This window comes from Callithrix jacchus, chromosome 2 (genome assembly GCF_049354715.1).
Source record: "Callithrix jacchus isolate 240 chromosome 2, calJac240_pri, whole genome shotgun sequence".
Lineage (NCBI taxonomy): Eukaryota > Metazoa > Chordata > Mammalia > Primates > Cebidae > Callithrix > Callithrix jacchus.
The window spans coordinates 155,313,174-155,457,352 of NC_133503.1; the positions used below are offsets into that span (position 1 = coordinate 155,313,174).

Genomic DNA, 144,179 nt, shown 5'->3' on the forward strand with positions numbered 1-144,179 from the left:
GTAAAAGAACTTAAAGCAGAGCTACCATTTAACCTAGCAATCCCATTACTGGCCACATACCCAAAAGAAAACAAATTGTTTAAAAAAGACACATATACTTGTATGTTCATTGTAGCACTATTCACAATAGCAAAGACATGGAATCAACCTAGGTACCCATCAATAGTGGATTAAATTTAAAAAATGTGGTACATATACACCACAGAATACTGCACAAACATAATAAATGAAGTAATATCCTTTGCAGTAACGTGGATGCATCTGGAGGTCATTATCCTAAGTGAATTAATGCAGGAATAGAAAACCAAATACTGTATGTGGTCATTTATAAGAGGGAGATAAACATTGGGTATTCATGGACATAAAGATGGCAACAATAGACATTGGGGATTACTGGAAGGGGAGGGAGGGAGAAAGGTAAGAGTTAAAAACTATTGAGTATTATCTCACTACCTGGGTGATAGGATCAATTGTACCCCAAAACTCAGCATTACATAATAACCCTGAATCTAAAATAAAAGTTGAAATCATATTTTAAAAATATGATTTGTGTGAATTTTCCGCCCAGTGAGCCCATTCAAGACTCAGTCCTCAAGATTTTAAATGGGGACTAGTCACATAGGCACCTTTGCCTAACATGTACCAAACTTCCAGAACTTCCAGAAAGAAAGCGGATGTTTAGCATAAAGCACATTATTTGCATAAACAGTCTAGATACAGCAAACCACCCTCATAAATTAGGGAATAGTGAGAAGACTCCAAAACTCGAAGTTCCCAGATACCAGCCAAGAGCCCAGCTCGCAAGCAGGCCTTTCTAAGAATAGCAGCCTCAGATTGGGTGTGCTCTTTCTGCACATAAGGGTACAGTCCCATGAGTTTTGACAAATGCATATTATCACGCAATCACCACCACAATCAAGGCATATTTTCCAAAGTTTTCTTATGTCCCTTTGCAGTTAGGCCCTTGCCCTGGTTCCATGCAAAGATTGATCTGCTTTCTAACATTAAGGTTTTGCTTTTTCTAAGCTTTCATGTAAATGAAATAATATAGCATGCAATCTTTTGCATTTGCCATCTTTCACTTAGTATTGTGCTTTTGAGATTACCATATTGTTGCATGTATCTGCAGTTTATTCCTTGGTAATGCTGAGTAGTGTCTCTTTGTATGAACATGAAACAATTTTCTTATCATTTTATGGCTCTTTTATGGCAATGTATCTGTTTTATGTCTCATGCTTCTGTTGCTTATCTAGGAAATCTTTGCCTAATTAAAGATCACAAGGATTTCTTATCTTTTCTTTAAATTTTATAGTTTTAACTCTTATGATTAGGTCTGTGATCCACTTCAAGTTGAGTTTTGTTTAATAGGTGAGGACTGAAATTCATTTCTTTCCCATGTAGATATCCAATTGTTTCTATACTATTTTTTGAGAAATATATATAGAAATATTTCATAAGGAAATATACCTTCCCTATGAAATTATCTTAGCCCTTTGCCAAAATCAATTAACAATATATGAATGGGCCTAGGTTAAGAATAGAGTCTTTTCAATGGTCTATCTGTCTATCCTTTTACCAACACCACTCTCTCTGGATTACTATAGTTTTGTTTTAAGTCTTGAAATCAGGTCATATAAGTGTTCCATGTTCACTCATCTTTCTCAAATTTGTTTTGGCTCTTCTGGGTTCTTTGCATTTTCATATACATTTTAGAACATGATCATCAATTTCTACAAAAAATACTGCTGAGATTTTGATTGGTAATGAGTTGAATCTATCGATAATTTTGTGGAGAATTATTATCTTAACAATATTCAATCTTCAATCTTCCAATCTATGAACATGGTATATCTGGTATATCATGGTATATCAATTTATTAAGGCCCAGACTCTATTCTTAACTTGTTGTAGTTTCTCCCGAATCCAATCTCTAGGATCAGTCAAGAAATACTTATTTTTATTTTTACTTTGGAGTCCCATTAGGTTCTGAAGAAAAGATTTCTTATACAGTGAATTACAGAAAAACATATTAATGATTTAATGTAAATTAAAATTTCTGTGATTAAAATTCCTTCCAGAGCAAATTGCAACTTTCACCTACTACCTGTATTCCTGAGGTAGATCACTTAGAATTTCTTTCATAGAGCAGCTGAGTATAAAGAATATATTTGTGGGGCCAGGCACAGTGACTCACACCTGTAATCCCAGTAGTTTGGGAGGCTGAGACAGAGGCAGGTGAATCACTTGAGGTCAGGGATTTGAGACCAGCCTGGCCAACACAACAAAATCCTGTCTCTACTAAAAATACAAAAATTAGCCAGGCATGGTAGCACATACCTATAATCCTAGCTACTTGGGAGGCTGAGGCATGAAAATCGCTTGAACCTGGGAGGTGGAGGTTGCAGTGAGTTGAGATTACACCACTTCACTCAAGCCTGGATAACAGAGTGAAACTCCATCTGAAAAACAAAAAAAGAACTGTGATTTTCTAGAGTAAGGACTCAGCATGAGGCAGAAATGAGAATAAACCCATGTCATTATCATGTTACATTGAAAATTCACTGTTCTCCTATGTTGGCAACCGTAGAGCATTCATCCAAAGGCAGTGCTCAGTCTCACTTGTTATTCATGCATTTCCCTGTTGGAGTCAAGCCAACTGTGGGAGACAGTGTCAGTATCCTTGGATTGAATTGTTGACTGACCACAAGTTAACTTAGTCATGTTTTGTTCAGTAAGCTTCATGATTATCATCTCAGTAATTTTACCAGTGAAAGTGCCTATAAGTTCAGAACTAACCAATGCCAGGCAGCCATTGAGAATTAGATCTCTCTTGCACATTCAGAGAAACGTGTCCATGAATGGAGAGCAGTTTGTTGTCTGTGGGCTTTGACTTCACAAGGGCTAGGAATTAGTCATTTCCTGGCACCTCTGTAACACCCAGCTGAAAAGAGTGTGGTGAGGTGGAGGCAGCCCACATGAGATGTGGAGAAGCAGAGAAGGTTGATTCTGGAGTTGTGGAGGCCAAAATCAATAGATCCCACATGAGGTGTCCCAGGCCACCATGTGTGGGAAGACCCAGATATCTGAGGAAAAAAAGTGGGAGGAGAGGGTATAATAAAGGGGGATGAAGGAAAGCAATAGCTCCCCTCTGGCACATTTCCTAAGTGAAGTCTTTGAACCATTTTGAAAGTAATATGTTGCCATCACATTTGTTAAAGACCATAAGAACCACTAGCCTGACTTGCTTTCACAGGGCAACCTGTGATTAATAAACAATTTAAATATGGACAGACTAAGCAAAGTATAGAAGGTAGTAATCAGTCAGGATAGGCCAAGAGATTTGTTAGCAATAAACAATATCCAAAACTCACAGTGGCTTAAAACAACAAATATTTATGTCTTGCACATGCAAAGCTCATTGGGGATCTGGGTGACTCTCCTCAGGTGACAGCTCAGTGATTCAGGAATCTTTACTTTTGTGGCACCTCTGTCTAAAAAAGTGCATACCTATATGCACTGCTCCGACAACCATGACTAGGGGAAAGTGTGGAAAATCGCATACTAGCTTTTAATTCTTGTGTCAATGCAAGTTACACAGTTACATGTAACTTCAAAAGGGCAGAAAAGATATTTCTCTGTGTACTAGGAGGTAAAGGAGAATATTACCGACATCTACCACAGTAGTCAAAGGGAGACACCATTTTGAGTCCTCGCAGTGCCACCAACAAATGGTGCAAGGTTTCCTGCCCACCGTCCCTTGAATGGCTCTGTGCTCACACTTGATAGCCAAAGGTCCAGATCAGGCCAGGCACGGTGGCTCACACCTGTAATAACAGCACTTTGGGAGGCCGAGGCAGGAGGATTGTTTGAACCAAGGAGTTCAAGACCAGTGTGGGCAATACAGCAAGACCCCATTGCTACAAAAAATAATAATACATTTGAAAATTCCCCAGGAGAGGTAAAGTAGGCCTGTAGTCCCAGTTACACTGGGGGCTGAGGTGGGATGATTGCTTAAACCCAGGAGATTGAGGCTATAATGAGCTATGAGCACACCACTGCACTCTAGCCTGGCTGACAGAGCAAAATCCTGATCACACACACACACACACACACACACACCCCCCAGAAATCAACAAAACAAAAAAACAAAGGTCCAGGTGAAATCTCAGAATGTGGTCAAGAGTGGCACCTTTAGTTATTTATTCCCCTAATTTATGGAAGCTGATGGTGCTTCTGAGGACATCAGGGGAAGGAATAAAAAAGGAGAAGTGAGGCGGGGGTGGGGAGGCTGAGCTGAGCATCACTTACATTGCTCTGTTTCTTTAGCTTTCATTAAGCCATGCCAGTGAGCAGAAAACTCATGTCAAACGAGCATTTACTGATCATGCACCAAGAGGTGAGCATCAGGCGGGCACTAGCCAAGCCATGCTTCCTGCTCTCATAGAGCTCAGGCTCCGGGGAGGAAGGGAGACCAGTAAGCAAGCCATGGATTGCACACTAGCCATGTGGACAGGATGCCGAAGAAAAAAGGGCTTGAGTTTGAAACATGTCATCATACCTTTTTTTCAAAAGTGTACTTTCTTTCCCCTTTGATATCTGCTTAGTTGGATATTTAAATAGGTTTCCATTCTTGGAATAAACACCAAAAATTGGGGTTGGGGTTGGGGAGAGCTAGTCAGGTATAAGCAGGGGATCACTGAGCAGGGGAAAACCACATCACCAGCACTATCTACACTCCTGCTGGTAGCTGTCAGATCAAAGGCAATGATCACATGGATCTGGCTTAGGGAGACAGGCCTGATCTGTTGCAGTCTCTGCTCAAAAGAAGCCAGTAATCTGACTTATGCTTTAACAAAGAATGGCACTAAAACAAAAGGGGCTTAGGGAAGTGATTCAGAGTAGGATTTTCAACTATTTCAGTTACTAAAAATGCCCTCCCTCTAGAACCACATAAATAAAACACCCTCTGCTAGACTCAACTCCGCACAGAAGCTGACACATCTGAGAGCATTTGAAATACCCCTTTTGGCCTTAATAGCCAGCATCAGAGGGAATGGATTGCTATCGCACTTGAATTTCTAACTACTCAATAATGTTGGAAGAATTCAACTGGAAAAGACCAGGTCTGCTTTACCTCAAGAGGAAAGTGGCTACAGTTTACCTTAAGACTTGGAGGGGGCTGGGTGCAGTGGCTCCCATCTATAATACCAGCACTGTGGGAGGTCCAGGCAAGAGGATGGTTAGGAGTTTAAGATCAGTCTAAGCAACATGGTAAAAACCCATCACTACGAAGAATTTTAAAAATTATCTGGGCATGGTGATGTATGCCTGTAGTCCCAGCTACTCTAGTGGCTGAGGTGGGAGAACTGCTTGAGCCCACGAAGTCAAGGCTGCAGTGAGCCATGATCTCACCACTGCATTCCAGCTTAGGTGACAGAGTGAGTCTGTTTCAAACAAAGACATGGAGAGAAAACTTCTCTGTAGGAGTTAGAAGGGAATCAACATCTCAGGGCTCTGGTTTCCCCTAGTTTTGTAGACTCCATAGACTCCTCTCTGGCCAGTAGAAGTAATATTAGAGCAGCATCTTCACTTTCAAAGGTGAGCTTTGGGAAGGAAACAACTTCTCTTCCAAGCTCACGGGCTGTTGGGCACCCCAGAGAGTTTGGCTTTAGGTGCTTGTCGAAGGATAAATGATTTTCATACCTGACTAGTTCTTTATAATTAAAATTCTTTCTTTCTTCATTTTAAAATGTACCTCTTAAGTAGTTTAGAGGACTCAACCTATCATGGAACCAAAAGCTTTGCTTCATAGCTCACATCTTGAATTGCTCCCTGAAGGTGAATGGAATTTTTTTCCTTAAGTTAGAAAGGCATATGGGTGGTGAGGGGAGAAAAGCTGGTCCTAGTGCCTCAGGGTTTGCCACACAGCAACTACAGTCCCTTTAGCAAGGCACAGCTTGGCCAGAGACACAGGGGTCTCTGGAAGAGAAAGTCCATGGGATCATGGAGAGCAGCTGCCCTGCGAGCCAGCAGCTAGTGAAATGGAACAAATTATGAGGCAGAAGGAAGGAAATGAGAGGAAAAGATACACAACTTGAGGACCAGCCTGGGGGAACAGAAGGTGATTGCAGGGCAGGGGTGGGGGTGTCTGTGTATATGTACAACTTTCAAGTTAAACTGCCTAGTCACCTTTTCACTTTTGTCTTAATAGTTTAAACCTTTTATTAGATAAGATGGGTGTGGTATCTAACTGCTCTTTTTTTTTTTTTTTTTTTTTTTTGAGACGGAGTTTCGCTCCTTACCCAGGCTGGAGCGCAATGGTGCGATCTCGGCTCACCGCAACCTCCGCCTCCTGGGTTCAGGCAATTCTCCTGCCTCAGCCCCCTGAGTAGCTGGGATTACAGGCACGCACCACCATGCCCAGCTAATTTTTTGTATTTTTAGTAGAGACGGGGTTTCACCATGTTGACCAGGATGGTCTTGATCTCTTGACCTCGTGAGTCACCCGCCTCGGCCTCCCAAAGTGCTGGGACTAACTGCTCTTAAAGCTCTGAAATCACAGAGGTTTAAAGACAACAGAAGTTTATTTTTCTCTTATATAAGCAGTCCAGAGCTAGTATAGTTGCCCTACAGATGTGGTTCCCAAACTATGCACCCAGGCACCACAGGATACCCCAATAAATTTTACTTATTCAAAGAAAATTCAGTGATACTTTGACAGTTGTCAGACTACTAGCTTGAGGTAGTTTGGAGTTCAAACTTTAGAACTTGTTACAATCTCTTCAATGATTTCACAACTTTGCAAAGCTGGGTTTTCAATGATTGCTCTGATAAAATGCAAGTAAATGACAGTACTATTGCTCAGTGTGCTCCCAAGCTTTGAGAAGCTGTGCAGTGCACACATCTTACTAGTAAGTGACTGTGGTTACCCAAGAATAGAAATAAGAGGTCAGGCACAGTGGCTCACGCCTGTAATCCCAGCACTTTTGGAGGCCAGGGCAAGCCGATCACCAGGTCAGGGGTTTGAGACCATCTTAGCCAACATCGTGAAACCCTGTCTCTATTAAAAATACCAAAATTAGCCAGGTATGGTGGCAGGTGCCTATAGTACCAGCTACTCAGGAGGCTGAGTCAGGAGAATCACTTGAAGCTGGGAGGTGGAGGTTGCAGTGAACCTAGACTGTGCCATTGCACTCCAGCCTGGGAGATAAGAGCAAGACTCTGTCTCAAAAAAAAAAAAAAGAGTATTTTTTCTTTCAGTGTATTTGAATTAGTTTTTTTCAAATGGCTTCTAAGTTGTTAGGACATAGTAAATTGCTTGGATACAACTGCTTAAAAAATAGAATTTTTAGGCATTCTTTTGGCCTACAGTCAATGTGAAAAAGTTATGGCGACACTATGCTATGAAACAAGAATGTCTGGGAACTTCTCCCACTGGGTACTGGTGTCAGAAACCCAGGTTTCCTTGATTTGGCTGCTTGGCTTCCCTAGAAGATTGGCTTCTTCTACAACGTGTCCGCCTTCTTTGAAAGGAGAAAGGGCAAAGGGGGTGTACACCTTCCTCTCATGGACACAACCTGGCAGATGGCCTCATCACATCCATTCACAATCCATTGGCTAGGATGTTGTCTTGTGCCCACATCTAACTGCACAGGAAGCACAGACAGTAACACTGTACCCTAGATGGCCATGTGCTCTGAAAAATCTTGGCAACTTTATTATGGAAATAGGTGACCACTTGTAGTCTCTACCACAGACCATCTGAATTAAAAGCAACGGTGCTGTACCCCTCCACTCTCAATGAATGGTGGTGTTTTCAACATCATAATATTAATTGCCAGGTGAACTAACAAAGAGCAGCAGGCTCTGAGGGCATTGCAGGGTTCAGTAGAAGGGGCTGAAACCCTGGCAACACCAAGGAGTGCGTGCTGTGTGCAGGCGCAAGTAATTGGGCAGCACAGAGAGAAAGGACATTAAGGGGTGCTTTGCTTTTGTTTTTTGCTTTTGGAAGTTATTGACAGTTTTTAGTCTATAGAAGTGAAAACAACTCACTTTTGGAGCACAGTCCTTTATTCTGGTAAGAGCTATTCTCTTTTCCAGCAGAAGACAGCAATAGATTATGTCTTTGGCTTGACCAGGGACTATTATATACTGTTGATGTGTATAGTACATTAATAGTATATAAATTACCACTTGTTCACCCACCAACCTGTTTACAACCAGTTGTTTACATACCAACTTTTATATAAGGACAATTCCTTTCTTTTTTGAGATTCAAAATTATTAAAAGATATTAGATGGATGAGGGTACTCAAAATAAGACTTAGGATTCCCAGATTTAAATAATTCACCATGAGATTAGAGGCTCACTGGATCAGTGGGTTAGCTGTTCCACCAAAAGTTGAGTATACAAGGGGAATATCTATTCAGACCTGTGAGGCTTTAACTCTGCCATCAGGACTTGGGAATATAGACTTCCTCCCTAGAAGAGGGGCTGCCCAAAAGAAAATGGAAATAGATTCCCATTAACCTTACAGAGTGCTCGCCTCTTTCCCCAGCAAGGGCTCCTTCCTCTGCTGTATTTGTCAGATATATCTGTATTTATATACATATGCCTGTTCATAGTCAGGTCATGCTCCTCTATATCATGGATTCCTTCCATCCTTGGCTTGCCCTGACCTGCTGCTGGCTTCATAGCAGGGTGACATGGAGCAAGCTATGATCCTACTATGGTGTGAATGTCTCCTCTGAAACTCATGTTGAAATTCAATTGCTATTGTGATAGTATTAAGAGGTGGAAACTTTAAGTAGCGATTAGGCCATAAGGGCTCTGTGCTTATGAATGGATTAAAGCTGTTATTAATGGGTTAGTTATCACATAAGGGCTCTGTGCTTATGAATGGATTAAAGCTGTTATTAATGGATTAGTTATCACATAAGGGCTCTGTGCTTATGAATGGATTAAAGCTGTTATTAATGGGTTAGTTATCACAGAAGTCGGGTTTTGATAAAAGGATGAGTTCAGCTTGATTTACTCTGTATCTCACACACTCATGCCTTCCGCCCCGCTGCATGGGGTGACCCTTGCCAGATGCCAGTGCCATGTTCTTAGACTTTCCAGCCTCTAGAACCATGAGCCAAATCAACATTTTTCTCTTTGTAAATTACCTGCACTGTGGTTTCTGGTATAGCAGCAGAAAATGGACTAACACAGCTCCCATGGCCAGCTCTGCTCTGTCCCTCATTTCCCCATAACATCATCATCACACCAGGCTGCAGATGTCAATAGTTGCTAGTGAAGGACTTGGGGTGGCTAGAGGATGTAACACACAGGAGAAAAGCTTAAAACTTGGCACTAAATTTGGCCATTTCCAGAGTCCAAGGAAAAGGAAAACGAAATTTACATAATTCACACCCCAATTCGTAATTCGGCTTCCTGTCTTGAGGGCCATTCTTCTCCATTCTTCTCTTAGGGAGGAACCCTTAGGAAGGTTTATGTCTAGGACAACCTGTCTTCTATTCATAGGGGTTAGCCTTCCCTTGGTCTGTGGAAACATACGGCTGTGTGTTACTCCATCCTGTAGATGGTGTTGCTGGGGAAGGGGAATTTAAGCCACCTCTGTCGGAAGGCACTTCATCAGCTAGGGCTTTTTGTTTATGCTCCTGCTACAGTCCACCTTACTGCACAATTTGTTCTCATTCTCACTCTGTCCTAGCAATCCACACAAGCTGGGCCCAGAAAATCAGTCACACTGGTCATCCAACTCAGGAGAAGTCCCATGTCCCTTCATTCAAGATCACAGAAACCAGTGTGACAGAAGACCAGCGGGGTAGAACCAGGTCTCTGAGACTCTCAACCCACTCCACCCACCCAATTAAAAAGGCTGCTTTATAGGTACAACCATGGATTCTTCCTGCTGCATGATTCTCTGTTGCCAATTCCTCCTCAGTCCTCCGAAGCAGAAAGCAGGAAGTTTATCAGGACATGTACACGGTGATATTACTCTGGGTTTTTTTTTCTTTTTGAGACAGAATCTCCCTCCATCACCCAGACTGGAGTGCAGGGGTATGGTAGCAACTCACTGCAGCCTCGACCTCTGAGCTCAAGTGATCTGCCCACCTTAGCCTCCTGAGCAGTGGGAACTATAGGTGCGTGCCACAAGGCCTGGCTAACTTTTTAAACTTTACAGTAGAGATGAGGTCTCACCATGTTGTCCAGGCTGGTCTCAAACTCCTGGACTCAAATGATCCTCCTGCCTCAGCCTCCCAAAGTTCTGGGATTACAGGTGTGAGCCACCATGCCTGGCCTGTGATACTACCTTTTGACCTTCTTTTCACATTTTAACCACAGAGTAAGTGGCAAAGGCTTTGGTCATGTGTGTCGGCCAACCAACATGGCCCGTCTGTCCAGGAGACTCAGTCTAGAATAACACTGAGGCATTTCCACAAGACAGCCCAGAATAGGTCTGGGTACTCCAGGTTTGGTCTTCCAAGGCCAGCCATCTGTGCGAGGCAAAGCTATGCCTCCTCAGTCTTCTGGTGGTCAACTATTGCAACACACACACAAACTTCCCAATTTTAAGGGAAACAAACATTGTGCCTGAATGCCATGTGGTCTATAATGATTCCCCTACCTGCATTTAAGCAACATAGAAACAAACTGTTGTTGTTCATTTTTTGTGTGTGTGTTCAAAACCATCCCCCATAGGCCTTCAGTGCATAGAAAGCTGGCCTATCCTTATTAATCTTTTCAAACAAGGCCACACTCCACCTACACAAAGACCCAGTTGAAACGTTTTTACCTTAGGCCAGATCACACTTTTAGCTGAAGTGTCTTCCCTGTTAGTCTCCATAAACACATTAGGGGATAATATATGAATTTATTATTGCTCTTGACTCAAAGTAAACCCAAGCAGCCATGGGAAGTTCTATTAAAAAGCTACACACCAGTGCCTGGGTGTGGTGGCTTACACCTGAACCCTAGCAGTTTGGGAGGCTGAGACGGTCGGATTGCCTGAGCTCAGGAGTTTGAGACCAGCCTACAACATGGGGAAACCCTGTCTCTACTAAAATACAAAAAAGTAACCAGGTGTGGTGGTGCACACCTGTAGTTCCAGCTACTTGGGAGGCTGAGGCAGAAGAATTCCTTAAACCCAAGAAGTGGAGGTTAGAGTGAGCTGAGATTGTGCCACTAGACTCCAGCCTGGGTAACAGAGCAAGACTGTGTCTCAAAAAATAATTTTAAAAAAAAGCTACACACTGGCAACCCAGAAATAGCCTCCCTCCTGGCCTGAGGAGCCACACCTGGGCAAACAGTGGCAGGGGCTCTGCTATGGCTCGCCAAGCTGCAGCGGATTTAGCAGCACCATCGGGCTCTGGCAGCAACATGATTACAGCAGAAGGCATCTGGGGAGGCTGGAATGCCCAGCAGGGTGTCAACATCCAAAACTGACTCTTGAGACCTCTGGGTATCCAGGTGGGACCTTGGAAGGGGGTCCACAAGGAAGGAAAGGATTCTGAACGTTCCTGATCTGGGAATGTAGGCGCTGAACTGACAGTGTAGCCAGTGGAATTACATTACTTACATACCCAGCTGGGGAAGTGGGGCATATGGTTCTATGTAACTTATTTTCTAAAAAAAAAAATGCTAAGTGGTAGGTACTATTTTGATCTCCATTTTATACATGAGGAAGCTAAGAATGGGTAAAATAACTTGTCCAATGCCACACAACTAGTAAGTGGGAAAAGTAAGATCTGGGCCCAGGTTTGCTGACCCCAAGAAAGGCCTTTGTTCTTAACCAGATATCCACTGCCACCCATGGCTGTCAATAACAAGTGATTGACTTTATCATGACACAGCTTCTCCTCATAGCAAGGCCTGGGTCACACTAAGCCTGAGCTCTTCCTGTAGTGAAGACCCAGAGCCAGATCTGAAATGAGCCCAACTTCCATGCTCAGTGTTTTCATCCAGTGTATTTCAGATACTATGTTCTCAGAAGGAAGCTCGATTTTAGGAAATAAGAAGTCTACCAAGGCCAGGCACAGTGGCTCACACCTGTAATCCCAGCACTTTAGGAGGCTGAGGTGTGAGGATCGCTTGATCCAAGGAGTTCAAGACCAGCCTGGGAAACATTGTAACACCCAATCTTAAACAAACAAACATATAAAGTCTAGTGGGAGCCATGCTTTCTAAGATAGCTTACCATCTGGTTAGGGAAACGGGAACAGCACATACAGTGGTGAATAATGCAAGGCCATTTACAATGAAGGACTAAATTGTATAGAACTATCACTTCTACAGTAGCCCAGAGAAGAGGTGACTGTGGGCCATCCTATTCAGGGAAGGTTTTATAAAGAAGAAGCAACCTAAACCAAACCTGCACCAATGAGTGGCATTTGATTTAACACACTTACTAACCCTCTCCCCAAAGCCAGTGATCATGGTTGGTTTTTTTTAAAGCCAATGATGCTAACTTATGTATTTCACTTTTTTTTTTTTTCATTTCCAAACAGATTCTAGTTTTTTTTTCTTTTTGATACCGGGTCTCACTCTGTTGCCCAGGCTGGAGTACAGTGGCTTGATCACAGCTCACTGCAGCCCTGAACTCTTGAGCTCAAGTGATCCCTCAATCTCAGCCTCCCGAGTAGCTGAGATTACAAGTGCACAACACTATGCCTGGCTAATATTTTCTTTTCTTTTCTTTTTTTAGAACAGAGGTCTCTGTGCCCAGGCTGGTCTTGAACTCCTAGGCTCAAGCAATCCTCACAACTCAGCCTCCCAAAGTGCTGGGGTTACAGGCACACATCACCACACCCAGCCCAAGCAGATTGTACATTTAGGAAAGAAAATTACATAAACACAACATTAAAAAACATGTTACAACTGAAAGTATCTAACACTGCATCATGAGCTTTTCTAGTCAATGCTCATGGGATGTCTTAGGATTTCCTAAGAGTATTCTGGCCCAGAGAAAAATAATTTCAGTTTAGGACACAGGCATCTGCTACCATCTGAGAGATTTCAAGAAATCTAACAGAGGAAAAAGGATCAAGATGCCTGGGGCCTATATTAGCAACCATAATCTATTTTTCTCTCGCTTAATTTCTAACAGAATGACCAGAATCCTTTAAAGGAAAACAGAGTTTTACCCATGAAGTTAGTTTTTCTCCAAAGATCTCCACTTCTCGTTTCTAGGGAGGCTCTGTTCCCAGGCCTTGCCGGAGTATAGAAGCAAATTCTCAAGGACAACCTGAACACAGTGGCTTTCTTGACACTCACATCCCAGATGAAGCTCTGCAAAAGGCTCAAGCTCAGTCTGGTGAGAAAAATCCCAGCTGGGGAGGAGCGCAGGTGTCTCTGGGTTTGTCCCCTAACACAGAGGGCTTAGCGTCTTAACTGGCATTGACAATCAGATGTGTTACTTGCTACATAGCAACAATTTGCTGAACAGAGATGGTTCATTAAAACCAGCACCACCCACGTGGAGGGCTTTGATAAAGAGGATGATTTGAGGGAGGCTCCTTCTGGACAAGAAATCCCAGAACTAGTCAGCTGCAAGCCAGTCTTGTTAGTCTTTGCTACATTGTTAAAGGGAAGCATTTCTTTGTTGATTGTTGATTGACGGTAAACACGAAGCTCCAATACCCAAACAAGGGCAGGGAGGGGAAATGTGGGACCAGGCAGGGGTGGACTAACCAAGGAAGAAGTCTGATGGGAACGCCAGATGTCCATCTTCAGTCACTCCCAAGTGAAACCTTGACGTGGTCATTTTCCTTTTTGCCGGGGGAGTCATATTTTAAAATCCATCCTTTCTGTTTGTGTAGTTCTGGAATCTAAAACCACAGGGCAATAGCAATCCCATCTAAATTCCTGAAATTCTCATTGTTTTCCTAGATAACTGCTTCCTAACTTGTCGCCTCTAGTTTCTTGCAGTCTCTCATCTTTTCCACCCAGTGGGACCACGGTAACCTTCCCAAATACAACTTGGCATGCAACTATACTTATTCAGGATCTGTTCGTGTTACCCTTTACACAGCGAGGACATGGAAGAGGATCAAGGTAGACTGCAGTCACAGAATGCAAAGGTGCAGCACAGCCTGGCCAAGCAGACCTCTCCAGTCTCGTCGCCTACCAGGAGGGCTTTTTAACTGGCCCTCCACTTCCTTGGGGCCAGGGGTCAGCCTTTGCCCCTTCTCTCTGCTCTTCTAATGCCAATGCTTCCTCAGCATCCTTTTCGAGTCCTACCTCCTCCATGAGGCCCACCCGTATTGCCCTTCTCCAGGGAACCCCTGACTCCAGCTTCACACTACTTCCAATAGTCAGTACTCACTAATGAGCAAAGTTTCCCTGAAGCCAAGATCAAAATTTCTAAGCTGTCTCCTACTATGACATGCAACATTAATTTTTGAATTTTCCCAAGAAACATACTGTTTTCATCCTGGCAGGAATGCCTCTGCTCATGAGTTTCTTGCCCTCAGAGATCGTGCTTTATTCTTCTCAGACATTGTCTTGGACAGATGGGTACTTAATATATAGGCTTGATTAATATTTTCAGGAGAAAATGAACAAGAGGATCCATTTTTCTCTTTCTGCACTAGTCATTTGCAGACAAATCTAGTTTTACGCACTTACAAGGAGTCCTGGAGATTATACAAAAATTGGCTTGAAATCTTAGCACATTCCAAAAAAAAAAAAATATTCCCAGTCTTTAGCTAAATAGAAGATATGTGTCTCGCCTAGTTATTGAATGAATAAAGTAATTTAGAGTTAGAACTTCTTGGCTGTTACGAACCTTAAAATAATAAAAATGAACCATAACAGTTTAAAAGAAACACAAAAAATGAGGGAGAAAGAGAGAAAAGCTCATTCTTAGTTAATAAATTTCATACTTTTTAAAAAGTAGCTTGAGAATATACCTTTCAAGACATTCTGCTAAATGTGGCAGTCCTACAAAAGCATAAATAAAACACCATTGTAAACCTAGACTTAGAGAAAGTGACAGGGACTGGTATTTGTTAAGGCTGGCAGTAGTAAATGCTTTTTATTTTATTGACCAGTTTGAAAGTCCCTATCAGGCAAGTGCCTCTCTCTCTCTCTCTCTCTCTCTCTCTCTCTCTCTCTCTCTCTCTCATACACACACACACACACACAAACACACACACAAACAGTAATGCACTTCAGCCAGTGTAACCTAAGCCAGACTGTATGGACATATTAAATGTGTCAGTACTTAAAAAGAATTACAGACAGGAAACTATTGGATACTACGGGCAGATGCAAAAACATCTATTGCATATATTGTATCCAAGAAAAATATGTATTTAGAAACTATTGTTTGTTTTTCAAGAGAAAAATTTCTTGAGAAGGAGGAAAATGCACTTTGCAATATTCCTAAGGCCAGCCCCACCCTCCTGGTGACCTCGCCATGCCCATCCTCTTGGGAATCTACTAAAATTTGTTCCGATCCTTAATGAGCTTCTCTTTCCAGTCTATGATAATTCTAGTCGCTCAATGCTGTTGACTTTACTCCTAGAAGCCTCACATGTGTACTTTTCTCTGTGTTCCTATTTCCTAGACTCTGACATCCACTTACATTTGGGTGAGCACAGAAAGCTCGAACAATTCTAGCTTCTCTCCAACTCCAAGTGAGCCAGGGACTCGATAAATAGATGGATGAAGGAGGGAATAAATGAAATTTGCATTTATTAAATAAACGTGTTGATTCAATGAGCCTATATTTACATCCTTTGGTAATATGATTATTTGTTAAATTATATCTGGCACTGTTAGGGGTTGCAGAAAATATATATGATGTGGTTCTCATTATTACTTTTTTTTTTTGACAGTCTGTCTCGCTGTCTCACCCAGGCTAGAGTGCAGTGGTACAATCTTGGCTCACTGCAGCCTTGACCTCCCAGCCTCAAGCAATCCTCCCACCTCAGCCTCCTTAGGAGCTAGAACTATAGGTGCGTGTCGTCATGTCCAGCTAACTCTTTGTGTTTTTTGTAGAGACAGGGTTTCACCATGTTGCCCAGGCTGGTCTAGAAACTCCTGGGCTCAAGCAATCCTGCCACCTTGGCCTCCCGAAGTGTTGGGATTACAGGCATAGTGCTGCAACACCCAGCCTATGAGGGGGTGCTTGACATCAGGTTGTTTTCAGCCTAGTTAGGAAAGATTAACAAACTCTGAATAATTAGCTAACAGTTAATGGCTTAAACTATCCAACAAGTAAAACACACATCGGATAAGTGTAGATGTGAGTACAAGGGAACAAAATACATGGGAGGCTATTTCAAAAGGATAAAGTGACCCCTTGTCGTTCATCATTCTTGCCTCTCCCCACCACCTAAAATTGAGCCCAGTGTGTATCATAATCAAGAAAAGTGGTTGCAAGAGATAGAAATCCCTCAAGCTCACAGAAGTGAAGAGGATTTATTCTAAGGCTCCGGGGACATCTCACAAGACCAGAGCAGAAAGTACAGCTGGCCTCAAGCAGACAACAGGAAAGTATGTGAAACCAGCTCACTTATTGTCTCTCTGTCACCATCTCTCCCTGAGGCAGTGGGACCTCTTGCTGCTGCCGTACAGCTAATTGATTCTGGGCTGTCAGGAGAGCAGGTCAAAAATGGCTCCCTACAAAGTCAGCTTCCATTCCTCTGTCTTCCACCTTTAATTAACTGATGGTGGCTGCCTCTTCCCAAGTATGCAGCTGTATGCTTCATGGGTTGACCCCAGGTTTTCCTTGGGCAGGGCCACTAGAACCATGGGACCTCTGCTGCAGGGCTGTGAGGGGCAGGTGTGGTGGTGACAGGGAGAAAATGATTGGCATCTCCAGCACAGAAGATGGTAAAAGCACACTCAGGTTCTATCTCCTGTGTCTGGTTACACAAAGGGAGAATGCCTTTGTTTAGCAAAAGGCTTAAAATTCTTCTCTGTTCTCCAGAGGTAACTCCCCTGGCATTTGGGAAGTAGGAATGTTTGTGATGGATCACATTGTAAGTGACATGTTTATTTCCAAAGTAAATTAAGACATCAGACCTGATTAATGGGCCAAGGCTGAAGAGTTATGTTTGTGGAGCTCACCTGACATCCAGAGACAGTGCATTGATTTGCCTGGAATCTTCCACAGCTGTAGGACGAGTCCCTCACCTTGAAGAGCTATAATTGCAGATGAGAAGGAGGTGGGGCCTGCCCAGTCTCGGAGCAAACTGGGCATTTTTGTGTAATCATGAGCAACCTAACTTGCAGTTCTGCAGAATTCTTCTTGCTTTGAGTCAGGCTTGGATCTGACTTAGTTTACTTCTTCACACTCTGGACCCTCCCGACTCCTGGGCGTTCCCACAACCACCATGTGTAGCCACTTCCTCTGTTTCTGCACACACAACCCAGTACTGGGTGGAAGGAAACGACTGTGTGGAACTCTGGCGGTTTTCCTGGTGGCCTTTCCAGAGCTTCAGCCACTCTCTGGACATGTCTTGGGAAGGCCAAGCCCCATCGTGTGCTGGATCCCGCCCCGTCCCCACATCTGCTTTAGCCTCTTGAGTCTCGCTTCCTGAGTTACGTTGTTCATCTTGATGTGGCTGAAAGAGCACAGAGACTGACAAACTAATCCTAGCTCTGCCATGAACTAGCTCTGTGATTGCGGGCAAGCTGCTTAAACACTCTCTCGGTTTCAATTTGCTCCTCAATTAAAGTAAGCCCTTACCGAAGGCAAAAGCCCTAGACCTAGCATTCTGCTCAGTCTCCCCTGAGCTGGCTTTAATTTATACTTTCCAGAATTCATCCCTTCTGATATTTTCTCCTAACAGCTTTGGGAGCAGTTGAGGTGGGAGGAATGGCGGGGGTGGAGGGGGAGTGGGGGAGGTGGGGCGGAGGTGATATTTTGATATGTATTCATGAAACATCTATGTTCCTCATCCTCGTACTCCTATGACATGTTTCTGTGACATGGGTTTTCTCATCTCCCATTTCACTGATAGGAAATGCTTTGGGAGAGGATAAATGACTTGCCAAAGTGTCATGGCTACAAACTGATGGAATTCGAGGTTTGAAAGTTTGAACTTCAGCTCAAAATCCAGTCCTCATTTGTATGACACAGCTACTTATGGCTGTGCACAGCAGGTCATACCTGTAATCCAGCTCTTTGGGAGGCTGTAGTGGGTGGATTACCTGAGGTCAGGAGTTTGAGACCAGCCTGGCCAACATGGTGAAACCCTGTCTCTACTAAAAATACAAAAATTAACCAGGCGTGGTGGTGGGTGCCTGTAATTCGAGCTACTTCAGGGGGCTGAGGCAGGAAAATGACTTGAACCCAGGAGGCAGAGGCTGCAGTAAGCCGAGAGCACACCACTGCACTCCAGCCTGGGCAACAAAGTGAGACTGTTTCAAAAAGAAAAAAAAAAAGAACATCACAGCTACTTGCTCTATGCCACATTAACCCAGGCCTTCGAGGTTTCTGTGGCCTCTTTAGGAGACCAGGGAATAATCCTTGTAACATTCAGCCATGACTGGAAGTTCACACTGCTACTGTGATAAAGTGGACGAGGAGACAGGAGGATCAGGAAGGGAGGAGTGCACATGAGGAACCTGACGTCGACACCATGGAGACGATTCGGAGCAGGACATTCTGTCCTTAGTCCCCACCAGTGCCATCAGTGCAAAGGCTGTGGGTCGCAGTGGGTGGAGGCGCCCTGTGATCAACCCAACTATGTACTTCAGGTTGGGATTAAGATGCATAAAACGCCCCAGGTGCTTCATTCCCATTGGCTGCTCTGCTGTAAAGGATCTGCAGGACTCCAAGCCTTGGGGAGACCTGCTGTCCACCATAGCCTTGGGTTCCCTGCTACTGCAGTTACTGTGGTTGTATAACGTATCACCCAAAACTCAGTGGCATAAAACAGCCATTTATTATGCTCATGGATTCCGTAGGTCAGGAGTTATACACGGGGCTCAAGGGATGGCTTGTCTGGGGTCTCAGCTGGAAGACACAAAGCCTGGTGGCTGGAATCACATGAGAATTCTCACTCAGATGTCTGGCACCGTGGCTAGTGTTGGAGAGAGAATAAGCTCTTCTCTTCTGCTGTGGGATCTTCAGCTGGATCTAATAATTAAACTGACATGAGACAGACCAATAGGAGCAAAGCATATATGTTTTGTTAATTTTTGCATGTACATACTTACTCTCTTCACAAGAGGGTAGAGACCCAGATAAATGGCCAAAGTAGAAAACTTGTCTGCCTTTTAGACAAAGAAACGAAGAGTCTATGAAGAAATAAGACAAAGGGGTCTGGGCTAGTGGCAGAAAACTGCGGGAAAGCCACTAGGAGTTACATGGTGGTAAAGGGTATAAAACTAATGGCAGGCAAGGGTTTCTTTGGTAAACTTTCTTGTACAAATTTATTGATTCTCGGTCTCTGGTGAGAAGGGTGTTCTTCTCTCCTGGTATGGTGGGGCAGGGATAGTATCTTTCTCATGGAAATTTACATGTTCTGCTTCGGGTTTAAAAGCAGGGGATGGGATGGAGCCCATCTGTTGTTTCTCAAGTGCCTTCAGCTCAAAATAACTATTATGCCAAACTGGCATATTTCAGAGCGGCATGGCCTTAGCTCCTTCTCTAGGAACTAGGGGTTCTTTGGGCATCTCTTTCTCTCCAGCCTGGTGGCTTTGGAGTAGCTGGACTCCTCCCAGGATATATCAGACTCCCAACGCACATGTCCCTGTTCAGCCAGAGCCAGGTGGAAGGCAGAACACCTTTCTCACCCAGTCTCAGAAGTCATGTTGCATCTCTTCCTCCACATTCTATTATTTACACAGTCACAAGGATGACGGGATAGTGGCAAGGTGCAACGAGAGCAGATCAGACCAAAAACACTGCTGTGGCAGATTTTGAAAACTATGATGTGATCTGTTCTACGTAAGATCAAGATGCTTCAGAGTCTGGCCCCAAGCTCTGGAAGAATAATTCTTGGTCATCTTGGTCTTGATGAATGGCTAAGAAATTCATCTGGTACCAGACTGACCTTAGAAATGCTAGTTTTTGACTCTGCCTCTGGCTGGCGGTCTCTAGACAGCTCCGGTGGTTCCAGCCCTCCATACATGTACACCCTTACCCACCCCTACACACACCCCCAAACATGGCAGCCCAAGTCATCTCCAAGCCTGCTGGTCCTCATTCCTTAGCATCTCTCACACCCCCTTCCTTTCCATTACCACATCTGCCCCCTGAGCTCCTGTCTTCAAGTCATTTGCAGTTTGCTGTCAGCAGCAAAGACTGCTAACTGTCCCTAATATCCATTTTCTCCCTTTTCCATAGTAATAAATGTCTCATTTTTAACTGGACATAAAATTCCCCTCAAGAATAAAGGTTAAATTTTCCAGCCTCCCCTGCCAATAATAGTGATTCTGACACTGGGATCTGACTAATGACATGCATGTTCTGTGGTTCTGCCATTTGGGAGCTGGGGTCTTTGCCAACCCCTGAATACAGGCTCTGTGATTACTTGGCCAAATGTGATGCTGTGCTCATTTCTGGATCTAAGTGTTAAGAATGGGCAGCCTCAACCAGGTGTGGTAGCTCACACCTATAATCCCAGCACTTTGGGAGGCCTAGGCAGGTGGATCACCTGAGGTCAGGAGTTTGAGACTGGCCTGACCAACATGGAGAAACCCTGTCTCTACTAAAAATACAAAAATTAGCCGGGCGTGGTGGTGCATGCCTGTAATCCCAGCTACTTGGGAGGCTGAGGCAGGAGAATCTCTTGAACCGGGGAGGCAGACGTTGTGTGAGCTGAGATCACATCATTGCTCTCCAGCCTAAGCAATAAGAGCAAAACTCCATCTCAAAAAAAAAGAGGGGAGCATCTTCTGCTTCCCACTTCTTGAGATTCTCCTCTTTGCACCCAGCCACTATGCTGTGAGGAAGCCAGGCAGCCTCATGGAGCAGCTGCCCAGATGTATTTCCAACCACAGCCTTGTGAGGTCCCAGTGACAGCCAGCATTCTCCATCAGGTGTATGAGTAGTCCAGCCTGTAGTGATTCTAGACACCGGCTGTCGAGTCCCCAGCGGCCTTTGGGCCACTTAAGCTGATGCCATAGGGAGCAGAGATCAGTTGCTCCCACTGTGCCATGCCTACATTGTATATTCATGAGGAAAATGAATGATTGCTATTGCTTTCAGCTTCTGAATTTGGGTGGTCTGCTGTGTAGCCACTGGTAATGACATAATGCTGAGTGGATGTGGACCACCTTTCCTGCACTGGACTGCTGACTTCCGAGCTACTCCCTATCTCTTAAGTAAAGAATAAAAATCTGTTTTAAGCTGCTATTTTGTCGCTTACAGAGGAACTGAGTCTACCAGATGCACAACAACGATCTCTTACCTGATTTTCTTGTGTCTAGTCTTGCTCAGTCCCAAGCCTACCGCCGCACTACTCTTCTTGAAATGTGGCTTTTCAGAATCTCCCTGATGTGTCTTCTGTTGGGTGTCACATTTCTAAAGAAATTTAGTCCAAATTCCTTAGCCTGACACCCCACAGACCTCGTGATCTCAGCTCTGCCTACTTCTTTTATCTTCATCTCTGCTACTTATTTTATTCTGATTTCTCAAATCATGATATTTGTACCCCTGAGAGTATAGGCGGTATGTCAGTGGATACTCAAAGCTCTAGGAAGAAGCAAACTGCCTCTTCCCAGAGTATATAATTTGAGGCCGGGCGCAGTGGCTCATGACTGTAGTATCAGCACTTTGGGAGGCCGAGGCTGGTGAATCACATGAGGTCAGGAGTTTGAGACCAGCCTGGCCAACATGGTGAAACTCTCATTTCTAAAAACTCCCACTACTAAAAATACAAAAGTTAGCTGGGTGTGGTGGTGGGCATTGTAATCCCAGCTACTCAGGAGGCTTGTTACAGGAAAGGGGTCCCGATCAAATCCCAAGGGAGGGTTCTTGGGTCTTGTGCAAGAAAGAATTTAGGGCGAGTCTGAAGCGCAAAGTAAAAGCAAGTTTATTAAGAGAGTCAAGTACTGAAAGAACAGCTACTCCATAGACAGAGTAGGACGTTCCCAAAAGTAAGAGGAGGAATGCATCCATCCTAGGTACCATGCTTGTATGTATGGGGAGATGTGCTTTGCTCAGGGTTTGTGATAAAGAATTAATTTTCTTAATTACCATATTTTGCAAGAATCGATATTATTATCACTAAAGCAAAATCAGAAATGCTTTTGTTCCCAAGATGTTGGGATATTAGGACACTCCCAAGTCCAGGTGTGTTTAGTAAACATTAGTAAGCTGTTCCCTTAATAAACAACTGAAGGCTAGGAACACCTTTATTTCTGGGAATTCAGCCCAGCAAGTCCAAGCCTCATTTTCCTAGCCCTTACTCAAAATAGTCTCTCTGGTTCAAACACCTCTGATAGGCTGAGGCAGAAGAATTGCTTGAACCCAGGAGGTACAGGTGGCAGTGAGCCGAGATCGCGCCACTGCACTCTGGGTGACAAAGGGATACTCCATCTCAAAAAACAAATATGTATATATATACATACACACAACACACACACATATAAAATATGGAGGAAAAAGTGTTTAAAATATTTTTATGGTAATTTAAATATTTTGATAAATTAACATAAGCATTGATATATTATGAAATAGAATGCAACGTTTATTTGTGTCTCAGATAAAATATGAGGCCATTTCTTGCTATACCCGAGGCTACAGGTCACTACACCTTTAGTAGCTGGCATGCCTTGGTAAAAAGATTTGAGAAGCATGCATTTATTGCTTAGAATGCCTTTGATTGTGTGGCGATTATGAGTCGGGAGTAACTTAAACAGCAGGAAGGAGTTAGGCAGTTAATTGCCATTGATTCGGGTGTCCCGTGACATCAGAGCTGGTGATGGTGAGACTCTCTCAGCACTTTATTCGTGCTTGTTTACAGATTATTTCCTTGGCCATGTTTTTCCTGCCATCACAAAATGGCTGCTTATAGCTCCAGACATCAAGTCTGTGTTGAAAGCAGTTAAAAGACAGAAAAGGATAGAGCTTTGCTAGCCCCATATTCCATTTATATTAGACAAAGTACAAGCCTTCTCTGAGACCCCAGGAAAACTCCACCTAGTTCTCAATGGCCAAAACAGTCATGTGGTCACCTCTAGGTGAAAAGGAGGCTGGTACCATGAGTAAATCAATCATGTAAGGCTGAGCAGGTGGCACCACTGATTTAAAAAAATCAGAGTTCTGTTAACAAGAGGAAGGGCACTAGATCTTAGGGAAGATCCAACAGTGATTGCAAGAGTATCCTTTCCCTTAAGTCGGGTTTGTCTTCTGGTTGATTGTAGAAGAGATACATTTGGGCCAGGCACGGTGGCTCACACCTGTAATCCCAGCACTTTGGGAGGCTGAGGAGGGTGGATCACCTGAGGTCAGGAGTTGGAGACCAGCCTGACCAACATAGAGAAATCCTGTCTCTACTAAAAATACAAAATTAGCCTGGCATGGTGGCTCACGCCTATAATCCCAGCTATTTGGGAGGCTGAGGCAGGAGAATCACTTGAACCTGGGAGGCGGAGATTGCAGTGAGCTGAGATAGCACCATTGCACTCCAGCCTGGGCAAGAAGAGTGAAATTCTGTCAGAAAAAAAAAAAAAAGAACTCATATATAGTAGGGGGTGCCACAAACAATTCACTATCATTTGTAGAGGAGTGGAAATGGCCATTGTGCAGCATACACAATCTCCCCCACAACACCTGCACCCTCAGTCACCCAAACACACACGCAGTCTTCATGGAGTACCTCCAGCTGGCTGAGACTGTGCATGATTATGAGCCCAGGGAAAAGCCCTCCCTATCCAGGCACAGAATCCAGCTCAGGGAGTGGCAGAAAGAATTCTCCATCCAGGTGGGAAATACCTTTCCATTCACCCAAAGAGAAAAGGGGAAGTTCTTGCAAGAGTGTTGCCCGAGGACACTACCTCCCAAGTATTCATAAAATGTGAAGATCTCCACTCAATCCAATCTATTGGCCCTCAGTGAGCCCCTATTCGTGGAGAATGATTTTTTTTTTAATTTTTTTGGGGGGATCTCTGTATTGAAATGGGAACGAAGACTTCAGAGAGCAATTCTTACCACACTCCAGACAGTCTCTAGACAGTTGTGTCCAGAGCAGGTAAAAATCCCTTGAAAATGGCAAAAGCACTGCCAAGCGTCTTAAATTAGAGCAGGGTTTATTCTTCCTCTAAGCACTTTTTTAGAAGACTCATGGACTATAGAAGAAAAAAGAACGACAAGCCTGGAAGGCTTGCAACCTCATAACTTCCAGAACAGACAGCCTCGTCTGCTGTTCCAACTTTCTCCCACCGAGAGACTGGGAGGGGCACTCTGGCTCCTTTCCCGGTGTGCCCATGTCTGCCCTTCTGCGTAGAGGAAGTCACAAATGGGGCCAAGGAAAGAAAAGAGAGAACTGAACTTGAGAAAGAAAACACAGGAGGCCTCCTCCAACCCAGAAATCATAAAGGGACAGAAAGGGACCGAGGGGTGCAAAGCCTACTAGGCGAAGGGTATGTTTCCAGCATTACATACAGTGGTCGTCGGCCAGCATTACATTTCTGACTCATTTCTTAACACTTGGCAAGAGGCTTGAGAGTTTAATACTTTTTATGTGGCTGGAGAACTGGAAGCACTACACCTGTAAGGCACAATGGATTTTAACCTTTTTGTGCTATAATCACTTTCACTTAAAAATACTTAAAGGCTTACTGAATCGCTCTTTTAGACCAAAGTATTTAACTGTTCTTTGTCACCTAACCAAGCAGGTTTCCAGAAGAGCCAAGAATTTCTTTAAATCCTTAATATCCTTAATATTGGGAATCCTTTAAATTTAATGCTCGTAAGAGCTGTGGGGGATCAGTTTTTGTACGATACTCTTTTGTTAGTGGTGACGAGTTACTTATCTTTGCTGAAGCTAACTCCATAACTGTGCTAGGCTCTGCAGAGGAAATGAAGAGAGATTATGAGCCATGTACTTAATTGCATAGAATATAAGCTCATGCATATTATTGGGTTGCATGTCTTAGGCCTATTTAAGATTGACTGAATACGTGATGTTAAGCATTCAATGTATACTGTGCACCTATGAAATGATGGCGTAGATCTAGGCATATATGGAAAACTGTGTTTTCCTCCTAGGGCTGCCTTAACAAAGTACTTGCCACAAACTCATGGCAGCTAAAACAACAGATATGCATACTCTTATAGTTTTGGAGCCTAAACGTCTAAAATTAAGTCCTTAGCAGGGCCATACTTCCTCTGAAGCCTCTAGGGAAGGGTCCTCCTTGGCTCTGCCTATCTTCTGGTGTTGCCTTATAGATGTGTGATTCTAATGTTCACCTGCATCATCACTTGACACTCTCCCAGTGTGTCTGTGTCCAAATTTCCCTCTTCTTATAAGGACACCAGTCATTAGATTAGGGCCCACCCTATTCCATATGACCTCATCTTAACTTGCTCACATCTGCAAAGGCCCTGTCTCTAAGTAAAGTCATGTTCATGGGTAACAAGGGTTAGGACTTGGACATATTTCTGGGGGTGGGGGGAACAGGACTCAACCCAGTACACTGTCCATGTTATATAAAAAAATAATAAGAGGTTGTCAGAGTTTTAAAACACCGCTGATAGTCCTTTGGCACTCCTCCCTTAGACAGTGGGGTCTTGCCCCTTCCCCATGAAACTGGGTGGGCTTGCTCCTGCTTTGACCAATGTAGTATGACAGAAGTGGCACTGTATATCTTGCAAGCCTAGGGCTACTCAACTGCTACCTTACTGACTAGGCAGAACACTCACTCTTAGAGCCTTGAGCCACCGTATAAGAAATCCAACTGTCCTGAGACCATTATGTTATTATCCCAAGCCACATGGAGATATTGCATGCAGGCACTCCAGTCAACAACCCCAGTGAGCTCAGAATTCCAATTTCCTCAACTCAGGTGCCAGCCATGAAAGTGAAGAAATAAGTCTTCAGAAGTTGCCAGATCCTAGATGCTCTAGTCACCGTGGCCATTTGAGTGTTCCTAGATGAGACAAAGGAAAGCCGCTGTGCCCTGTTGAACTTCTCAACCATGGAATTCGTGTGATATAGTAAAACGGTTGCTATTTTATAGCTCTACATTTTAGGTTGGTTTTGTGTGACCATAGATGATGGATCAAAAGTTTACAAAACATCATGAATAGCGCAGTCAAATTTTCTCAAAAAATATGAATATATTTGCATGCACAGGAAAGCATAGACGGTTTGATCTGAAACTGTGAATGCTCATTAACCCTCTTCTTTAGACCTTCCCGTAGTTTCTGAATTCTTTACAATAAGCTCGTATTGCTTAAATAATCAGAAGAAAAGTAAAGCAACTTTTATTTGGAGAAAACTGTGTCACTGAAATACAGTGGTTGTGCTTCCAGTTGCAAGAACTAAAGCACTCCGAAAAGTAGTTGAGGCCTCTCTGTCCTGCAAACATAATCAACGCCCAGATGATTCTGCGACTAAAGCTCATTTAGCTAAATAAGTCATTAGGGTTCAGAGGGCTGAGCCCCGTCTCTTTAGAGCTGGGTCACATGGAAGAAGAGGTTCAGGCACTTTCGCTGGCACTGTCTTTGGGTGGCCAGGCCCTGAATTTGGACAACCACTCCTTCCTTTGGAAATGGTTGTGCAGAAGTCTGGGGAGGGGAGACAGTGGAAAGAGCAATGACAGAAGGAGAGGTGACCATAGAGGGCCTGGAATGTGGGGACCAGGGTGCTGTTGCCTTCTTGCTTGCCAGGGAGAGGAACATCTATGCGTCCCTACAACTCGGCAAAGGAGTGCACGCCCCAAACACAGATTTGGGACCGTGCGCTGCCGACGTTTCTACCACTGCTAGTGAAGTTCCTACCATAGAGTGCGTCACTAGAGCACATGCTTTTCCTTCAGAGACATGGTGTGCAAAGGGTAATGGCACATGCTGCCAAGAGCACAAACACAAATCTTGGCGTGACAAATGAGGTCTTTGCCCTCTTGAATGGTCACACTTTAGAAACCAAGGGAAAGCAGGAAAAGCAGGAGGCCGCAACTGAAAAGAACAGGCCTTGTGACTGGCACTCACACACAAAAAGTGTTTGAATGGAGCCAAGGGTGAGTTAAGCATGATATTCATGGTTTCTAAGGAAACTTTAAAAGGAAATAGTGTATCCGTGAGGAAGACACTCATTACATTGAATAGAAGTTCCCAAACTCAGAAACCAATTCTTTCGCTTCCAGCAGCAACTTTTCACTCCTTCAGAACATTCCAAACCAGTGGCCCCAGGCCCGATCAGCACCAGTGGGCTCCTGAGGTGGAGGGAGTCCCCAGAGACCAGGCAAGCAGCAAGTGCCAGGGCACTCGGGGCAACGCTGGGCCAAGGTGAGGTGCCATCAATGTACTTAGATCCTCCAGGGCACCATCAAGGTACTTACATCCCACGGCCACTTCTGCTAAACCTGTCATTTTGTCTTGTACCAACTTGGCCATCAGCAGACACTCAGGTGCTTCAAGTTAATGACTTATGTGGTTCTGGATTGTATAAGGGGAGTAAGGTGTGCCGTCGAAATCATGCATTTCCTTCCAGTTTCCTCCTCTTGTTCTCCCTGCCACGTCACCTTGATGTTTTTGCAAGGACAAAATGAAACATCTTCGGTTCCCAGGCCCCAAACATTCCAACTTTAGAATTCCTACAATGCCCAAAGCCTGTTCCAGATCTCCTTCTTCCTTTTGTTTTCCCACAATCCCAATCTTGGGTGTAGCAGGTCCTCTTCTGATTGACCTTCCCTGTGGATACAGCTTGTTTAGGATCCTTCACACTCCACCCCTCACCAAGCTTTTCTGGCCAGAAAAATGTCACTGCTGGCTGGGTGCGATGTCTCATGCCTATAATTCCAGCACTTTGGGAGGCTGAGGTGGGTGGATCACGAGGTCAGGAGTTCAAAAACAGCCAGGCCAACATGGTAAACCCCCATCCCTACTAAATATATAAAAATATATAAAAATTAGCTGGGCCTGGTGGCGCATGCCTGTAATCCCAGCTACTCCGGAGGCTGAGGCAGGAGAATTGCTTAAACCTGGGAGGCAGAGGTTGCAGTGACTGGAGATCCCACCTCTGCACTCCAGCCTGGGCAACAGAGCAAGACTCTGTCTCATGAGGGGCGGGGAAACTCACTGCTACTCATTTGCCTTTGTCCTCACACACAATTCCTGAGGACCATGACATACTGGGGACATCATCCTCCCATCTACACCAACACACACACACACACACACACACACACACACCCATGCCTCTGGTCCAAATGGCTATATTGAACCTTAATGACAAAATCACCTTTGCCTCCAAGCTAGCAAAATTTAATTGTAATAACACAAATTTTACTAACCCAAGGAGAGTGGGGGTGGAGAAGACTACATTCTCAAATCTAGAAAAGAAGAAAGAGTACTAGAGAAGCAAAACTTGGCCAAATCCACTTAAGTGCTAACAGGGAAGGTGAGGCCCAGCCAATGAACTTCAATGATTTCTAGCCATAAGCCCCAATGGCGAGAACTTCTCTGAAGCTGGGATGAGGCATCGTAACAAACTTAGACTATTTCCAGTCCTGTTGGCAAGAGCAATTGTGCTGGAGAAGGATAGCTGTCCAGCCAACGCCAGTTCTTTCCCTCCTCCACAGTAATGAGTCCCCAGCTGGGGAAGGTGAGAGGTGATTTCCCACTGCTGGCCTAACCCTTAAAACAATGCACATAGACATGAATCTGGGACAGGTGAAAGAAACCGGTGATTCCTAAGTGACTGTGTGGAACAGAGGAGCCCCCAAAGCTATGTGAAGAAGAAATAAACTTCCATAAGTCACTCTATCATGAGGTCTCTGTTAGGCGAAAACTCTAAGCTTCTCTGACCAGGACCCCAATGTCTGTTGCATCCAGCCAGCTGCATATACTTTGTCCACATCAGCTGAAGCAGAAGCAGTGGCAAGATGCTCTGTAACCAGCTGGCATTTCATCATTAAATGCTTTAACTTCATCATCTCACTTACCCCACACAACATCTTAGGAGATAATTTTAATATCCTACCTTCCTTGTTGAGAAAACTGAGATTCAGAGAGGTTCAACAGCTTGTCCATTCTCATAGTAACTGACAGTCGGGATTTGAACTCAGGCTGCTCATATTGGGTACCAAAGTCTGCGCTCTTAACCTTGTCTTTCTGAAGATTAGCCTGGTGAAAGAGAATTTAAGGGCAGAGCAAACCATTTCAGTCCATGTGGCTTTTATTTGTTCTGATTGTAGCCACTGGACCATCTGAGTTTGGCTAATAAGACCACATCCAGGTTTCTGACTCACAAGGCTGAAGGTCAGGACATGGACACAGTTGATTGACCCGGGTGGGGAAGGCCTGTGGTGAGCACCCTCAAAAGACAGTCTGCCAGGCTGTTGTTAGGCAATGGGTACTCTTCTGCATCTCCTGGTATGGCCCAGAGAAAGTCAGTGCGTTCTCTTCTCTAAATGAGAACATGTTCATTGGTTAATTTTAATAATAAAAGTCCAGCTCATTTGATGAGCAAAATCTCCGACTTGAATTATATAAAATTGAAAGTACAAATTTACCCCTCTACCTATCCATCCCCAACTCTCCAACCGTCTCCTTCCACTGCTGACAAATTCAAGTCCCTACTGATAACAGTTTGAAATATGAACCTTTTAGGCCTCTTTTAAACAGATAAAGTTTCATTTACACAAAATGATATACTTTTTAAAAAGTAGGTTGCAGAACAATATCAAGAATATATATATATACCTATGAACATGAAAGTGTTTACTGTGCTTTTTTTGAGACAAGGTCTCACTCTGTCACCCGGGCTGGAGTGCGGTGATAAAATCACGGCTCATGGCAGCCTCAGTGACCAGGGCTTCAGTGGTCTTCCCACCTCAACCTCCTCAGTAACTGGGACTATAGGTGCATGCCACTGCACCCAGTATTTTTTTTTTCTTTTGTAAAGATGGGGTCTCACTATGTTGACCAGGCTGGTCTCAAACTCCTTGAGCAGTTCTCCTGTCTTGGCCTCCCAAAGTGCTGGGATTACAGGTGTGATTATTTCTATAGGATGGACTCCTAGAAGCAGAATTGCTATGAGTGGGAGGAAGAATAATGGTCTCCCAAATGGGCTCCCACGTCCTAATCCCAGGAACCCATGAACATTTTATGTGATATCACAAGGGGAAATTAGGTTGCATGAAATGGAAGTGGCTGATCTGGTGCCTATGACAAAGGTTATCCTGTATTATCTAGGTAGACCCAAATTGGGTCCTTACAGGTGAAAAAGGACACAGGAATCAGTGTCAGAGTAATGCCGTGTGAGGACTCAGTTAGCCATAGCAAGCTGTGAAGATGGAAGACAGCCATGAGCCAAGGGACATGGCAGCCTCAAGAAGATGGAAAAAGGAAGAAAATAAATGTTACCCTAGACCTGCCAGCATGAATTTGGACTGACAACATTTTTTTTTTTTTTTTGAGACAGAGTCTCTCTGTTGCCTAGGCTGGAGTGCAGTGGTGCAATCTCAGCTCATTGCAACCTCTGCCTCCCAGATTCAAGCAACTCTCCTGCCTCAGCCTCCCAAGTAGCTGGGAATACAGGTGCACACCACCATGCCCTGCTAAATTTTGTATTTTTAGTAGAGACATGGGGTTTCACCATGTTGGCCAGTGTGATCTTGAACCTATTCCAAAGTGCTGGGATTATAGGCATGATCCACTGTGCCTAGCCTGACAACATCTTTATTTTAGCCCAGTGAGACCTATTTTGGACTTCTGAACTCCAAAACTACAAAATACTGCATTTATGTTGTTTTAATCCCCCAAGCCTGTACTAATCTGTTATAGCAGTAATTGAAAACTGATAAACTTATTCAAAGAAATACTCATTTATGCAAGTAAAAATATGGAAAGAATCTAAGTGTTCAATTATAAGGAAATAGAAAATAAATGAGTCTGTGTTTATTTGGAGAAATATTATGGAATCAGTAAACACTTTTATTTTTTAATTTTTTTTTGAGATGGAGTTTCATTCTTTTTGCCCAGGCTAAGTGCAATAGTGCAGTCTCAGCTTACTGGGCAACTCCTCTTCCTGGGCTCAAGCAATTCTCCTGCCTCAGCCTCTCAAGTAGCTGGGATTACAGGCAGCTGCCACCACGCCTGGCTAATTATTTTGTGTTTTTAGTACAGATGGAGTTTCACCATATTGGCCAGGCTGGTCTCGAACTCCTGACTGCAGGTGATCAGCCTGCCTCAGCCTCCCAAAGTGCTAGGATTACAGGCAGGAGCCGCCATGCTCAGTCTTAATTTTAAAATTTGCAAAGTGTTTACAAGGAAATGTTAACTTGGAAAAGAAATGTATAAACCCTTTATCTGACTCCAATTATAAAAACTACATACATATATTATATCATTATATACAACATATTTAGATAGATAGATAGATAGATAGAATACATATGTTATATCAGGGTTCAGCTGCAGAAAAGAGCTTCAGTCAAGCTATTTCAAATAGAAGGAGAAATGTAAAGAATCAGATCCATACAAAATCATGGAGAAAACTGTAGGAGTGGTTTCTCAAGGGGCCTCTTTAGAGATCAGATCAGGCTGCCAGGGTCACAGCTACCTGTATCTGGATCAGAAAGGTGGGGCATCTGCTGGGGCCACTAGACTGAAAACAGAGAGTCATGTGTCATTTCACAACAGGAACACATTCTGAGAAATACACCATTAGGCGATTTCATTATAGTGTGACCATCACAGCGTGCACTTACACAAACCATGACAGTCTAGTTTACTGCACACCTAGGCTATATGGAGCACCATATTGTTCCTAGGGTACAAACTTGTGCAGGATATTACTGGACTGAATACTGTAGGCAACTGTAACACAATGGCATTTCTATATCTAAATATCGCAAAGGTACAGTACAAAGACAGTATAAAAGATAAAAATGGTACGCTTATATAGGGCGCTTACCATGAACAGAGCTTGCAGGACTGTAAGTTGGTCTGGGGGAGTCAATGAGTGAACAGTGAGTGAATGTAAGGACTACGTCATTATTATACTCTCTGGTAGACTTTATAAACACTGTACACTTAGGCTATGCTAAACTTATTTACATTTTTTTCTTCCCTCAATAATAAACTAACCTTAGCTTACTGTAACTTTTTTACTTTACAAATTTGTTTTAACTTTTTAACTTTATGAATCTTGTAATAACATTAAGCTTAAAACATAAGCACACTGTATAATTGTCCACAAATATTTTCCTTTTAAATATTCTTATTTTATATGCTTTTTTTCTATGTTAAAAATTTTTATTTATTTACTTTTTCAACTGTTTTGTTAAAAACTAAGACACAAACACATATTTGTGCCAAGGCCTGCCCAGGTTCAGGATCATCCACACCCCTGTCTTCCACTCCACATCCTGCCCCACAGGAAGTCCTCAGGGGCAGTGACAGCATGGAGGGGGCTGTCCTCTCCTTTGATAACAACGCCTTCTTCTGATACCTCCTGGAGGAACTGCCTGAGGCTGCTTTACAGTTAACTTTTCTTTTAGTAAGTAGAAGGAGTACACTGTAAAAGAACCATAAAAATTATAGTACAGTAAATACACCAGTAAACGTAGTCATTTATTAAGATTGTCAAGTACTAAGTACTGTACGTGTTATCCTTTCACCGTGTTGATGGTGACAGGCAGTGCGGCATCACCATCAACACGGGAGTAATGCATTGTACTACATTACCATGGCTGTGATGTCACTAAGCTACAGGAATCTGGGGGCTCCATTACAGTCCTACGGACCACCAACCTACATGCGGTCTGTTGTTGGCCAGAACATTGTTATTTGGTGCTTAACTGTGCATTAAAAAGGTGATGGAGATGAGACGGTCCCTTTTCTCACCACTCCCTTCTCATAACCACTATACTTACATGGTATAAGAATATTTAAACCTAACCACCACATTTTTCTGCCTTCATAGTTTTAATATTTTTAGAAGAAACCCAGAATCCATCATCATTAAGAAAAGGTGCTGAAAATGTAAATCCAGCGCAACCTCCCCCTACCATGGCCTTCTGGCGAGTCACCTCCCTCTTGGCATCTGAACACCTGCATCAGTAACAGGGAGTGATTTTGTGCCCTCCCGCGAAGAGCTGTCTGAGCACCAAAAGAGCTAACAGAGGGCACACACTTAGCAGGGAATCCAGTAAAATGATTCAATAATTGGTAGCGAGTGTTCTTAGAATACTGCACTATACATAGCAAGTGTTCCTTATCATATATTAATTTAATTATCAGAAAAAAACCTCATTATAGAAAAATCCAAGCTGAATGTTAATCTTCCTCAAAAGGTAAAATAACCATAGACTGATGAAAAAATATTAAACGTTAATACTTGTTGCCTTGCGTCAGGTTCTGCCCATTGTATATCTGCTTCCTGTTGATAAGAGAAATAATAAAGACATACAAGTTCTATTTAAACGTCAAGAGTCAAAAGGCCCTGGGTATGTTCACTCTCAAGGCCATTATTTCTACGCAACAGGCATCACCCTTGATCTGTTGCACACGTAATGCATATTTCAGCAGCTAGCAATGAACGGATACAATGGCACCCCAAATGTTTTGGGAGACAAAGAGGACCATTGGTGATAATAAAAGGGGGCAATCCAGGAGTGGTGGTTCATACCTGTAATCCCAGCACTTTGGGCCAAGGAGAGAGGATCACTTGAGATCAGGAGTTTGAGACCAGCCTGGCCAACACGGAGAAACCCTGTCTCTACAAAAAAATATGAAAAAATTAGCTGGGCATGCCAGTGTGAACCTGTAATCCCAGCTACTCAGGAAGCTGAGGTGAAAGGACCACTTGAGCTTGGGAGGTTGTGAGGCTGCGGTAAGCCATGACTGCACCACTGTACCCCAGACTAGGTGACAGAGTGAGACCTTGTCAAAATAAAAATTTAAAAAAATAAAAGGAGACAAAAGAGACATTTGACTATTGATTTGACCATAGAGCTATGTAAATATAGACTATGTAAATTTATAACTGATCAAATGTAACATCTTAGAGGTCACCCCTTTGGTGGTGGCTACTCAATTTCCAGCCTGGTTCCCTTAAGAGGAACATGGATTTGGGTGCCACTCTCTCTTCCTTGTAGGGCTGGAAGCCTGAAGGATCTGCTTGATGGTGCCGAGCACTCACAGACATGACTGTCACTTGATGCCATGGCCCCCCCTTTGATACAGTGCTGGATTCTGTTGCCAAAATGGGAATATAAGTCCAGTGCTCTTTTCAGGGTCCCACATTGCATGTGACATCTTTCAAAGTGTCACACAAAGTGATTTAGTTTATAATGATAGCCATTCTTTTACTTATTTTTATCTTTAATTTAGCTTTCATTTTAAGTTCGGGGTATATGTGCAGATTTGTTAGACAGGTAAAGTCATATCATGGGGGACTGTACAGACTATATCATCATTCAGGTATTATGCCGAATATCCATTATTTTTCCTGATCCTCTCCCTCCTCCCACCCTCCACCCTTCAATAGGCCCCGGTGTGTGTTGTTTCCGTCTATGTGCCTGTATGTTCTCACCGTTTAGTTCCCACTTATAAGTGAGAACATGTGGTCTTTGATTTTCTGCTCCTACATTACTTTGCTAAAGATAATGGCCTCCAGCACCATCCATGTTCCTGAAAAGGACATGATCTCATTTTTTTATGGCTGCATAGTTTTCCGTGGTGTATATGTACCACATTTTCTTTATCCAGTCTACCACTGATGGGCATTGAAGTTGATTCCATGTCTTTGCTATTGTGAAAAGTGCTGCAGTGAACATACATGGGCATGTGTCTTTATGATAGAATGATTTTATATTCCTTTGGGTGTGTACCTCATAATGGAATTGCTGGGTCAAATGGTATTTCTGTTTTTAGGTCTTTGAGGAATTGCCACACTGTCTCCCACAATGGCTGAACTAATTTACATTCCCACTAACGGTGTAAATTAGTTCTCATTGTGGTTTTGATTTGATTTCTCTAGTGATCAGTGATGCTGAGCTGTTTTTCATATGCTTGTTGGCTGCAGGTATGTCTTCTTTTGAAAACTGTCTTTTTGTGTCCTTTGCCCACTTTTTAATGGGGTTGTTTTTTTCTTGTAAATTTGTTTAAGTTCCTTATAGATGGTGGATATTAGACCTTTGTCAGATGTGTAGTTTGCAAACATTTTCTCCCTTTCTGTAGGCTGTCTGTTCACTCTGTTGATAGTTTCTTTTGCTGTGCAGAGCTCTTTAGTTTAATTAGATCCCATTTGTTAATTTTTGCTTTTCCTGCAATTGCTTTTGGTGTCTTTGTCATGAAATCTTTCCTCATTCCTATGCCCAGAATGATATTGCCTAGGTTGTCTTCCAGGGTTTTTTTAGCTTTGGGTTTTACATTTAAGTCTTTAATCTATCTCGAGTTGATTTTTGTATATTATATAAGGAAGGAGTCCAGTTTCAATATTCTGCATATGGCTAGCCAGCTATCCCAGTGCCATTTATCGAATAGGAAGTCCTTTCCCCATTGCTTTTGTCAGCTTTGCTGATAATCAGATGATTGTAGGTGTACAACCTTATTTCTGGGTTCTCTATTCTATTCCATTGGTCTATATAACTGTTTTTGTAGCAGTACCACACTGTTTTACTTACTGTAGCCCTATAGTGTAATTTGAAGCTGGGTACCTCCAGCTTTGTTCTTTTTGCTTAGAATTGCCTTGCCTCTTTGGGCTTGCTTTTGGTTCCATATGAATTTTAAAATAGTTTTATCTAGTTCTGTGAAGAATGTCAGCCGTAGTTTAATAGGAATAGCATTGAATCTATAAATTGCTTTGGGCAATATGGCCATTTTAATGCTGTTGATTCTTCCTGTCCATGAGCATGGACTGTCTTTCCATTTGTTTGTGTCATCTCTGATTTACTTGAGCAGTGTTTTACAGTTCTCCTTGCAGAGATCTTTCACTTCCCTGGTTAGCTGTATTCCTAGGTATTTCTTTGTTTTTTTTTTTTGGTACCAATTGTGAATGTACATTAACCCTTTTAAGTTAGTTTTTAAACCTCCCTATTAGTATGATTTCGGTTTTACTTATTCCAAATCTGCAGTAAGTTTATGGGTTGGAAAGACATTCACTAGAACATGAGTACCAGGTAAACCATGACTATCACTACATTTCAGCATGGCATATATTATAATTTGGTCTTTTTCTACATCAAAGAACCTATAGTCCCCAAAGAAGAAAATATCACCCAAGTACATGAACTTTTAAGGAACCAAGTATAAAACTCAATAGGAAGTGATTTTACTTTTATTCCCAAATTCCATACACACAAGTAAAGGAAGTAAGACTCTTAATTTAGTCAGCATTAGAGATAAGGACCAAGCAGGAAATGACTTTTTACATGATATCATCAAGGGCCCATGTCAGAGGAGGAACAGGTGGAGCATTTCCTCTGTCCGATCCCTTACAGATCTTTCCCAGTCCTCTGAATAGTAATGTATGGTCAGGGGCTGATTTAATTATAACTTACCTCAACATGGGTTGTACTGCTCTGCATGACTGTGATTTAGATATTACTCTAATCTTGGAAGAAAGAATGAGAAAACAATGAAGGAATGGAGAGAGGGAGGGAAGGAGGAAAAAATGAAAGTCCTAAGTATTTAGTAAGATAAACTGTATCTGGAGAAGCCAGAAAGTGTTTCCAGAAACTTTATATTCTAGTTAAGTAATTGTGTGCCCTGGTGCCATTTTTAATATGGGTATTTCTACTTTAGAAAATATTTAGGGTGATGTTTACAATAAAAATCCCGTGGATCTTACTTACACACAAGGACACAGGAGAACGATAAACTGGGCTCAAATCCCAGTTTATGTGACTCTGGGCAAGTTACAGAGTCTATTTTACCTGCAAAATAGGTCAATTATACCTACCTCAGACAGTTGTTGAGAGGATTAACAATACCTGGGGCTCAGCACCGTGGCTCACACCTGTAATCCCAGCACTTTGGGAGGTTGAGACAGTAGGATTGCCTGAGCCCAGGGAGTTCAAGACCAGCCCAGGGAACATGGTGAGTTTCTGTCTCTATTTTAAGAAACAAACAAAAATTTAAGAAGAGACAACACATGGAGTGTCCAACCCAGTTGGCACTCAATGAATGCTGGAGTAACTCTCTCCCATGGCTGCTTAAATGATAACCATTTTTTTCAAATTTTTTAGAAATTATGATAAACTATACACAACATAAAATTTACCATCTCAACCATGTTGAGTGTACAAGTCAGTATATTAAGTACACTCATGTTGTTGTACACTTGAATTCTCATCATCTTGCAAAACTGAAACTCTGAATCTGTACCATTTTAACAACTCCCATTCTCCCTTCCCTCCAGCCTGGGCAACCGCCATTATATTTTCTGTCTCTATGAACTTGACTACTCGAGGCACATCATATAAGTGGAATCAAACATTTGTCTTTTCTTGGTTGGCTTATTTCAGATCATCGCTTTTTGTAAATTCCTCTTTCAGGCTTGACAAATTGTTGCATTCAAACAAAAGTTTTGGCAGGTGCATGCTGTGTTACCATATTGCGTGATTATCCAACTATTTAGCTAAAGACATGACGTTTTCCAAAACAAAGGTGATTCGCTGTAACAAGTTAGAACACGTAAGTTGCAATGAATGCATTTTACACAAGTACAGTCCATTCTCAAATCCCCTGCCATGCATCCTGCACTGTGTCTTATCCCTTTTACTGCCTTGTAAATTCCTGGAGGTCAGGAGATGCCTGATACACATTGGGTATATGATAAATACTAATAAACTAATTATCAAATTAATAAATGTATTAGGATAGTATTTTATGAATTGCTACCAAGAAAATGTTCATCATAAGGCATTTCCCTTGCCACTGATTCTGTGCTATATCTTTGCTGATCAACTGAGGGTCCTCAAAAAAAATGCCAACTTATTTAAACATTAACCTAAGAAAAACACAGTTCAAAAAATAAAGCAGGTGAAAAATGTGACTCTCGTCCTTTGAAAGGCAAACGCAGTTGGCTTTTGGCTCATAGACACTTCGGTGTCCTATCAGCTTCTTAATGTAAATGGACATGCCAGATTTGGTTAGTTTCAAATTCTGAAGTATTAATTTAATTCTAAAAATAGAATTGGCAAGAATTAAAACATTAAAATATTCAAGACAGGTCATAGTGACGAAAATAAGGTCTGAAACACTGTGCTGGTGGAAATCTACACAGTTTACGGGGGCAGTTGAAGTTTTTTGTGCATACCCCCAATCCTGCCTGTTCATTTCTAGTTATCCTACAAAGATAATCATGCAGGTGTTCAAAGATAGGACTGCAGAAGCTGTGTAATGGCCCTCCTCCAAAGATGTCCACATTCATTTAATGCCCAGAAACTGAGAATCTGTGAATATGCTATGCTCATGGCAGGAGAAAATTAAGGTTGCAACTTGGAATTGAGGTTGCTAATCAGCTGACCTTAATAGAAGAGTCTCCTAGATTATACCAGGTGGAGCCAATGTAATCCCAAGAGTGCTTTAAGTGTGGACAAGAATATTTTTGTGTCAAAGTGATTCAGTGTGGGAAAGATTCCATGAGCCTTTGCTGGCCTTAAAGATGGAGGGTAACCGTGAGCAAAGGAATGAAGGAGGCTCGGAAAGGCAGGGAAATAGATTCTCCCCTAGAGTCTCCAGAGAGGAATGCAGCCCGGCTGATGCCTTGATTTTCAACTTAATTTTCAATTAAGTCTCTTTTGGATTTCTGACCTCCAGAACTGTAAGGTAGTAAATCTGTTATTTTAAGCCACTGAGTTTGTGGTGATTCGTTACAAAAACAACCGGGAACTAACATAATGACTAAGGATGTTCATTGCAGCACCATTTGTAATAAAAAATTAGAAGCAACCTGAACGCCCACTGCTAAGGAGCTGATAAAATACTGTGTTAGTACTATGGATGTTGAAGATTTTAGGCTTTCACCAAAGAATGAGCTGCTGGTGTGAGCCTCTCTTTCTGCTTTTGGTGAGGGCTGACCAAGCAGTTTAGAATAAAAATGAGGGAAACGATAGCAAAGAAATTCCAGTTAATAAATCGTCCTGCTTGTAAATGTATAGCAAATGTAACACAACACTGAAGCTTTAACACTTTGGAGTCTCCAATCTTAATTTCATTCCTTTTTTCTTCTTTCTTTTCTTAGACAGGGTCTTCACTCTGTTGCCCAGGTTGGAGTGCAGTGGTGCAATCTCGGCTCACTGAAACCGCTGCCTTCTGGGTTCAAGTGATTCTCCTGCCTCATCCTCCTGAGTAGCTGGGACTATAGGTATGTGCCACCACACCCAGCTAATTTTTGTATTTTTTTTGTAGAAATGGAGTTTCACTGTGTTGAATAGGCTGGTCTCGACCTCCTGGCCTCAAGTGACCTGCCCACCTTGGCCTCTTAAAGTGCTGAGATTACAGGCATGAGCCACCACACCTGGCCTTAATTTCATTCTTACAGTAAATCTACAGATATGCCAGGCATTAGCCAGCTGCCATGATGTGCATCTATAATCCCAGCGATTTGGGAGGCTGAGGCTCGAGGATCACATGAGGCCAGGAGTTTGAGGCCAACCTGGGCAATATAATGAGATTCCCTTCTCAAAAAAAAAAAAAAAGATATGCCAGGTACTGTGCTGAACACTGGAAAATGGAGAGAAAAGAAGCCAATTGACTAGAGAAAGACGAGGAAGGAAGGCGAGAGAATTATACCAACCATGACAAATGTCAAAGTAGCGGAAAGCATCGGGTACCCCGGGTACAACAGAGGATACCCAACCAAGACAGGGTGGGAAGATGGGACAGGGGCAGCTGCCATAGCAGGTCGTGCCTAACCCCGTCCCAAAGGAGGAGTAGGATTCAGCCAGACAAAGAAGACTTGGAAGGCTGAACCAGTGGAGGAAATAGCTTACGAAGGGCTGGCTGGCATGACAGCCAGTGTGGGTGTGTGGCTGCACGGGAGGGGTGGCATGTGAGAAAGCCAGCAAACTGTGCACAAAGGACTTCTACACAATTATCTTTCTGACGTTCTCTGAACCTCAGTTTTCCCACCTTGGCAATAAATGAATTATAAAATCTTCCTTAAGGAATCTGCCCAGAGTCTCAGGACCCTGATATAATCTGGAAATTCCTGCTCTACGTTCTTTCCCCCAGGCCATGGCTGCTCCTCAGAAAGTCCCCTTGCCCTTCCCACGCAGACTGGGGCAACTTCTGGTTTATTAAAGCCATGATGCATTAAACAATGGAAAACATATTTTTGTGTTATATTTTAATCACTTATAGTTAGCACATCATTGCTTTTGTACATACACACAAAATACAATGAAATATTGTGCTATTCAGAATAGATTATGGACTACAATTGTATTAATTCATAGTTCATTACGGGCCATGTGTTCTGGTAATGGAACAGAGAATTTAATTCACATAATGAACGTTTTCATGTGTTTCAACCCCTTCCCTGACTCTGTGACTCTCTAAGACTCATTTAGAGATGAACCTTTGAGTGCCTTGGTGAATGAAAAGCCTGAACAGCCTGCGGAGCTAGGCCCTGTTTATGTCTACTTGCAGCAAGAAAGTGAAATTGTACATCAGAATCATGTGGGGAGCTTTTAAAACGTACTGAAGCCCAAGCCCCATTTACATTCTGATTCAATGGGTCTAAAGTGAGGTCCAGGCATCATAATATTTTTTAAAGTTCTTCAGGTGATGCTAAAGTAAAGCCAGGGTCCAAAAATACCATTACCAAAAGTAGGAGACATGGAGGAGAGAATCCTTTAAAGTTTTATCAGCTCACTTGCAGATATTTTTTAGAAGACAAACAATGGGAACAGTAGATGAACAAATGGAAGCAGAAGAAAGTTTCAGTACACGCCTCGCCAAGGGCATTCTGGTGGTAAAAGAGCAGCAGAGCCCTGGCCAGCAGGCAGAGCACGGGAGCTCCACGGAGGCCCAGCCATGCGGAGCAGCGAATCCAGTGTTGGCACATTAGGGCATGGGAAGGAATCCAAAAGAATTGTGAACAGTGTGCTAAAGTTTGCTGATTCAGTTTGCAAATGTCATGCGGCAGCACCCTGACTGGGCAGTTATGAGGTCCCCAGAGTGCATGGAGAGGCAATCACTGGGCCTCAACCCCCATGTTGGAGATGCTAGAGCTGATCAGAGACAACCCCTATGGGAACTGGGCAGATGTAATTGCACCGAGGGAGACAAGGTTCTCAGGACATAACCAGGATGGCTGATAATCTACTGCTGAAATACAGATGTGTGCACCCAGAAACTTAGAAGGCAGTTTTCTGTGTCTGACCTCAGTCAGTCTATTATACCTGGGGACAGTAGTGAAGTGGCCCCAAGAACCTATAAACAAAATTATTCTCTGAGAGCCAACTCATAAAATAGTATTTAATAGATTATAAGAGTCACCCTAAGGAGAATGTCCCTTGCATCACACCAAGATGATTGTTAATGAAACTACAAGTTATTGATCAAAAGCAGGTGGCTGTCTGCTGTGGAAGAACAGAATACAGAGGACAGACCCGTTGCTGTGCTTGCCAAGCCTGGGGACAGGACATGGTGGCCAGCAGCTCCATCTTTAAAGACTTGTTGCTCTGCTGGCCAAGCTCTATACTGGGGACATGGTGACCACCGAGTCCTCAGCCTCCACTGCCACCGGCTTGGTGTGGGTCACCATGTCTGGTTTATCACAGAGCCTCTGATCTGGCCTCTCTGCTTCTGCCTTTGCCCAAAGTGCCCTTGTCACATGAGGCAGATCATATTTTTTTCCTGCTCAAGCCCCCAGGAACTCCACATCTCACACAGAGGAAAAAGCCCAAGTCCTCAGAGCAGCCTGTAGGACCCTCTACAATCTGGACCCTCCCCCACTCACCTCTGGGTGCATCTCCTCCTCCCCAGCCCACACCCCCCATCCCCTTCCACTGCAGCCACACTGCCTCCTGCTGTGTTCCTGCCTCGGGGGCCCTTGCACCCACTGTGGAAGCTCCAGAATGTTCCTCCTCTGGTCTTCCCCATGCCTCACTCTCAGTCCTTTAGGTCTTCAGGTTTGGAGGTCTCTCCTGACCACCTCACTTAAAATAAAAAATTCCCCTCACTAGTCATACTCCTTCCCCCGCCCCCGCTGAATTTTTTCCCACAGCACTTACCACCTTCTACATATCATCTAGCTCACTAATCTATTTCATTGTTATGCCTCGCCCACCATTGAGAATGTAAATTCTTGTTGGCTTTGTTCACAGCTAGATTCCCAGTGCCTAGAACAGTGCCTGAAGCATAATAAGCATTTAGTAACTGTGGAATGAAGGAATCTATCAGTCTCAGCCTCTGGGATGTCTCCACTGTGCTGATGGCTTTGTCAAGCTTTTGAAGCAAAATGACTCAAATGTGTGCTGGCACTGGGGTGACTACCTTTCTCACAGCAACCTTCAGATGATGATGATTTGGTTTTCCACAGGGTCTGTCCACAGGACACAATATGCTGGTCTGAAGTCTGGTCTCATTGAAAGTTTTTGTATTGAAATAATAAAAGAGCCAACATGGTGATTTATTACTTTTTCATCTAATTAAGGGCTTCAGAATCCAAAAGCTTTGATGGTGGCGAATTCCTTGGTTTTAGCCTCTTTAGACCCCTTGGGCCACCCCCTTGGAGGCCAGCCTTCCTCATGATTCCTGCGGCTCAGCCTGTGCCTTTTAAACTCTGCTAGATGTGTTTAGGGAGAAACAGCAGCAACTTGGCATACGCAGATTTGACAGTGAAAATGCCAGGCTCATGCATGTCTCAGAAGAGTGTGATGTGTGGTAATGGGTCACGTCTCCGAGGCACAGATTTGAATTCCGCAGGCTGGTGGACAGACGCAACACCCACAGTGGAACAAAGCCGGCACTGTGGCTGCGCTCTCCTTCCGGAGCCGACTCCTCCATTCTCCTGGAACTAGCTCAGAGGTCTTTGTGAAAAGCTGCCCTCCTAAGAAGGCTGACTGCTGGTGCTGGTGATGCCAACACTGAGGGCTACCATATCACTATTTTCTTTTTCATAAAGGGAAATTTAGAATTGTGTACACACAGAGGATCACAAATGTGTCTGCTCCTAAAACCACAGTTCTGCTGTATTTACTGCTCTGTGCCCAGCGTGCTGCAGGGACCCCAGAGTAAGTGTAAAATGAGATTGGCCTTGTCCTCCAGGAGACCGCCACATCACCGCCTAATCGGGGTGGTATGTTTGCCTGGTAGTTTCAAGTAAATTGGAAAAGAAGTAAGATCGCAAGCTGTGGTCAGGTGACTGCATTCAAATCCCAGCTCTGCCCCTTTCTGGCTATGTGACCATTATGGAATATCTATAAGCCTGTTTCCTTCTTTGCAAAACGGTTCTGTAGGAGGGTGCTGTAGATGAAAGAATGAATGTTTAATGTGGCAAGAAAAAGAAACTGTTACTAGCCCAGGAGCTATATGTAAATCGTTGTGAAATGCCATCACAAAGGTGAATTAAATACACTTAATTATTGTATGAATGTATTGATTATGAACTATGAATTAATATAATTATAGTCTATAATCTATTTTGAATAGCACATGTGCAGAGAAGGGACGAGACACTGAGATTAGAGTATCATGGAAGGCTTCACAGGGAAGGGAGGAGGAGGAAGGGCTTTTCGTTCAGAAGACAAAATAACCTGTACCATATAAAATAGACTGTGGTCCAGTGACATCACACATTCTCTTAACAGCCCACTTTCTAATGCTATGGAATTTTCGCAAAGTAACACAATGAAGATTGACTTGATCATTATTTTGAGTCCATTGTCCAAACAGGATAGTTCTTCCTGTGCCTTGTACAATTCACTTCCAGGTCTCGAGGGGGTTGGCACAGAGCGTTTTGACTTTTTTTTTTTTTTTGGTCCTCTTGTCAAATTTAACATTTATGTCATTATTTTTTATACAGGAAATACATTTGATCATTCAAATTCAAAAGAGGTAACATAGAATACAGTAAGTCTTCCTCCTGACCCCCATTCCCATTCTCGAAAGCAATCTTGCCTTGCTACCAATTTTCTGCATTTACTTTCACAAATAAACTACACATAGGCTGGGTGCAGTGGCTCACACCTGTAATCCCAGCACTTTGGGAGACCGAAGCAGGTGGATCACCTGAGGTCAGGAGTTCGAGACCAGCCTAGCAAATGGCGAAACCATCTACTAAAAATACAAAAATTAGCCGGGCATGGTGGCCAGCACCTGTCATGAGGCTGAGGCATGAAAATCACTTGAACCTGGGAGGCAGAAATTGCACTGAGCTGATATCATGCCATTGCACTCTCGCCTGTGTGACAGAGCAAGACTCTGTCTCAAAATAGTGATAATCATCATCATCTACACATATATAAGCAAACACATTTACTTTGTTTCGATTAAAGGGTAGCATATAAATATTCTCTACCTTTTTTTCATTTAATTTTTCTTAGGAAAATTCTATATTGGTATATAAAGAACTTTCTCATCTTTTTTTTTTTTAAGATAGATACCTACAGTTTTCAATTGTTCAGATAGCTGAGAAATTTGTTGAGACCGCCTAGCAGCATGAGTACCTAAGAAGTCACATTTTCTTTCCACTGATTGTGGGATCGGAGCCATTAAAAAGCAACATTTGTGAAGAAAGCTCCTTTTCTCCGGAATTACAGGTTTCACTTTTCCCGTAGGTACTTTATTTCATACAAAGAACACAAACTTACGGGCTTGACGCTCTCAGGAGGTAAAAGGCACATGTCAATATGTAGTTAGCATCCAGGTAACTCAGTTGGCTTACAAGAGTTCACAAATGGGAGCCCAATGATTTTTTAAAAAGTGACTAAAAATACAGATTCTGATCAAACACCAACCACCAGCTTTAAGCTGAACCTAAACTGGGTAAATCCTAAACTACACTCCAATTTTTTTAAAGATTTTTCATCCAAAGAGAACTATTTTGAACTAAAACTCTGCATTCTTTTAAAACTGCCGGGTTGCACAAAAGTGGAACAAACAAGTTGCCTAATCAAATTGGGTCTACACTAATATTTTCATTCAAGGCATGGCAGCCCCAAAAGCCGTGGTAGGCACTAAATTCAACTTCCAGAGTGACGCATTGGCTATCATCTTACAATGTCTGCATGTAACATGAGGCCAGGGCTCAGATGGTGAACACAGAGCAGCCTGCCTCTCTCTGTCCTGGGTCTCAAGTACATACCTTTAAGATGTTTAAAGAATTCACTAAAATCACTATTAATTTGGTGAATAAAGACAAATTCTAAGCTGTCTTTTTCAGTATTTGTAGTTAGAGCTACAGGACAAATTCTTAAACATATCAGTACTTAGCTCTTGGAGACCAAGGGGAGCCTTGCTGCAAAGGGGCTATCTCTGGAGAGCTGGGCCCCTCACCACCCTAACAGGAGGTGGTGGTGGGTCTGAGAAGCAGTGGAGAGGTAGGTTTCCAGGCCGACTAAGAAGTATGCTGTGCCAGGCCTCTGCAAGACAGGAAGCTGGAATAGGGTTTGGTCCTGTGACCTAGATGGGCAAAGTGGGCAGAAGGTGAAGTTACCAGGGCTGCAGCAGGAACCTCTGCCTGCCTGGGACCCAAGGGTGAACTCCTTAACTTTCCATAGCACGGGTAACACAATGTTCCCATTATTTAAATCCTGCAACTCTTCCTTTCTCACATAACCAGAGAGGGTTTTTGCTCTATCCCCACTGTCATGCCTTGGGCTCAGGGCTTTCCACCTGACATTCAATTCTCACAATATGTCCACAGAGGGGATTCTATAGTTGGTCCTCAGTAACTGTGGGTTCCACATCTGTGGATTCAACCAACGGACGATTGAAAATATTCCAAAAAAACCCCAACCAATAACAATAGAAAAATCCACATAAAAATACAATACAGTGTAACAACAATTTACATAGCCTTGACATTGCGTTAGGTATGACAAGGAATAAAGAAATGATTTAAAGTATAGAGGAGGATGTGCATAGGTTATATGCCAGTATTACGCCATTTTATGACTTGAGCATCCACAGATTTCAGTATCTGCAGGGAGTAGGGTGGGGTTGGAGGTATCCTGGAACCCATGTCCTGCAGATACTGAGGGGTGACTGTATACCCCATTATAGATAAGAAAACTGACTCAGAGAGCTTACGTGACTAGCACATGGTCACACGCTGCTCAGTAATATAGCTTTTATTAAGTACCTACTTCTAGAATTGTTATTATCTCCCATGTTTGTCAGAGATGGAGGATTGTAAAATGGTTAAGGCTTCACATGGTGGTTAATCTAATACCCTCAATAATTCAATAAAATCTCAGTCAGTCAATCATACAGTTGAGGAAACTGAGGCCTGAGGTCACAGAGAGTGGAGCAACTAGGATCTGACCCAGGTCTCTGGCTCCAAAGTGCTGCCTTTCTCACTGATATGCTGGGTCAGCTTGCAAAGCAGCTCAACAACTCAGCAGTTCCATCCTGAGAGCCACTTCCTGGAGTGACAGAAAATTTAAACCACTGCAAAAATAAGGTCTGATGCATCTGGCCACTTCCAACTTAGACATCGGTTCCAGGTAGGCTGATGGGACACATGGCAACATAATACCACACAGCTGGTTTTTAAGCCCCCTGGAAGGTGGCTTCGCATGAACAACTGGTCTTGCTTTTGACGGGCTTCTGGTAGAAGTCACCCAATGAAGCTGAAATGGCCTTTAAGACAGGAAGGCAGTTTGAGAAACTCTGACACAGGGATGATAGGATTGAGACATCCTGGGATTAGGACCCAGTGGGAAGGACTTCTGATTTCCTGGAAAAGCTACAGCCACGACCCAATCCCAGATTAACTAGCCCCACCTCAGAGGCCTGGCTATCACTGCTGGATTTTTCTGGTTTCCTGCCCATGGAGCCCTAGCATAGCAGCATCCTCCTATACTCTGCCTAGAAGTCTACCCCGCCACTCTTCAGACTCTCTAGAACTTACTGCTCAATGAATTCTCTGTTCTCTCACCTGGGTCCCACCTGCGACCAAGTGGTACTCATGAGTAACCCTGACTCTAACTGGAGTTAAACTTTTTTTGACCTGTGGCTCTGCCAAGTTCATTCTTAGGGCAACTGGAATGTGCTTCTGTTGGCATTGCATGGAGGTGAAAGTTAGAGAGAAGGGGAAACAGTCAGTTTTGGACCTTTTCCCTCACTCTTCATAACAATACTGGAAGGTAACATCTGGCACTCTTCCCAGTCTATGTAAGGCTGCAGTCAGCCCTTCTGTTGAGACCAAGCAGAGCAGCACAGATTCTCATCTTTCACAGCAGAAATGGGTGCAAAGAGCAGATTCTGAGAAGTTCCCTTTGTACTTTTGTGCCCAGTGCCCAAAGAATGATGGAATTCCTATCAATCCAGCAGTGGAGACCTGGAAAGATGTTAGAGATTTCTGAAAAGCAGATAAATCACATTCAGTGTAATCTAGTTTAAAAATAGGCTTGAGCCAGATCCTAATTTGAATCTCAGCTCCATCATTTAGTTTGTGTGATCTTGGACAAAAGGAAACATCACTGATCTCTTTAACTCATCTATAAACTAGAGATATTATCTTCCTCATAGGTTCATTGTGAGGATGATCAGATAAAGGTCATCTTAAGAGGTACCAGCCATGTCCTTTCTTCTCTTGCAAATTTTTAAGTGTACCGCTCCTTCTCACAGCCTCCCCAAACCATAGGTGATTTGTCCAGATGTCCATCACTGGTCCAAGCATATCTGTGAACTAAAAGATGGCTAGGCCATTTTAGACATCGGAAGATGCTAAGAAAGGCAAGCCAGGAGAAAAATATCTATGTAAAACGAATCTGTAAAAATAAGCAGATAGGAGACGACAAAGCCCCCATAAAGAGGGCAAGCTTTGCCAGGTGGGACTTTGCTCCCTTGCAAGATTCACCAGGTCATTATATTTTGGCTTATACTTGTTGGAGTTAGCCTGTTTATGGCAACCAACAGACAGTATGTGAAGTACTTTGCTTAAGCATCTGCTTCTGTCTCAGGTGTTGGACTCACAGGAGCTATTATTTCAAAACCTCTCACTCACAACTTACTGCTATATGTTTAATTCCTGATGTCACTAATGTAAGCAGATACTCCATGGGACTACCTGAAAGACTACAATCTTAAATTAATCTAATTAGCTACAGTGTTTGATGAACAATTTATATAGTAACTACAGATGAAGCTCAAGACAAAGAACATGCTCTTCTATTTTTCTGTGTAATTCTTCACATTAAATAAATGCCTCCTTGACGAGTGAAGAAAAAATGATTATAATATTCCATTGAAGCTGAGAAATAAAGCAACCTGTTTATTTTTAAAGATAAACATGGCTGATCTGCACTAATCATAACATTTTGAAGGAAATAAAACAATAGTCAACATTTCTAGACTACAAATAAATACCCTGTTTTATTCTGTTAACCAAAGATGAAGTTGGAAATGAGAAAACTGAATGCTTATGGATTTAAAGGTATCAGAAATGGCATCTGATTTTTAGAAAATAAATATTAATGGAAAACGGCTATGGCAATGAACCTAAGAATGATATTTAAAAGTTTATACACAAACTTTACATACTTGACGTGACAAACTAAAACATTTTTCAAGTCCTTAATTATGAGAACAGCAGCAAATTTTAAGACAATTAAAAATCAGCATTTAAGAATCTGCTGTACTGTTTTGAATAAATGCAAAACAACTGTATCAGTGAAGCCTGGGAAAATTTCAATTACTATACTATTCATGCACTGGCTTTACATTTCACTTTCAAATGCGTTCCCTCATGCTGGATGCAAACTGGGTACCTTCAGATACAACAGCCTGGATGGGGAACAGGGTTACCACATATGGCTGTAGGACCAGTCTCGCTGCATTACAGTTACAGCACATAAACAACTCTGCCTAACTAAAACAGTAAAACCAGACTCAAATGCACACCCTTATGTTACAAACACATCACATATCAGGATTACAAATCATAGAAATAAAGACAAATAATGGCATGAAGGGCATGATAGTTTATTTTAAAAAATTGTACCACACTGATCATGATGACCAGCATACACATGATAATGGCTTTTCTCTTGGGTTTAACATTGCAGTATTTTTGCATACTGCAATGTTTCAATAGGACCAAGAACGTTAGAGAATAAAGATCTTAGATGAAAATGAACACTAGTAATTCTAGTGTCCTCCCCCACAGAATTAATTTAAATCCCTTATGAATCAGTGGCATTATAATGTTATGTGGTTATGAAGAATGAAAGTTCTCTTAGAAGTAGGCAGCATCAATTTATACTTATACTTCCTTGTACTTTCATCTTTAGTTTTTATAATTTAAGCTATGTCCACCCTGGCTAAAGTACAATCATACAATATACCTCAGATAATTTCCATCCTACCATTGCACAAGTTTAGTAATTTTACTATTAAAAAAAAAATCAAACCACCATCAAAATAAAGAGGCAAATAAAAGTAATTTTTAAATCATTTGAAAAGCATGGTGCTTATTTGTCCAATACAGACTCAAACTTAAATGCTACAGTTATAATTTCCAAACTTCTGCAAAATTAGCATTTATATATACATATGGGTTTTGTTTATAGAACTGTATTTTGCAACCAACAGGTTTTAGAAAACAATATATTTGGTTACAGTTCCACATATCTGTAGTAAAGACAAAGCCACATAATGTTCATGATGTTAAATCTGGCTCTAAGTAATAAAAGGTACAAAATTTTGACCAAATACCAAAATTATGATAATCTGATCTTAAGAATTCAACCCATATGAAACTACTTTTTAGAGAATAAATGTGCTGTTGAGTATTATTTCAGTAACCCTTTTTTATGAGTTCTGCAAACTGATCCTTCTCTTTAATCTTTGTGACTCACCAATATTTCAAAGTGGCCTCTTCATTTCCATGTTACTGTTGTCTCAGTACCCAGGGACTTCTGAGGCAGCATAAGTTTGACTTCATAAAAACAGTAGATACTTTAACAGTGACAGTTTTAAATCTGTATACACTCAATAATCACATTAGTTAACTCAGCAACTATAAAAACATTGAGATTGTGGCACCGCAAGCCAGAATCTCTTTGTGCTTTTTACATTAAGCTGCTTTTCAATTTTTTTTGGTATTTATCAGCCATCTGTATTTCCCTTATAATAATAAAAGAATATATTTAAAATAAATTTTAAGGTTAAATGTCCTGGGGGCTTATGAATACTTTAAAAAAAAAAAAACACAGTATAAATCAATTATCTTTTTTCCTTCAGTATTTGGAATAGCAAAAATTATTTCTGGTCCCTCCTTAAATCAATCAACATCATTTTTCATGACATATAACACTGAAATTTACAGACATCCCTGAAAAGTTTTAAGTAAACGAGTGAATCACAGTGGAGTCTCAATCAGTTAACAGTGTAGATCCATTTTTTTTTTAAAAAACTGAATATTAAAAGAAAATCTTCAAGGGAAAAACAAAAACAAAGCCCTCCTAAGAACTAAAGCCAAGTGTGTGTTGTCAATGATGCGATACTTTTATCCCCTGACTGATTTAGACTCCTCCTTCTCATGTTGTAAGACATGTTTGCTGAAATCTTCATGCCAAGCTTTTGGGACGCCTGGGTGAAGAGGCTATGCTACTGTTGCATCTAAGGGAATAGTGGCACCATTTCTTCCCTAATAGATTTCATATCCAAATATGAGCAATGAGTCTCACTCCCCTGCATTCACGAGCATCTTATCAGGAGATAATACTTGCTGTGCAAATTGATGACAGCTGATCCTCCCACCCCCATCCCCTACTGCCAATATGAGGTTATCATCAGTTTATCATTATATGCACTGGCCTTTCACTCTTTCAATCAGAAAAGCTGTGACTTACTTTAAAAAGATGAGGGAGGGACTGGGAGAAATGAAAAACCAAGAGTCTAAAGGCACAAAGTCGCATAGCTGCTCTAGTTGGAGTTTGTAAACAGAGAATAGGTCGAATTTAGGTAATCCCAATCTATGAGAGTAAAAAGGCATCCACAGCAGGCCTTTATCCAGCCAGCTTCTTTGAGACCCTTCATGGGTTTTGAGGTCTACAAAGTATGCACTAAAATACCCATACTTCAAAAAGCAATAAGGCAAATAGTATAATCATTATTCCAAAAGTTACAATGGTAGTGTAGGCATACATAGTATAATTTAGTTACAATGTGGTACTGTTTCTATTATATAACCATATTAACTGTTTATTTCCTACATAATTATAAATTCAGCTGGGTTTCAGTTGAACACAAAACCGTCCTTGTACCACCACTGATAGCTGGCAATAGCTCTTTGATACCAGTTTTAATTCTGCTGTAGAAATTATCCTTGAACTGAAAAATGTCCACAATCCAATGTCCAGTCATTAAACACTATCATATTTGTGAAGAGCTTCTTCCAACTTCTGGGTCACTTTTTGGAAAAATATTATTTGTTGTTGTAAGAAATGCTGCATCTGTGATTTAAAGTCTCTTACTCGTATTTGATGGAAGTGATGAATTTCAGCCAAAGTGGCAAAAGAAATAGTGTTACAGCGATCCTGAATGCCGTCAGCCTTCTGCACCTCCATCTTCCCTTCCTCCACGTGTCGCCTACTCTCCTTGACTTTGGTAAGAGCTCCTATAATTAAAGATAACAATTAATTAACAACCTATATCCACATATCCCAATGACATAACTACATATTAAACAGAACCTTGGGCATTATAAATAATTGCTCAAACCACTTTAAATACCTTTGAAATTTAAAGTGAGGACCATAATTACTCATTTAAAAAAAAAAGAAGGAATCTGGTAAACTTTCTGAAAACATTCTTTGTTAAAATAACTCTTCAAAAACGAGTGTTTGACATACTGATCAAGTATCTGTAGTATCTCATCTCTTCCAAGTATAGATGCTATACATAAATGATAATAAACTGCAAGGAAATGTCCTTAAGGAGACAAGAAACTGTAGTTTTCACAGGCTTAACAGGTGTGACATCATTATTTCCACATACATTAAGAGAATTATACTGTTTATAAAAACATCCCATAAAGGAATCAAACCCACTTCCTCAGAACGTCTCACTAAATAATTAAGACTCTTGAACCAGTCTCTGAAACAAGTTAGTACCAACACAGGTTGTGTTTTGGAAGGTGCTTGGCAATGTTGCCGGTCTACAATTGGAGGCCACCCATCAGGGTTGGCCAAGCTCATATCTTGTCATCCAGAGTAAACACCCAGCTGAAAAGTGCCTGGTGAATGGGTGAATTGTGAACACGTCTGATTCTGACTTCATGTTGCATCAGGAGACCCACACCTGGAGTACAAGGGCCTTAATAAGATTTGCCCCTTTTTTGGAACTATAAGGATCGGTGAGTGTTAACTCTGCCCTAATGATGTCTTAGGAATGGTGCCAGTGATTCCATAATCTCTCGCCAAGAAGTATCAACAGAGGGCATTCCAGGGGAGAAGTGGAGGATTAACCAATCTGGCAGGTGCCATATGAAGGTAGGCCCTCCCCTGGAAGCAGAGTCATACAAAGACACAAAAGATTGAGGATGTTTAGGGCTATTCCTGGGTTCTTGAGAATGAGTAATGGTAAAGCTCAAATAACTCAAACAAAGCCAGCTTAAGAATTTCTCAACTTTGCCTAGCACTGATTCCACCAAACCATGCTGAAAGACAAGACAGAATACAGAGAAACGGCTAGCGTGCCTGGCTTGGCAGTCTGAGAACACAGTAGTACTGAGGAGAGAACCAGGAACACTGAGCAGGAGGAGGTACAGAAACTGAGAGACTTTGTTTCGGAAATGGTGTTTTACCCAATGGTGAAATATACAAGGGAAGATGCCTTATTTCTACATTTCCTTAAATCTCCTACAGAATAATATAATATAAATCTAGTATTAAACAAAACCCTTAAAGGTAAAGCAGCATGCTTTTTTGGCATAGTTCAAAGACCTGAGAAAGGAAAAACCACCAACAGGAAATTTCATCCATATATATGTATGTATGTGCAGGTGTGCACATAAGTACACATTTATTTTCATTGATTTATTCTAAATGAGATCTTTAAGTGAAAAGCGGCAGAGTTTTGAAACAAGAACACATGGGTACTGTAGCTGCACGGAGTACACAAGCCACACACCACTTCCACCTAACCCATGGCAGGGAAGTGTGCTCTGCTAGAAAGACCCCTGCCCCAGTTCTACTAAGAAGCCCTCACTCTGCAAGTGCAGCCCTTTAAACAGTTCTACTATGGCTGACAGCATCAGCAAAGCACTAAAATTTGACTGCTTGAAGAGAAAGACATCTCCCCAACATAAAAAATCAATAATTTCTCGTAGAACATTTATCTTTGTTATATTTGTACAGGTTTCACATCTCATTTACAGAAATTGAAGTTGAAAAGACCAGGAAAATATAACATGCAAAAAATAGAGGAAAAAAAAATTCAAAAAGACCGAGAATGTACAGTGATAAAATACATGTTTTATAATGATAAGGAAGAGAATAGGAAATTAAAAGAGAAAAATCTCAAGTGATTTGACTATATTTTCATCTGATTTCAATCCAAGGTACCTGAGGAAGCCATAATCCAATGTTCAAATGCTAAGGACCAGTACAGAGGATCCCACATATCCTGATCTGTGTAATGGTTGTTACCTGTATTGGTAATATTATGCAAGTATTACCCGCTGTAATTACTAGAGCCTGGCTTTTCACCATAGTGAATAGAGTCCAGTATAGAGAAGTTCTGAAACCTGGCCTTGAATTGTATGAATGTCAACTAAGTTCCAGCTTGACAAACTCCAAATGAGTTCACCATATTTTGTATTATATAGAAATACAGATGTGCATCCATAACAACCAATTTAAAAACCAACAAGTCCATGGCTTGCCATGGTGGCTCATGCCTAAAATCCTGCCAATTTGAGAGGCTGAGGCAGGTGGATGGCTTGAGGTCAGGAGTTTGAGAACAGCCTGGCAAAACCCCATCCCTATGAAAAATACAAAAAATTAGCCAGACATGGCAGTGCACGTCTATACTCCCAGCTACTCAGCAGGCTGGGGCAGGAGAATCACTTGAACCAGGGAATTGGAGGTTGCAGTGAGCTGAGATCACGTCACTGCACTCCAGCCTGGCAACAAGAGTGAGACTCTGTCTCAAAGAAAAAAAAAAAAAAAAAAAGGAACAAGTCTAAAGTTTTTACAGCTTACCATATCAGCATACATTTTCAAAACTCTTGGATACAGCAATAAGTATTAACATCTATTAGGCCCCAGGATCTGCCAGTATGTAATACCTTCAAGCTTGCTAAGCATACAGAGTAGAGGAGCCAAGAAGAATTTAGGAGTCATTTTTAGCCACAGGCGCCTGTAATCCCAGCTGCTCGGGAGGCTGAGGCAGGGGAATCACTTGAACCTGGGAGGTGGAGGTTGCAGTGAGCCGAGATCGTGCTATTGCACTCCAGCCTGGGCGACAGAGAAAGACTCCATCTCAAAAAACACACACACACACAAAAACCCAAGACTCATTATTTTCTCAAGTGTGAATTTATTAAGTAAATGACACAAAATGTTGCTGTTTTTAAACTCCCCAAAAGGTTAGGCTCTGGGGCAAGAATTTTAATGTGAACATTTATGGAAAACCTGGCATGTATAGAGCACACTGACATAACAGCGAGATTCAAACAGGAGCCACACCGCAAAGCACCGTCAGGGCAGGCACTCTACCCTGACACAAAGTGAAACAGGTCCACAAAGCACACAATTCCGCATGGGAGTTGAACGTGGCTTCCTCCAAGACACGTGACCAATGTTACAATGGAAAATGCTCAGAGGGCACCCAGCACTGCGCTATGGATGGTGGCGGGGTGGAGGGCAGGAATAGAATATCTGAACAGTAAATGGCAGCTGCTGGAAATAGTAATAACATATGCTAGGCACTTTCCATCTACCGTTTCTAACCTTCAATACAACTTTACAAGAGACATTACTCCTAGTTTTACTACAAGGACATTGAGGAAGTTACTCAACATCTTTGAGCCTAACAGTCATCCAGTTAACCCAGTAGGAGGCTGAGATGGGATCTGAATGCATAACTGACTTCAAAGCAAACACTACTATATAGACGAGAACTTCTTAGTCTATTTAGAAGAGAAACTGTTAGCCGGGTGCGGTGACACATGCCTGTACTCCCAGCTACTCAGGAGGTTGAGGCGGCAGAGTCAAAGGTCTGAGGCTGCAGTGAGCTGTTATCAAGCCACTGCACTCCAACCTGTGCAATAAAGCGAGACCCTGTCTAAAAAGTTTTAAAAATAAAAACTATATAAAATTGCAAATGAAGATATTAAATAGCATACTATAAATGTGCAAACTTGTGGAATAAGGAGAGCTATGTGTAGTCAAGAAAGATTATACATCCATAGAATTGCACCCACAAATGTAGAGCAAGTTTTTAAAAACAAAAATAACTTCCTTTAACTGAAATGTAACTCAATGGATTTTCTCTCATACTCACCTTAAAAAGAAAGATAAAAGATGATTAGCAATAAAACAAGTTGATAGTAATATACTTAAGACAAATTAAAAATTGAGAGTTCCTGAATATATCCTGAATTGAAGAGAATGGCCGTTAATGTTCAGGATGACAATGCCAAGGGCCTTCCAACATCTGAAGCCAAATAAAAAAGTGAACTCATAAAATATTTTGCAAAGTTTTAAAATATATACATCTTTTCCCAGGAAAATCATTTGTTTTCAAAAAAATTCATCTCACAACTTTCTAATTAACTTTTTCTATACACCTTTTAACAAACAGTAAAGGTATCGGTGCTTTCCTCCCTATGAAAAAGATAAGCCAATTATGGAAGTCAATTTACTAGTTTACTGACTGACTAGAAGTAAGTAGAAAAAAAAATGACATCTTTTAAACAGCTCAAGTGATCCATAAACAGAGAGCAAGAGTGCTTAACACTTGGGAACTAACATACAGAACCACTATCTGGGGTTCCCAGGAAGCTTCCCTCTGCCCACCTCTGCCCATTGAGTTCCTAAGCTCGGAGTTTCTCAAAAAGGAAGTGGAAACACATTTTTCCAATAGAAACAATATTACAAGCATTGGATAGATGTGAGTGAAATGGTATTATGATCAGAAGTAGAATTTGGGTTTTGTTACAAACGGCTGGGTTCTCAGTTGATCTGACAATGCTCAAACTGGGTATTATGTGTACATATTTTTAGGCTTCATAATTATATTCATATTCAAAATTTTACACATCACAAGAAAAGCAGAGAGCACAATTTTCAGCTCCAGCATGTTGGAGGTGGAAACTATTGGAGCAGTTAGATCATTAGAGACTTGCTACTTCTAGGATAGCTTTAGAAATTAAGTAATTTGTAGCTGCATAAGAAACAATGGCAGAGGTACAATGCAACCAGCTGCAGAGCTGGAACAAAGTATGATAGCATTTTTTAAGCATTCGGCCTGTAGTGCCTTGTTTTTTAACCAAAGGCGAGGAGCATAAATGAAAACTAAAAATGTTGCCCAGAATCTGAGTAACACAAGGACTACACATTTTTATCATGCAACCAATATGAAAACAGGCAATTACATCAGTGGCTAATTTAGGAGGAATGTGCCCCCTGCCAGCCCCCTCCCCTCATAAACATCATATTGCCACCACACTGCTTTCAAAACAGAAGAGGGAAACAAAAGAATGGGAAAGCAATTATACAAGGAAGTCTAAGGTCAAAAGCACCACTGTTAGAAGAAACAAAAGATCCCACAGTACTCATAGTTAGGGGAACAGCTTTAAGATGAAAGAAAACCATAAACAGGTGTAATCAGAAGAAAAACATTTTCCAATGACAATGTCACTCTAAACTGAAATTGCTTCTTGGACTAACAGATATTAGGTATCAGTTATCAGTTAGGTGCAACTGGAATAGTATGAGCATATTATGATTTTATTATGAAAAGAAAATGCAGGTTGCACATTAAATTCTGAGATTAAATAAGAGGCTGACAATACAGAGCAGTGTGAGTATAATCTTTAAAAACACCAACAATGAAGTAGTAACAATTCCAATTCAGAAGAAAACACTACGAGAAGGTAACACATGTAGTACAGCCTCCCCAAGTTACATGACCAAAAAGAAATTCTTTCTTCTTTCTCTCTATTTAATTTGAATTGTAGAGACAAGTTTTTGCCAAGTTACTCAGGCCAGTCTCCAACTCCTGAGCTCAAGCAATCTGCCCGCCTCAGCCTCCCAAACTGCTGGAATCGTACGTGTAAGCTGCTGTGCCCAATCTGAAAATGTATCTTAAAAGGAATTTGAAGAACAGGAAAAATAATGATTGAAAGTGAAGCAACAGACTTCAACCTCCCATGACAGTGATCCCAAAGAGGCAAAAGAAGCCCAGAGTGCTCTCTAGGCTGAGCCTTCGACACACTGCAGTTGTTCCTTCCTCAGAGGATCTTCTGTGAAGGAGGCAGAAGGATCCTAGAGTAAGCTCCTCCTAAAAATCGTGAAGTTTTGGTTGAGAGTTCAACTTAATTACTGAATTAGCTGGGTGAATTATTCGAATTTTTCCACAGGACAGAAAGTGCACTCAGGAACTTTATAACCCTGAGGGCTAATTCCTAAAGGAGAAGCGGGAGCCCCAGGACACCTTCCCATCACTCCAGTCCCGGAGACGCCCTCTGGGGAAGGCGAGGCAGAGCTGCTTCCCAAGTTAGAAGGGCAGAGCTGGCTTTCAGATTTTTAAAAAGGTCTTAGAAGAGTTTTTGGTACAATTATCTCAATTCTACAAGCAAGAGGCTAAGCCACTTGTTCAAAGTCCCACAGCTAATTCATGGCAAAGATGCCACCTCCACCTGCCTGCCAGCCCCAGCATGTCCCATTCTCCCTTCCAAGCAGGGCATCCTCATTCAGGAGACCTGTTACCCTCTCTGTGGGCACAGACTGAGTGTGTTAGGCCTGAGATGGAGCCTTAACCCTGCTACATTGTTGAAAAGGGTCCTTGCCTTTCTACGTTTTGAGAGTTAAAAGGAAATTTAAACCAATATTTTTACTTTGCTTTAGGGTTTGTTATTAACAAAACCTCCTAGATTCCCATGCCGATTCTGTACCTGGAAATTTCCCAACAGGGCTCATTTTTCATATTAGTGCAATTGCCCAATCTCAGAGAAAGGTACTCTGCCCCACTTTTCTATTACTAGTCCCAGCTCCAGAGAAATCCAATGTCCTAAATTCACTTCCATCCCTAACTTCCTTTATTCTTTGTATCTAACCAGTGTAAGCCATCACACAGTTTTCAAGGATGCTCAGGCTGAAAAGAGCAAAGCAAGGAATAACTTTGTCCTTGTTTATAATATACATGTTCTCAATTTTAGAGGGATTATATTACTCATGGCTTGCAATGAATATAAAACAATGAAAACAAAAGAATTTAATCATGTGACAAGCTATATTACCTTAAAAGGCTCAAATTTTAAGAAATTATAAAATATGAATTAGAAATCAGCACAATTTTCAAAAGCATCACACTACTTACATAGCACATCATTAAACTAGTTCCATCAGTAAAAGCTAACACTTAAGAAAGATTTCAATGTTGATTGTTTTCGAGTAAGAGTAGTGAATCTCTCAAGTCATATAGCCCATCAGCACATATTAAGAACTCACTATAATCTGAAACTCAATGAGCACACCAGCAGATGCACTTGCACTGCACTAAACTTTTCTATTCCATGTTCCTCGGCTTCTCATTTGCAGGGAGAGACAACTTTCCTGGAAAATTCTGACCCATCAAAATGAGACAGGGGTTTAAAAAAAAAAAAAAAAAAGCCCTCATACACTGGACTGCCTCAGACATTTTAACCAGGCAGGGCCCTGCCCTCCCTTTAAAGAAGCCGTCTGGCCTCCTTATCATTTTCCCTCTTTTCTGCCTACCCCCAAACTCAGGCCCCACAGGGCTTGCCATGGCTCCAGGAGCTCCCAGCCCAACCCCATCCAGTTCTTGCACCTGAACTTTGCCTTCCTTTCCTCAATCCGATCTCTTATTCTCAGAATGTTTTGTCTCTTGTCTCTTCAAAGACTAATTATACAAAAGGCCCAGTCACTAAGCAACAGGAATCCAAAGGCTACATTTTCTCCCAAGGAAGAAAGGAAGAAAGAAAGAAAAGAAAGAAAGAAAAGAAAGAAAGAAAGAAAAAAAGAAAGAAAGAAAGAAACAAACAAACAAACCACCTTATTTAATTTTAAAATCATGAATATGCCAAAAAACATTAACTCAATTTCTGTCTTCCAGGGGCCCTTCCCCAAAAACAGAAGCCAGGGTGTGCAGAAAAGAACAGGAGACAGGCTGAAGGGCAACCAGGACAGCTGCTTAGAAGTCGCTCAAGACTAGACTCAGCCTGTTATTCTTCATTCCCGGGCACATGTAACATGCTGAAAGAAAATGCTAATTTGGTCAACGTGGCCTATTGGGTTCTTATCCTCTCATCACTGGGATCCACACCCTGGCCTTCCCTGCTAACTCCCATTAACTTCTTTCCCTCCCCTTTCTTTCCTCCCTGTTGGTCTCCATCTACTTGTTGATTACCCTTTCCCCTCTCTATTCTAATATTTACTTTTACTTTTTCATATTGCTTTGAGCAAAATGTCCCAAAAATCAAAGGCCAGCATCCACCTAAAATATAGAAGTAGGACAGCTGTCCAGTCACGTGATAATCACAGAGGGGCACCTGCTCGGTGCACAACTATAGTCTGCACTTTGCATGTCTCATTTTCTTCTCTTTAACCCTGAAATAAAAGTAATCACTGCCCCCATTTTCAGAGGCAGCAAGTTAAACTTAGGGAAACTAAATCATTTTATTCACTGTTCAGCTGCATGTGAACCTAGGTCTGAACCCAATTCAGGCAATTCCCTTGGATGTATTTGTATCTAACCAGTGTAAATACACTGGCCCAAGGGGGAATGCCTCACCCAGGGCAATCACAAAGCCCCACAGATCAACCTCAAAACACAGCACATGACACCAGTACCCCATGCCTCGTTGGAGCCTATGCCACCAACATAGGGATGAGCAACCCACAAACCACCTCCAGATCCTAAATACTATTCCTGCATGGATTCATACTAAGTGGGCTCCAGTTTGGACCACATTAATAAACTCTGGAGAGTACAAAATTAATACTGAACTCGAGTCAGGGACAGCAATTTTCTGAAGGGACTCATAAAAGTCCCTAAAGCTAATAATGATCAAAATTCAAAGAATTTAAATTTCACTTTTAATTCATAAATATAATAAATGACAAAGAGAACTTTTGAGCCATTTTGAAAAGGAAGGAAGAGGGTCAAGACAAGCATAGCCAAATGCAAAAAGAAAAAACCTGGTTGCTTGATGACTTAAAAAAAAAGAAATCACATAAAGAATTCAGGCCTCTAAGCTTGATTCCCTTCTGAAGATGATTAGTCTGTTTCAGGTAAAAGTGTTGTTATATTCTAATTAAGTAGCTCTTATAGCGTCATTCAGCAATCACCTAATGTCTAAGGGGAGAATAACATTCAGTTTGAATACAAACATTCACTTGAGTATAAATACCTTAAAACATGATTACTTTTACTTACTATGCATATATATTCATACAGGTTACCTCATTCCAAAAATGAAGAGAGAAATCACCTCTTGTGGTTTATTTGGTAAAACCGTTTCTTGCTGGGTAATTTTATATATATAAAAAAGTTCTTTTGTTCTAGCTTAAAATGAATATTAAATATGTGATAAAATTACTAGGGTGATAGTTTCAGGAGAATTCTGAAAACACAGTGTCATTATTTAACAAGTGTTTTTGGGTATGATGGCTAAAACGTTGATTTGCCTATAGCCAAGAAAAGATAGATGAAGACTTTGAGAATAAGAAAACCATGTATTGTTTCTTTTCATAAAGATCTGAGACCCCTAGAATCTTAGTAAGGTACACATAATATCCTTGATAATGCTGACCATACAATAAAACTAAAAAACTGATTTTGTAAAGTAAAACCCAAGTAATGGTTCAAATTCAGAGAACACAAATTGATGCCTGAGGTCTGGAGTGCCTAGTTCTTTCATTACCTGAGACATGTGCACAGATACTGGTCTCTACCAAAAAAAAAGGCAACAACAGATATGTTTGCAAGCTGCCAACACTTTTGACACATGACATACAATAAGCATATCTGTAACCGAAGAAAAGACTAAACTTCGGAAAGTACCTTTAATGAAAGGTAAAACTTTATTTTCTTCTTTTCCAGAAAGACAAAGGGAGACCCAAGCCAAATAAATCTAAATAGAAGCTGCGAAAATAAATCTAAACAGAAGTCCTTCTAGATGGGGTCCTGGAGGAGAGTAAAGTGGCCCATGCTCTTTAGTTAGAAGAGAAGCCAATGCAAGGTGAGCCACACGCACAGAGCCAGGGCACTTACCGGACCCCATCTGAGAGCTGTGGTTCATGCTGGAGTTAGCAGAGTATTTGCAAAGAATGCATTTCTCATTTTCAAATACTTTTCCAGTTTTTGTCTGAAATTGTAAAGTCCATTGTCCCAATTGCCACGTAAGCCACGGAGGTACTGACCGGTGAGCAGCACAGCACTCACTGTTATCCTGAGTGCCGCTTCACATCCCTTTACGATCTGACGCTGTGGAAGTAATTCCTAAATCAGCTATTTTAAACCTAAGGACACTCCTTACTCCTGTGGTTTTCCTGCTGCCTTGTGCTGGCAGCGCCCAGGTGTCCGGTGGCTATGAGTCTTCACTCTGACCGCATCTGGACTTCCTTGTATGAAATCATAAATAACCAACTAAAGACAAAACAAAGCACCTAAAAATGTATCACGTTTTAAAATATACGTGAAATACAAGTCATAAAACATGAAATTTACAGATTATCCATGCTAACATCTATTAGTATTTAAAAATGTCCTGCTGCAGACAATAGATTCAAAGATTTTGTGAAAATCACAAATGTCAATATAACTAAACACAATAAAAGGCCTGGAAAATAGGACATTCTAAGACTTCCTTTGGCCCCATTCATTGTCTTTCCTTTTAATCCTGCTCCTCTTCTCAGTCTGCCTACTTCTTCTACACTGGTTTCACTACTTTCTATCACTCAAACTTAAAACCTCGCAGGTAACACTAGATTCCTCAGGAGAGCCAGTGCCTCACCAGGTCCTGCCACGCTAGCAGGTATCTCAAGTTCACCTCTTCTTTTCCAAAAACCTTTTCACCTGGACTACCCTAAGAGCCTCCTCACCTCTGCCCACCAACAGGAGTAACTCCCAAAAGCCCTGCCTCAGGAAGCCAGGCTGCAACGGTGAAGGATGCCTCCCGGAACTTGCAGTTTAAATTTCTGTGGTTTGGCCAGGCAGGGTGACTCATGCCTGTAATCCCAGCACTTTAAGAGGCTGAGGCAGGGGGAACACCTGAGGTCAAGAGTTCGAGACCAGCCTGGCCAACATGTGAAACCCCATCTCTACTAAAAATACAAAAAATTAGCGAGGTATGGTGGCAGGCCCCTGAAATCCCAGCTACTTGGGAGGCTGAGGCAGGAGAATCACTTGAACCCGGAAGGCAGACATTGCAGTGAGCTGAGATTGCACCACTGTACTCCAGCCTGGGGAACAAGAGCGGAGCTCCATCTAAAAAAAAAAAAATTCTGTGTTTCAGTTCCTGTCTGCAAAATGGGGAGAAGAGTATTTCCCTCAAAAGCTCCTATGAAGCTTAAGTAGACATAATGAATATAAAATACAAAGCACCATGCCTGGCAAACAGGAAATCTTCAAAACATGTTAGCTATTTTAATTAGGATTAAATGTCACTCTTCAGTTTGAAACCTTTAGTGACTCCTGACTGCCTGGAGAATAAGTCAAGTCAATGTTCTAATAAGCATATTACGTATTGTAGTGTAAAAAGCACCAGTCTCAAGTTAAGGCAAATAATGTACTCAAATCCTAATTCTCCTCATTAGCTCTGTGACCCTGGAAATCACTTAACTTCCCTGAGCCTCACAGTTTTCACAGCCACCAAATGGGATGACACCACTTTGGGGGAGTTAAAACCTGTACTGCGTTAAATAATGTCACCCTAAAATCCACATGAAATCTTTGACTGTGACCTTTTTTGGAAATAGGGTTTCTGAATATGTAATTAGTTAAGGTAAGGTCATTCTGGATTCGGGTGGACCCTAATTCTAGGACAACTAGTGTCCTTAAGGGAAGACACAGAGCCAGACACACAGGGAGAATGCCACATGAGGATGAAGGCACAGGCTGAGGTGATACAGCTGCAGACCAAGGAACACCAAGGACTGCTGGCAACCACCAGAAGCTGGAGAGGCAAAGGAGGAGTCTCCCCTAGAGCCTGTGAAGGGAACATGGCACTGCCACACTGTCCTTCCAGACTTCTCATCTCTAGAACTCTAAGAGAATCCATTTCTGTTGTTGTAAGCCACCCAGTTTGTAGGAATTTGTTACAGCAGCTGTAGAAAACTAATGCGATACCTAATAATTAATGCTGAAAAAATATTTTTCTGCATAATCAGCTATTATATTAATAATATAGTTACTCCATGTTACACACGAGGAAACAGAACCCAAGGTTGCACAGTGAAGCTAGCAGGTAGTCAAACCCATCTGGTTTTAGCCCATGTTCACAACCACTCTGTGGTCTTACCCACTCCTGCGTGGAATTAAGACAATGTATTGCTTCTGAATTTTCTACTGGAAAAAAAAGACATATATAAAATGCTTGGAATACTGCCTATCACATAATAAGTACTCAATAAACAGTAGCCACCCCCACTCCCCTAACCTGCTTGTCCTCCAAGGGTCAGCAAACATTTTCTTTAAGAGCCAGACAGTAAGCATTTTAGGCTTTGCAGGTCAAGAGGGAAAACTAAGTTTATTATGTAGGTACTTAGAGAACCATTAAACACAGAATCATTTAAAAATACAAAAACCATTCTTAGCTCAAACACAGGTGCCTGGTGACTCTGGCCTGTGGGCTGTAGTCTGCAGTCCCCGCTCCAGGCCATCTCCAGGCATCTCTGTTGTGACCCAGAGCCTCTCATCTGCAGCTTATTTTGTACTTCTCACTGTCCCTTACTTCACTCTTGCAGCCAAGCAGCCTCTTCTGTGTTCTCCTCTCACCACCATGAATACTGCCCCCATTAGGACATTATGTGAGAGCTCTGCATTTCACTTAACCCCCAACTACCTTTTACACCTGCCACCAGGACAAGCCCATCTAAAGCAGGTCTGACCATGTCAGCACCCCATTTGATCTTCCGTGTTTTCTCCATCACTTCCAACAGCAGCTCTAAACACAGCAGCACATCAAAATCATGCGAGGAGCTTTTCAAAGAACATCAATGTCTAGGCAGCACAAACATTCTGATTCAGATCCAGGGTGGGGCCCCATTTTCTGATGTATCCCCTCAGCGGCTGGTTCTGAGTGGCTGGTTCTGAGAGGCTACCAGGACTAATCCCATATGGTTCAGCCCAGAATGCCCTTCCCCCACTCTGCCTGCCTGGCAAACTTCCACTTGTTTTCAAAACTCTTCTTAGACTGAGACTGGCAGAAGCCACCCCTGAACCCTCCCATCCACTCCCATAATTACTCCCTCTGTCCTATTTCACATCATGGTAGATGTCCACAATTGTGTGTCACACGGTATAGTGACACCTCCTCACTTCAATGACCTGAACACTGGGTACCTCGCTTAACAACTACTGTATGCTTATCAACCCCATCCTAAAGCATATCAAGATTAGGAGTGCACTTTCCACCTACGCTCCTCCAAAAGTCACACTATGACCATGTTTCAAAGGGGGACTCCAAATGCTGCCCATTCAAGCCTCTAACACAAACTGACAATTCCTTTCTATCTCCTGGACTCCCATGCACTGTCCTATTCTCAGCACTAAGTTAAATCTACCTTTTATTTCAGTCCTCTGTGCTCACATCCTACCTCCCTCGTGAAACTGAGTGAGCCTTCCTTGAGGGCAGGTACCTACTGCTCCACACATGAGCTCAGTGCTCCATGTGTATCCAGGTCAATCAACAAGGTTGAATTTGTTTTCTGGAGCTTGTGCTCTGAATTAAGCAAACAAGTCCCCAGTAAAAATATAACTAAAACTTACCAATGAGGAAAATGTGTGTGTGTTATGTGTGTCTGTGCATGCATAAGTTTAAACACCAAGAATCAATATAAAGTGAAATCATGAGGCATACAATAGTAATTTTCTGGTGCCTTAAGCATTTGCAAACTTCCTCTCCCCTCCCCAATGAATTATGGAAAGTCATTTCATAAACACATAATTCTAAGACTTTTAAATCACTCACATGCTAATGACTTCATCCAGATTCTATCTTTATTTCCTGTACACTTTAGACTGTTATCCATCATCATATAAATGGAATAACAAAACATCTTATAAATCTATTTCAAGATCAACCAAGTGGCTACTGAGTGCCTACTTTATTAATTCAACAAGCATTCATTAAGTACTTGCTACACATGTATAAAACAGTATTTAACAGCTATACAATATAGGAACATAAAAACATAATCCACACACTAATAACTGAGCACTGCATATGACGATTATTCACAAAAGGACTACAATCCAAGGGGGATAACTCCAAGCAAGGGGACTAGACCTGAAGCTTGGCAATGTTTGTGTTGGGGGTGGGGGTGGGGGGAGAATGCATGAGACCCATCTACCTAAAGGAAGAAAACTCAAGTCCTGATTGCCACTCCCCATCCCTGTTCTGACAATTCTTATTGTAGGCCAGGCCAAAACTGCGGAGTCACCCTTCATGACTCCTCTTTCTCTGGCATGCCACATCCTTCACAATCCCATCCCTCAGGAAACCTATTGATTCTACCTTCAAAATATACCCAAAGGGGGAGCCCCACCACCACCTCTGTTGTCTTCACTCTGGTCCAGGCCAGCAGCATCTCTCACCTGGATTACTGGAGTATTTCCTACTGGCTCCCTGATTCCATCCACCTTTGACTGCCTTATGCCATTCTATTCTCATCGCTCTGGAGTAAGTCTGTTAATATGTCCAGCTGGATGTCATACCTTGGCTCAAAACCCTGTAATTGCTTCCATCTGACTTGGGCTTTCATTCCAAGTCCTAACAGTGACCTGTAAAGCCTTGCAAATCTGACTTCCATGACCTCATCTCCTACTAGGATCCTCTTAACTCCAACCACCTGGCCTTGCTGTCCCTCAACCTGCCTGGCACATGCCCACCCCAGGGCCCTGCTTTAGCTATCCCCTCTGCCTGAAAGCTCTCCCCCACGATACCAGATGACTCCCCCGACTCCAGAATGATTCAGGTCTCACTTAAATCTCACCTTCTCAATGAGACCTACTTCAAGCATTCTTTCTAGTATTCATCCTGCTCCCATGCCCTCTTTTCCCTGCTCTACTTTTTTCTCCTAGCACATACCAAACTCCAACATACATTAAAACTTACTTCCTGTGTTTGTTTTTCAATGAGTGTCTCCGCCCTGCTAGACTGCAAGTTCCACAAGGGTGGGGATCTTTGTTTTGGCCACTGATGCAACACTAGTATCTTGAATAGCGCCTGGACAATGATGGGTACATACGTATTTGTTGAATAAAATCCAGTTCATCTTTTAGAGGGTTCTATGAATAAATCTAATGATTTTAGCTCCCCTACCTTCACTGTCTGGTTACCTGCTAAGTAACAATTTATTTAGCAGAAGAGGAAAGTCAAATCATAGTGAGATATAAGTCATAAGATATAAGTCTTAAGATATAAGTCATGTCATAAGTACAGAAATGACATGTAAACTAAAATTCATTCAAATTAAAGTTTAATCAAGCTATAAGATCAATATCAGAGGTCAGGTGTGGTGGCTCACACCTGTAATCCCATCACTTTGGAAGGCCAAGGCAGGTAGATTGCTTGAAGTCAGGAGTTCAAGACCAGCCTGGCCAACATGGTGAAACCCTGTTTTTACTAAACAAATACAAAACGTAGCCAAGTGTGGTGGCACATGCCTATAATCCCAGCTACTCGGGAGGCTGAGGCAGGAGAATCGCTGGAACCCAGAAGGAGGAGGTTGTGGTGAGCCAAGATCGCATCACTGCATTCCAACCTGGGCAACAGAGGGAGACTCCATCTCAAAAAAAAAAAAAAGAAAAAGAAAAACTCAGCCGGGCGCAGTAGCTCACACCTGTAATCCCAGCACTTTGGGAGGCCAAGGCAGGTGTATCAGGAGGTAAAGAGATCAAGACCATCCTGGCCAACGTGGTGAAACCCTGTCTCTACTAAAAATACAAAAATTAGCCGGGCATGGTGGCACATGCCTGTAATCCCAGCTACTTGGGAGGCTGAGACAGGAGAATCGCTTGAACCCAGGAGGAGGAGGTTGCAGTGAGCCGAGAATGCGCCACTGCATTCCAGCCGGGGCAATAAGAGTGAAACTCCAACTCAAAAACAAAACAACAACAACAAAACCATCATAAGTTATCTCTTTGGTGGTCTTATTAAATTGGGTGAGAGAGAAGTTGCTCCAGCTATCTACCATACCGCAGTTCTGGAACACCTGGGAACCCTCACCAGGAGGCAACAGGCCAGATGTTAATCACGTTCACGTTGGAAGTACCTAGTGAGGTAAGCCTGCAATGCAATGCATGTTCATTGATCTGAACTAAATGTGCATAAATGCTCTTTCACATCAATTAATAAGGGCTTTCATGTTCCCAGATAACAGTCAAATAAGCAGATGGAACACTATTAAAACCAGTCTGAAACAAAATCTAAACGTTTCCTGCATACTTAAAACTACTCTTATTTTTTTTAGAAGTCAACTAACAAAATGGTACCTGGGAAATCATGAACCTCACTTTTACAGATGAGGAAACTGAAGCTCAGAAACATTAAGTGCTTTGCACCAGAATATAAGTGATAATGGGTTGGGGGAGCCAGCAGGAGACAATTTACATATACTCTTCAAGGTAAAAACTGCACACCAGTGATTCCAAATATCTACATTTATCCCTATTACCATTACTTCTGGTGTGTAATACAGGGCAAACTGATTAAAGTACATATTTAATTGCTAGAGACTCTTTAGGCTTTTGCACTTTTGCCTGCCATTCAAGTGGCAAATAGGTTGCCAGGAGGAATGATAAGATTACTGGAATTCACTTTGGGAGGCCGAGGCGGGTGGATCACAAGGTCAAGAGATCGAGACCATCCCGGTCAACTTGGTGAAACCCCGTCTCTACTAAAAATACAAAAAATTAGCTGGGCGTGGTGGCGCGTGCCTGTAATCCCGGCTACTCGGGAGGCTGAGGCAGGAGAATTGCCTGAACCCAGGAGGCGGAGGTTGCGGTGAGCCGAGATCGCGCCATTGCACTCCAGCCTGGGTAACAAGAGCGAAACTCCGTCTCAAAAAAAAAAAGAAAAGAAAAGATTACTGGAATTGTCCTTCAAAGGAGAGTGCCCTTAATTTCATTTTTTATTTTAATTTTTATTTTTTTAAGAGACAAGGTCTCACTGTGTTGTCCTGGCTGGATTTGAATTCCTGGGCTCAAGTGATCCTCCTTCCCTCAGCCTCTCAAGTAGCTGGGATTACAGGTATGTGCCACCATGCCTGGCTGCCTTCTCCTTTTAAATTCACCCATCTATTTTTCAAAAATAAACATTTAGTGACTAGCTACTATGAACCATAACATCTAATTCCCATGATGACCTTGTGAGGAAGTGCCCCCGCTTGGCCAAAGATAACTGAGGCTCATGCAGGTTAAAATAACTTGTCCAATGTCCTCCATGCTCACACATTGGCCCTCCAGAGCTCACGCTGGTCCAAACAGGCCCGCTCCCACTGTGATGAGCCTCTGCACTCACGGCTTCTTGGCTTGGCATGCCACCCTTTCACTGGCACAGCTCCCTCAGCAGACCCAGCCCCATCTCATCCCCTTGGTGCAACTCCTGAGGCAGACTAGCCCCTCAACCAGGCTCTCAGAAACCTGGCACAGGGAGCTGCCGAGGCTAGCTGACCTGTCTTTATCACTAGTCCAAGAACTCACTGAAGACCAGAGGCCTACCCACCACTCCTGCAGACACTGGGAGATAGGCAGATTCTAGTCTGTGCTGTATAAATATGAGATACGATAAAAGTCTGCCTTCCGGATACAATTGCATCAGAGCTCAGCATTACTCTGCCACTTTATAATCTTTTAGTTAATGATATGGAGCTTCAAAAATATATGGCAAATTAAATCTAACTTGATATTTAAACCAGATTTAAAAATACATGGGGCAATACAATAATAGCTTTTTATTCAGCCCAAAAAGAAGGAACATATTAGTTTAAGGGAAGTGTTTCTAAGTGAATTACAGAACTTCTCACTTGTTTGAGTTCCGGCATGATGTTTGGAAGTCCTAAGATGACCAGAAGGATGGCATTTCTGAACAAGGAAACCCCATAGGCTCCCCGAGTTACTGGGAGAAGGTGGGTGGGAGTGCAGGTCCTATGCCTCCTTCCAATCTCACTGTGATCATTGTGACTCTGAAGGCTTTGCAGCTCAAAAAAGAAGTCTGAGAAACCCCTGACAGGGTGGTATCAGCAGTGCCCACACCCAGTTTCATGCCCAAGACTGTCCTTGGCCAGTCCCATTTATGTTTTAACCAAGGAACTGAGTCGTGTATTTCGAAAGCCCCAAAGGTTACCTTATTGTCACTAACAAAACACAAGCTGGGGCAAAGGCTAAGCAGCCCCAGATGTGTTCTCTAAAAAGACTTCACATCTTTCTAGGTAACAGCTGGGGTAAATGCAGGGGTGATGAAAAATGGGTTTAACTAAGATGGAGTGAAAACAAAAAGGATAAGCCTCAACTTCTAGCCCAAAGATTTCAAAAATAAGGATGAATTTGCAAACAGCCCTGACTTCTTAGAGCTTTTCTCTGTATTGCTGGCACCACCCTTTCAGGGCTATTTTTAGCCACAGGAGAATGGGAAGCAGACAGGGAATGTCTCAGTGTGGACCAGCCGTACCTTGTGTGCCCTGTTGGGACTCCAGCTATCTTTAATTAATGTCTGAGGGACATCAGGTCAACTCTCCTAATGGTAAAAGGAAGAACAATGGTGAAATTCTACCCAGCAAGACTGATAGTCCCACTACTGGTACACCATTCCTGAGGTCCTGGCACTGTTTTTTATTGAAAAAGGGCTATATCTGGAACATTTAGGGAGCAATGAAGTAGATTCTGCGTATTTAAGAAGACAGAAACAGGACTGCCTATGTACTTTTCTAGTCCTGCCTCCCTCTTCACACAACCCAAACTCACAAATCAATTTAACATTATTTTATACCTTTTCTCTGGAATAGAGACATTTCACTTAAAGTAACTCCCTCTAGCCATCTATATTTAGTCCAAATTCCTAAACAAGAATGAAACCAGTATTTCTTATAATCTTTTACAGTCTTTCCTTTTTTGTAACAGCCCCATGAGGTAAATCTAAAGCTTTTAAACCTCAACTTGCTGCCATCCAGATTTAGCTCTATTAAATATTACAGATCAATTATATCTTTGGAAACAAAACTGAATATGCCAAGAAATTAAGAATAAAATACATTCCTCAGTACTACCCTAAACTCACCAACATCAGCATTATAAAGGTATACTGCAGGCAGGCATGATAAGGAGGGAGAAGATAAAATACTATCACTTTTGAAACAAAACAAAACAAAAACCAGGACCACAGAGGTTACATGTTGGTGATAAACGTGCACACTGCCAAGTCTAATCAATGAGCTGCCTAGGAACAAAGAACTTAAAGCACTCCTGTTAGGTCAAAGCAAAACACAAATAAAATTACAACAGATTCTGAATTCCCATCTAATGTACCGCAAACTACAGCAAACTGCCATCTCTCTTCACGCAATTCCATTAACCTACATAGTTGTTTATCTACGACTCCATTTGTTGACAGAAAAAAATCAAAATTCCAGAATTCTCTTTTAGTTGAAGGAACTATATGGCTTTCTTCACTTCTGCAGAAAGTATGTACACTAAAACCGATGGGTTCAGTAAAATGTCAGCCCTCCACATTTAAGAGTATTCGAGTTTTCCACCCTCATTTTGTAGCTGGGTTCTCACCAGGATGGCCTCAAACATCCGTCCTGAAAGCAGTGTTGTTTTCCGAATGGGACACAAAGGCACACTGCAAGAGATGCTCACACTACTGAAATGTCACTCGGGTTGAATGCCTGGGAACTTCAGCAAAGAAGGATCTGGCTTCCCCCTTCCCAGTTTGTAATAATTAGGCCTATATGGTAAGGAGGAGATACCATGAGATGACCAAGTAAAAATAAAGCTATCAGGAAAGTACATCAAAAGATAATAATTTGCTGGAGAAGCTTACGATGCGGTTGATAGTTAAACCACAGCCAGCAGATTAACACAGCACTGCTCAATAGAACTTTCAGCACTGACAGAAAAGTTCCATCATCTCTGTTGACCAATAATCAGTCCCTTAGTCACATCAGCCAGATTTCAAGTGTGTAACAGTTGGGGTGGGGGAGGTGATGGAACTGAGATGCTCTTTACAACCACAAGTCCTCAATACACTCAATAAGCTTTACCCTGTCTTATGATGTTTGTCTCATCTATACTCCTAAAAACAGCCTACAGCAGCATCCTTGAGAAACACTGGCTGTAAGCAAATGCTTTCAGCCTTAAGTACTGTACACTGTCACTTTAAATGGTAGTACTTTCTAAAGACATGTCATCTAGGGACACAGGCTCACTGTACATTACACACCACAGTTACAGCAGAAACAAACTATACTGAATATCAACTGCTGTTCTTTCTGAGGTTGATAGAAAGAACAAAGTTCCTAGAGGTTATGTTTAGTGCTCTTGAATCTGTTTAAGCCATATAAAATGATACTGGTTTTAATGAAGGAAGTTTTTCAAATCCCAAGTGACAGGAGACAAATCCAGTTCTATAATTTAAAAAAGATAATCTAGGCCAGGGATGGTGGTTCACGCCTGTAATCCCAGCACTTTGGGAGGCTGAGGTGGGAGGATTGCTTGAGCCCAGGTGTTAGAGACAACCTCGCAGCACAGTGAGACACCTGTCTTTACAAATAAATAAACAAACTATATGTTTTTGTTTTTTGTCTTGGACACAGGGTCTTGCTCTGTCACCCAAGCTGGAGGGAAATGGTGTGATTATGGCTCACTGCAACCTCAAACAAACTACTGGCCTCAAGCAATCCTCCAGCCTCAGCCTCCTTAATAGCTAGGACTATAGGTATGAGCCTTCATGCCACCCTAACTTCTTTATTTTTGGTAGGCACAAGGGTCTCACTATGATGCCCAGGCTGGTCTCAAATTCCTGGCCTTAAGCGATCCTCCTGCCTCGACCTCCCAAAATGCTGGGATTACAGGTGTGAGCCTGGCCATAACCAAATGGTTCAAAAGACTAAGTAGACCACTGCTGTAAACTCAAAATAGATATTAGAACACACACCACACCACACCTTTTCTAATACATAATTTCAAAAGCGGGCACTGGACAAAGGCTGAGTGCATGGTGTGACTGACAGTGAATGAACTGATACCAACCTACAGTAGACAGACACCGGCAGCCCAGCACGCACGTCCAAATGTCTGTACTTGGTTCCCTCCTTTCAATTATTTACTGACAATGTGCGCAAACTCACAGAACTGTGTAAAAGGTCAGCCAGCACAGGTCCAGAATGATGTAACACAATGGAATTTAAATGCTAAGTTCCTCCATTAAAGGCTCACAGTCAGTTCCACCAACATCAGTCAAAAAAGTCAAAGATTCATAAGAATGTATGTTTAAAAAAAAAAGGCATAGGGAATGTAACAGGTTTAATATAGGCCAACAGCAATATGACTGCACAAAAAGCGAATTCAGTATTAGATTGCATTTACAAATGGCAAATTGCCAAGAAAGTTACTATTCTCTACTAAAAGTAGTACTGATATCCAGGGTACTCCATTTCAACAGCAGCAACAAGATTCAAAGCGTTTGATCATTCCTCCAGCAAGCCCCTTCCCCCTTAACAGTCAGAAGGCCAGTCACACATTTGAAAGGGGAAGGAAAGAAGCAGAGAGGAAGGAAGCCAGACTGCTGTCTCCAAATGTCTGAAGGCGGCCCCAGGGAACAGAAAGACAATCAAGGAAGGCAAACTTCAGTTCAATACAAGGAAAGACATGCCAGATATCAGGGCTGCTCATAAACAGACTGGCCCACCAGAAAGGCGGCAAGCACTCATCACAAACGACCAGACCAGCTCAGAAAATGTAGGTTTTCCTGCTCAGGAGGTGGGATTGGATGACTCTGCCCAGCGGCCCCTACACTGGACTTTCACAGGCAAGACTGCCTCCCTAATTCCCGCACCTCCCCATTCTTTCATTCAAGGCATTATATCAGAATGCGCATTAGTGAGGAATGTTAAGACAAGCACTACTGCTATATTTTACTTTTTTAATTTGCAAATTCCAGTGCTTTAGCAAAGGTCAGAGACACTAACAACTATTAATAACTCATTAGCTCTGACAGTTGGACAGCTAACTCACTGAGATACCAGTAATGCTGCTCTCAGGTACAATACTCAGATTAGATTCACTCTATGTAGTATCTCTATACAATTCTCCTAAACAATGTTCTCAATTTCAGTATATTTATAGATTCCAAACTCAAAATGAGTACACTCTTCCTGAAATTAGAATGACCCTTGTACTTCACTTAGCAAAGGCTGCAGGCAAGCATTCTTTGCAGGAAGCTCTTTAGCTCAGAGAATTATCTCAATTCCTCTACCAAAGCAGAGATGGAGAGGTATGGAAGGGTGAAAGCAGACTTGTCTCTTTATTTGCAGACATCAGTTTTTCCCCATTATTTCCTCACTTTTTGAAACCCACCACTAAGTGACAGTGCAGTGTTCAAACAGATGCCTAACATGGTTGGTTGGGTCTCCTTCTAATTCTACCCTAGTCTCAAGATTACAGATCTGAGCAGCTCATGACTCAACTATTCAAACTCTAAAATGATAGCACTGTCATCAAAGGTACTCTTTGAACCTTCAGGAAGAGTACTCACTCCCTACTGAGAGATACTCGAGGAAGCTGCCTGTTGAGCAATCCACCTTCCACCCTAGGGAAAAGACCCAGGCGTCCACGTCTTTGCTCGCTTCCCCACCTGCAGAATACGAGTGAGCCTGAAACCCAGTGGTACTGATGTCAAAGTCACCCCTTTCAGCATGCACAATACACTCCGTATCACCTGCTCTGAGGGCCAGGGTTTACCTTTCTGAACGTGGATGATGTCCGGGAAGTTGGCCAGATGCCCCTGATACAGAGCTAATAAGTCCATGACGGGGTCCAGGTCCTGCCTGGGCTGCTCCGCGAAGAGCTCGCCGATGGCATCATAGGCATCTCCGGTGAAGGCGATGGCCTGGTTCAGGCCCACCGAGAAGGCCTGCTGGTCCAGCTCAAAGGCCTGGCTGAGGCCACGGAAGGACTGGCCCACCTTCTGATACTCCTTCTTGAAGCCAGTCACCTGCTTGCGCGCAAACTCATTGGCCGTGTGGTTGAGCTGCAGCGCGCTGTCGTCCATCTTCTTGGTGAAGCACTTGAAGCCGTCGATTTTGCTCTCCACCTCCTGCAGGTCAAGGGCAGCGGCGGGGGGCGTGCTGAGGGTCAGGAAGAAGTTGGCGCCCACCATCTCGTCCTTCTCAGCCTTCCTCTTGCCCTGCTTCCAGGCTTTCTCGTCGGTGCTGCTGGGGCATGTCAGGAAGTGCTGGAAGACGTCGCACTGCGCCAGCACCGGGTGGCTGGCCATGTGGTTCATCCACCAGATCAGGCCCTTCCTGCGCTTGGAGATGAAGTCCTCCTCGAAGCGGCCGGTGGCCTGCTTCTCGGGCAGGTGGGGCACGGAGATGACCGGGAACTTCTCCGCCAGGCGCGCGTACAGCCAGTCGAAGTGCTTGTAGCGCCGATGCACAGGCACCTGCGTGTGCGTGGGCACCAGCTTGTAGGATATGTAGCTCTTCATGCCCTTGAACTTGGTCTGCTTGGTGGGGTCGTCGATGGTGCACTGGAACGGGTAGGGGTTCTCCTGCCACTCGGGGCCGTAGGGCCCCAGCACCACGCACAGCTTGTCCCCGTCCTTCACGAAGCCTGACGCCTCCCCCAGCACGAAGGCCTCCCCGCCGGACTTGACGAAGGTAGAGAAGCGGTTGAGGTTGCGGCTCACGGTGGCTGAGCTCTTGGCCCCCGACGCGTGGTGCTGCGGGGGCGCCGAGCCGCCGCGGGAACCGAGGGACAGGTCGGAGCGGGTGGACAGGCGGTAGCGGCCGGCTGCGCCCACGCCCGCCGAGGAGGAGCCGTCGAGGTCCGGGTATGCGCCGCTGCCCAGCGCGCCCGGCTCGTCTGCCACCGTGGAGCTGTCGTCCCACTCGTCGTCCCAGTCATCGTCGCTGCCCTGGCTGGCCTGGTAGCCGCCGTAGAGCTGCTGAGGCGACGGCTGCAGGGCGCCCCCGCCATACGAGAAGCCCGCGCCGGGCGGCTGGAAGGTGCTCGGAGGCGGCGCCTGCTGTGGCTGCAGCAGCGGCTGGAAGGCGTCGGGCGGCGGCTTGAAGGAGGCGGGCGGCGCGGCGGGCAAGGGCTCGAAGCCCCCGGGGGGCACATTGGCGTAGCGGGCCGGGGCCCCTGGGCCGCAGTCTCCCGCCGGGCCGGGCTCGGGGGCACGGATCACCTGCACGTAGGAGGCGGGGAAGAGGCCGCGGTCGCCGCGGCTGTTGACCCCCTCCAGCCAGCCCTCGATGTCCTGCTCGCTGCACAGGCTCAGCACCTCGTGCTCCCGCAGCGATATCTCGCCTGGATTCTCCGACCTGAAGTCGTACAGCGCCCGGGCGCGCAGCGCCATGGTCCCGGCGCCCCGAGCCGAGGCTCGCCTAAGGGGCCCGCGGTGCTGCTCGAGCCCTGGCGCGCGGACCGGGGCTCGGGAGGCGGCGCACCCGCGCTGCCCGAACCCGCCAGTCGCGCCCTCCGCGCGGCTCCGCTCGCAGCACCTCCGCTTCGCAGCGCCGACTGCCGCGCTGGGCCGCCGCCGCCGCCAGTCGGGGGCGGGGCCGGCGGCCTCCCACGTCTCCAGCTGCGCTAATCCACAGCCGAGAGCCGCGTGCCAGGCGAGAGCAAGCGATGGCCGAGCCGCCGAGCCCACCGCCCGCCTCGGCTTTGCGGCTGCCACTGCCCCCTCGTGGCCGGTGCTGCGAAGCCGGGCACTGAAGCCCGGCTGACGGGGGTTTCTATCCCGAGGTGAATTATCTGAGAATTTTTAGGCATTTAAGTTAAACGTTCTCCAGAAGGTAAGTTAGTATTTGCACGCCTGATAAACGTTCCCACTCTGAGCGCACAGTGACTGCTCCTAGAATGGCTTAGCCCACTCACGTAATAAAGCATTTTGCAATGCAAATTAGCGATTGCACTAAGAAAACAGGATTCCTCTGCCGAGGGGCTCTTCACCTATGAAGCAAGCTCCCTTCCCTCTTCTGCTCAAAGAGAGGAGATTGACAAGAACAAAGTAAGGGCCAGGGAAGGTGCTGTGATTGACAACACTGGAAGCAAAGGATCATGTACAGAGGGAGGAACTGGAGAGTTTCCAGTGCAATAAATGCGCACACATTACCTGCATGTGTCGCCTCTCCTCCCAAAGATATATGTAGTGCAGTGAATGAGAGCTCAAACTTCGGAGCCGGGCTTCTGAATCTCAGTCTGTGTTCTGACACTAACTAGCTGTATGACCTGGAGCAAGTCACTTATATCGTACCTACCTCCAGGGGTTGTTGTGGGGATTCGATCATAAGGTATCCCTATTTCACAGATGAGGAAAGTGAAACAGTATCTGGCAGGGTAAGCAGATTTGAAGCGTTTGCTGCCGCTTCTGCTGCTGTTATTGTTATTTACAGAAAGCAAAATTCCTGGCCTCTTTCACAAAGGGAATAGGGGTACTAAACTCACAATTGCAGGGTGCATGCACCAGGAAGTCCCAGTGTTCACACTGCCATTCCTAGTCTGCGGTGAATGATCATCCATCCATCTGTTGTCTCTATGTCTCACTATATTTATATTATTTTTAAGATAAACAGATCAAAAATCACTTCCTGAAATAATCAGCTCCAATCTATGGTTGCCTTGTTTCCTATCTTCTTTTCCTTCAGTGTATAATTTGCCCAAACCTTTTCTTCTCTTAATCCCCTCTTATTAAGTCTAGCCTAATTATTCCTTTGAAGACGCTTCTAATTGGACTTCAGCATTCATGTGTCATTAATTGCAGCCTGTCCTCTGACCCTTTTCAAGGAAATCTGGGAAACGGGCCAGAAGAGTGTACAATTATTTTAAGGACTGTGGTATTCTAAGCATCTTGTAGAAAACCACCAACCCACCATACCAGAATTACTCCCACAGTGTTTATCCTAATGCGAAACCTTAATGCAATTCAGTAAGCAAATTCTAGATTACATTTTTAGCTAAAAATTCTGGGGTTTGACTATTCTCAGAGTAAGCAACAGGGGTCATTGAATTTCAATGCCAACATTTCATGTGGTCAGAAACATGACGTCAACATTAATGAAACCTCTAGGAAACAACTCATTTTACTTCTGAAAAGCTAACCTGGAATATGTAGGATACATAAATTTAGTTTCACCCCATCTATTCATTTAGTAGTTACTCAACATTAACTAAACCTCTATACTCAACATTGACTAAACCTCTAGAAAACGACTCATTTTACTTCTGAAAAGCTAACCCGGAATATGTAAGATGAATAAATTTAGTTTCACTACATCTTTAGAATTCAGTACAGTAACTTTGGGCTTATGTCAGGTGTGAAAATTCCGGGAGTTTAAAGTGATGCTTTTTACAAACTGGTTGAGCTACTCTTGAAACAGTGGTTGAGGAACTATTGCATGTTTGAGCTTGTTTGTGGCACTGGGGCATGGTCATCTGCAGGTGCTTCGTTTGTAGGAGTCTAGTGGGAGACCTTTGTGCTTGCCACACATTGGGCTTCCAGAAAAACGAAGATGGGCTATCATGATGGGCTGCCATGATGTTTGGCCCTATGCCACTAGTGGCAGGAAAAACCCTACCTCTAGAGGTCTTGGATAGGTAGAAAATTGTCCTCAAGGATTAACGACCCATAACAGTTCCATCAGGGAAATAGATGCAGTAACACATTTTGTAAAGATTTCTCTAGAAAATGGAGCATATTATTCATAGTTTAGTTTACACAATCATTATAACCATCCATAATGCTTCTGTAAAGTTTTTAAGGGACACTAAATGACCCCAAATAATTGCATTTTCTTACTTCCTCCCTTGGCCTGAGAGATCTTAAATGGCCTGGCCCTTGACTATCTTTCCAACCCCCCTTTTCCACTGAGAGAAGCCACAGTGGTTTCTTTGCTATTTCTGGGACAAGCCAAACATTTCTCGCTGATGTTTTTGCCTTTACTGTCCTCCCTCCTTGGAGCCCTCTTCCCCGAGAGATCCACCATGCTGCATCACCACTGCGTTCGCTCAGAATCATGGGGCTCTGTCCCTCCTTTCTTCTCCTGTCTTGGAGATCCCAGAAGACGGAGGGAGCCTGGGTCCCTGAGTCACTGACCCCAATCGTACTTTGTGGAAGAAAAATCAGTGGCTTTGTCAGACTAAGCCACTGAAATTGCAGATTTTATTTGTTGAGGCAGCTGCTATTAATTATCCTAACACAATTTCCCTTTCTCCCTCCCTCCCTCCCTCCCATCCCCTGCCCATCCCCCAGTCTTACTTTTCTTTGAAGCACTTATGACCTAAGATAAACACGTCTATAGAGGAACTGCCTCCCCCTATTACAATGTAAACCTTTTCAGGGCAATGAGTTTTTCTGAGCACTGAGGATATAGCAATGAACAAAACAGATATGATAGGAAACCAGTTAATTGTTTGATGAATGAAAGAATGCCCACTTACATCCTCCCTGGATGAAGTCAGCTCTCCTCAGTAGCTCTGTGTCTGGGTCGGCTTGCCTGGGCCCCTCTGCCACCCAGCTGTAACTAAATGTTTCTAAGGCAGCTATGTAACACTTCTCTTTAAATCAACAACATTAACAGTGTCACAACCACCCAGATCACCACTGCAAATTATCAGATTGCTAGACATTTCACTATTGTGGAGTGGGTTATTATTATTAAAATTAACGCCATATTTATATTTCCCTTGAAAACACTCATGTAATATGTTAAGCATTAAACAAATATGTACATATGATTTTAGATGCACTTACACATTTCCTGTGCTGTTTCCTGCTGTATTTTCATAGCAGCTCGTCCATGCATGGAGCAGATATTGCATCCCCACGATCACAGATCAGGACAGCCAGCTGCAAAGAATGTGGTCTGCTGAGGTCAGGTGGCTGGGGAGTGACCCAGCAGCTACTTGGCTGTCCTGAGAACTTCTGTTCACTGGGTCACAGGTCTGCAGTCTGCTGGTGCCTCAAAACTACTATTATTGCATCCAGGTCCAGCACAGTGGCTCACACCTACATAGATATATAATATATATATGTAATATTGTCTTATATATTTATATGTTATAAATAAAATAAAATGGTTAGCATCAGCCACTTACTAGAAGGTTTGTAGCTGAGGTTTAATAGAAAGCCAAGGTGGTCCAATCACTTGACATCAGAAGTTCAAGACCAGCCTGGCCAACATGACAAAACCCCATCTCTACTGAAAAAAAACAAAAAAAAATTGGCCAGGAGTGGCAGTGCATGCCTATTGTCCCAGCTACTCAGGAGGCTGAGGTATGAGGATTGCTCGAACCCATTAGGTGAAGGTTACAGTGAGCCAAGATCATGCCGCTGTACTCCAGCCTCAAAAAAAGAGAAAGCCTATATTTAAAATCAGTGCTGCATCCGAAAGGAAGACTATCTACTGTATCTGTTTATTTGGTTTCACCTGGAATTTAATCCTTGAATCCATGAAGGCAGGGGGTTGTTTGCTTTGTTCATTACTGCATACTAAATTAAATACTTGTCAAATGAATGAATGAAACTTTCCAAACCTTAATTTCTTAGCAAATGTGAGAAAAAAATAATCTACTTCAAATGGTCATATCGGGACTTAGTGAAGTAATAAGTTTGTATAGTGTTTCACAGTGCTCAAAATGAAAAGTAATTTTAATATAATTAAAAATATAGTCCAATTATTAGTTAAAATCAATTTCCCAACCTGTGCAATTGATTCTTGTAGTGAATAATTAGCATGGATAATGTTCATATTTGGGTTCTATGATGTTAGCTGCTTCTACAGTGGTATTTACAGCTGAGAATGTCGAAATACCTAGAAAATTATCCACCCCTATTGAAGAAATCTCCCATTGTTTTTATTACTGGACCTCCTTTATATATAGCTCATTTCTGCCCCCAAATCGAGTCAAGGACCTGATTCAATATTCATTACCTGACACCTCCTTTAATAAAGTTTCCTCTTTTCTCCAACATGTATTTCACTAAATTAACCCAGCTTTTGATTGATGTGTGTGTTCTTGTGGATGTATTTTCCCATTTTCTCTGTAACTGTCCCATTTTGTTTTGTTTTGTTTTTTTTGAGACAGGATCTCACTTTGTAGCCCAAGCTGGAGTGCAGTGGCATGAACACAGCTCACTGCAGCCTCAACCTCCCAGGTGTAAGCAGTTTTCCCACCTCAGACTCACCAGGAGGTGGGACCACAGGCACGCGCCACCATGCCTGGCTAATTTTTGAATGTTTTGTAGAGACAGGGTTTCAACATGTTGCCCGAGCTGGTCTCTAACTCCTGATTTCAAGCAATCCACCTGCTTTGGCCTCACAAAGTGTTAGGATTACAGGTGTGAGTCACTGCACCCAGCTCACATTTTAATAGTTTACAAATGAACGTTCCTCAATGTTTTGTACCAGAAACCACAAACTGTCAAATCAAGGCCAGAATCTAGTCTAATGCTTAATGTGACCAGTATTTAAAATGTAGAAAATTTCTTGTTCCAAAATATTGATTCTTACTTCGTTGGGGAAAAAATATAATCAGTATTAACTGATTAAAATGATGATCAAGCTGGGCTCAGTGGCTTATGCCTGTAATCCCAGCACTTTGGGAGGCTGAGGCAGGCGGATCACCTGAGGTCAGGAGTTCAAGACCAGCCTGATAACATGGAGAAACCCCCGTCTCTACTAAAAATACAAAATTAGCCAGTGTGGTGGCATGTACCTGTAATCCCAGCTACTCAGGAGGCTGAGGCAGGAGAATCACTTGAACCCAGGAGGCAGAGGTTGAGGTGAGCCAAGATCATGCCATAGCACTCTAGCCTGGACAACAAGAGCAAAACTCCATCTCAAAAACAAACAAACAAAATGATCAAAAAATGTTTTAAAACATATAAAAAAAAGAATTTAGAAAAAAAAATCCAGACCAGGCGTGGTGGTTCATGCCTATACTCCCAAGCACTTTGGGAGGCTGACGCAGGCAGATCACTTGAGGTGAGGAGTTTGAAATCAGCCTGGCCAGCATAGTAAAACCCTGTCTCCATCAAAAATATAAGAATTAGCTGGGTGTGTTGGCACATGCTTGTGGTCCCAGGAGGCTGAGATAGGCAAATTGCTTGAACCTGGGAGGCAGAGGCTGCAGTGAACTGAGATCACGCCACTGCATTCCAGCCTGGGTGACAGAGTGAGACTCCGTCTCAAAGAAAAAAAAAAGAGAAGAAAGAAAAAAATGCAATCAGTCTGGCCACACAGGGCCAGCATTTCTACATAACAATTATTAGACAGAGCGTGTCCTCTCTGTTCACCACAGTCCCACTACTTTTTGCTGCCTTATACCTAAGACTACCTTCCTTCACTGTCCCTGTAGGCATAAGAGAGTTTGCCCTGCACACATCTTCTGGGGCAAAGAGCCATCACCCTGGAGGCATCACCCTGGGTAATTCACATCCCTCTCTGCCACAGCCCTCAGGATATCTGGACACCCCTCTCAGAATGTCTGTCAGTCTTTTCCCTCTCTTCCTTTCCTCCCCCTTCCTTCCTTTCATCAAACAAGTAGGCACCAGAATCTAAAGAAGATACCTGCTTTATCCCTTAAGGAACTGGTGGGTGAAATTGACATGGAAACCATATGCTATGTGGTATGGTTAAGGTGTACGCAGTGTTAAAGCAACTAAATATGGCCTGAGAAGGACTCCGTATTTTTATATTTGAGTCCTTGTGGATGTGTAACCTAGCTTAATAGTCAGACAAAATGAAAACCTTAGTAGTATGCACCTGTATCGTACTACTAAACTGAATGTCGGCCAGTCCCAGCAGCCATACTTCAACCACTCACAGACTGCTAAGTGTTCAAATGAGGCAAATGCCGAGCTGGAACCAATCTCACTGTTTCTGTACCTCACTTCCAATTCCTGTACATCACTTTACCTTTTTTGTCTATAGATTTGTTCTGACCATGAGGCATCCCTGGATTCTCTGTGAATCTGCTGTGATTTTGGAGGCTGCCCGATTCGTGAATCATTCATTGCTAAATTAAACTCTTTAAATTTAATTTGGCTGAAGTATTTCCTTATCAGCAGGAAATTGTGAGTCTTAGCAGAACAGGATGGGAAGCGGAGTGATGGTCAGGGAAGGCTTTCTGAAGCAAATGGTGCTGAATTCAGTTAATTCATGCTGCAGGGGGATGGGAGAAAGGTAGAGGACAACTTTCATTACTTGAGGGTTGACATAAGCCAGAAACCTAAAGGCCCCGTTTACTGACTCTACCAATAGTTGAGTGTTTGCTATGTGTGGGCCACTCACTGTGTGAGTGGCAACCAAGTGAAATGGTCCCTGCATTCATGCAACTTAAAATCCAGAGGACTCTGAGTCTCCAGATGGATGGAGGGTTCATTTGCTGAGATGAGGCCCACATGGGGAGAAGCAGGGGCTGTCTAGGGAAGAGTGCAGTTTGAGATGCAGAATCCCTCCTGCAGGACAGCTGGGGAAAATATTCAGTAGGCAATTGCACCAAAAGGTCTGGAACTGATGAGAGAGATGGGAATGCACCTTGGAGTTAGAAGTCCCCCAGTCCATAGAGAATAATTGAAGAGCTGGGAGGTGGGCAATTACCAGAGAACAAGAGACAAGAGAGATAGGAAGTGGGTCAAAAACAGAGCCTCTTTTCATTGCTCCTTTTCCTTCACATGCCAGGAAAGGAGGGAGCAGATAGGTAAGAAATTTAAAAGAGTGGTATATTGGAAACCAAGAGAAAAGAGAATTAAGAAAAAAAAAAAAAAAAAAAAAAGATAGTCACATCAAAGAGAGAGAGAGAGAGAGGAAGAGCATTCATTTAAATTTAGCCAAAGAATTGGTCATTCAGCAGACATTCGGGATCCAAATCCTGCTGGCTACCCCAGGTCCTCTGTGTCCTGGGTTTTCTGTCTCATTTTTTGCTTGAGAGATGGAGTCTCATTCTGTCATCTAGGCTGGAGTACAGTGGTGCAATCTCAGCTTACTGCAACCTCTGCCTCCCAAGTTCAAGCGATTCTCCTGCCTCAGCCCTTCCCAAGTAGCTGGGACTACAGGTGTGCACCACCATGACCAGTAATTTTTGTATTTTTAGTAGAGATGTGGTTTCACTATATGTTGGCCAGCCTGGTCTGGAACTCCTGACTTCAGGTGATTCTCCCACCTTAGCTTCCCAAAGTACTGGGATTACAAGCGTGAGCCACCCTGCCCAGCCTGTTTTCTTTCTCTAGTGATGGTGTTAGCATACAGCAACTCACCCCAGGCAGAAACTTCAGAGTCACCCTTAACTCCTGCCAACCCTTCATTCCCACTTGTATCCCGAGTTTAGCCCCTTTCTCCATCCATTCTGCCACCACCTGAGTTTAGGCTATATTGCTTCCTCTAATGGACTGTTGCAAATGTCTTGGCCTTATTTAGCTATGCTAGACTTGCCACCGTGTCCTCAACAGGCCATATGCCTGTCAAGACTTGGGACTTTGACACATGCTCTTTCTTGTACCTGCAATACCCACCTCTCTTCCTACAACGGTTTTTGGAAAAACTGTTGGTCATCCTTCCAGACCTTGTTTCTCTTCTCCCAAGAAGCTGTTCTTGGCCTCTCTGCAGAACAATTTGCTCCTTCCCTTGTGTTCTCACCACTTTCTGTTCAGATCTGTTTTGTACATGTATTCCACTGTGTTGTGAGGATTTATTACCAGTCTCTAGGTCTGCCCCATTTACATGGATTTTAGGTATTAAAATTCCAGGAGTTTCAAGTGATGACTTTTACAGACCAGCAATATCCTTGATTCATAACCTGTATTCTCCATGGCTATCTTTGTGGCAGTAATATTTGGGGTTATTCCAATGTTTCATGTTGGAAGTGTTCAAATGTGTAGTAGCTGTAGGAAACATTAAGCATATAAATGTGGACATTAGCCAAATCTGGGAGAAGAATGGAAGGAGGTGTTTGAGGATAAATATAGTGAGTTTCAGTTCCTGGATATGGAAGTAGAAAGAATCTTCGGTTCTCATCCTTTAGTTTGGAAAAGAAAAAAAAAATCACTTGTAAAGTTCAAATATGGAGATCAGGAAGAGAAGAGGGGAAAAAATGAAATAAGCACCCAGTTGCTCTAGAAAAAGAGCCTTGTACTCTTACTTTTCTTATTGTTAATGATGGTGGCTCTCCCTGGAGCAGCTGTGTCTCTTGGATGAATTCTATTGAGGACTTTATCTCATTAATATATCAGAACTACATTCATCCACCTTTGTCTGGAGGTCAGAAACTACAGAAGAATCTAAAATTCAGAGAAGCAAATCAGCAATCAAACCTAAAAGAATAAACAACCAAACAAAATCTAACTAAAAATGTACTAAAGATTGATTTTCACAATATACTGATAGTCACCGAATAGCAAGTAACTAATGTGTCTCTAAGACAAGGAAATGACTTGGAAGAGAAATGAATATGTATATAATAGAATATTTATCACATTAAGAACTTAAACAGCATAGTATTCTAGGAGAGTATGGCAAGTTACAAAATATATATTTTTTTAAGGGTAAAACTATACAAATCCAGTAATCTTAGTTACATGAGATGGGTACCAGCAGAACTACTATTTACATATGAGAGACAGGCATTTAAATAGAAAAGATAAATCGCATTTTAAAGAAGCCATTGGCTGGGCACAATGGCTCATGCCTGTAATCCTAGCACTTTTGGAGACCAAGGTGAGAGAATCAGAGGCTGAGGAGTTCAAGACCAGCCTTGGTGATATAATGAGACCCCATCTCTGCAAAATCAGCCAGGCATGGTAGCACACACTTGTAGTCCCAGCTACTTAGGAGGCTAAGGTAGGAAGATCACTGAGCCCGGGAGGTCAAGGCTGCAGTGAGCCATGTTTGTGCTACTGCACTTTCGTGTACAACAGAGCAAGACCCTGACTCAAAACAAAACAAACAAACAGAAGCCATTAATTCAAATGGCCTCATTGGATATAAGGACTAAACTCTGATTTTTTGTCTTGCCCAAATTCCTATCTAAGGGGTCTGGGGAGTCATGCCCTACAAATCATAAATTCTCATCAGATGGATTTTATTTAACTCTATATATATCATGACTTACTTTCCACTGACTCTGGCATCATAACATTTCAAGACAAAAAATCAAAATATTTTACCCCAAAACATGTTTCGCTACCATATTTTGAAATGGGCCTGCAAAGCTGTTCTTTGTGGGGGAAAGTTTGGATCTGTAAAGAATCTCTTAACATAGCTAGATCTTTTTTATTCCGGATCCTCTGAATCCTGAAGAGACTAACTAAGATCTGAATAGGAAACATTTGTCATCTGTTGTCTCTAAGGGCAGCCACTTTAAAATGTCAAAAGAACTTTGGTCTTCACAGTCTTCATCTTAACCGGAGCATTCCCTTTCTATCAATCCCAGATCTTTAGATGAACTCAACCAATTGTTAACCAGAAAATGTTTAAATTTACCTATAGACTGGAAGCCCCAGCTTTCAGTTGTCCTGCCTTTCTGGATGAAACCAACGTATTTCTTAAATGTATGTGATTGATGTCTCATGCCTCTCTAAAATGTATAAAACCAAGCTGTGCCCACCTTGGCACATGTTCTCAGGATCTCCTCAGGGCTGTGTCATGGGCCATGGTCACTCATATTTGGCTCAGAATAAATCTCTTCAAATATGTTACAGTTTGGCTCTTTTTGCCAACAGACAGGTAAGTAACGTGTGGGCCTGGTGGAGGGGCAGGGAGTGGCAGGGAGGTGGGGGCCTTTGGTTAACTAAGAGGACTTGCCCCATCTAAAGGGGACACTTGGACTGAACCCCTGCTCCTATGGTTTTGTGGAGGAATATGGACCTTGCGTTGTCATATAGCTTGATTTTCCTGAGAAGCCAGAAATTCTGATTTGTGTATAAAAAGTAGTAATTTTTAAAACATGTTTGCCAGCCATCACATATTTAATGGCAAGATTTGCCCTCTTGGTCTCCAGTATGCCACAGCCATTTTTGAAAGACCAAGTTATTTCTTACCTGTCTTAATTCTGATTTTAGAAAAAATTCCCGAGACCTGGGAGGTGATGCTGTGTGGCATGCAGTCTACCTCTCTTGGAGATTTCTTTTTTTTTCTTTCTTTCCTTTTTTTTTTTTTTTTTTTTTGAGACAGAATCTCACTCTGTCATCCAGGCTTGAGTGCACTGGTGCCATCTCAACTCACTGCATCCTCTGCCTCCTGGGTTCAAATAATTCAGTACCTCAGCCTCCCAAGCAGCTGGGACTACAGGAACACATTACCATGCCCAGCTACTTTTTCGTATTTTTAGTAGAGATGGGGATTCACCATGTTGGTCTCAAACTCCTGACCTCAAGTGACCTGCCCACTTTGGCCTCCCAAAGTGCTGGGATTACAGGAGTGAGCCACTGCACCTGACTTCTCTTGGAGATTCCGAATGATCTTTCAGTTCAGGCCATAGGCATGGCAGACATTTGAAGGAGGAATGCCATTTCCAATCAAGGTGAGATTATGGGTTTTCCCCAGAGCAGCTGTGAACAAGCCCCTCCTTTAGAGAAAAATTGCTGCTCTCTTTAACATGAATTCAAATGTTCCTTCTCTTTTTTTTCTTGAGATGGAATTTCACTTTCGTCACCCAGGCCGGAGTGCAGTGGTGCGATCTTGGCTCACTGCAACCTCCACTTCCCAGGTTCAAGCTATCTTCCTGCCTCAGCCTCCCGAGTAGCTGGGATTACAGGCATGTGCCACCATGCCAGCTAATTTGTGTATTTTTAGTAGAGACTTAGTTTCACCATGTTGTCCAGGCTGGTCTCAAACTCCTGACCTCAGGTGATCTGCCCACCTTGGCCTCTCAAAGTGATGGGTTTACAGGCATGAGCCACCACACCTGGCCCAAATGTTCCTTCTCATAACAGGAAAGAAGGGTTCCTTGTGCTTGAACATTTTCCTGGTCTCATTCTATGTATATTAGCCAAACTAAGAGAACATGTTTATAAAAACTAGAGGAACAGTGGAGAAATGGAGGAGATGACCTTTCAATGGCATAGATAGCACTGATGTCAACAAATTTCACATAAAGATTTATATATGTCCCAAGTGTCATTGTCACAATTTTCCAAACCAACTCAAAAATATACCTAGAGAAGGCCAGATGCAGTGGTTCATGCCTGTAATCCCAGCACTTTGGGAGGCCAAGGTGGGAGGATCACCTGAGGTCAGGAGTTCAAGATCAGCCTGGGCAACATGGTGAAATCCTGTCTCTACTAAAAATAGAAAAATTAGCTGGGCATGGTGGCAGGTCCCTGTAATCCCAGCTAGTGGAGAGGCTAAGGCAGGACAATCATTTGAACCTCGGAGGCGAAGTTTGCAGTGAGCCAAGATTGGGCCACTGCACTCCAGCCTGGGCGATAGATCAAGACTCCATCTCAAAAAAAAAAAAGAAAAATGCACACACACACACACACACACACACACACACCCCTACAGAAGAATTATCCAGGGTATCACCCCCACCACCATCTGTTCTCATGTTTTACAGCAACATAATATCCTATTATGTATTATGTAGGCATACTGAAGGAGCACAGGGAATAGACAGCTTTCATATAAAATAAATAAAAAGATTAAAATTCAGTACCATCATATAGAATATGAGAGATATTTTTAAAATTTTTAATTAAAATTTAGGAAAATAAAAGATTTAAGTGAACATGGGCAGTTTCCTTTTTAAAGAAATATTTTAAAATAAATTTTATCTAAAACAAAGATAACAGTTCCTTCCCAAAACAAAATCCCTTCTTGCCTGTGGACCAGACTGCCTTTGTAAGACTAACAGATTAGCCACAAGATTTGCAACTTCCCCATTGCAGGGAACATCACTATTGTAGAACTGAAGATTGGCTTTTTTAGATGTCTTTTCAGGTTTTTGTGTTTCTGATGACTGATGGCTCCATTCAGACCCACCAACCTGTCCAGTGGCCCCACCCAGAAGCAGACCCAGTGCACAAAAGGACCATTTTCCACACCCCTGTGATTGCACCCACCAACCAATCAGCAGCATCCATTCCCTAGCCTCCATCCCCCCAAACTATCCTTAAAAAAACCTTAGCCTCTGAATTTTCAGAGAGACTGATTTGAGTCATAAAACTCCAACTTCAGTTGGCTCTGCATATGTTAAACTCTCTATTGCAATTCCTCTGTCTTGATAAATTGGCTCTATTTAGGCAGTGGGCAAAATGAACCTCTTGGGCAGTTACACTTTCACCCCTACGGAGGCAAGGTCAGGAGCTGGTGGCAACACCTAATGCTTTGCCATTTCAGTATCTGTAAGGAAGGGGTGTTTGCACTACTTGTCAAAAGATGCCAAAGCCAAGCTCTCAGGAACAAGATACTGTGTTTTGTTAATATAATCAGGCTTTCCTGTGCTCCAAAGGACTCCCAGTAGACCCAGATTTAATGTTAAAACACACTGCTACTAGAAAGAGATGAGGAATAGAGTCCTGCTATTGGGGCTCAGAAACTGATACCTCAAAATATGTCTCTACAAAATATCTCAAGCACTGATCTTAGGCCTTACAATAGTGATGTTATCCCCAGGAGTAATTTGGGGAGGGTCAGAATCTTGCATCCTCCAGCTGCATAACTCCTAAACCATAATTTCAAATCTTTTGGCTAATTTGTTAGTCCTAGAAGGCAATCCAGTCCCCAGTCAAAAAGGGGGTTTGCTTTGGGAGAGAGCTGTTATTTTCTTTGTTTTAAATTATAAACTAAGTTCCTCCCAAAGTTAGTGTCGCCTACACCCAGGAATAAACAATGACAGCTTGGAGGTTAGAAGCAAGAAGAAGTTGGTTAGGTCAGGTCTCTTTTACTGTCTCAGTTACAATTTTGCAATGGCAGTTTCAGTATGATAAGATGACCAGGAAAAGCATCATAAACAAAGGTAAGTTTTGCTATGCAGATTTAAGTCAATGCCTTCTCCATTTAGAGTCTAGTAATCTAGTATCCTTTTCTTCCTGGTATGGAGATGGAGATACTCTCACTGACAGAGATTTCTTTTGTAGATGTAAATTTCTCTCACACAGGATAATTTCTCAGAGACTCTCCTGTGTCTACAATTTCTCAAAATAACAGCTCAAAATAATCCTTATGCCAAAGAGGTATATTTTGGCATGGTATATTCTGGTCTCCTAAAGTCATATTTTGGGGTGACTTGTCCTGGACCCCATCAATAGATTGTTCTCATTTTTTACAGCAACATAATATCCCATTATGTAGGCCTACTGAAGGAGCACAGGGAATTTCACCCCAAAATGTGGCTTCCTGGTATAATGAGTATTCTGAAAGAAAAACCCTTAGAGATCAAAAAGCATTGGGAGAGACTTTCCCCCATCTGCATAAAGATAGGAGTGAAAGATAGAGAGAAAAATTGTTCCTGTGCCCCTCCTTGTTATCTTATTACCCATTACAGGAAGGAGACCAAGAATGTAACCACATCTGAAGAGACCCTTTTACAAGAAAATGACCATCTCTAAGTATCATTTAAATTCCAGAGAGAATGATTTACAAGTTAATTTCTGCTTCCCAATCCAATCATTCTCTCTAATTATCATTTCTTTTTCTTCAGTAGAATTCCCCTTCTCCCCTTCCCATAAGCTGTTTTCTCAGGATATCCCCATTCTTCTTCTTCTTCTTTTTTTTTTTTTGTAGGACAGTATCACCAAGCTGTAGTGCAGTGCAGTGATCATGATTCAATGCAGCCTCCCCTTCCCAGGCTTAGAAGGGGATGATCCTCCTACCTCAGCTTCCCAAGTAACTGGGACCACAGGTATGTTGTACCACCACACTCGGCTAATTTTTCTTTTTCTTTTCTTTTTTGGTAGTGTTAAATGAAGTTTAACCTAAGCTGCCTCGTTACATTTTTTTTTTTTTTTTTTACACTTTAAGTTCTGGGATACATGTGCAGAATGTGCAGGTTTGTTGCATAGGTATACATATGCCATGGTGGTTTGCTTCACCCATTAACCTGTAATCTACATTAGGTATTTCTCCTAATACTATCCCTCCCTAACCCCCACCTCCCAACAGGCCCCAGTGTGTGATGTTCCCCTCCCTGTGTCTATGTGTTTTCATTGTTCAACTCCCACTTATGAGTGAGAACATGCAGTGTTTGGTTTTCTGTTCCTGTGTTAGTTTGCTGAGAATGATAGTTTCCAGCTTCATCCATGTCCCTGCAAAGGACATGAACTCATCCTTTTTTTATGACTGCATAGTATTCTGGACAAAGAAAATGCGGTACATAATATTCCTTACATATTTTAAGTTCAGCCTAAAGGTTTCTCTGTACATCCTGAACTATAACAAGTAGAGGTATAAACAGACTGTAGCCTACACTTGTGCCAGTCATGAGTATTGGCCAATCAAATGTAACCAACTGTTCAAATCATGTTCAAATAAGGCAAATGCCGAGCTGTAACCAATTCAGCTGTTTCTGTATCTCACTTATGTTTTCTGTACATCAGTCTCCTGTTCATAAATTTTTTTCTATGACATGGCTGAGCTGGAGTCTCCCTTAGCCTACAAGGGCTTGGGAGGCTGAATACAAATTATTCATTGCTCAATTAAACTTTTAAATTCAGCTAAGTTTTTCTTTTGTCAGTAGGAACAGGGTTTTACCATGTTGCCCAGGCTAGGAAGCCCCCATTCTTTCTGTAACTTCAAGAGGGTATATAAGTTTCTGCACCCTACTGGGTGCACCCTAATGGGCAATCACTCTGTGATTGTGTGCACATGGTTAAATAAATGTGTATGCCCTTTCTCTTATTAATATGCCCTATTGTGGATTCTTGCCTTTGTTTCCACGTACCATGATTTAAACATTCCATTCCCGTTCAATGGACATTTCTAGGTACTATTTTGACCCTGCTCCCTTATGGAAGTCTCTTATTGCATTAGTATTTTTTTCTGTTGATTCTTTTGTATGTTTCTGGATTAAAATATCATTTCTAATTTTATACTTTTTATTTTATTTTCTTGTATTATTCCATTGGCCATTATCTAACCTAAGTTTTTTTTTTTTTAGACAGTGTCTCACTCTCTCACCCAAGCTGCTGTAGTGGTGTGATCCTAGCTCACTGCAGCCTGAACTCCTAGGCTTAAGCAGTTCTCCTGTTAGAACAGGCAGAGAGCTAGACATGAGCAGGAGGGGGAGCCCGGAGAAAGGGAGGTCTGGAAAATCTCACACCCCGCAGACCGCTGGAAACCCGCATGCTAGATATGAGCAGAAAGGAGGGAAAATGCCTATGCAGGAAGAAACACCTCAGAAAACTCTTAAAATGCCCAGTAATAGCTCACTCTGTAGTTAATCTGTCAGAATGTAGCTAGCCACATACTGATAAGGAGGGAAAGAGAGCAAAGGGGATGGCGGGGCACGATAGCTCACGCCTGTAATCCCAGCATTTTGGGAGGCTGAGTTGGGCAGATCACCTGAGGTCAGGAGTCCAAGACCAGTCTGGCCAGCGTGGTGAAACCCCCTTAAAATACAAAAATTAGCCAAGTGTGGTGGCAGTGCCTGTAATCCCAGCTACTTGGGAGGTTGAGGCAGGACAATGGCTTGAGCCTAGGAGGCGGAGGTTGCAGTGAGCTGAGATTGCACCACTGCACTCCAACCTAGGCAACTGAGCAAGACTCTGCCTCAAAAAAAAGTGGGGGGCAAAGGGGAAATTTCTAAGAGATTAGCAGAGACAGTAAGTTGACACATAACTGCTGCTATATGACCTTCCTAGGGTGGCAGTAGTGAGCAATGCTGCCATTAGATAGGATTATACCCAACACCTGTCCATACATGTGCCTTAACTACCAGTAAAGGAGAATCCCACAAACCTGGGGTGGGAACTAGGCAGGAAAAAAGCAGGGACTTAATGCAGAAGCGGGAAGCTAGATGAAGATAAAGGTGGAGACTTCAGACAGAGGCGGGAACTTAAAGAAACAATCCCAACATAATAAAAATTTCAATGCAGAACTCTTAGGGCCGCTGGCTCATTTGTTTTTTTAGATAAAGTCTCACTCTGTCCCCTAAGCTAGAGTGCAGTGGCACAGTCTCAGCTCACTGCAACTTCTACCTCTTGGGTTCAAGCAATTCTCCTGCCTCAGCCTGTCAAGTAGCTGGGACTACAGGTGCCTGCCACCATGCCCAGCTAATTTTTATTTTTATTTTTTATTTTTAGGAGAGATGGGGTTTCACTATGTTGGTCAGGCTGATCTCGAACTCCTGACCTCATGATACACCTGCCTCAGGCTCCCAAAGTGTTGGGATTACCGGCATGAGCCACTGCTCCCAGCCTGCTGGCTCATTCTCTTTCCAGCAGCCCACTGTGACTTGTCTTTCAGAGTGTATCACCTCTTTAAACACACTGCTACCGCCACTGCTCCCAGCAGGGTCAGGCCACTTCTCTCTTGAAGCATATTATTTCCTTAGTATGTCTTTGCTTACTTTACTAATTGGTCTCTCGGCCAGATTCTTTCTCCCAAGAAGCCTAAGAACAGAGAACTCCACATATCCTGATAACAGTCCCACCTCAGCCTCCTGAGTGTCTTGGACCTCAGGCGTGTACCACCATGCCTGGCAAATTTTAAAAAAGAAATGGGGGTCACACCATGTTGCCAGGCTGGTCTCCAGTTGGTCCTCCTGCCTCGGCATTCCAGAGTGCTGGGATTACAGGCACAAGCCACCATGTCCCACGCTCATATAAATTTTTAAAGGAGTTAGACTTAGTCAAAGAGAGGATTGGTATTTCAGGAAGGAAGAGCATCAAATACATGAAAAATGTTAAACGCCATGGCAGATACTAGAAAATACAAGAAACAAGTAATATTACAGTGTAAAACAACACAAGGTGAAATGTAGAAGGAATTAAGGCAAAAACATGTGAAAGGAAATTGGACTGTATGAGGATGAAAGGTATTTAAAATGAGTGAAATGACAAGCTCCGGCAGTAGTAAGACATCAGAGAATGGTGGCCAGCATGCTGCTAGAAACTTCCTTAGGGAACTACTGAATTGACACATGGTAAAGATAGACAATGGTGGTAGGGAGGGCAAAAAAAAAGGGTGGAAGAACAAGGTTTAGAAGGTAAAACTGGCGAGACTTCATGCAAAAGTATGACAAGGAGGAGGTCGGGATGGATGGATGATGACTATAATGAGGTAGAGAATTCAGGTGGAAGAACAGGTTTTGGGGAAAGGAGGAGGAGCCTGACTTTCAACAAGGTAATTTTGAGATACACACACTCCACTACTATAAAAAGCACTATATTATCACCACTTTACTACTTGAGTTGCCTGATAGGAGATTAAATTCTTATTTGGCAAATGGTAGAGCTTGAATGTGAATCCAGCTTTTTAAACGCCAGAACCAGCCATCGTTCCACTATGTGTGCTCCTTTCAAAGCAGGCAGTGCTCACAAAATAGCATTAATGAAAACAAGCACAGCTGGCTAAAATGAGGTGGCAAATGTCAAGAGAGAATAATGGAGTAAGTATGCTGAGATAGATGTACTGGGATCCCATAAGTAGCAGAATCGTGGGGCTTGAATCCAGTTAACCCAGATTTGGAGAATACAAATGGAAAATAATAATGTGTAAAGATTATGCCACTTCAAGTCACCTGTCTGTTAAGAAAGGTAATAGAATGTGAGCCCTGATTCTTGCTGGATATGCCAATGTGAGAAGTAAAGTAACACCTTTTCCTCACCTATTTCAAGGATTATAGCTGACACTCCTAATCACAAGACAGATTCACAAGAGAATACCATAACAAATTTATTTAACTATATTTTACATAGCACAGGAGACTTCAGAAACGAAGACCCAAAGACCCATGGAACACTGTATATGCTTATGAAGAGGGCTATATGAAGAGGGGACAGTTGTGTAGAAATGTAATTGGACAAAAAGGCTTATGATCTAACGGTAATAAACCACAGGAAACTCAATAATGCCTGTTTGTTCAGATTCTCATTGGCCTTTCCGTGCAGCACTTCTTTCCTCTGATATAGGGCAGGACCCCTCTTGAAGGAGGGTCTTGTAACTTACTTCCAGGAAACGTAGGTCAAAGAATTCCTTTATGGCCAATTCACACACAGGAAGGAAGGGGGAGGTCAGAGTCACCTTCTTGCTTCTGTAGTTTTCTTAACTGCCAATGTGCTACATTTTGGGATGTTGTGTTCTGAGCCTCAACACTGAGAAACAAAGCCTGGGCCACTCTTTCTAGGCCATTTCTCAGGGTTATGCTTGCAAAGAGAACCCTTGAGAAACGAGGCAATATCTTTCTGTGGGACAAAGGGGAAGCTGTTTACTGCTTGCTATAAAGCAGTGGGTTCCCTGAGCTCAATGTCCTCTCCTGTAATGCAACTCACTGCATGTGCAGGCATCCATCTGAGCTACTCTGTGTTACTGCCATGGGACTTGGCAGTGGGAGGCAAGAACAACCGACATAAACCTGCTGGTGGTCATGCTTTCTGTATTATGAGTACTAAAGCCTTCCTGTCTCTTCCATGAGTCAGATGTCTTCTGCTAACATTCATGAAATAATAACAGATTGATTTATTTGCCAAAAATATGGTAAAATCAAGTCCCAGATCATGACCCTCCCAACTCTGTCAATTTTGAGTCACAGTACTCAGTTTCCTCTTAGAAACTCATTGGAGCTGCCTTAAGAGCCAAGAGATAAGTAGGGACAAAAGAACAAGGTCAAGGAGCTCATTGGTCCAGATCCTTTTGTGTATGAGCAGACCTCTCTTAGCCTTCTCCCTCCATTCTCATTGTGTCTTCATGATGAGAGAGGATGACTTCAGCAAGCAGCTTGCAGCAATCGCATTAGTAATTTTGGTTCTCTTACCAGAGTGAATGAGGTCAGGTCATTCAGGGTCTTCCGAAAAGCTCAACATCTAACTTAGACTCAACCATTTCTCTTACCTCTCCCTCTCTCTGGGTTACTGATGATGCTTCTCACCCTGATCTTTCACTATGTCACCTGTGTCAATCAATAGTCCAGAATCATCATTACTGATAGGAACAGAGAAAGCAGAGGTCTGAGATAGGAAATGCAAAAACAACTTTAAAAAAAAAATGTATAGCAATCTGTTCATTGTTTTCTCATTGTTTTTATAACACCTTCCTCATGGTGAATAATCTTTTGCTCTAGCCTGAGACCCAAAAGGCCTTCCTCAGAGAAAGAGTAAATCTGAAATAAACCAGCTCATGCAAGGCTTGGTTTACTACCATCTGGTGATTCTGAAAACCTCAAGCCTTAAACTTGAATTAAGTTGCTCCCAGATTGCTAGCATAAGCCCAGATCAAACAAGTCTTTTGTTAAGAGGATGATTACTAATTCTAGACTTCAAAATATTTATATAAATTATTTTTCAAACACAACACCAGCATTTAGCAATGGTCAGAAATATAAGGAGTTTAGACCATGAATAAGAACAGAAACAACAAACAACAGAAATAGATCCACAGGGAATTCACATAATGGCACCATTAGATCATGCTGTAAAACAACAGTGTTGTGCAGAAACTTCTAGGCGTGGTTTATGTAATCTTGAATACAGCATAAACTCTTACATAACTAACCATTTGTTTTCTCCTTTCCAGGTCTTTTCACCTTCTGAGGTCTCCCTCATTTTACATTTTCAAGAATCTTTTCTCTTTTTTCACAGACATTTTCTCATCTTTTCCAAGTTGCCCAGATTTCCTGAAAGTGGTTAAACACATCAAATCTGGAGACAGCCTGTCAGGATTTGAATCCTGGCTCCACAGTTTACCCAGAGGAAGTTACTTAACCTTTAAGCCTCAATTTCTACATTTATAATAACTACCTTCCTCATAGAGTTGTTATCAAGGTTAAATTAAGATAGGCAAAGTGCTTATAACAGTGGTTGGCATTAGATAGTGCTCAATAACTACTAGCTATTAAAACTCCAAACCACCAAGCTTTAGTGTCAACATTATATGGTCAGGGCACATAACCAGCAGCAACTCTTCACCTGGAACTTCTGTTCTGGGTTTCATTTTCCCCTAGGGCTTCTCTGATGTTGATCTCTCCCATTACCACTGTCTAGGATCCATTGTCCTTCTAAGGCTATGGTATGAGCTTGGACAAAAATCCACCCACCTCACCAATCTCCCTTAACACCAGAGCAGAATGTAGGGGTTTTCAAAAACGTTTTTAAATATACTAAAATACTGAGAGAAAATGAAAGAGAAAGTATACTGTCTTACTCCATTTTCTGTTGCTATAAATAAATGCCACAGACTGGAAAATTTCTAGAGAATATAAGTTTATTTAGCTCATGATTCTGGAGCCTGAGAAGTCCAAGAGCATGGCACTTGCATCTGGTAAGGGCTTTCCTGCTGTATCATGACATGGTAGGATACATCACATGACATGATGAAACAAAGCAAGCACAAGAGAGCCAGAGGGAGCTCACTTTTGATATCAAAGCCACTCACACAATATGAACCCACTCTTATGATAGCATTAGACATTAATCTATTCATGAGGGCAGAGCCCACGTTAATCTCTGAATCCATTTAAGAGGGCAGAGGGATTAAGCCTTTGACATATAAATTTCAGGGGGACACATCCAAACCATAGTATATAAAACCTAAACCCACTGACTCACAAGGCACATCTCTATTTCTACTCCTTAGCTTTCCACTCTCTCTTTTTTTAATTTAATTTTTTAAAATGAGGTCTCACTCTGTCACTCAGGTTGGAGTGCAGTCCTGCAATGTAGGCTTACTGCAACTTCTGCCTCTCAGGCTCAAGAGATCCTCCCATCTCAGCTTCCCAAGTAGCTGGGATCACAGGTGTGCACAACCACGCCCAGTTAATTTTTTGTATTTTTCGGTAGAGACAGGGTTTTGCCATGTTGCCTGGGCTGGTCTCAAACTCCTGAACTCAAGCAGTACTCCTGCCTCAGCCTCCCGAAGTGCTGGGATTATAGGCATGAGCCACTATGCCTAGCCTTAGCCTCTCAGTTTCAAAATCTGCGTCCCATTCTGCTCCCTGTCTCAGTACAGAGAACTTCTCACAGTTTCCAAAGGCTGGAGCTGGGACACATGGGCTCCTCTCCTTGCCTTTTCACCTCGAGCTGTCAGTTGTCCTCCCTTCCACGTACAAGATACTAGATGGTATACTACCTGAGAGTCACCATTAGAAACCTTGATTCTTCAGGAGTCATTTCAACTAATAATTGGTTTCCAGTAAGAAAATCAGGTAACAGGACTGTGGTGACTGTCCAGAGGAATCATCTCAACCTTCAGGTGGGCCTTTGCCCCTCTGGGCCAGGAAGAGATCAGTGTTGCAATAACAATAAGCCAAATGTTATTACAGCACTGTTCAGATCCAGGACATGTTTGCCCTCAGGTGCTCCCTGGCCAGTCCTCTGCTCTGCTCTGTGTCATGGAGCCTATGAGAGTTTGCCTGGGCTGCCGTAACAAAATACCATAAACTGGGTGGCTAACAACAACAATCTATCTTCTCACAATTCTGGAGGCTAGAAATCCCATGCCAAGCTGTTGGCCGGGCTGATTTCCTGAGGCCTTGCTCCTTGGCTTGCAGATGGCTGCCTTCTCGCCGTGTCCTCATGTGAATTTGTCTTTCCTCTGAGCATGTGCCTTCCTGTTGTCTCTGTGTCCAGATTCCTTCTTCTTCTTCTTCTTTTTTTTTTTTTTTTTGAGATAGGATCTTGCTCTGTTGCCCAGGCTAGAGTACAGTGGCATGATCTTGGCTCATTGCAACCTCCGCCTCTCAGGTTCAAGCAATTCTCCTGTCTCAGCCTCTCAGGTAGCTAAGATAATGCATGCACCACCACGCCTGGGTAATTTTTGTATTTTTAGCAGAGATGAGGTTTCACCATGTTGCCCAAGTTGGTCTCAAACTCCTGACTTCAGGTAATCCACCTGCCTCAGCCTCCCAAAGTGCTGGGATTACAGGAATCAGCCACAGAGCCCAGCCCAGAGTTCTTCTGTAAAGACACCAGTTAAATTAAATTAGGCCGCACCCTAACAGCCTCATTTTACCTTAATCAGCTCTTTAAAGACCAAATTTCTTAGTCTGTTCACACTGCCATAGACTCATTAACCATAAACAATAGAAATTTATAGGCCAGGCGGGGTGGCTCAAGCCTGTAATCCCAGCACTTTGGGAGGCCGAGGCGGGCAGATCACGAGGTTAAGAGATCAAGATCATCCTGGCCAACATGGTGAAACCCTGTCTCTACTAAAAATACAAAAAATTAGCTGGCCGTGGTGGCACGCGCCTGTAGTCCTAGCTACTCCGAAGGCTGAGGCAGGAGAATTGCTTGAACCCAGTAGGTGTAGGCTGCAGTGAGCCGAGACTGTGCCACTGCACTCCAGCCTGGCGCCTGGCGACAGAGTGAGACTCTGTCTCCAAAAAACAAAAAAGAAATTTATATCTCCCAGTTCTGGAGGCTGAGAAGTCCATGATCAAGTCACTGGCAGATTTGGTGTCTGGTGAGAGCCCAGTTCCTGGTTCACAGATGGTGTCCTCTTACTGTGTCCTCACATGGTAGAAGGGAAGGCAGGTTTCTGGGGCTCCTTTCATAAAGGCACTAATCCCATTCAAGAATGCTGCCTTTGCAGTCTAATCGTTTCCCAAAGGCTCCAGCTCCTAATACCATCCCATTGGGGATTAGGTTTCAACATATGAATTTGAGGCAGGGGTGGTGGGGGGTGGGGGGAACGAACATTCAGACCCTGGAACCTTATCTCCAAATATAGTCACATTCTGAACTACTGGAGGTTAGGGCTTCAACATGTGAATTTGGGGGGACACAATTCAGCTCATGCAGGACCTGACCCCTGTTGGCTACATTTCCTAGGCTCCCCTGTCAGCCAATGTCCAGCTGGGTTTGGCCACTGGTAGGTTCTGGAGGGACACTGTAGAGTGGGAGGAAGGGAAAAGAGAAAGTGTCTCCCCATCCCTATTCAGGCTCCAGCAACAGCGTCTCTTCATTGTCCAGTCTTCCCTGGATATTGGGCCACCATTACCAGCCTCTGCTGGGTAAAACTTGCCTCTGGGTTCTGCGAACACTGTCTCTTCCCTCTGGCCCTCTAGACTTGAGTAAAAGCGGCTTCCTGTTGCTGCTAATCTCTGGGTTGCCTCTCTATCCTCTGTTTGGCTTTTCATCTGTTTCCATCTTCTATATAATGAGTTATGTATATTACATCCTCCTATTTCTAGTAGTCATTATGGTTTCTGCATTCTTGGTGGGAACCTGACAAAAATGTCTCCTCAGAAACATAATTTATATAGGATAAATAATATATTTATATAGGATACAAAATATATTTATATAGGAAGGATTAAATACATATGGTAATATGGACTAGGACAGTCTATAAAGTTCTATCTAAAAAGCTTTGAAAAATGTGCTATTCTTTTCTGGATTTCTTTGAATTGCCAAGCCTCTCACAAGCACATCTATTTTGCCTGCCTTTATTGTCTATTGCTGTGCAAAGTTTTACTTCAAACTTAGGAGCTTAAAATTTACACACATTTATTATCTCACACTTTCGCACAGCAGGTCAGGAGTCCAGGCATGAATTTCTTGCATCCTAAAACAAAGGCCTTCATTTCCTTGCCAGTTGTCTTGTTTTGTTTTGTTTTTGTCGAGACAAGGTTTCACTCCGTTGCCCAAGCTGGAGTACAGTGGCGTGACCTTGACTCACTGCAGCCTCAAGCTCCTGGGCTAAAGTGTTCCTTCTGCCTCAGCCTCCCAGGTAGCTTGGACCACAGCCACAGACTACTGCATCTTGCTAATTTTGAACTTTTTGTACAGACAGGTCTCACTGTGTTGCCTAGGCTGGTTCCTAGTCTTGAGTGATCCTCCCGCCTCAGCCTCCCAAAGTGCTGGGCTTACAGGCATAAGCCACTGTACCCTGCCCTTGCTGGCCGTTTGGGGCTGCTGTCAGCTCCTAAAAGCCACCCATAGTTCCTTGCCACATGACCCTTTCACCACATGGCAGTTCCTATCTCCAAAGTCAGCAAGAAAGTCTCTCTAGTTAGCTTAGACAGTCTTGTATAAATGTGATCAAGGGAATGATACCCTGTTTCAAAAAAACTCTCAAGCCAAACTCCTCTACTCATATCAACACAACAATAAACACAGAAGACTTCTATAACTACGAATTTTGTGGGGGTTTCTCTCCACCAGCAAGTAAGCAATAGATTCTGCAGTGGAAACCAGTCTGGTGTCCTCCAATTCAGTTCTGACATTGTCTACCTGGGGATTGCATCAGATCCCACAGGTTGAGGGCTCAGTCCCACCAATCACTAGTCCAAGCCTCCAGAACTTCTTTAAGTTGAGGTTCCCATGACCCTCTCTTTGGTTTCATTTTTTTTTTTTTTTTTTGAGATTGAGTCTCGCACTGTTGCCCAGGCTGGAGTGCAGAGGTGCAATCTCAGCTCACTGCAACCTCCACTTCCAAGATTCAAGTGATTCTCCTGCCTCAGCCTCCCAGGTAGCTGGGATTGCAGGTGTGCACCACCCCACACCCTGCTAGTTTTTTGTGTTTTTTTTTTTTGAGCCACGGTCTTGTTCTGTCACCCAGGCTGGAGTACAATGGCATGATCTTGACTCACTGCAACCTCTGCCACCCAGGTTCAAGTGATTCTCCTGCCTCAGCCTCCTGAGTAGCTTGGACTACAGGCATATGCCACCACGTCTGGCTAATTTTTGTATTTTTAGTAGAGATGGGGTTTCACCATGTTAGCCAGGATGGTCTCGATCTCCTGACCTCATGATCCACCCACCTTGGCCTCCCAAAGTGCTGGGATTACAGGCGTGAGCCACTGCGTCTAGCAGGATTCAATTAATTTTCTAGAGTGGCTCACAGAACTTGGGGAAACGCTTGCATTTACTCATATATTACAAAGGATATAGATGAAGAAGTGTGCAGCGCAAGGTACAGGGGAAGGAGTACAGAGCTTGCAGGTCCTCTCCAGGTGTACCACCCTCCAGGCACCTCCACATATTCACCTATAAGGAAGCTCTCAACCCTATCCTTTTGTGTGTGGTAGAGGTGTGGCAGGGGAGCGGTTGTGGGGTTGTTTTTTGAGACAGGGTCTCACACTGTCACCTAGGCTGGAGTGCATTGGTGCAATTACAGTTCACTGCAAGCTCTACCTCTAGGTCTTAAGCAACCCTCCCATCGCAGCCTCCTGAGTAGTTAGGACTTACAGGAGCACACCACTACACCTGGCTAGTTTTTGGTAATTTTTGTAGGACTGAGTTTCACCCTGTTGCCCAGACTGATCTTGAGTTCCTGGGCTTAAGCAATTCACCTGCTTTGGCCTCCTGAAATGCTGGGATTACAGGCATGAGCCACCGCACCTGGCCCTCTTGTGTTTTAAAGGAGACTTCATTACATAGGCATGATTGACAACGGTGTAGAGATGTGACTGGACAAAAAGGGTATGATTTCATGTGAACAGGCTGAGTGGGGAAACCCAGTAAGACCCGCCTGTTCAGATTCTTTTTGGCCTTTCTGTGCAGCACCCCTTCCTTCAGAGTATGGGGCAGGACTGTCTCTGGAATGAAGGTCTTTTGAGCTGCAATCAGATTAGAGTCCTGCCTTGGGCAAGTAAAAGGAGGACAGAAGTTCAGAGAGAGAGAGAGACAGAGACTGTTTCCTGAGGCTTGTTCCCAAGGCTTAAAATGCTCCAACCTTATAACAAAAGGGCTACAACAAGAGGGCTATGGAAGTTCTGAGCCAAGAACTATGACTTTCATGCTTTACATATATATATATATATATGTATATACATATAATCCTATCACACATCACATCAACTTTGCCATATTTTCGTGGTTAGAAGCAAATCCCAGGTTCCGCCAGCACTCAGGGGAAGGGCATACACAAGGGCATGACTCCCTGGGCGGGGGGTCACCTCACTGTGCACCCACCACCCTGCCTGCAGTGGGAGCAGAAGGGCAGCAGATGCACAAAGTGACAAGTCTGCAGGCACAGCCGAGGTAATTTGGGGGTGGCAGAGTAGCTCTAGGGAGCCAGAAGAGGCAAGGAGGAGAGGCTGGCTAATGCTTCCTGGAAGGAGTGGGACAGTCTACACTGGGGTCAGGCAGGGGCTGAGAGAGACATGGGGCAGGGCCTCTCTTGAAAGTCACAGCTGGACAGGGGTGGTCGCCAGGAAATGAACTGCCTGTGACATGGGCAAACCCAGCCAAAAGCAGAGGGAATATCAAAGATCAGGAGAGTAGGAGGGTTGAGAAGAGCCCATGGGAGAGGTGTGGTGCCAAGGAGGCAAGCTGAACGCACAGAAAAGAATTCCAATTTTGTAACTTGAGGACTCAGTTCCTCACCCCCATGCCCATCCCAGCCAACTTGAAAGACGCCCTAAGTCCCAGGAGAGTGGGAAACACTGAGGAGGCCCACATGAACCAGACATGCCTTTTTTGACCCTGTGCAATAGCGTCTTAAGGGCAGAGCCCAGTTTCATTTCCTCTCTTCGACCTTCTTAGGCTCATTGTTACATTTCCTGGCTTCATCCCAGTTCTCATCTTCTGCCACCTCTTTGAAGTAGCTGACTGGGAACTTCTTAAATTGTGCAGAGAGTAACTTCCATAGCACCATGCAGTCCATATGCCCTCCTCTGTCGGTGTTTCTCTTCTGCTTCCTTTAGGGTCTTTTTTTTCCAGGGAGTTTTACATCTTGTGGTTTCAGCTCTCAAATACAGGTGAAACCTCAAATTCATACCTCCGGCCTTGCTTGTCTTCTAGGCAGGTGCTTGGAAAAAAGGGACAAGAGAACATGTTTCCACTTTCAGCTCTGTGCCTTCCCAGCAGCAGCCCAGGGGGTGCAGAGAGGGTCCAGTTTTGTTTTTGCTCTACCCTCTCCTCACATGTACATAAGGTCCCATCTACCAAACTGGAACCTTGAAATATTTGGAATTAATGCATTGAACAGTATAGAATTGTTCTTGATCAGAAACATGGAAAGATGAATCTTCTTTTTCTTTCTCCACAGGCAAATTCCTGTGTCTTAGTTTTCCAAACCCTCCACTGATGAGCTCCTGCTACCTCCGGCTTCGTGTGGCAGCCTCCAAAGTCCAAGCCATCACTCTGGTCTCTTCCCTGGTCCCCTTCACAAGAGAGACCACCCAACCTCTTCTGAGAATTCGTAAAGCTGAATGATGCATGAGTATGTGCTGCAGGGTCAAACTCCCTGGGTTCGAACCCCAGTTCTGTCTCTTGCTGGCAGCGTGACATTAGGCTGATAACTACTCTCTATGCTTCAGTAGCCTCAGCTGTAAAGCGGGAGAGATGACGTCTGTGTCATACAGTTGTCGTAAGGGGTAAGTGACTTAATACGTGCAACGTGCTTACAACATTCCTGGCAATTGTGTCACATAATAATAGAAAATCAGGCAACGAGGACCTTTGTCACCTATTTCTCTGCCGTATCCTGGCTAGGTCACTATGTGTCATCTAACAGGAATATAACTAATTTTAATCAGTATTTTATATATTTCAATTATATGGAAGTACAAACTTCAAAAATAATTGCTTTGCTTGCAGAAAGGCTCCTTTTTTTCCTTCCCCCATCCAAATTCTATCCTGTTTTTCAAGAACCAGCTTAGGTCCCACTTCCATGAAAATTGATTCCTGTTGCTTCAGTCTACATCAAACTCTCATTTCTGGAAATGTTTTCATAGCAGGTTCACGCCATAGAAGTTGGCATTGAATGACTCTGGTGTTCTGTGGAGTCTCTAAGTGTCTCCTCAGTAAATAGTTTGCCACTTCTCAGACTGAGTTCTGAAAAAAATGAACTATAACAGGTAGTTGATGCCCAGAACGCAGGTTATTACCTTTATTATTGCTGGAGCCAAATTGTAGGCTATACTATAAAGTAAGGGCCAAATGTACTTCCTAACTCCATTTGAAAATGTGTGTCCACATGCACATGAATGTTCACTGCAGCACTGTTTACAATAGCAAAGACTTGGAACCAACCCAAATGCCCATCGATAATAGACTGGACAGGGAAAATGTGGCACATATACACCATAGAATACTATGTAGCCATAAAAAACGATGAGTTTGTGTCCTTTGTAGGGACATGGATGAACCTGGAAACCATCATTCTCAGCAAACTTACACAAGATCAGAAAATCAAACACCACATGTTCTCACTCATAGGTGGGTGTAGAACAGTGAGAACACGTGGACACAGGGAGGGGAGCTTCACACACTGGGGTCTGTGGTGGGGAACAAGGGGAGGGACAGCGGGGGGTGGGGAGTTGGGGAGGGATAACATGGGAAGAAATGTCAGATATAGTTGATAGGGAGGAAGGCAGCAAACCACATTGTCATGGATGTACCTATGCAACAATCTTGCATGTTCTTCACATGTACCCCCAAACCTAAAATGCAATAAAATATATATTAAACATTTTTTTAATAAAATAAAATAAATAAACAAATAAAAGAAAAAAAGGAAAATGTATGACCTTTTTCTTGTGGGATTAGACCCAAAGCCACTTCATTCCAAGAAAATTACTCCACTTCTTGCAGGAGAACAAGAATAGGGACATGAGAAGCCAGGAGTATGTTTAAAAAAATAGTCCCACTCCTGCAACCAACAAGTAGAGTAAAGGCCCAATACTCTATCAAGATATTTCCATATAAACTACAAAATCTTGATGACAGGGCCTAGATTTTAGGCTTCTGATGCATTCTCTATAGTCCCTAAAATGGTATAGGTGGATAACAGCTGCTCAATAATAATTCCTCTGTTCTAATCACTGTCTATATAGTAGCTTAATTCACCATGAGAACCACCTGTGAGGTAGCTCGTATTAACACTGACGTTTTATAGATGAAGAAACTGAGGCACCAAGCTCACATAGTCAGCAAACGATAAAACTGGGATTAAACCCAGTCTGGCTTCAGAGTTCACGCTCTTAACCACTGTCCTGTACTGCACAGATTGACTTTCAAGAGCAGCAATGTTGGTAGAAATGGAGATTGTAAGAGTTCAGAAGCCGGATGGGAACCAGCCCTGCTAGCGCCCAGTGAAGGCAAGCTCTTTAACAACTAGTGCTTAGAGAATGTCGTCAGAGAAGATCCTACAGCACGTTTTCTTTTTACTACACTATCAGAGACTATCAGATTCTGTGCAATAATCCATTATGAACTACTCTATATATTTGGAAAGAAGTTTTTAATTCCACTTAAGGAACTAGTGAAATAAATTTTAATGCACTATCTGGTCATTTGTGGAAAAATGAATCAAAATGGCTCACATTTGACTGACAAAAAAATCAAACGTGATCTGATATTTTTCTGGCTCTGATTTTTGTTTTGTTTTGTTTTGTTTAAAAAAGATGGGGTTTCACCATGTTGGTCAGGCTGGTCTTGAACTCCCGACCTCAGGTGATCTGCCCACCTTGGCCTCCAAAGTGCTTGGATTACAGGAACGAGCCACCACAGAAGGCCTCTATTTTTTTTTTTTTTTTTTTTTTTGTGACAAGGCTTTTCTCTGTTTTCCAGGTTAGAGTACAGTGGTGTTATCATGGCTAACCGCAGCCTCAACCTCCCAGGCTCAAGCAATCCTCCTACCTCAGCCTCTCGAGTAGCTGAGACCACAGGTGCATGCCACCATGGCTGGCTAATTTTTGTATTTTCAGTATTTTCGCATGTTGTACAGGCTGGTCTCAAACCCCTGGGCTTAAGTGATTTGCTTGCCTTGGCCTCCCAAAGTGCTGGGATTAGAGGCATGAGCCACTTTGCCTGGCCCTGATTCTTTTGTTGCTCATACGATTAAACTGCAATTTTTGGACGTTTTCCTTTATTTTTTTGTTTTATAGGATGGCATGAAGGTTAAATTCTTATCCAAGTATTAATTACATTTGATCTCACAGCTTTACATTGCATTTCGGTGATCCACTTCAGGCTGAATCCGTAGTGGAGAAAATAGAACAGCCTTCAGGCATTTTGTCTGTTTACCACTAGAGGACACTATCTAGTCTTTTATCTGTGACAACCAAGCCCTACACATTTGTTTCGTTTTGTTTGTGTTTATCAAGGAAAGGCATGAAAGTCTTTTACAGCATGTCTCAGACTTATTGTGAAATCATGTAAAGTAGAGATAAGTTTCAAATCAAGTTGGGTAATCAGCTTTATTTGATGTTGACTACTATAGGACCTACTGTGGGCAGGCTCTGTGCTAGGTGCTTTTACATGTTACCTCTGAATTCAGCAACATTATCCTCAGTTTACAGATGAGGAAATTGAAGTTCAGCGAAGTCCTGTGATTTCCTCAACATCATACAATTGCACAACAAAGACTTAATTCAGGTTGTAAATCCAGCTCAGAACTGCTAAATAGAAAAAGGAAACTTAGGCCAGGCACCGTGGCTCATGCCTGTAATACCAACACTTTTGGGAGGCTAAGGCAGGTGGATCACATGAGGCCAGGAGTTCGAGACGAGCCTGGCCAACATGTCGAAATCCCATCTTTACAAAAAGTACAAAATAGGATTAGCTGGGCATGTGGCACACACTTGTAATCCCAGCTACTGGGGAGACTGATGTGGGAGGATCGCCTGAACCTTGGAGGCAGAGATTGCAGTGAGCTGAGATCATGCCACTGCACTCCAGCCTGTGGAGACTCTGTCTCAAAAATAATAAAATAAAAAAGAGAAATTTCCAATGATACCTGACCTGAAACAAGGTCCAAGAAAGTTTATTCTACCTTGTAGGACATCTGGCAATTCGCTGTGATGATTGGCAGGTTAAACAGAGTTAAAGAGAAATCCCATTAACAATGCTAAATGAAATTTAAAGATAAACTGATTCTAGCAAAATGCCATCCATCTGTATTAGAAACCATGTTTTAAATTCAATTGGGTCTAATTCGTTCCACATTTTTTATTTAAATGTAATTAGTGGGATAATTTAAGGGGTCAGATGTAACAAGAGGTTTTAGTTAACAAAGGAGCTGTGTTTCTGCCTGAGACCTTCATCTTTCTCGGGTGATAAAGATTTAAGTGTCTATGCCTAGGGGCCATGTTTATATATGTCTATGGGTCTTGGTAGTACATTTTCTGGTATAAAATTAAGTTGTAATGACTTTCTAGTTATTTTTTATTTTTTCTGTTTTGTTAAAGATAGAGGTCTCACTATGCTGCCCAAGTTGGTCTCAAACTCCTGGGCTTAAGCAATCCTCCAGCCTTGGCCTCCCAAAGTGCTGAGATTACAGGCGTGAGCCACTGCTCCTGGCCCTGTGACAACTTCCTGTCTTTCCACAAACATGGCTGCATTCAGCAGTGCAGTGTCACACTAAATAATGGCTCCATTGAAATGGATCAGATGTGCACTTTGTGCCATAGATGTTAATCAGTTCCAGTATTGTGCTGAATCTGAACCTGTTCATGAGATCATAATGAGCTTAGAATTATTCATTATAGTACCCTTGTATTTCCTGGTCTAGTGCTGTTTAATAAGCTACTGATACTACTTTCATATGAGAAGACAGATAAAATTTCAGTCCTGACTGTTCCAATTGCGTTTTTTTTTTTTAAAAAAAGACATTCAAATTCATGCTGCATGAAACACATCCTGCCCTAAAATAGAACTACTTAAACTGATCTTCAAGGATATGAATAAAGAGCATGCTGTCACTGAGAGTTGTTTTGTATACAGGACCAAGAATTATATTTGTTCTGTAACTTTAGCCTACCAATATTTTTTTTAATATAAAGAGACGGGGTCTCACCATATTGCCCAGGCTGGTCTTGGCTCCTGAACTCAAGCAATCCTCCCACATCAGCCTCCCAAAGTGCTGGGATTACAGGTATAAGCCACCATTCCCAGCCCCATTTATTAAGTCTGCAAAAAAAAACCAAAAAAATCTGGGGGTTAAAATGCACCTGGAAACTTTACATATTCCACACACTCATTTTAATTTAATAGGTCATCAAGCTTCTGATCTAGAAATATCTTTGAAATCAGGTTATTTTAACACTCCCTCCTCCTCTGGGATCTTGGAGCAGCTGTTGTTCCCCCTAAACAGCCTGTTAATGTGGATTTGTTTTTTAAATTACTATTTTGTTCCAATGATAAATTAGCTAGTTAATTTCATGAACTGAAAAGCCTGTTTGAGAACAACAGCATGTAAGATCTCCAAATCTTTCTGTAGGAGAACAGCCCGCCATGCAGAGTTCTATCACAAGAGCAGCAGGAGAGGTAGAGGCCTGTGTGCACATGAGGCAGGTCCAATTACGATTTGTTTACTGCCTTTCCAAGGTCTCAGGCCTCTCTCCCAGGCCTTGGATTTATTCTTCCTATTCAACACAACGACAGCCGGGTTTGACAGAAATAAAATTCAAGTCATGGCATATCAAGTAACTCAAAGATTTCATTCTGGTAAAATTGGAATCCTAAGTAGCTCAGTCATGACCGGGGAACTCTATATTGATGCTTAAAGCCTCGCATTTAATTATAAGGCTGCAGGGAGAGTAAAACTTGACCTCTGCTTTTCTAGGGTTTTTCAGTTGGCCTAAGAATTCAATTGACAGAACACAGATCTACAGGAGAAAAGCATACAAATATAATACACATGTTACCTGGCTAAGGAAATGCAGATTCAAAGATGCAGCATTGAAGGCTTATATTGAATTAGACAAAGAGTCACGAATTATGAAAATGTGACAAGGTCAAAGAGCCTGGCCTAGGGTGGTTAATTGGGTAGAGAGGTGACTAGGAAAATAAGGGTGAGTTTAACAAGTTTCATTTGCACAGATTTCCTGTCCTTGATAAGAATAATACCTTCTTTCTGGTATAAGGAGGGCATCTTTCACTTGGAATTTCACCTCTTGCTTTCAAAAAAACAAAAGGAAGGGCCGAGTGATCTTCTTTTCCTGCTGTTTTTTTCAGTGCCTAAACTCAAAATAGCCAATATGCCAGAGCAGCATACTTTGGGATAGCATGTTCTTAACTCGTTCAAGTAGAATAAGTGAATTAATTTTTAATTACATTTTTAATCTTGAGATGATTATAGAGTCCCATGCAGTCATAAGAAATAATACAGAGATAGCCTGTATCCTGTAGCTGGTTACCCCCAGTGGTGACATCTTGCAAAACTGTAGTACGCTACCACAGCTGACACATCTGCAACACTGATACATGCAACACTGATACAGCGTCCTAGGGAACTTCATAACTTCCTGGGAAAGTAGTACTCCACTGAATCAGACCAGTGGTCTCTTTAGCTAGGATCCATCAGTGGCACCAGGAATACTTATGGAAAAAGAGAGTATTCGTTTCTTTGATATCATCCCGAAAGTTTAGCAGTGTACCCAGACATTCACATTTTAAATTGCTATTAAGAGACGATCATCCATGAACATTTCTCACTCTTGTCTGCTGACTCCTGTCATTCTTGCCTTTGCACATGAGCTTCCTGCCCTCCTTCACCTGCCATGTGCCCTGTGAGGCTGACTTACGGGCAGCACCAACCTTCGGTGGCTTGTGTTTCTCTCTGAAGGTCATGGCTTCATCCGACAGTCAGATTTCTCCATGAAGATAGCCCTCCCCTAGTACCAGCACCCACTCCATGCTCTAACCCCCACAGGCCTAGGGGTGGGAAGAGTCCTATGGTCCCTTTTGGGGCCCCTCAGCCTGACCTCAATTCTGTAAGGAGTCCCTTTGTTAAGCTTCTTTCCACCACTCCCCTTGTGTGTGCTGTCAGGTTTCACCTTAGACCACAGCCAACACATTCAGCGAGCACTCACTGACCACGACTGTCGTCCTAATGCCCTCTTCTTCCTCCACTTGATGGACACTGCTCTCCCTGGCCCTTCTTCTCACAGTTGTAAGAGGGAGTCAAGGATAAAGCCCAGGGAAACACCACCATTTAAAAGGAGAGCTGTGGTCAAGAGGGAAATAGAAGATGAAGCAAGGCTCCCAGGCTCCTCAAACTCCGATTTCTCCCTTGGCATCACCTAGAAGCTTCTTTCAGGAGACTCACAAGAGCCTCCAACTAACCACTTGATGAACTGCCCAGATCCCCCCTTCAGCAATAAAGGACTTGGTCACCGAGCTGCTGTGAATTTGGCCAAAAACAGCCTTCAGCTGACTGCCTTCTTGTGGGGGCTGCCTTGGCTGAAGGAGTCCAGAGTCACGCTTCCTTCCAGCACAGCCTGCATCCAATGACTAATAAATGAGTCCAGTGTAAATGTCTGGTCCCCTTGGCCCAACTCAACACAATCACTGGTTACCTATTGTTGCATAGCAAATGACCCCAAAACTACCAACTTGAAACAACAAACGTCTATTATCTCTCAATGTGTGCGGGTTGGGAATCCAGGAGCGTCTTAGCTTCAGGTTGCATCTCAGGATTTCTTATGCTCTTACGGTCAAGCTGTCACATCTGAAGGGGCTGGGAGTCCATCTTGCTGTTGATAAAAGGCCTCAGTTTCTCACGACCTTGGCCTCTCTATAAAGTTACCCACAACATGGCAATAACTGCTGGGTCAAAATACTGTTTTCTATGGAAAGCAGACTTCCTTAATAATTTCAGCCCCATATCATGTCTTGGTCACTTTTAGTCATTGGAATAATTATTGCTACCTGTTAATAAAAAGATGGCTGGGCCCAGTGTCTCACACCTGTAATCCCAGCATTTTGGGAGGCTGAGGCAGGTGGATCTCCTGAAGTCAGGAGTTCGAGACTAGCCTGGCCAACATGGTAAAACCCCGTCTGTACTAAAAATACAAAAATTAGTTGGGCATGGTGGCGGACACCTGTAATCACAGCCACTCAGGAGGCTGAGACAGGAGAATCACTTGAACTCAGGAGGCGGAGGTTGCAGTGAGGCCAGATAGCACCGCTGCACTCCAGCCTAGGTGACAGAGCAAGTCTGAGACTCTGTCTCAAAAAAAAAAAAAAAAAAAAAGACTCACTACCTTAAGATCCAATGATTTTATTTTAAATCTTTAGTTTCACATTCAGTGTAAGGCTCTCTCCTTCTCTCCTATTCCCTGCAGAATAGATGTGTGGTCTGGGTCACACAGAACCTGTAAGTCTGTGATGCCTCCTGCTGTTAATGACCAGGGAGAGAAAAATAGAAGGGAGACGTGCCCCGTGAGACCCAGCTTATTGCCCTGTGTTAGTGTGGACAGATGAGAGAAGACAACATCATCAGACAAAAGATTTGCTCCCACCCAGCAACTCTAGATGCCAGGGGTTCCTTATAAGAGAATTATTCTCAACTCAAGCCCAGCCTCTGAGCTGGCGGCCTTATATCTCATTCCTCTGATGTGTGCCTCTCTTTACCCAATATTGTGGCATAGCCAGACAAGACCAAGGCCCCAGATATGGTATACTCACCACAGCCAATTCCTGGGTCTTCAGGTTTTTGTGGAATCCACCTTTCAAACCTCCAGGATACCATGACCTCAGGTGAAGACAGTTTTGATCCCTGCTTTGCCTGGCAGTCCCCCATCATGCCATCTCTTTCCAATGTATTTTTCCTCTATTGTGGTGGCACAGAGGATGGATAGTGAGCGTAGCATCCTTCAGCTGTTCAGACAGGTAACGCACATCAAATACTTACAAACCTGTGAGTGGTTCTCTGGAAAGCTCTTATCCTTGGCTTTGAGGATGGGAGGCAACCCACCTCCTACCATTCTGGGGAACAAATCATCCTAAAAGAGCACTGTACTTCTATAAAAGGCAACGGCCTTCTCCCTTTCAGCCTCACTTAATATTAGGGTGAGAGGTGGTGATGCTGGTTCTGCTTCCTGATTTCTCTTAGCAAGCCTTGTCAGGGTGTGGCCGGCCCACTCCAACAGCTGTGGTTCTAGGAATTTAGAATGTGGGGGATTTCATTCAGTTGATCCTCAGCTGTGAGCTCAGAATGGCCTTAGTCACCAATAGTTAGCAGCTGTTGCCATGTTTCCTCCAACCACACTCTGATCCTGTATTGCCTGTCTGGGTGAATGGTACCACCATCCTTCCTGTTTTATTAGTCTGTTCTCACATTGCTAGAAAGAAATACCTGAGACTGGGTAATTTATAAAGAAAAGAGATTTAATTGGCCTACAGTTCCACATGCTGTACAGGAAGCATGATGCTGGCATTTGTTTCTGGGGAGGTCTCAGGAATGTTACAATCATGGTGGAAAGGGAAGGGAAGCAGGAACGCCTTACATGGGCAGAGCAGGAGGAAGAGAGAGAGGAGGGAGATCAGACCTCCTGAGAACTCACTCACTGTATAGTACCAAGGGCGGATGGTGCTAAACCGTTCATGAGAACTCTGCCCCCATGATCCAGTCACCTCCCACCAGGCCCTGCCTCCAACATTAGGGATTACAATTTGACATGAGATTCAGGTGAGGTCACAGATCCAAGCCATATCAGTAATAAACTATTGCAGAATGAGGGATCTTCAGTAAGAAAACCATGATAGTCCCTGATAAAATGGGAAGATTAATCACCCTCCTTCCCATTTTCAATGACTCCAATCAGAACCTGGGAGTAATTCAATTCCTCCCCTTTCTCCACTGGCCCTGCTTTGTTACCTAGACATGCTGTTCCCCTACCTCTACAGCCAGTGCACTTATAATCCCCTTTCCATCCCACTTTTGGGCTAAACTGCTTGCATTGCTTCATGTTCACCATGCCCTCTGGCAACACTATTCACTGAGCACGTACTATGTGCAAGATGGTAGAGCTACAGATACAATAATGTATAAAATGACCACAATCACAGATCTTACCCTCCAGAGGTAGTAGGCTAGGTCATTCAAGAGGCCACAGCCACCCTCCCCTGCCTCAGAGGGAAGTAACCATTGTGGAACAGAGTGTGGTGAGTCCTCAAGGATCTAGAACCAGAAATACCATTTGACCCAGCAATCCCATTACTGGGTATATACTCAAAGAATTATAAATCATTCTACTATAAAGACACATGCACATGTGTGTTTATTGCAGCACTATTTATAACAGCAAAGACTTGGAACCAACCCAAATGCCCATCAATGATAGACTGGATAAAGAAAATGTGGCACATATACACCATGGAATACTATGCAGCCATAAAAAAATGAGTTTATGTCCTTTTCAGGGAGATGGATGAAGCCGGAAACCATCTTTCTCAGCAGACCACACTTTTCTTAGTGCCTACATTATGATCGGAATATGATTATACAGTAGCACCTGGAACCCTCATTACAGTTCTTTGTTGATACATATGATCTAGTCTAGAAATCTTAGCACAGGTGTCTTGAGGTCAAGAATTGCACTGTTTCCATCTTTTTATCTGTAATAGCAAGCAGGGTGCTTAGTACACAGTGAATGCTCAGGGCAGTTTGCCAAATGATGAAGGCAAGAAAGAGTGGCTCAGTCTGATTTTCCATGTAACTACTTGGGAATCTTAAATTCTACTTCCTGGTTCAGCCAGGAGCGGTGGCTCACACCTGTAATCCCAGCACTTTGGGAGGCTGGGGTGGGTGGATCACAAGGTCAAGAGATGGAGAACATCTTGGCCAACATGATGAAACCCTGTCTCTACTAAAAATACAAAACTTAGCAGGGTATGGTGGCACAGGCCTGTAGTCTCAGCTACTTGGGAGGCTGAGGCGGGAGAATCTCTTGAACCTGGGAGGCAGAGGTTGCAGTGAGCCAAGACCACACCATTGCACTCCAGCCTGGTTGACAGAGTGAGACTCCATCTCAAATAATAATCTCATAGTTCTATACTTTCCACTAGAATGGGTGTATTATGAAATAATTTATCGTGTATTCAGAATGGTCTTAGCAAATTTGTCAAATGGCTATTGTGTGTCTCTGAATGCAGGACATACTCTCTCACAGGGCAAGTGAAGGGACAACTAATCCTTTTTTCATATGACTTTTAAAAATAGCTTCAGTCATCAGTTGTCAGCTGTATGGCAGACACACCTGACAGCAGTAACTTAATGTGAGCATACCCTGAGAATGGCCCTATAGTCTAAAAAGAATATGTGTTCAGAGTTCCAGGCTAAGGAATCTGGGAGCAGCCAAAGTGGAGATTCACTCCTTATATATGAAGGACATCTGAATCCCTGGCCCTTCCCTTACAATGCAGGCCATACAGGAGATGGAGGCCCTTTGTTTTCGGTTACCTAGATGTTGCTAAGCGGAGGTTGCTAGGTAGAGGATGCTAAGTGAAAATGCTATGTAAGCTGCGTGCTTTTTACAAATAGTGGCAGTTTTCCTGTCCAGCACACCACAACTGAACCATCCCTGTATGTGTCCCCTATATAAGCACTATCTCTCATTCAATGTCTCTGGGTCTCTTTTTTGGCCTTTAGGACATGGTATCATCGCTATTATAGTCAACAGGGGTCTGGCCCAACAACATCTTAGCAGGGATTACTTAGATTATAGCATCACCTCTTACCAAGGAGATTGGGAAGTCCAAAGCCAATCTGAAGATGAAAGAGGAATGGCCCTTTAAATGGTAGAATGAAAGGAGTAGTGAAGCCCGTGTTTTAAGCCAAGAATTACAGCTCGTTACTTCCCTAATAAGCTCTGGGCAAGAAGACAAGTGACAGCCACAGACTGAGCCCCTGGTAGAGAGAGGTCCCACTCAGCTTCCAGGGGTAATTCTCCAATGCTGTAACTCAACCTGGTGCAACTAGTCAGCTTCAACAATGCTTCCCAGGAGAAGGAAGAACCATGCTGTTAGGTCCTCAATGTCTCCCCCTGTTTTGTCAGTTACTCTAGAGTAGACTATATTGTCAGTACAATGGTTTTTATCCAAGTCAAACTCCTCAGTGCAGAAGGCATCCTATTTTCTCCTGGAGTGCAGCACACAGGAGTTCAGGCTGCACACAGACTTTATAGCTGATGGCTCTAATGACCAACTCAGTCTCTCACACTCATCTTCAAAGTCTGTTTTACTCACATACTTGCTTTCTCTGCTCCCACGGGTCATCGGAATCTTGCTAATAATTGGTTATAACCCCTATTTGTTTTATTTGCATTTGCATTCTCTTCCAACAATTATTCATTAAAAAGCAATAGCAACACAGTAGGATGCTACTAATTCCAGTTACTCTTCCTCTCTACGTTAGTGTCAGTGTGTTACTTTCCCAGGTAACTTGTTAAGTAGCGTGATCAGCCATCCTAGTTTGCCTAGGACTGAGGGGTTTTAGTACAGAGCTAACCAGATGGTTGGTCACCCTATAACAGGTACTAGATTATACAGCCAAGAAATAACACAAGCACTGAAGACTCTAGATCAGAAAACTGGAAGGAAGTAAATGCTAGAGAGAAAATGAAGGAAAGAGAAGTAGGCTGATAAACAATAAGCATGGTGGGAGGAGGGGGGAATGAAGGCACACTTGTGGGAGCGGAAAATAAAGAAGAAAAATCAAAGTAAGAGAAGACATAACCCTGGGCAAATGGAAATGGACAGGTATAGCGAACTCATTACAAATAGCTAGGAATGATCCTAGAGAGAATAAAAACATAACTAGGAGTATACAGGCCATGGGGATGAGCAGTGAGTAGGAAAGGAATAAAGAAGGCCTGTTATAATACATCCTTTTACACATGGTGATTTCTTTTCTTTCAGAATGTCCCTTCTAGAAGAAACAGTACATCTTTTTCTTTGTATTATGTATAAAACATAGCATTGTATAATGTTTGCAGAAGAAAAACCAGGAATAAATCAGGTGAAAATGATTATTAATTGTATAAATGTAGTTTTCCCTTGTCTCTCAAAGAGAGTGAGACTATCATCTGTCAGAAAATTACCAGGTCAGGTTATATTTAGTCTGGCTCCTTCGAGATAACTGTAATTTTGTGAAGTCCTATAGTTAACACATGTTGGAACCAAGTGTCTAGATAATATACGGAATTTCATTGAATTCAGCAATTGTCTTATTTCCAGTGTTTGGTTTTGTTTCTCACTTGCTCTTCTATTTACCACTAAGGAGGGATAGAACTTGATCTTCTTTGACCTATAGTAGATCACCTGAGTGGCCTTATCCTTTTCAGTTTGTACAGCTTCAGGGTAAGTAGGAATTTGTGGAGAAAAAAAATATGAAAAGAAAAATCAAAAGGGGAAAATACACCACTTCATTGGCAGAAGAATGTGGATCCATCTGCATAAGGAATGGGCCCATAGGGTGGTAGCAGAGGGGACAGAGGATACGAGAGCACATCACAGAGCACCTCTGGCCAGGCTGACCACTGAGTGGACACATCCTCCCTTAAGAGAGGTGGAGGTCAGGCAGGGCCCTGGCCGATGAGAAGCCACAACAGAATGGACCAGCTGGTCCTTGGGGTATAGAGCACCCATGTTCTACAACAATGGGTGGAATTAAAGCAGCTGGTCTACACATGCAGAACCCAATCATCATCACTTATTGAAGCCCACGTGATGCAGGAACATTGTGGTAACTCTTTGTGATGCCATGTTGAAATAATAACAAGATGCAAGTGGTTTTCATGGCAAAGGTTCCAACTCATTCATCCCACCAGCATTTAAGACTTGCACCCATTTATAATCGAAGAATAACTTGACCTGAGCCAAACATACAAGGCCATGTATTATGTAAATCCATTTATATGAAATAACCAACATAGTGAAATTCATAGAGACAGAAATTAGATAGGCGGCTGCCCGCAGCTGGGGGGGTAGGGGAGACAGAGGAGGTTGAAGAGAAATGGAGTGATGGCTAACAGGTACAGGGTTTCTTTTTGAGGCAACAGAAATGTTTAGAAATTAATCCTGGTGATATGGTACACCTCTGTAAATACACTAAGACCCATCAAATTGCAATCTTCAAATGGGTAAACTATGGCATGTAAATTATATCTCAATAAAGCCATTATTTTTTAAAAAGAATAATTTGAGGCTTGTTGTCCCCCGTCTTCATGAGTTTATACTAGTTTGGAAGAATCTTTAAAGACATGTAACATATGAGACAGAACATGCTAAACATGAGATTGAGCTTCGGAAGGAGTTCAGGCTACTTCGGCAGGAATTTAGAAGTAGAGATTTCTAACTTAATTATTTTGTTAAGAAACTAAGCTGGTCTTTCATGGTGTTATGGGTTGAATTATATTCCCCAAAAATATATATTGGAAATCCTAACCTCCAGTACCTGTGAATCTGACTGTTTGGAAATAGGGTTTTCGTAGATGTAATCAAGTTAAGATAAGGCCACCCAATTAAGGTAGGCCCTAATCCAGTGTGACTGGCACCCTAATAAGAAAACAGAGACACAGGGAACGAACGCTTTGTGAAGACACAGGGACAGACAGGGAGAAGATGGCCATGAACAGAGGCAGAGCAATCAACAAAAAGACAGAATCAGCCAGGCACGGTGGCTCATGCCTGTAATCCCAGCACTTTGGGAAGCCAAGGTGGGCAGATCACTTGAGGTCAGGAGTTCAAGGCCAGCCTGGTCAACATGGCGAAACCCTGTTTCTGCTAAAAATACAAAAATTAGCTGGGCATGGTGGCAGGTACCTGTAATCCCAGCTACTCAAGAGGCTGAGGCAGGAGAATCACTTAAACCCAGGAGGCAGAAGTTGCTATGAGCCGAGATCGCACCACTGCATGCCAGCCTAGGCAACAGATCAAGACTGTCTCAAAAACAAACAAAAAAAAAACCAAAAAGACAGAATCATAGAACTTTAGGAATAACTAAGTAGATGTTAGAAATGAGCAGTGACACTGATTCACTAATGAAGCATTTTATTTTTAAAAATTATATGTTAGTCTTTAAATAAGGTAGTGATGTGTCTAATTAAGCTACATAAAAACATGACTATGGGAATTTGCTAATTCCCATAGTATTATGGGAACGTGCATTCAACTCATATTCTGTACCAGGCATTGTGCTGAGTACTTGACACCTTATGGAGTGACCAACTCTCCTAGTTTGCCTGGGATGTCCCAATTTTAGCACTGTAAGTCTTGTGTCCTGAGAAACCACTCAGGCCTGGACAAACCAGACTTGGTTACTCTACGACTTCATCTCATTGAGTCTTCCAAACAACTGTGTGATGGTACCGTAATTACTTCCATTCTACCGATGAGGGAAATAACGCACAGAGGGGTCAAGCAAACTGACCAAAATTACCAGATTTGGCCAGGCATGGTGGCTCACACCTGCAATCCCAGCACTTTGGGAGGCTGAGGTGGCAGATCACTTGAGATCAGGAATTTGAGACCACCCTGGCCAACATGGCGAAACCCCATCTCTACTAAAAATTTAAAAATTAGCCAGGCATGGCAGTATGTGCCTGTAATTTCAGTTACTCAAGAGGTTGAGGCAGGAAAATCACTTGAACCCCCGAGGCAGAGGCTGCAGTGAGCCGAGACTGCACCACTGGACTCCAGCCTACACAACAGAGCAATACTTTTTTGTCTCAAAAAAAAAGTTTCCTTTGATGTTTTGCTATGTTTTGTTATTGTTGTTGTCTTTTTGTTTGTCTTAAAGCTCTTCCTTAGAAGAATATATAGGTAGATACATTACCCTGAGTACCAAAGGGAAACAAAATACATACTCAGCTTGAATTTTAAAAAGATATAATAAAGTGATTATAGAGATGTGGGCAGGGCTGATGGATGAACAAAAATAGTGAGACACCCAGAGACCTGTAATGGAGGGGGATGTCATTACTCCGCAGAGCAGGAAGGAATGAGGGAAAGAAAATGGAATTACCTGCCTAGCGTGGGCTGGAGCCAGGAGAGAGAGGAAAGCCTCATCAGAGAGGCAGTCACTACCGGGGCAGCCCCTGCCAGAACCGGGACCTGAAGCAATGAGAGCTGGAGAAGAAACTTCCTAACCTCCCATTTTATTCCTCCCTCTGCTCTCCTGCTGGTGCCTTCCATTGAGTGAATCCAACCTGAAGCCAGAGGGTAGACCCCCGAGCACAGAACAGGGCAGAGGAGATCAGAAGTCAGGGGTGGGGATGGAAGGATGGAGAACAACCATCACAGCAGACACGCAGGCCTTCTTTTGTTTATTTGTTTTTTACATTTACTTTTTAATCCATTTGGAATTTTTCTTTTTGAGATGTATATAATAGGGATGAGATTCTAATTTCATTTTTCTAGACAGGTCTACAGTTACCTGAGGTACATATATTGTATTGTTAGTCTCACCAAAGCACCACAATGTAGCAGTCTCTCATAGCCTGAGGTATCACCCAAGGTTCTTTGTCTCCTGACCAAGAAAGTTAAGGAGTGCAGACACCAAGGGTGATGCTGGAGTGAAAGTGTAATAAGCGAAAGAAGAAAGCTCTCTGCTGCTTAGGGGGAAACTGAAAGAGGGTTGCTGTTTTTACAATTGAATGTAGAGACTTTTTTTTTTTTTTTGAGACGGAGTTTCGCTCTTGTTACCCAGGCTGGAGTGCAATGGCTCAATCTCGGCTCCCCGCAACCTCCGCCTCCTGGGTTCAGGCAATTCTCCTGCCTCAGCCTCCTGAGTAGCTGGGATTACAGGCACGCGCCACCATGCCCAGCTAATTTTTTGTATTTTTAGTAGAGACGGGGTTTCACCATGTTGACCTGGATGGTCTCAATCTCTTGACTTTGTGATCCACCCGCCTCGGCCTCCCAAAGTGCTGGGATTACAGGCTTGAGCCACCGAGCCCGGCTGAATGCAGAGACTTTTATAGGAAACTGATGAGGGCTGGGTGTCTCATTTGATAAGGTGCAAATCTGTGGTAGCTCCCCCTTGTCCCCTTCGTGCGCTTGTGGGCCCTTAGCTTGAGTTACTCCCTACTGCTTTGTTCCCCTTACTGTACCTGTGTCAGGGGACAAAATTTTTCATTGCGGACATGTCTGGGAAAGTCAGCTGTGTAGCCTTTCATGTCTGTGTGGCCGTGGGCATGTCTTATGCAAGTTCCCTAATCTGTGCCTGCAGGTTGATTTTTTTGTGTGTTCTTTTGTTTGAAAGAATTCAACAGAAGACCCACCCCAACTGCTTGCCTGACCAGTTCCTTCTTTTCTCCTCTCTCAGAATCATGTTACCATGTATAACAACTGCTACTATTGTCCAGCCAAACTCTAGGATGTAATTGGGTTCTGATCAGGGTCTCCTACTCATTTCTATTGATTTACTCTTATGTTAACATTATTTTAATTACTGTAGCATTATGTTTTGACATATAGTAGAGCAGCTCCCACGTATTCTAAAGTTCTTGTGAAAAAGTAATAAGGAATGAATAGCTTTGAAAACTGGAGGCGGGGGGAAATGTCAAATACAAAAAGCTTTCTGATTCAGATATATTTTGAAGTGATATGTACAATTAAGAGATACGTACAAATTCTAATTAGTTCCCTAATACGGGAACTTAATATGTATTACTAGATGATACAAGAAGAGGTGGGTTTTTTTTTCTTGAAAGATAAACATAGGAATATCTTATAAATAGCCACATAATTTTTGCTTTGGCAAGATACCAAAGTAACTAGAATTCATTTTCCTCTTGTTTTGATTATCTTATTTTGGGAACAAACCCATTCAAAACTCAATGGCTTAAAGCAACCACAATCTGTATTTTCTTACAATTCTGTGTGTTAATGGGCTCAGCTGGGCATTCCTTCTGTCCCATATGATCTCCTCTGGAGGCTCTTCTGGGCTGAAATATCAACGAAGGGTTACTCATACAACTACTAGCTGGGGCTGCTTGTTGGCTAGGAGCTTAGCTGGGGCTGTCAACCAGACAGCTCTGGTTCTTCTCCAAGGAGCTTCACCATGTGGCTTGGGTTTTAAAGGAAGTGTTTGGAAGAGTTTGAATATGAAAGATTTAGATTTCTTCAGACCCAGCCTCAAAAGTTACATGGTGGCACTTCCTTCTTATTCTGTTGGTCAAAGAGGAACACAAGGCCAGTCTATGCCCCAGGGGAGAGCAAATTGCTACTCCTGTCATTAAAAGGTAGAGTCTAAAAATGTTTGGCCGTCTTTATTCTACCACTCTTCTATACTCATTTGGAAGTATTAAAGAAAAGAGTTCTGGCCGGGCGTGGTGGCTCACGCCTGTAATTCAAGCACTTTGGAGGCCAAGGCAAGCAGATCACCTGAGGTCAGGAGTTCAAGACCAGCCTGACCAACATGGTGAAACCCCGTCTTAAAAAAAAGAAAAGAAGAGTTCTATCAACATTTCCAAAGACCTTTTATCTTCTGTTTCTTGATTCTTTTTTTTTTCTTCATATGAGCTGTGGCTTTGTTGTATTCTGTTTCTTGATTCTAAATGTGGTTGGCATTTGCATTGTGAATCATGTGAATTATGAACTTAGTTCAAATATGCATGTAATTGCAAAAGAATGAAAACAAAAATGAGATATCATTTTGTTCAGATGATCTGCTCCTGTAATGAGAAAAGTTTACAATGTGTTCTGGAAAAAGTAAGTTAAGTCTTAAGCATCTTAAATGCAGCTGTACTAGTCTATTTTAAAAGAGTTGGAACGTGAGGGAAGGAGGAGGGAAAATAGCTAATTTTAGCCACAGCTGCCTTCGATGGGAGACAACTTGCAATGAGAAAGAAGGGGTTCATCAACACTTGAACTTCCTGTATTCTTTACTAGATATCTAATCTAACTTTCCATCCCATCACTTGACATATTTGATGAGAAAATTTAGAATCTAGTAGAACACTGCACTGCTGTAACACTTGGCAATTACAAATAAAACAGAAAGAAAACCAAAAAAGACATAGCCAGTCTCAAAAAATAACATAAACAGCTCTGTACACTCAAACAAAACAGAATCAGGAAGCAGTGGGTTGGCACCGTGTGCCTGCTGGCTTTCATACAGAAATGGGCAGTGGCAGGGGGACTTCGGGTCTTGAAAAGTAATGAAAACCAAGGAATTCAGAGAACCAGGTTCACTGTGTGAGACTGGGAGCTCACACAAGTGTGTGGAGGCCCTCCTGCCCAGCAAAGGAGGCTGAAACCACTTGCAGGCTTTCTAAGAAGAAAGAAAAAAAATCACCAAGCCTCATGCTTGTTTGATGACTGAATCTGAAGTATTCAGTTTCACAAGGTCACTTTGAGGCAGAGATTTCCAAAATCCTCAATTTAAGGTCTAGAACAAAGTTAACAGCAAATCCTCTAGATGGGGAAGGTTGATTATGGAGTAGAGGGAAGATAACTACTGTTTCACACAAAACAAGCCTGAAAACCAAAATTGTCAAGTACTTCAAAAAGTCTAATGCTAAGAAAATCAAGCAAATCCATATTTTGAACTTGAATTCTCTCCAGATAAAATTCATATATAGAACAATCCAATAAAGACATTGAAAAATAATTATGTTTAGGATGCTCAAAGAATTATGTCTATTTAAAAAGAATAAGAAATTATGAAAGAAATGGCAGAGAGAATAGTTAGGTAGGCTGGGTGCCGTGGCTCACTCCTATAATCCCAGCACTTTGGGAGACCCAGGTGGGTGGATCACCTGAGGTCAGGAGTTGGAGACCAACCTGGCCAACAAAATTAGCTGGGCATGGTGGTGGGCACCTGTAATCCCAGCTACTTGTGAGGCTGAGGCAGGAGAATCGCTTGAACCCAGGAGGTGGAGGTAGCAGTGAGCCAAGATCAAGCCATTGCATTCCAGCTTGGGTGACAAAAATGAAACTCAGTCTCAAAAAAAAAAAAAGTTTGACAAGGAATGTAATTAAAACCATAGCCATTGAGAACATACATGTAATACATGAGATAAACTCAGGGTAAAAGTGAGACTTTGTATCTCTCTGTGCTTTACATTATACAGTGCTATGGGTTGAATGGGTCCTCTCCAAAATTCAGGTGTTACCAATCTCATAGTACTAAGATGGGGCCTTTAAGGGGTGCTTAGGCCATGAGGGCACCACCCTCATGCATAGAATCAGGGGTTCTTATAAAAGAACTTGACAGAGAGTGTTGTTTGTTGTCTCTTGCACATCTGCCTTTCACACTATGAAGAAACAGTAAGAAGGCCCTCACCAGATGCCAGTTCCTTGATCTTGGACTTCCCAGCCTCCAGAACTAAAAAAAAAAATTTCTGTGTTTTACAAATTAGCCAGCCTCAAGTGTTCCATTATAGCAGCACATACAGATGAAGACAACTAGACTGGCAAAATTTTAAGCCTGAGTACGCTAAGGTTTGATGAAGATTGAGGGTAATTTCAAACCCTCGTATAATTCTAATGGCAACATAAGTTATTAAATCCCATTGGAAAGCACTGGTATGATCTATTAAATGGAAGGTGGCCACACCCAATACTTCATCAGTTTTATTCTTAGATATATACCTTAAAGAAACTCCTGCACATTAGCCAGGTGAAGTGGCATATGCCTGTAATCCCAGCTACTAGGGAGGCTGAGGTTGGAGGATCACTTAAGCCAAGGAGTTTGAATCCAGCCTGAGCAACATAGACTTTGCTTCTAAAAAAAAGAAATTCCTGCATCTGGAAGCCAATAGACATGTACAAAAATATTCATAGTGGTGTTGGTTCATATAGCCCCAAATTAATAAAGAATGTCTATTATTGTCTGGGCATGAAAGCTCATGCCTATAATCCCAACACTTTGGGAACCTAAGGTGGGAGGATAGTTTAAAGCCAGGAGTTTGAGACTGCCGGGGCAGCAAAGTAAGACCCTGTCTCTACAAAAATTTAAAAAATTAACCGGGTATTGTGGCATGAACCTGTAGTCCTAGCTACTCAGGAAGCTGAGGTGGGAGGATCACTTGAGCCTGGGAGTTCAAGGCTGTAGTGAGCTATGATCACACCACTGCACCCATGCCTGAGCAACAGAGCAAGTTCCCATCTTTTTTTCCTGTTCCCCAGGCTGGAGTGAATGGTGTGATCTCAGCTCACTGCAACCTCTGCCTCCCAGGCTCAAGCAGTTCTCATGTCTCCTGAGTAGCTGGGACTACAGGTATGTGCCCGGCCAGTTTGTTGTTAATAGAGATAGTGTTTTGCCGTGTTGGCCGGGCTGATCTTGAACACCTTGCCTCAAGTGAGCCACCCACTTTGGCCTCGCAAAGTGCTGGGATTACAGGTGTGAGCAACCATGCCCAGCTTAAGACCCCTTCTTTAAAAAATTATTTTTTAATGTTTAAAAGAGAATATCTATTATCTCCCTGGTATGGTGGCTCATACCTGTAATCCTAGCACTTTGGGAAGCTGAGGTAGGAGGATCCCTTGAGCCCAGGAGTTTGAGACCAGCCTGGGAAACATAAGGAGACCCTGTCTCTATTAAAACAAAATATATTTTAATATCAAAAAGGTCTATTATCAATAGAATTCACAGATTGGTGCATTCATTCAATGAAATATATACATCAATAAAAACGAACAGAATACTATTCTCTGTGGATGGCACTTAAGCAATCTTGAGGAAAGGAAGTAAGTCACAAAAAATACATAGGCTGTACTTCCAGTTATATAAAGTTTAAACACAGACAAAACAAAACTACATTGATTAGAGATGCAAATACAGGCAGTAACATTTTTGTCTTTTTTTAATCATCACATAGGACAGGATGGCTGCTGCCTCTGGAAGGAGAGTAGCCTCTAGGTGCTCTCAGTGACCAATTTCTTGTGCTAGGTGATTTGTTACATGGATGATCTTTTTATATAAAATATATATACAATAAGAATGACGCTTTTCTATATGCATGGCATATTTCAAGGGGAAAGAGATAATGAAAGACTGAGGAATTCAGTAGAAATGGAGCACAGAAAGACCAACGGCTTTTTAGAGGCTTCAGTCTACATCTAATAAGACTTCTAATGGAAGGGAATGGAGGCTTTGTGGAGAGCATGTGAAGAAGTAATAGCCATGAAATGTCCAGATCTTTAAGAAAAGACGTTTGTTCAGATTGCATATTAAGCAGCATAAACAAATCCAGATCCAAGCCTAGACACATCACAATGAAACTGCAGAACATCACAGATAAAAATACCTGATACTACCAGAGAAAACATATTATACACAAAGGAACAATTATGTGCTAATAAAATTCTGCTCTAAGTCAAGAGGACAATAGAATAATTATAGTGCTAAGGTAAAAATTACCATTCATCTAGAATTTTATACCTTGCTAAATATCATTCAAGAATGAAGCAGTATAAAGACATTTTTAACTATAGAGCCTCAAAATAACAAGAAACCTTAACTGGAAGAGAAAGAATTCAAAGTTCAGCTGTGGAAAACAAGAAACAAAGGTGAGCACAGAAATTGGTAACATTTTCTTTTAATAGTATGGTTTTTTTTTCTTCAGATGGAGTCTCGCTGTGTCACCCAGGCTGGAGTGCAGTGGTATGACCTCAGCTCACTGCAACCTCCACTTCCCAGGTTCAAGCAATTCTCCTTCCTCAACCTCCCTAGTAGCTGGGACTATAGGCATGCACCACACCTGGCTAATTTTTTTGTATTTTTAGTAGAGATGAGGTTTCACCAAGTTGGCCAGCTTGGTCTTGAACTCCTGACCTCAGGTGATTTGCCCGCCTCAGCCTCCCAAAGTGCTGGGATTACAGGCGTGAGCCACCTAGCCCATCCAATAGTAGGATCTTAACAGTCAATATTTAAATGTAAAACTTTTTTTTTCTTTGTGGTAAGGTCTTGCCCTGTCACCCAGGTAGGAGTGAAAGTGAAGTGGCACAATCACAGTTCACGGCAGTCTCAACTTTGTGACTCAAGCAATCCTCCTATGTCATTTTTGATTTTTTTTTTTTTTTTTTTTTTTTTTTTTTTGAGGAGACAGTTCTCATTTTGTTGCCCAGGCTGGTCTTGAACTTCTGGACTCAAGCAATCCTCCCACTCAGTCTCCCAAAGTGCTAGGAGCCACCGTGCCCATCCCAAAACTAAATTTAATTTTTAAAAAGTTTTAAATAAATAAGAGATGGGGTCTTATTTATAAGTGCAACTATTGCACTATTGTTGGCCAGGTTGGTCTTAAACTTTTGGCCTCAAGCCGTCTTCCCACCATGGCCTCCCCAAGTGCTAGGATTACAAGCATGAGCCATGGAGTGCCCCAGTCTGAAAGTAAAATTAAGAATAGCAACAAGATGGGGTACAGTGTTCAGTGGGTAGTAATGACACAAACAATGTAGTCACAATCAGGAGAAGGATATTGAAAATATTTTTGGCTGGGCGCAGTGGCTCATACCTGTAATCTCAGCACTTTGGGAGGCCAGGGTGGGAGAATCACCTGGATTCAGGAGTTCAAGACCAGCCTGGCCAACATGGTAAAAACCCATCTCTACTCCAAATACAAAAAATTTATCAGGTGTGGTGGTGGGGCACCTGTAGTCCCAGCTACTAGGGAAGCTGAAGCAGGAGAATTGCTTGAACCTGGGAGGCAGGGGTTGCAGTTAGCTAGGATAACACCACTGTACTCCAGCCTGGTGAGACACTGTCTCAAAAAAAATAAAGGAAGAAAGAAAGAAAAAACTTTAAATTTTATACTTGTATTATTTTGCTACAAAAATGTATGTTAGCCTATAAATTTTCAGGCAATGTTTAAGTTTTTTTTTAACGTTTAAGTTTTAACATCTTAAAGATGAGTAGAAAAAACAAAGAAGTAAACCAAAAATCTGAAAGAGAAAAAAGGCAAAGAAAAGCATGATAAACAGAAACACAAAATAAGAAATAGTTCAACTATTTAATCCCAGTAAGTAAATGGATTAAATGTATCTACTAAAAGACAGATTATCAGACTGCATTTTTAAAAATTCAGCTATATGCTACTGGTCTTAAGAGACACATTTAAATATTGTAGTATATTCAGTATACTGAATATAAAAGAACAAGAGATGTCATGTAAATAATAAAAAGTGGTATTTTTCAGACAAAACAGAATTTAAGGCTAACATCATAAACAGGGATAAAAAGAGGGCCTACATAATAATATAAGAAACCGTTTGATAGAAAGAAATTACAATTTTAAACTTATAATTAAGTAAGTTTTATAAGTTTACATAACAAACTAAAAAGTATAACAATGTTATGCAAAGGAAAAAAATGAGCCAGAACTTTTTTAAAAAATGGAAACCTGCCTTTTTATATTGAGAGATTTGAAGACACCAATCTACATGTTTTCTAGTATCGGGGAAAATAGAAAGAACATGGAATATTTGAACAACAAATTACAAAGAATGGTATCATATAGACCATTCGATCTTATGACATTGCACATTCTTCGTATTTCCTTCAGTTTAGAAAACATTAATAAATAGGATCATATTTGTATATACACACACACACACACACACACTTGTGTATTAAACAACACAGGAAATGTAAACATCAGTTTAAATCATTTACTTTTCAATTAAAATTACTATCTCTCTTATTTTGCAGGGCGTGGGAGGTGGAGGTGGGAACTAACCAACTCAACCACTCAACAAAGTTATTTTCAAAATGTAATATAAAGGCTGCGCCAAACCGATATTTTAATGCTTCTTTGTAATAAATTATTTGACAGCCTCTGGGGAGAACAATGGTCATTAGTAAAATTATTTTTGTTAAACTAGTTGAAATCATGGGTTTTGAAAACTCTGAGGTTATATGCCAAATTCCTTCTCTCCCTTTAATTTTTCTGTAGGGGTGACTTTTTTGGTTTTTAAAAATTTTCTTGGTTTTGTTTTGCTTGTTTGTTTTTAGGTTTTGAGACAAGGTCTTGCTCTGTTGCCTAGATGGTGGTGCAATGGTGTGATCATGGCTCCCTGCAGCCTCAACCTCCCAGGCTCAATCTATCCTCCCCCTCAGCCCTCAGGGTAGCTGGGACTACAGGCACCGCTCAAGACTAATTTTTGTTCTTTTTATAGAGATGGGGTCTCATCATGTTGCCCAGGCTCCTCTGGAACTCCTGAGCTCAAGTGATCCTCCCACCTCACCCTCCCAAAGTGCTAAGATTACAGGCACTCGGCTGGGACTTCTTTAAGATTAGTTTCTCCCTGAAGAGAACTTCTCCATGGAGTGGTTCCATCTGCTGAGCCAACATTCCTGCCCACGGACCTGCTGAGCCTCTTCACAGCCACCTGTGGTGTGGCGGTCGGCACAGTAACACATCCCATCATCACACCATCTTGGCTTCCCAGTTTTTCCTTGTCTCATTTCCCCTATTTCTTCATCTTTACCATCCTGGACTTGCACTTCTCAAATAAAGTGTCAGCTCTTCAATCCTTGTTGCCTTGCAGAAACAGATTTTCTAACAGAGAACTCTGACAATAGGACTCATTTGATTGGAGTGCTGGATATTATCCTCTGGCCCCTGAGGTCACCCTCACTTTTCTCCATCTTGTCCTTTCCCCTGGGAGGCAGTTAAACTAGATCGACAGGGCTCCCATGCCCTCTGGCCTCTAGTCAGATCCTGCCAATGGGGGGGCCCTAGTAGGAGATGGGAAGGAGGAAGTATTTGTTCTCCTGGCTCCCTCCCGGTAAGAGGTCTCCTTGGGCTGGTCATGCCCTCAAATGAAAGGCACAGCTGGTAGTCTCCTCTATGCAACGTTCCTTTTGATTTCTGAGACTTGCTTCCATCTCCCATCCCTTTGGACCTGGGGGACATAAGAACTCCACGCTGCACTTCAGATGACTGTACTTTCCTTTGCAGTGCCTCTACACCCTCCCTCTCCTGTGTGATATCTCTCTCTCTCTCTCTCTCTCTCTCTCTCCCCCCTCTCTCAATCTCCCTTTCGGTCTTTTTTTTTTTGAGATGGAATCTGGCTTTTACTCAGGCTGGAATGCACTGTTGCCATCTCAGCTCACTGCAACCTCTGACTTCAAGATTCAAGCGAATTTCCTGCCTCACCCTCCCAAGTAACTGGGACTACAGGCACGTGCCACCATGCTGGTTAGTTTTTGTATTTTTAATGGAGACCAGGTTTCACCACGTTGGTCAAGCTGGTCTTGAACTCCTGACCTGAAGTGATCCACCCACTGTGGCCTCCCAAAGTGATGGGATTACAGGCGTGAGCAACCATGCCCAGCTTGTAATGTCTATAAATAAACCCTTCTTGAATTTTTTCAATTTGAGAGTGTCCAACTGTTTCCTATTTGAACCAAGAGTGAAAAGAAATGGTTAAATGCTAATACAATTGAGCTATGTTGGAATAGTGAATAGCCGTTACAAATCAGTTATTATCTCGTAGCAAAAGAAAGCGATGCATTAATTTTTTAAAAAGTCACTATTGTAGCAAATCCCTGCCAACCCAAATAGGGAAAGCACCAGATTCAATAGGCCAAAGAAGAGACCCAGAGCCAGCAGATGAAATGTGCCGTTTTATTTGGGGGTTAATAAAGAGAGTCGAGTAGTGGCAGGCTGGCCAGGAGAACGCAGCCACTTGCAAACATCATGCAGTTGATATAGCATTCTCACTTAACACCCTAAGTCTAAAGAACTCCACCTAGCAAACATCATTTAACCCGAAACTCAAGGCCTCAATCTCCTGTACAGCCCATATTCCATGGCACAGGCTGGGGGCTCAGATGTTTACCACAGGTAAAAATCAAATCTCTAGGTGGGCCATGCACAGATTCCCTAGCTTGAAACAGACATTCAGGTACATCTACCATACTGGGTCTTTCTACTGCAATCAATTAAAAGGTCAATCAGAGTTCTGGCAGAAAACAACTCCATTGCCTAAAGGACCATTTATGAGAGAGTGAACAAAGTAAGGAGAATCCATCAGGGATAGTGACACACAAGGTACGAGAAAGAGCAAAGAGTCATACCTCCTCCTCCTTTTGAACAGACAAAAGGAAAAGAGTGTTACGCCCCTGAGCCCTGTGAGAGAGGCAGCCTTGGAGGAGTCCAGTCACTGAAGGATGCAGGCCCGACACAGCCTCAGTCTGCAGCAGGTTAGGGGTGACGGAAAAATTCCCTGACCTTCCTCCCACTTGCCTACTAATCTCTCTGCAATTTCTGGTCTCCAGTCAGTGTTTCTTATTGGCTGAACCCAACTGGGAACTAGAATGATGTGGCCCATCAGAGTCAGCCTATTTGGTCTCAGAGAGGGGCTGAGAAGGGCAGAGAATGGTTTGAGTTGGTGGGAGTGGGGAGGGCAACAGACAATCAGGATATCAAACTCCATGCAGACAGAATCCTAATTCTGTGAAGTGATACATGCATCTATGTAGGAGATGGCTGAACAACATATTTAAAATAGCCCCTCATGGTAGCAGAAGAAAAATAGATGATTTTTATTATTTATAGTGTTTGGTATATTTCCCAAATCAAAAAAAAATGGCTGTAAGACTTGAAAATTTATCTTTGGGAAAAAAACAAGGGCTCGTTAGAAATGTGCTTACTTTGATTTTATTTTTTAAAGGAAATATTTTCTATCAGTGCCTCCTCATGGTAAGAATTTTACCTCCTGAATTTTCCCAGGATGATCTCATCTAGAGTAAGATCAAGGCCAAAAGAGAGGGTTTTTGTTTCTTTCTCAATGCATCAGTTTCTTTTCACACCATTCTGCCAGTCAGTGGGAGGGAATGATAATCCAGTATGAGACAAATGGTATCCCAGTTCTGATCATATTAGTAAATCTGGAATCTCAATGATTGCTATTAACTTTGTTATGCAGCCAAGCTGATCTGTGATATTCTCTTCATCAGACAAGATTTTTCATATCTGAGTTGGACACACAAACCTCTGTGTATAGGTATAAACCTCAAATATGCATATAACTGCAAAATCTTTTCAATTTAATTAGACAGTAAACGAACATCCTTCTCATATTACATTTGTTTTCGAAATAACTTTTAGAACTATCTGATTGTTTTTCTATTGCTTCATGTCTTTTACATTTTAACTTGAACTACAATAAAACAGCATGCAGGGGCACTGGGACACTGTCAGCAATCTGCATTTGCCCTGGTATTTTCCACACCCTGCATTCTGCATCTATTCTTAGCACTGTCCTCGGGCTTCTTGTCAGCTCACATTCAGTGTGGGGTAAAAGGCAGGCAGCCACTGCCTCTGAAGAAATAGTATATACAGAACGAGATAGCAAACCTTTGGAATGTCCCAGAGCAGCCGTTGAAGGCACTAGTCCTTAAGCTCTACCAATGTCTCAACCTTGAGAGAAGATAATAAGCACAATCATCAGATGTGCGGTGTGAACTCAAACACACAGTGTAAGCTCAGGTGTAGAACTTCCACTGCGTGCCTGGCTATTTAAAGCTAAGGATTGTGCAGAGGTAGCAGATGTGTTATAATTTGCCATCTACGTTTACGGATCATCTAAAAAGCACGGATTAAAACTCACCAAATTCAGTAATCAGACTTTCAAAAGTGGTGTCCTAAAGCTGCATATTAATTTACAAGAAGATATGTTAATACATATCTTAGGAATATTTTGTACATGTCCATAAAACTTATACTATTTTTAAAAAGTCAAAACATTTCAGACAGGATTCATTATAGCTTTAAAAAGATGAGTGAGGTACATATTTGAACTTTTTAAAAATGAAATTTATATCTGAAAATTCCCGTTGACGTTTAAGACCACTATACTAAATCATAAATAGATTTCAGACCCAATTCCCAAATACTGTATTTTAATTTTTGGACTCCATATTTATAAAATGTCACTTTAATGAAAACACACTAAAAAGAAAAGCTTATCAAGTGAAGGGAATCACAATTCTTTGGCAATGTAAAAGATTTTTGTTACATGGATAGGAGTTCCTTAAATGACTACGGCTCTTCTGCCATCAGTGATTACAAATGCAGCTAGCACTGTTGAAATAATAAGAAACAAATCTGAGTCCTCTCTAATATCCAAATACAGTCTCCTAAATTTTCAACATTTCAGTTGTAAGAATAGTATCAGTTTGAGCCACACAAACATATTTACCAATTCTCATTACTAAGTAGGAATAATAAAGACAACCGCAATGTACCAGGAACTGTGTATGTATTTTTCATCTTCATAAAAATCATAGTCAATCATTTCAAATGTGGGCAATATCAAACATTCTTGTGGTGCCAGCGGCTAAACAATCATCTTCCCCGGGTCGTCTGAACAGGAACCGATACGGTCACTCAGTCCCAACTGGATCCTTCACTTCCACCACCAAAATTCCATCGTGACAGAGGACTGCAGACAAATCCTTCGTTTCCACACCATCTGGCAGCTTGTACTGTCGGGTGAAGCTTCTTGAGATAAAACCGTGCTCGTCCATTCTGGTTCCGTGTTGCGCTTTTATGAGCAGCCAGCCTTCAAAGGTCTGAATGATGATGTCTTCGGGGAGGAACTGGACCACGTCCAGCAGGATCTGAAAGCGGGATTTGCCTTCTCGGGGTAGTGTCTCTGCCGCTGAGTCCACCGGAGAGGACTGTGCTGCCCTGGTTTTCCTCAGGTCCACGATGGTTGGCCCAGGCAGTGCATATAAAGCATGATCCAGCCTGCAGTCTTCCAGACCTCGAGCTTCAAACTCCTCCTGGTAACGCACTGGAATCTCTATGAGGTGCCTCAAAATGATTTTTGCCATAGTGAAGGTAAAAAGAACATTGAACAGCCTCCTTCAGTCAACCTTCCCTCAGCAGCGAACCCCCGCAGTTGCCTACTGACTGGATTATCAGTGGAAGCAGCTAGTGGTTTATAGCCCTGCCCAGACGCAACCACTTAATTCGGCCTGAATCACAGCATGGCATGCTCTCTTGTCTTTTCACACAGGCTGACAATGAACGGCTATTTATAGGGCATGTTTCCCAGTTGCATTTAGCACACAGCCCGCACAAGCTGCCCAGTCATGGACTGCCCTTACATTCTCAGTTATCCTTGGCAAATGTGTCTGCCTTGCTTACTTCAAGAAAAAAAGAGAATGGGAATTTAAACGGTATTTGAAAAATATCTGGGTGAGGCCAGGGGCTGTGGCTCATGACTCTAATCCCAGCCCTTTGGGAGGCAGAGGCAGATGGATCCCTTGAGGTCAGGAGTTCAAGACCAGCCTGACCAACATGGTGAAAGCCCGTCTCTACTAAAAACACAAAAATTAGCTGGGCATGGTGGCTCATGCCTGTAATCCCAGCTACTTGGGAGGTTGAGGTAGAAGAATCGCTTGAACCTGGGAGGTGAAGGTTGCAGTAAGCCAACATCGCGCCATTGCACTCTAGCCTGGGCAGTAGAGTGAGACTCCATCTCAAAAAAAAGAAAAAAAAAAAAAAAATATATATATATATATATATATATATATATATGGGTGAGTGCTTTCTCCCTGTGAAATTTGGTAATCTAAGGGAATAGGACCTCTTAGAACTGTCAGAGATGTGCTCTCATACTATGAGTTGGGATCATATTTCCCCTAGTCTGCAGATACAAAGCTGGAGAGGGCAGAATCTAGCTGTAATTGAGGAAGAATTAACACACACGAATTCAAATCTCAAACATTCAACAAACTCTCAGTGCTCTATCCTACACATTTCCCTTTATTTTATCTTTTAGGCTTTGGGGCCTAAGGAGCATGTGAGACACATTATCTGGGTTTATTTCATCTGACTCATCAAGATGAGATTAGATAACTAAGCTAGAGAAGTGACAAATGTCAGATGGGGCCCAGAGGGGCATAGGATGGGGAATCTCAGTGATGAAAATAGAGCCACAAGGAAGAGAAAAATGTCAAAGCTTTGAACAATTTGATATTAACGTCCAAAATTCTAAGGATTAATCTTGCCACTGCTCTGCTACTGAGTTGGCAAAAATAAATTACACATAATTTCCCGACTACATCACCCTTTATACTAAACTTCCCCTGAAAAAGAATGAGGCAACTCTTTATCCACAGCTGTGGAAGAATCTCCAAGATATGTTAAACCAAAAAGTATTCCAGAGCAGTATATAATATACGACTATTTATACCTTTTTTTTCCCTTGAGCCAGAATCTTGCTTTGTCGCTTTGTCACCCATGCTAGAGTGGGTGACAGCCTCAAAGATCTGGGCTCAAGAAATCCCTCACTCTCAGCTTCCCGAGTAGCTGGGACTATAGAACCAGGCCAGCATGCCTGTTTGTTTTTTTGATTTTTTTTTTTTTTTTTTTGTAGACACAAGGGTCTTGTTATGTTGCCCAGGCTGGTCTTGAATTCCTGGCCTGAAGGGGTCCTTCCACCTCATCCTCCCAAAGTGCTGGAATTACAAACTGGAGCCCTTGCACTGGGCCTTATTTATACTTTTTTTTTTTAAAGTATGTATTTGCTTATATAAATAAAATATCTCTGAAAGCTTTGTAGCTGGGAACAGTGGGTGCCTCCTGAAAGAGTGATTGGAGGGTGGGGGCTGGAGGGAGACATAATTTTTACTATAAACACTTGTGTGCTATTATATATGTATTTATTTTCTATTTTTATTATTATTTTTACCATCATCATCTTTATGATAGTGTGTACTTTTCATTATTTATTTATTTATTATTTTTCTTGAGACAGAGTCTTACTTTGTCTCCCAGGCTGGAGTGCAGTGGCGTGATCTTGGCTCGCTGCAGCCTCCCCCTCCTGGGTTCAAGTGATTTTCCTGCCTCAGCCTCCCAAGTAGCTGGAACTACAGGCACCTGCCATCACACCCAGATAATTTTTGTATTTTCAGTAGAGACAGGGTTTCGCCATGCTGGCCAGGCTGGTCTCAAATTCCTGACCTCAGGTGATCTGCCCACCTCAGCCTCCCAAAGTCTTGGGATTACAAGTGTAAGCCACCATGCCTGGCCACTGTGCTTTTTATTTATAGAGTGTATACGGAATATATATACACAATAAATTTTAAAATACAGGAAATTTCTTCTCCATGGAGATTAATGTTTTCTTAAATGGATAGAATCAAGAGTACCTTCCCTTTAAAAATACACACACATTCTTTAAATGAAAAAAATGTCTATATAATATTAAAAATCAGAAAATAAAAAGAATAAAACTCCTCTTTAGCTCCCTTTTTAAGTCTAAAAATTCCCTGTGGACATTTGGTATACACTTAAAAATGTGTCCTAACAAGGCTGTTCACTCTCAGCTGTTTGACCTGCAGCTTCCAAGCTGGTGGCCTTCCAGGAGAAAATGTACTCTTTTAATGTTCTCTGGCTCATAAAATACTGTGGGATGTTATCATCACTGCCACTCTGGATGGAACATCAAGAACAGAACCCACTGTCAGTGACAAGAAATAGATAAGCTCTTAAGGATTTGACATTAAAATACTCGTAAGATTTACAGCAAAATTGAGAGAAAGCTAGACATTTCCTACATGCCCCACCCCTACACATACACAGCCTCCCCCATTATCAACACCAAACCCAAAGTGGTACTTCTTTTTTTTTGTTTTTTTTTTTTTGAGACGGAGTCTTGCTCTGTAGCCCAGGCTAGAGTGCAATGGCACCGTCTCGGCTCACTGATACCTCCACCTCCAAGGTTCAAGTGATTCTCCTGCCTCAGGCTCCTGAGTAGCTGGAATTACAGGTGCCTGCCACCATTCCCAGCTAATGCTTGTATTTTTAGTAGAGATGGGGTTTCTCCATGTTGCCCAGGCTGGTCTTGAACTCCTGACCTAAGGTGATCCACCCACCTCAGTCTCCCAAAGTCCTGGGATTACAGGCATGAATCACCACTCCCAGCCCAAAAGTGGTACATTTGTCACAATTGATAAACCTACATTGACACATCATTGTCAGCCTGAGTCCATATTTCATACTGGAGTTCAGTCTTGGTGTTGTACATTTTATGCATGGTAGTGATGTGTATCCAACATTATAGTACCATGCAGAGTAGTTTTACTGCCCTAAAAATCCTTCATGCTCCACTTTTTCATTCCTCCCTCTCTCTTAACCCTTGGTCTAAAAAAAATGCTTCAAAAAAATGCAGTCTATTAAAACACATACTAGAAAGAGGCTGTTAGGGTGAGACAGAGAAAATATATCAAATAATCTTACAGTTTCTTGCATCCAGGTATCTCTAAGATAGACAAAGAAGGCTTAGGGGTGAGTGACAAGTTTCTATGTGTGATCTGTGAATGAGCTGCTGAGATTGAAAATGAGCAATCCCAGCACTCTGGGAGGCCGAGGTGGGTGGATCATCTGAGGTTAGGGGTTCAAGACCTGCCTGATCAACATGGTGAAACCCCATCTCTACTAAAAACACAAAAATTAGTGGGACGTGGTGGTGGGTGCCTTTTATCAGCTACTCAGGAGGCTAGGCAGGAAAATCGCTCAAACTAAGGAGGCGGAGGTTGCAGTGAGCCATTGCACTCCATCCTGGGCAACAGAGAGAGACTCTGTCTCTGATAAAGAAAACAAAATGAGCATCACATTTCCTTTTATTTATTTGAGATGGAGTTTCACTCTTGTTACCCAAGCTGGAGTGCAATGGCGTGATCTTGGCTCACCAGAACCTCTGCCTCCCGTGTTCAGGCAATTCTCCTGGCTCAGCCTCCTGAGTAGCTGGGATTACAGGCACACACCACCGTGCCCAGCTAATTTTTGTATTTTTAGTAGAGACGGGGTTTCACCATGTTGACCAGGATGGTCTCGATCTCTTGACCTTGTGATCCACCCACCTCGGCCTCCCAAAGTGCTGGGATTACAGGCTTGAGCCACCGCGCCCGGCCTGAGCATCACATTTCTGATGCAACATTCAAGACTTCTACTTCTGCCATTTTGGCAAAACTGCCCTTTGACTCCAGTCCTAAGCCCAACTGCCCTCCTCATCATAATCATCAGCTACCTTGACTTTTTGTCCTTTTGGAGAATCTGTCAGGCTTCCTCACTGATCTTCTCCTGCCGTCCTGTCCATCCTTCGCCTTGTAACTAGAGCAGTTGTTCTAGATCATCACATAGATGACGTCACTCCCTTGCTTCAAACTTGAAGTCAGAAGCTTCTCACCACAACCAGAATAAAACACAAAATCCTTACCATGGCCTACAAGAACCTATAATATGGCCCCTCTGCCCTGCTCCCCTCTGCCTCACACTAGGGTTCAGTCTTTGTGCGTGGTGGTGACCAGGCATAAAATGGTGGTCTCCTGCTTCAGGGGGATCAATCCTTGTGCTTCAACCACACTCACCTCCTTGCTGTCCCTTGAACACTCTAAGTTTGTTTCTTCCTCAGGACTCTTGTACTTAGAGTCCCTTTTGTTCTCTAAGCTTGACTTTCAGGTTGTCTTAAGGTTGCCTCTATCTTACCATTCAGGCTCCGGGTCAAATACTACCTCTTCAGCCAAGTCTTTCGTGGCCATCTAAGGAAACTACTCTTGTTACTCCATCACAGAACCCTATTTCACCTTTGTTTTGTATTCTTTTATGCCATGATCAGGCCAGTGTTGTCACAAGAGGAGATACAGGAGAGAGGGTGGGGAAAACAAAGTATGTTATACTCACAGGTCTAGAGACAACTGGCCAGGGAGCGCGTGGGGAAGACACAGGCGGTCAGGAGGCAGAAGACAGGAGCAAGAGGAAGATTTAGCCAGAGGCTTTATTGGGGTTTCCACGAGAAGGGCAAGGCAGGGCAGGATGAACAGTTTAGGACTAGCTAGTTTGAATAATTTCAGCAGGCCCTAAGCTATAGAGTGTCTCCAGTTGCCTGGTACCTGACCATTGGTTGACTAAGGCGGAGGAATGTTGCCTCCTAGGGTGCAGGGACCGCATAGAGGAGAGATGGTTTTTGGTTAGGCAGTTTGCATATCAAAGGCATACTCCCAGCTGAGCCCTTTGCTGTATCTAAGGATTGGCCAGCCCTGGGAGGGTCAGTCTATTTCCAGATGGAAAGGTTTTTAAGATATCAAAACATCATAATACACAGAACACAATCTACATTTATATTTTATTAAAGAATATAAGCTATTCTTTTCTTATCCCTCTTAAGAGGGCAAATAGAGTTTTATTGCATGCATGCTCACTGGGGGTAATATTGCCCACAAGGAGGCAAAAATTGGTCCCTACGGAGCAGAAAAAAGTTCACATAATCTAAGATTATATCAAACCTGAGCTATAATGTAATGGTTTATGATCCTCCGGAGGGCCACAGTGCATAAATGGACATGTATCTGGGTTATTAGACTTTCAGTGGGGAGATGGAGGAGAAATTCAGTGAAAAATATCTAAAGATATCTGGGAGGGGGTAAATGACACAATAATAAAACAGGTGAGCAATGCTGTGTAGTCTGCTTCATAGCCGCTCATCAAGACCCCCAGGGCTTATGCCGAATGCTGAAGAGATTAGGAGGATAAGGGTGACAGTATAACGCAGCAACAAGGCTGTCCTCACCCAAACGGAGGTCAGAGTCATCAGCAGGGTGAACGTTAAAATGCAGCAACTTGGAGATCATTGACCATTGAACATAGGCTGCAAATTCCAGTAACAGCTTGGCTTGAGTTTGAGAAGATTTTCTAAAAAGAGCCATGATGCAGCTGGGATAAGGAGGCTGACAGAGTGGGCCACATGAAGCTTTGAGCAGAGAAGGAGGGGGAGGACATCTGAGTGTTCCAGGTCGCGGGATGGCATGTTCAAGGTCCTGGAGCCAAAAGGAAACATCGTGCCAAAAGAAGACACGAAAACCTCAGTGTGGCCACAATGCATGTCGCAAAGTATGAAACAGGGAAATGAGGCTGGAGAGGCAGGGACAAGCCATGAAAAGCCTTGTCATCTGTCTTGGGACAAAATAACATTTTTAAAGTTGCCTGAATTTTACCGTTATTTAAGCTGTCACAGCAGAAATCTTAAAGACAATTCTTCATTTCTTCATAATCAAAAGCCCCATTGAGGGTTTTTTGGTTTTTTTCCAAATTAAAGTTTTGATTTGATTTTGGAATAATAGTGTTAAAGTCAGGAAAACCCAAATCAATGTCTTTTTAAAAACTTCTCTGACCATACCCACAATAAGAAATGTATTTACAATCATGACCCAGTGAATGTACATATACACATACTGGGTACAAAACACTCAGCTTTCCTACACGAATACACTCTGATGGTCTCTATTCAGTTCTGTGTAGCTTAAAAAAAGTGATCCTTGAAACTTTAAAAAAAGCTACTTAACTTTTTTTTTTTTTTTTTTTTGAGACGGAGTTTCACTCTTGTTACCCAGGATGGAGTGCAATGGCGCGATCTTGGCTCACTGCAACCTCCACCTCCTGGGTTCAGGCAATTCTCCTGCCTCAGCCTCCTGAGTAGCTGGGACTATAGGCACGCATCACTATGCCCAGCTAATTTTTTTGTTTTGTATTTTTAGTAGAGACGGGGTTTGACCATATTGACCCAGATGGTCTCGATCTCTTGAGCTCGTGATCCACCCGCCTCAGCCTCCCAAAGTGCTGGGATTACAGGCGTGAGCCACCACGCCTGGCCTTAACATTTTACATTATTAAGCAATGTCGTTTATCATCTTTGCAGGGTAATTGCGTCTCTGCAGAGTGGCTATGGTGGTCTTGGCTAATTATTCTTCTGTAGTGGTGGTGAGGCATTGAGCAGGTAGGGAAGGAGCAGTGTGGTGGGAGCAGGCAGCATGGCTTATGCCGAATGCTGAAGAAGTTAAGGAAGGTATGAATGGAATCCTAGATTTAGCAGTGAGGGTGTCTTTGACTTAACTAAGAGGAGAATCCATGGCAAGATAGGGACAGAAGTTAAGCTGCAATTGGTCAGGGAGTGAATATTACATATAGACTACAATTTTAAGCATGTGAGGGGATGAAAAAATTAACATAGGCTGGGTGTGGTGGCTCACGCCTGTAATCCCAGCACTTTGGGAGGCCAAGGCAGGTGGATCATGAGGTCAGGAGATCGAGACCATCCTGGGCAACACAGTGAAACCCTGCCTTTATTGAAAAAAAAATTAATGTAAACGCCAGGTTTGCTTTGTCTAGTAAGAGTTTTTAAGAATATTGACTAGCCAGGTATGGTGGCTCATGCCTGTAATCCCAGCAGTTTGGAAGTCTGAAGCAGGTGGATCCCTTGAGGTCAGGAGTTCAAGACCAGCCTGGCCATGTGGCAAAACCCCATCTCTACTAAAAATACAAAAATTAGCTGGGCATGGTGGCACACACATGTAATCCCAGCTACTCAGGAGGCTGAGCAGGAGAATTGCTTGAACCTGGGAGGTGGAGATTGCAGTGAGCTGAGATCATGCCACTACACTCAAGCCTGGGTGACAGAGTAAGACTCTGTCTCAAAAACAAAAATAAAAACAATAGAAAGTTGACCATTAGCCTGATGGATAGGAGAGAAGTGGTTAGCAAGAGACCCTGACAGGCTGTGCTTGCTTGAGTCTGAGACCTAGATGAACAATAACCCATTTGGAATATTTCTTTTAAACAAAGAAATTTCCTTATGTCATCCCCAAGTCATTGGTAAGGTTTTGTTCAGCCCTATATAGCCTAATGTCAACTAGGCTTTGGGGAATTAAGGAAGGGACTGTACTATATATTATATACATTAGAGCAAAGGGCCTCAGCTACCAAGGAAAGCAGTAATGAGACAACAGGAAATGGAAATAGATGTTTAGAAAAAGATAAAATTGGCAACCAAGTTAACATCTACACATACCTAAGGGTATCCCAAAAGTTTATGACAGGAGGTTTGATTGGACCCTGCTGCACTCTTGAAGGCTGAAGTCAACTCTGGAATGTTAGCCTGGTATGTTAAGGAGTTTGTCCTTTCCATAGGACCCATAATAAACACAAATACAAAGAGAGCTGAGAGGATGGAGAAAGTAATCTTCCTAAGGCTCCCAATCTTCCTTCTTTGATTATGTCATCTTTCCCCTGGTCAACCACTTGCAGTGGTTCTTGGCTTTCTCACATGGTAACTGTTGTGATTGTACAATCTGATTTTAACTTTCTTTCCAAATCTGTATTTTTAGGATTTCCTCCATGGTATGCCCCAAACTCTTTGGTCTGGAATTCAAGAACTCCACCAAGAGCACCAGATAGGTGTTTGTAAGAAGCCATACCTTACAGGACTGTTCTGTATCATCCCAACCCTCTAACCAACAGGTGGCTGCTGTCTGAGCATTCGTTCTGTTTCTCTGTGTTTTTTCCTTCATATGCTATTTTTTTTTCAGCAGGGATGCTATGGTAGGTTTGATAATGCCTCCCAAAATATATCCACATCTTAATCCTTGAAATCAGTAAATCCTTAGAATCTGCTGCCTTATACGGCAAAGACTTTACAGTCCTGATTAATAAAGACCTTGAGATGAGGAGATTATCCTTGATGATCTGGCTGGATGCCAAATGCCATCAAAAATGTCCTTATAAGAGACAGGCAGTCCAGGCCTGGTGGTCACACCTGTAATCCCAACACTTTGGGAGGCTGAGGCAGGTGGATCACCTGACGTCAAGAGTTCAAGACCAGCCTGACCAACATGGTGAAACCCTGTCTTTACTAAAAATACAAAATTAGTCTGGAGTGGTGGCACATGCCTGTAATCCCAGCTACTCAGGAGACTGAGGCAGGAGAATCGCTTGAACACAGGAGGCAGAGGTTGTAGTAGGCTGAGATCGCACCATCGCACACCAACCTGGGCAACAAGAGTAAAACTCTGTCCAAAAAAATAATTAATTAATTATGAATTAAAAGAGAGAGAGGCAGAGGAACACAAGAAAAGGCGATGTGAACACAGAGCACAGAGAATTGGAAGATGCAGACCTTGAAGATGAAAATGATGCAGTCACAAGCCCAGGAATCTCAGCAGCAATTAGAAGCTGGAAGAGACAAGAAACATTATCCTCCAGAGCCTCCAGAGAAAGCACAGCCCTGCCAACTCCTTGCTTTTAGACTCCTAGTTCCAGAACTGTGAAAAAGTCAATTTCTGTTGGTTTAAGCCATTAGGTTTACGGTTATTTGTTACCACAGCCACAGGATATGAATACAGATGCCCTTATCCTCTGACACAGATGTCACTTCTGATGGTCAAAATGTGTTTTTCCTTTAAGCCTTGACCCAAACACTCTTCCTCCCTGTAGAGTTCCCATATCACTTCAGCTGAAAGCAGTTTTGCTGTACTTACGGTATAAGGTTCACCTGGCACCTTAGTTATAAACTCCTGGATCTCTTTTATGCATTGTTAAGCAAGATACTAGGCTAGAAAACATGAGAGAGAGACTTGGTCTTCAAGAACTAGTACAAGAAAAAAATCTTTGGACTATTCTACTAGTTGAATTGTTGTCTAATGTGCTCGTTAAACTTTAGGGCTACAAACTCTGAAGAGACTATTTATAGTCCTGCTGGGACTGTCATGATGGAGTCAGATTCACCAGGGACTGGAATGTCAGCAACCAGGACTTAGCAGGTGGAGCAAGCCCCTCTGTGTTCACTCTGCCTTCCCTGAGTCCCGACTGCTGGGCTCACCAATGACCCCATACTCAGGCTCAGCCCTGCTTCTGCTACGGAGTTGATTGTGACCAAAGCAAACAAATCATCAACAGCTTCAGCTCGGTATCTTCCGGACTGGAAATGAATCTAACCTGCTCGACCCTTGGCGTAGCTATAACAGCTGAGCCACTGCCTGTCCTCTCAAATCTCCAACCAGATTCCAGATCGGAGCCCCTCCTATTCTTGGAGTTGGTGCAATTCATAAACTGAACATTTGGCCAAGATTTTCTCATCTCTTTGATTTCCTCCCAGCCAAATTCCATAGTCTCTCTAAAGGCCTAGATCTTGCCCTGAACTGAGACTTTGCTGGTGACTGGTGCAGTGGTATTTCCTCTAGAGTCCATTTGTTCTTTCCACAGAGATAGATCCTAGTTCTGTGCCTTCAATCTACTAGCCATGTGTGTTAGTTAGGGTTCTCCAGAGAAACAGAATAAATAAGCTGTTAATATAGAGATCTATAAGAGAAGACTTATTGTTGAAATTGGCTCAGGTGATTACAGAAGCCAGGAAATTCAGTTCAAGTCCAAAGGCCTGAGAACCAGGGGAACTGATGCTATAACTTCCATCCCAAGGAGTCTGAAGGCCCAAGAACCAGGAGCTCTGATGTGTGAGAGCAGAAGATGGTTGTCACAGCTCACAAAGAGAGAGAACAAATCTACCTCTCCTCCTCCTTTCTGTTCTATTCAGGCCCTTGAGGGGTTGACGGATTCCCATCCACACTGGTGAGGATGATCTTTTTCCAGTCTGTGGAGTCAAAGGCTCATCCCTCTGGAGATACTTCACACACGTACCCAAAAAGAATGTCTGACCACCTATCTGAGCATCCCTTAGTCCAGGCCAGTTGACACATACAAGTATCACAC

General features: G+C 42.8%; 2 protein-coding genes and 2 long non-coding RNA genes across 5 annotated transcripts in view; all 4 read right to left on the reverse strand.

Moving 5' to 3' along the window:
• LOC128929983 (uncharacterized) overlaps positions 1 to 13,554 on the reverse strand; it is a 25,344-nt gene extending 11,790 nt beyond the window's left edge. Inside the window, exons 1-2 of the long non-coding RNA XR_008477416.2 lie at positions 13,150 to 13,554; positions 2,338 to 2,459 (exon numbers count right to left, since the gene is read on the reverse strand). This is a non-coding gene — a long non-coding RNA (uncharacterized LOC128929983). The remainder of the gene's footprint in view (positions 1 to 2,337; positions 2,460 to 13,149) is intronic.
• Positions 13,555 to 48,513: 34,959 nt separating this feature from the next.
• SNX18 (sorting nexin 18) lies at positions 48,514 to 76,432 on the reverse strand. Its single transcript, XM_008992066.5, has 2 exons — positions 74,643 to 76,432; positions 48,514 to 51,888 (listed from the first exon to the last, which is right to left on the reverse strand). The coding sequence occupies exons 1-2, from the start codon at positions 76,261 to 76,263 to the stop codon at positions 51,635 to 51,637; spliced, it is 1,875 nt and encodes a 624-aa protein (XP_008990314.2). The 5' UTR covers positions 76,264 to 76,432; the 3' UTR covers positions 48,514 to 51,634.
• A 4,101-nt stretch (positions 76,433 to 80,533) lies between these two features.
• Positions 80,534 to 112,807, reverse strand: LOC118151550 (uncharacterized). Of its 2 annotated transcripts, XR_004739920.3 has the most exons (3): positions 112,363 to 112,807; positions 84,424 to 84,792; positions 80,534 to 83,074 (listed from the first exon to the last, which is right to left on the reverse strand). It is a non-coding gene; the product is annotated as an uncharacterized LOC118151550 (long non-coding RNA). The 2 variants fall into 2 exon arrangements; XR_013532646.1 differs by lacking the exons at positions 80,534 to 83,074; positions 84,424 to 84,792 and adding an exon at positions 97,253 to 108,861.
• Positions 112,808 to 130,239: 17,432 nt separating this feature from the next.
• Positions 130,240 to 133,549, reverse strand: HSPB3 (heat shock protein family B (small) member 3). The gene has a single exon (XM_078365922.1). It carries the CDS (start codon positions 133,466 to 133,468, stop codon positions 133,016 to 133,018), a length of 453 nt encoding a protein of 150 aa, XP_078222048.1. The 5' UTR covers positions 133,469 to 133,549; the 3' UTR covers positions 130,240 to 133,015.
• Between the last annotated feature and the right edge of the window lie 10,630 nt (positions 133,550 to 144,179).

What these genes read in the sequence shown, in the direction of transcription:
- SNX18 (XM_008992066.5), bottom strand. Translation starts at nt 76,263, where the DNA reads ATGGCGCTGCGCGCCCGGGCGCTGTACGACTTCAGGTCGGAGAATCCA. An exon ending in CATCATCCACGTTCAGAAAG is followed by an intron (nt 51,889 to 74,642) that starts GTAAACCCTGGC and finishes CTTTAATTATAG; the next exon opens with GAGCTCTTACCAAAGTCAAG.
- HSPB3 (XM_078365922.1), bottom strand. Translation starts at nt 133,468, where the DNA reads ATGGCAAAAATCATTTTGAGGCACCTCATAGAGATTCCAGTGCGTTAC.